At 48.5% G+C, this 144179-nt stretch overlaps 1 protein-coding gene across 4 annotated transcripts; it reads left to right on the top strand.

Moving 5' to 3' along the window:
• The first annotated feature begins 46916 nt into the window (after positions 1-46916).
• On the top strand, positions 46917-143882 carry Cldn14 (claudin 14). Of its 4 annotated transcripts, XM_047564874.1 has the most exons (4): positions 46917-47218; positions 76357-76438; positions 103963-104100; positions 142839-143882. In XM_047564874.1, the coding sequence occupies exon 4, from the start codon at positions 142920-142922 to the stop codon at positions 143622-143624; it is 705 nt and encodes a 234-aa protein (XP_047420830.1). In that variant the 5' UTR covers positions 46917-47218; positions 76357-76438; positions 103963-104100; positions 142839-142919; the 3' UTR covers positions 143625-143882. The 4 variants fall into 4 exon arrangements, with proteins under 4 accessions (XP_047420830.1, XP_047420829.1, XP_047420826.1 ...); XM_047564873.1 differs by lacking the exon at positions 76357-76438; XM_047564870.1 differs by lacking the exons at positions 46917-47218; positions 76357-76438; positions 103963-104100 and adding an exon at positions 126313-126513.
• The last annotated feature ends 297 nt before the right edge of the window (positions 143883-144179 follow it).

Below are 144179 nucleotides of genomic sequence, written 5' to 3'. Positions count from 1 at the left end.
CTGTCCCCTGCCCTGTGGAGCACAGGACTCAGCCCCCACAGCCTGCCCTACCGTCAGCACATGGTGTCGGTCTTAGAATCCACAACCAGAGCTGCTGACGGCCACCGTGACCCAGGAGTGTTCTCAGGATGAGCCACAAAGCCCACCCTTGCCTCAGTGGGTTAGAATTTCCCAGAAGGAGTCTCCTCGCTTCCTTTGAAGATCAACCTGAAACTAGAATATTTGTGTGGAACGCTATGAACCCAAGAAAAGCTGTGTTCTCCCAGGCAGCTGCTGCCCTCTTGCTCAATGACCACACAGACAGGAGGACACCATGTTGAGGTTCAGGAATTGTCCTCTCTCTTGTCATGCGTCTTTCCTCAACAGGGTGGAACAGCTGGGCCAACTGCCAGCACCACATCTGCATAAAAGGAGGTTGATTAAATGAAGCAATGCCAAAAGAAGGAAGAAGAAGGACACCCAGCCACGTGGAGCAGAGCAGTGAACACCCACTGGGGTAAGTAGCTGCTCCTTAGCAACTAAATGCCTCCCTCTCTAGTCCAAGGTGGTGGGGGGGAAGGCTCTTAGGGCATTTGGAAATGTTCAGGGCACGTGGTGGCTGTCCTCTTGGAAACTTGATTTCTCAACTTGATCTTCTTCCTCCCTTCCAGGGTCCTCTGTTCCTACCAAACCGTGCCTCCCCCCAGCTCCACCTTCCCACGTCCACCCTCCTTCCAGCCTGTCCTCTGCCTCCAAGGAAGAGGAGTTGGTAGGGAGAATGGATCCTTCCTACAGCAGCAGGTCACCCTGCTAGGACTGCCTCAGCAAGGTATCCAACTCTGCGGTTAGACAGCAGAGATTTATCATCTCACAGTTCTGGGGGCCAGAAGTCTGAGAGGGAGGTGCCAGCAAGGTTGGTTTCTCCTGAGACCTCTCTCCTTGGCCATCTTCTCTCTGTGTTCTCATCTGGTTGTCTCGGTGTGTGTGTCTGTGTCCAAATTTCCCCTTCTATAAAGACACTGTCACTTTGGATAAACGGTCACCCAACCCCAGTATGACTAATTGCATTTAATTAACTTAACTAATTATAGGTGCACAACCCTATTTTCAAAATAAGGTCACATTCTGAGGTCCTGGATCAGGACCTTGACATATGAGGAGGGACACGTGAACCCAGGCTTTGCTCCTTGAGAACCTGCCTGTACTCAGCAGTGGTCACTGGAGGGGAGACATTCCAGGACAGCCTCTCACACCCACTGAGTGTGTCGCCTTCTTTCCATCTATTTCTTTCTGTCTTTTTTTTGCGGGGGGGGGGGCGGGGATTGAGCCCACAGATGCTTTAACCTCTGAGCTACATTCCTAGTCCTTTTTATTTTTTATTTATTTTTGGTACTGGGGATCGAACCCAGGGGCACTTTACCACTGAGCTAAGTCCCCAGCCCTTTAGGGGCTGCCCTTGAACTTGTGATCCTCCTGCCTCAGCCTTCTCTGTTGCGGGATTACAGCATCTGCCACTAGCCTGGCTCTTATTTCCATCTACTTCTAGGGAGACTTATGTTTAACCTACAGGAGGTTAAAATCTGTCCCAATCGTTGCAATCTACTTGGCTTGGGGGACTGCCCCCTGAGGCCCAGCGTTGGGCCCCTTCCTGGAGTGTGGCTGGCGGGAGGACAGGGACCTTGTGGGCAGGGTGCACTGCCGGGCACTGGGTGGCCCCCACAGTCTGCAGGTGCAGGAACAGGGAGGTAGAGGCAGGTGCTGCCCAGATAACGGGTAGGAGCCTGCTCCAACTCTTAGGAACCCCAGACAAGGAACCAACGAGTTCCCCAGGGAAGCAGGATTCAAGCCCAGGGGTGGCAGGGGTTGGCGCCGGGAGCCGAGGACCCCTGGCTTCCAGGAGGCTGGAGACAGATGTGTCCAAGGACCAGTGCGATGCTTTGGCAGAAGCCAAGGGCTCTGGGCGAGAGCCCCGAGGAGGCCGCGCCTACCTGCTAAGGAGGCGGGTTTTCATCTGGAGGCCGCCTGGAGCCGGCGGAGTTTCCGTGCCAGGCGTGAGTGATGTGTTCAGACGGCTACTGCGTGTCGCAGCACAGGCCGGACAGGGTGATGAGAGACGGCCGGCAGCCAGGCGCCCCTCGGGGCCAGGCCTGGGCGTGGCCAAGTCAGGGGGTGCCGTCAAGGTGTCTGCGATGTGGGGGTGTCACCCAGGAGAATGGCGATTGCCCTGTCAGGAACAGAGAAGCCCGGAGGGAGGAGCCACTGAGGAGGCAGAGGACCCGGGAGGACCAGGAGCCGCTGAAGACCCAGGGCCGGGATGGACTGAGGTCTGCAGTTCTTCCCCTGACAGCCCAGGGCGGAGGGGGCATGACAGAGTGGCTGGGAGGAAGGAAGGAGAGAAGGAGTGGTGGGGAATTGCCAGCTCCCTGGGACAGGGGCCATTTCTGCCACTGTGGCCCTGGCCCTGGGCATAGTCTCCAGGGCAGGTCCCTTCCTCACCTCTTCCAGTTTTGGGTGGCCCCAGGTATTCCTTGGCTTGTGGCCACATCACTCCTGTCTTCACCTGGCTGCTTCGCTGTGTCTGTCCATATGTCTTCTCCCTTTCTGACTCACGCAAGGACACCAGCCATTAGGATTAGGGCCCACCCTAAACCTGGATGTTGTCACCTCAAGATCTGTACCTTAGTTTTATCTGCAAAGACCCTCTTCCAAAAAAGGTCGCATTCAGAGGGTCCAGGTGGACATATACTTTTTGAGGAGCCACCATTCAAGCCTCACAACCACGGATCGACTTTTTCTTTGTAATACTAGGGATGGAAGGAACGCCGGGCCTTGCACAAGCTAGGCAAGTGCCCTTCCACAGAGCTACACCCCAGCCCTAGGTCGACATTTTTGAGAGTGAAAGAAGAGAAAGAAATATAATGGCAGTTAGAACAAGTCACAGGGTCAAGAAAGAGGCTGCGATCTGCTTCAGTCTTTACAGGTGCAGGGGAAGGAGAAGGGAAAGAAAAATTGGAGGTGTTAGAAGTGGGAGGAATGAGAAACAAATGAACACAGAGAACAAGTTGGGGTTTTAGAAAGAGCAAAGTAATACTGACTGAGAAAGGAAAACAAAAATTCGATGTTTGTGTATATGTACATATTCATTTTGCAAAACTGTGACAGTGTCTCATGCTGAGTGCAGACACTGAGACCCCAAATTCACTTTCACAGCTGTGTTGGTTTTTGGGGGCTGCCCTTAACAGAACACCACAAACCAGGTGACTTGAAACAGGAATGAACCTTCCTGCAGCTCCGGATGCAGGACGTCCTGAATCAAGATGCCAGCCCCTGGGAACACGGGGAGAATCCCACCTGGCCTCTTGGCTTCCGTGGTCACCGGCACTCCTAGTTCTTTCCAGCTCGCAGCTGCCTTCCTCCAGTCCCTGCGGTCACCCAGCTTTCTCCCTCTGTGTCTGTCTCTTCTTTCCTTATAAGGATACCTGTCACATTCGACTAAAGGCACACCCTATCCCAGGATGACCTCATCTTAACTAATGACATCTGTATCAACCCTGTTTCCAAATAAGGCCACCTTCACAGGTCCTGGGGGTTAAAACTTCAGGGTACCAGTGCGAGGAACACAGTGTCCAATGCCAAGCTCAGGAAGGTCTTCTTCAAAAGCTCTAGACGCAGCACCTCAAAGAATCCAAGAAGTTTCACTGGTCCACAGACCGAGTCCCTGTCTGAGCGTGTCCCTGCTCAGCCTGAGCATAGTTACATCACACACCCCATGTTTGTTGTAAAAGGATTCAGGCAACAAATAACAGCAACCAAAAGAGCAACTTTATCCACGGCCGACCACAGCTCAGGGGAGAGGAGGATGGATTCGGGACATCCTGGGAGGACAGCCCTGGCACCCCGCCCCCCTTTCCCATGCTGAACAGTGGTCATGCTGGTCACAGTCCCAGTTCTCAGAGGCCAGGGATTGAGGGCAAGCGTCAAAGACTTCCCACTTCAACCAGCTCCCAGATTCCTGCCTTCAGCTGAAATCATAGATGAACATACAGTAGGGCTGGATGCCAGTTGGCCAGCTGGCCATGGGCCACCAAATACCGGGTTGTCCAGACCAGCTGCTCACAGGTGTGGGGAAGATCACAAAACAGGTTGGAAGAGGAAAAGGTAAGATGCCAGCCTCACCCCGGGAGGACCTCATGTCCTTGGACATCTGGAACACTTTCAGGACTGGATGGGAAAACCGGGGTCTCCTCGCCTGTCCCAGGGTCTGACCTGACTCATGGCCACCCTTGGAAGTGAATCACACGCCCCCTGGTGGATGCTTTCAAATACTCCTGGTAGGAAAGTCCATCTGGGGAGGGTGGGTTCCTCAGGATGCAGTAGGAGGAGAGGTCAGGATCATCCCAGAAAGCTAAGGGTTGGAGGTCAGGAGAGAAGCGAGATCCCCATGCGCCCAGAGCTACTGTGGGCACAGCAGGAACTAGTATCCTTGGAACAGGACACCAAGGGTAACTTCACCACGAGGCACTTTGTTCTTTCCACCTCCTCACATCTTTAATAGGAAAAAGCCTTAGAGTGAGGTGAACCTCGTGTGGGGTGCCGGGGATGGGACCCCAAGCCACATCCCCAAAAGTGACCATGGGGGTTTCTAACTAGGAATTTTTAAAGAATGAATATCCTGGGGGGAGGGGGGCCATGTGAGAATATACTCTTACAAAAACATCACACCTGTCCCAGCTTTTCAGAGGATGGGGGCGGGGGGGGGGTTGGCATTTTCACCACCCGTTGGTGCTTTTCTTATAGTCACAGAATCAGAGAGCCCAAACATGTTTAAGCTGACAAGGACTCTTCTTCCCCAAGTTTTCAGGATCTGAAAATGTGTTAGGGACTTTGTCCTTAGTGGGGACCAACCACTGCTGCTGTGGGGAATCTCCAGACCTGAATATACCGTGATTCATGCAGATGCACTGAACCAAACTCATTTATGGAGAGAGCAATGTTTAGCCTCCTTACATATGCACTATCCCTTTCTAGAAAGGATTGGAGCCTGCTACGAAGAAACCAAGTATATCCGACAATGCTAATGCAGGAACTGCAAACCGAGACCAGGCGGGGGAGGAGGAGGCTGGTATGGTGTGCAGAGGTCGCTGTCATTGAATTGGGCATAAATTTCCTAGCAGTCGCTGTGCAGCTAACACTCGTTACTAGAAAGATGGGGTTCAGAAATTTTTTAGAAGGCATTCCCCCCTCCTTGGCATTATATTCTAAAAACAAAAAACAACTTCTGTTGGTCCTACTTATTAGACTCCTTGAGTGACATAATGAGCCCTGCCCTTGACAATTTCAGCCCCAATGCAGAAGCAATTTTAATAATCTTTCTTTGGTTGCTTCTTGTAATAAACTCCCTCAGCTCCAGGGGCATATGCATAAACATACCAGAGCAACTCTTCTGTGCCCAAAGTAATAGGGTCCAGATAGGCCTCACAAGCGAGCATCATTCAGAGATGGCACGTAGATCCATTCAGGCTGCAGATCATCGTGGGCCGTGGTGGCAGATGGGGACAAGTCCTGGGCTGCACAGAGTGTTCTTGGGGGGTACAGCCTCAAAACCCCCACACACAGGGTGTCAATGCATTCCATTCCTGCATCCCAGCCTGGTCCGAGTGGATGCTCACAGGGTGACTGTCTCTGCCATTTTTAGGGACACAGCAACACAGCAGCAAGCCTGTTCCTAAGCACTTTATTACTTATGTGCACTAACTAGCAAAAGTTGCCATTTTTATGAAAGACTCCCTCCTGCAGATGCTCATTTAGTGTGTGTTGGAAAACCAGGCTCAACTCTGGGAATAATGCAACCCACATGTTGGACTCCTTGCTTCGCTGACTTACAGAAATAGCTCAGGTAGCAAGCATTTTCCTACCGCCCTGTTAGAGAAACACGCGCCGAGCACGCGCTGTTTGCTTTTTGCGCTCCTTGACATTATAAAAACATCAAGGACGTGCAGGGACGTGTAGATGACACGTGGGCATCATCTTGGGGAAGTCACTGTTTTCCTGACCAAGTAGATACTTCAGCGAGGACCACAGCACTCAATACATCTCAGGATGATGTGATACCCAGGAAGTCGGTGAGGTGACTGGTTGGCTCAGCGGCTGTCTTTCTCTCAATCAGCAAAGGCCTGTGGCCTGTGCTTGTTGCTTTCACACACCCTGAAGTGGCCCTGGAGTCCAGTGCAGGGCGGCAGCCACGGGGGAGAGCTGTGGCACTTGGTTGCCTGGAGTGTGTCCTCTGGGGTGGAACTCTGGGCGCAGGAGGAGGGAGAAGTGCGTGCACGTGCTCGTTAAAATGCTGTTTTCTCCTTCACAAAACAATGGCTCACTGTTCACCAAGGAGGCCGGGAGGCGGATGGACCCAAGCAATTAGCGGGGGCCCTGCCTCATTCAGGTGCAGCGTGGTGGGAACGCTTGGCCTCCCGGTTCTCAGAGCAGAAGGAAAACCCACCAGGTCCCCTGGGAGCCCAGACTCAGGGACAAGCACGAATGAACCCTCTTCTCCAACCCGTTTTCTCCCGTTCTCTTGACTTGCAGTAGAAGCAGGATTGGATTTCATGGGTTGGGACAGAATGGGACGGGATGGGAAGGAATGGGATGGGGAAGGGAACACTGGTGTGGACAAAAAGCCCCTGGCCTCTTTTCCTGCTGGAACCAGGGAAAGTGCCAACAAGAAGAAAAAGAAGGTCCCTACTGAGCCAGAAATTCCTTAAAAAGCCAAGGAATTTCTCAGAACTGAAGGTAAAGTGCTTGAGAAAGAAGGTTGCCCAAAAGATGCTTCGAAAGGCAAAGAGGAAGCTTACCGCTGAAGAAGCCATGGGCTGTCACAAAGAATATAGGCCGAGGTACAGAAACGGGATTCAAATGATTGGGATGGCAAGGAAAGCTGGCAACCTCTGTGTGCCTGCAGAACCCGCATGGGCGTTTGTCACGGTGACCAGCAGTGTCGATGGTGTGAGCCCAGAGGTTCATGAGGTGTTGCAACTTCTTCTCCTTCATCTTCAAAGTGCCCCTTGTTGAGCACAGCAGGCTCTAGTTAGCCTGTGAGGACTCTGGGCCCCGAGCCTGAAGTCAGTGAGCGAGCAGCCGTGGATGTGACGGAATTGGTAAGAAATGGATGGCCTTGGCAGGGGCACTGGTCGCTGGGTCTCTCAGTAAAGGCAGCACCATCCACGAGGGGGATCTGATTCACGGCATCTGCACTGCTGGAAAATGCTTTTCAGAAGCACGTACCATCCTGTGACCCTTCAGTGATCTTCTCCGCCAGGTGGAAGGAAGAAAAAGAGCACCCATTTTGTAGGGGGAGGAGATGTGACCCCAGAGAAGACCAGATCAACAGGCATATTAGGAAGATGACCCCAGGTAGTGTTTGTCATTAATAAACAGTGCCTGCTTTCAAAACAAACAAACAAATAAACAAAACACCAAAAAGAGGTCCCTGTAGTATTTGAAGATATTTGTGATCTGATAAAATAGGCATTTGGCTTGACTTTTCTTTGGACAAGTCTAAAAGATTTATAATATATAAGCATTAGATATTATATTATATATAATATATTAATTTATAATATGTAAATACATCAGATTCATTTAAATATATCTGATCCTGTCAGTTTGAGTTTAGTGTAGACTCCTAATAAAAATGATCAACAACTTAGAACAATAATAGAAATAGTCTACAAATCCATGCATGTTATCTAAATGATGAGAGTGTGTGTTTGCACATGTATTTTACACACACACACACACACACACACACACACATCTTTCTGGGAGAGATCTTAGCTAATATGTGAGTCAGTATTACTGCAGGAGCAGAGCCCCAAATTCTCGGTGGTTACAATGACAAGCACCTAGTCTCACTATATTAGGGTTAAATTCATGTACCTCTCAGGCTACGTCCAAGCGATGCTAACCACCCACATCCTGAAGCACATCAGTTTTTCCAGCTGGGTGTAAAGGTCCCACAGACGCAAGCCTGGTTCAGCGTCTTGCCTCCTGTCTGTGGCAGTGTGGGGGCGTGTCAAGGCAGAACAGGAAGGAGCAAGGCCCTTCAGCTCCACAGGGATCTGATGCCACTGTCCTCCACTTGTCCCCACTTCCTAGGTAGAAACAGCTTGTGGACATACCTGCTCAGGCCCAGCATCATGGACCCAGGGGTTCCTTGAGGCCAATGTCTGTCCGCAGTCGCTGAAGAACCTCAGGGACATTCACACCAAGGCCACCAGGATCCACAGAATGTTTGCAGGAGAGATGCCTTGACAAGAAGATGACAGTCCTAAAATATTTGAAGGATGGTCATGGCACAGAGGAATGAGACTCATTTCCTTCCTCCTCAGGAGGCGGGGGCTGGAGAAGTATGCTTTGTGCTTGCTTGTTTGCTATACTGGGGTTGAACCCAGAGCCAGGCTCGTCCTAGGCAAGCGGCCTACCACTGGTCTGCATCCCCAGCTGGAAGAAAGTTTGGCTTGTACCGAGGGACGACTTTGTACCACCCTGTCTGTCCCCAGGAGGAGTCTGCCATCGGGACCTGCAGTGTCCTGGAGGGACAAGAGTGGGAGGACTCAGGCCTGTGTGAGGGGCCAGTGGCCGTGGGCCTCTCTTAACCAGGAGCTTGGCTCTGTGGAGCTGGCCTCCTGAGAGGTGGGAAAGGGAACTGGTCCACTCAGCCCTGGCTTTTATGTTACTTCTAGCGTGTCAGAAAAATCTGTGGAAGGAGGAGCTGGGGTGTATTTCACAGTTTTATTTTTGAGCCATTTGAATGGGATTTTACTTTTTGAAAGGTTTGGGGAAATCCAAAACCATATAAAGTTTATTTTAATTTCACATATGTTACAGATCAAAAGAATCATTGTGGAAAAAAATAACCAATGATTTGAGATGATCTAATTCTTATAGCCTTTTCCAGAATAGATCCATGGCTCCAACCAGAGGCCACTTACAACCCTTCACGATACATTGAGAGTGACATGATGTGTGGCCATTATCACACCAAAGCACAGGGTTTTGTTTGGTTAAAACATTTTTATTGTTGAGCAGTGATCTGTAATATTGGTTGTTTTTATTAAAGAAAGGGAAAAAAAGACTTGTTTTAGCAAGGCAAAAACATTTTCCAGATACCCCATGATTCATCCACCAATGACTTTATGAATATCTGTTTCATGACATTTATTACATTTTTGGCTGAAATTGAAAAGAAATGAAAGTGGAAAAAATAATCAAAATTAATGATGGACTTACAAAGTCATGTGAACTTTCTAAAAGGGAAAACTGTCTATTTGTGAGCTGTGAAGAATTTATAGAAAGGTTATGTTTATTGTAAAACATTCCTTATAGCAACATTGAACTTAAGTTGCATGTTCCTAGGAGCAAATTAGAGTCTGTTCAATTAACTGGTGTCCTGCTGCTGTTTCCCAAAGTGTGTTCCCTACAGCCCTCAAGCCACTCTCCACCCAGTCACATGGGTCTGTGGTCAAAAAAACTGGGAAAAGGTTGAGCCCACTTCCCTGACTTGGAGAGTCATAAATTTTGGTGGCATATTTAAGCTCTGAAATGTCTCATGACAGAGACTCCTTGTCCATCCGTCCAGTAATGTCTCCTAGGAGGTTCTCAGTCTGACTTTGGGGGTAGCATGGAGAACCAGGATTGATGGTGTTGGTACTAGTTCTACTACTAGATGGTGTGTAACTCTCGGCAAGCACTTCCCTTCTCAGTTTCCCCAGGGGTATCACACAGTTTGGGATGTGCCACCTGTGTCAGTTAGGGTTGGTCTTTATTATTTTCATCCGTCTCTTCATCTTAAAGGATGCTGCATCCCTGCCCCATTGATGGTGGGCTTAACCATGGGGCACACTCCAGCCAGTAGAATGTGAGTGTGCACGGCTTAAACCACTGCTTACAAAATATCTACCCAAGAAGCATTGTGGGAGTTCCTGCCAGTTCCCCTGCTGGCAGAACATAACTACTTTGTGAGTCTGGGAAGACTCACAGAGTACAGCCACAGAGCAGACCCCATAACCCAGGGTTCTCGTAAGCACTGAAAATTCAGGGATGTTTGTGACTGCAGCACCACTGATTGATACACTACCTCAGGGTCCACCACTTCTGATACTTCAGTACTCTGAAATGCCTCTGGCCCATCCTTGAATTTTTCCTTCCAGTTTTTCCATCCACATCAGCCTCCTACTCATGAGGATACCTGTGACACCTTTCCCCTCAAAAATCTCCAGGGGTCCCTTTCACTGCCTAGCGATGGAGGTTCAACAACCGGCAGTGTGGACACAGCGAGAACCTAACCATGCTCACTCTGGGATTCTGATGGGTTTGAGCATTTCTGAGACCCATGGGTCCTTGAGCCTGGAGTCTAGCAGGATGGAGGCCTGAGGATCCCTAGGAAAGAACCCATCCAGAGGTAGGAGCCAGCGCATTTTCCAGTCCACTTTAGCTCAATAGCACTGTCCTGGGAAGGGCTCTGGAATATTCCAGGATGAGAACAGAAGGAGCCAGGACAGCACTGGGTGGGGATGGTGTATGGTAGGCCAGGGATAGCTCCAGTCTTCTGACATCTCAGAGGCCCCACCCAGAGGTGGGGTCAGGTCCTCTGTACGAATGTTGTCAGGGTCCTGGTCTCCTGGCACCAGCCTGGGCGCGCTGGATGTTGGTGAAGCTCATCATAGGTCTTGTAAAGCGGCTCAGGAAACATGGAAAGAAGGAGTGCAGGGTGCTGTAGGGTAGCCTAGTTTCTGCTTGGTACAGGGTTTGGGGGGACATTTCAAAGAGTCTTGGGGGTCCTGCAACAGCAGATGTAGGCAAAGCCAAGAACATGGGTGTTATTGTGACTGAGATGGACGTTTATCCTTGATAGGAGTGACCCAGAATAACATGCATGGAGACACCAGCCCTTTAAGCAGGTGCAGGGCTGTGCACCTGTACTCCAAGTTACTCATGAGGCTGAGGTGGAGATTGCTTGAGCCCAGTTCAAGACCGGCCTGAGTAACATAGCAAGACCCTATCTCTTAAATAAATAAATAAATAAATAAAACCAATGTAAAATCTGCCCTATAAATCTGTCCTAAGAAAATACTTTTAAGATGGGGGAAGACACATGAGCATTTGTGGTTGTTTATAACATAATGTCTTTGGAAACAACCTGTGTGCCCATCAAGGGGGGATCGTGGAAAGAGGATCCATCCATCAATGGGACTCTCCTAGCCTAGACAAGGGTGAGCTGCCTCAGAAGGTCCCTCTGTGGAAAGATGCCTCCAATGCCAGTGTTGCCTGCAGGGTAACATCTAAGATTAGAATTGTCCATACCAATTCTTGCAGAGCAGGGAGAGGGTGAGAGGAGGCTCTTCCTTTTATGCTTTTATACATCTATGCTTTGGGACATTTAATAATAAACAAGAATTTCTTTGTTAAAAAAAAAAAAACAAAAACAAAAAACCCAACCAATAAGGATGGTCACATTCTGCAAAAAAAGTCTCTGTGCCAAAGCAGTGACGTGCCGCTAGTGAGTGTCACCACAGCCTCTTGTTCCCACCAGGTTTGCTGCTTTATTTTCTCATCGATGTTGGGTGAAAACCTGGCAGAGCAAGTTCCTTTTGGATTGGTGGAAACTTACTCATAACTTTGCAGAAGAGAAATCTCCACTTGCTGCAAATGTAATCAACTCCTGTGGCACGATACTTAAACTTTGGGGAGGAAACAGAGTGCTGAGGACTCAGGCTGCATAGTCACACAAATCCAGAGTTCAAATCCTACCCTCACCGCTGCCGGCTGAGTGTCATACGGGTGCTCTGGGCTCAGTTTCCTCAGATGACACCGTACAAGCCCTCCACCATGGGGGTGAGGCACTCATGGGTGCTGTGAGAGGGGTCCTGGGCTTCCAGAAGACAAATGCGAGGAACGGAGCTCACGTCTTCTCTTTCTGTGCTTCTGCTTTCCTCCTGTTTAGTACATTTTGTTCTCCTGCCTCTTTGATCTAATGCTCAGCCCGATCTTCAGAGGTTCTATCCAGACAGACAGTCATTCTTCTCTTTTCTTCCCAGCAGAAACCCAGAGAATGAGTGGCCAAGCGTTCGCTTCTCTGTATCTGCATGGCCCAGTATGGCAGCCAGGTGTGATGGGGCGACGGGTCGGCTCTGGAGGGCAGGGCGGGTATGGCTTGGCAGCCCCTGTAGGTGGTGCCAGCTCCACTGGTCACAGGACATGTGAACTAGGAGGTGTTGCTGCCACACCTGGATTTCAAAGGCTGGAGCCACCTGGGGCCTAGGGCAGCCACCAGGCAGGGGCCACTGGAAAACAGAACGACCTGTAAAGCCCACTAGGGTTTTGCCCAGGGAAGCGTGGGGACGAGGTTTCCCTAGACTCCAGGTCAGTGGCGCCACTGCCACACGATTCAGTCCAGCAGAGCCATGGCATGAGGATCCAACCCATGATCATGGCAGCCTGGGCCTTCCAGCAAAGCTGAGGGGCGAGCACACTGAGCTTGGGGGAACTCGGCTCCGTGGATCCAGAAGCGGGCCCTGAGTCAAAGCCTTGAGATTGGATGTCATTCACCCTGTTGGGTTTTGGACTCACTGGGGACCCCTTCCCACTTCCCCCTTTGGAAAGGGAAGGCCTATCTAGGCCTCAACCACCACTGTATTTGGGGAGCACACAATTTATTTGATTTCGTAGGTACACAGTAGGAAAATAATTTGCCTCGGGATGAATTGTACCATGAGTTGTGCTGTGACATACCCTAACCCTTCCAAGACTTAGGTTGAGATTTATCTGCCATTGCAAAAGTAATAAGAGGCGGAGCCTTTAAGAAGAGACTGTGTCTTAAAGGGATCACTGCCCTTACTGCAGGAGTGTGTTGGCTATCAGGGGAATGGGTTTCTGATAAAAAGAATGAGTCCAGAGAGCAGCTATCTTGGATAATCCATAACTCCAATCTTTAGGTGGGGCAAATACCATTCTGAGACGCCTGCTGGAGGCTTGAAGCTCACTGTTAGGTACCTCTCATGCATCAGGCTGCTGAAGACTGGGAGGTTTCATTACTATATGACTGTTAACTGTAGATTTTCTTTTTTCTCCTTATTGAACAATTTTAAGTTTTTATTACTTTACTTTTCTTGTCTCTTTTCCTTTTGTTTACCTGTTCCCTCAGAGTCTCTTTCTCCTTTTTTTGCATGCTAACATCCAATTTCTTTTGATTACACTCTCACCCTTTCTATTATCTAGAACTTCTGTATATTCTTTTCTTATCCCATTAACAGCCACATTCTACATCCCTCTGCATCCTCTTTGTCCTCCATTTGAAACTGCAGACCTTATTGCAAATCTATTTGTTTTACTGAAGATAATATTTGAACTCATTTTGTTTATTATGACAATTTTCTTATTGTCCTCATAGAGGCTATTTGGTCTAGGATTGCATAGTGTCTGAATTGGGCACTGCTAATATTGATCTCCCCTTAAAGAAAGGGTTTTGGAAACCTATAGGGCCACCATAAACCTATAGGGGGAAATCTCCAATGACCCAGATCTGCACTGCTAGAGGGGAAGATACATGAACAACATGAAAAAACAAGGGAAGAAAATGATCCAAACAAATCTAGATTCTATATTAATAGAATCCAATGACAGTATGTTAGAATAAATGTCAGAAAAGGACTTCAGATTATACATGATTAAGATGATTCGTGAAGCAAAGGATGAGATAAGAGAGCAAATGCAGGCAATGAATGATAATACCAATAAGCTGAAAGAACAACTGCAGGAAGCAAAAGATCATTTCAACAAAGAGGTAGAGAGTCTCAAAAAAAAAAAAACAAACAAAAAAACAAACAAACAAAAAAACAAATGGAAATCCTTGAAATTAAGGAAACAATAAACCAAATAAAAAACTCAGTGGAAAGCATCACCAAAAGACAAGACCACTTGGAAGACAGAACCTCAGACAATGAAGACAAAATATTTAATCTTGAAAATAAAGTTGCCCAAACAGAGAAGATGGTAAGAAGTCATGAACAGAATCTCCAATAACTATGGGACATCATGAAAAGACCAAATTTAAGAATAATTGGAATTGAGGAAGGCACAGAGATACAAACCAAAGAAATGAACAACCTATTCAATGAAATAATATCAGAAAATTTCCCAAACCTGAAGAATGAAATGGAAAATCAAATACAAGAGGCTTATAGAAGACCAAATGCACAAAATCACAACAGGTCCACACCAAGGCACTTTATAATGAAAATGCCTAACATTCAAAATAAAGATAGAATTTTGAAGGCCGCGAGAGAAAAGCATCAGATTACATATAGGGGGAGACCAAAACGGATAGCAGCAGACTTCTCAACCCAGACTCTAAAAGCTAGAAGGGCCTGGAACAACATATTTCAAGCTCTGAAAGAACATGGTTGCCAACAAAGAATCCTATACCCAGCAAAACTAACCTTCAGATTTGAAGATGAAATAAAATCCTTCCATGATAAACAAAAGTTAAAAGAATTTACAAATAGAAAGCCTGCGCTACAGAATGTTCTCAACAAAATATTCCATGAGGAGGAAATAAAAAACAACAATGGAGGTCAGCAAAGGGAGAAACCAAGCCAACTTAAAAACCAAAAATAAGCCAAATGACTGGGAATACATATCATATCTCAATAATAACCCTGAACGTTAATGGTCTAAACTCATCAATCAAAAGACACAGACTGGCAGAATGGATTAAAAAGAAAGACCCAACAATATGCTGCCTGCAAGAGACTCATCTCATAGAAAAAGACATCCACAGACTAAAGGTGAAAGGATGGGGAAAAACCTACCATGCACATGGACTCAGTAAAAATCGGGGGTTTCCATCCTTATATCAGATAAAGCGGACTTCAAGCCAAAGTTAGTCAGAAGGGATAAAGAAGGACATTTCACACTGCTTAAGGGAAACATAAATCAGGAAGACATAACGATAGTAAATATTTATACCCCAAACAATGGTGCATCCCTGTACATCAAACAAATCCTTCTCAATTTCAGGAATCACATAGACCACAACACAATAATTCTGAGTGACTTTAATGCACTGCTGTCACCACTAGATAGATCTTCCAAACAAAAACCAAACAAAGAAACCATAGAACTCAATAACACAATCAATAACCTAGACTTAATAGACATATATAGAATACTCCATTCATCAATGAGTGGATTCACTTTCTTCTCAGCAGCACATGGAAACTTCTCGAAAATAGACCATATGTTATGCCACAAAGCAGCCCTTATAAAATGCACAAAAAAATAGAGACACTGCCTTGTGTTCTATCAGATCATAATGGACTGAGAATAGAAATCAATGACAAAAAAGAGAAATTACTCCAACACCTGGAGACTAAATAATATGCTATTGAATGAAACATGGATAACAGAAAACATCAGGGAGGAGATAAAAAAATTCTTAGAGGTCAATGAGAACAATGATACAACATATCAAAATCTCTGGGACACTATGAAAGTGGTATTAAGAGGAAAATTCAGTGCATGGAGCGCATTCAAGAAAAGAATGAAAAGTCAACAACTAAATGACCTAACATTATAGCTCAAAGCCCTAGAAAAAGAAGAACAGAATAACAGCAAAAGTAGTAGAAGACAGGAAATAATTAAAATCAGAACTGAAATCAATGAAATTGAAAGAAAAGAAACAATTCAAAAAATTGACAAAGCAAAAAGTTGGTTCTTTGAGAAAGTAAACAAAATAGACAAACCCTTAGCCACACTAACAAAGAGAAGGAGAGAGAACACTCAAATTACTAAAATTTGCGATGAAAAAGGAAATATCATGACAGACACCACTGAGATACATAACATAATGAGAAGCTACTTTGAAAATCTGTATTCCAACAAAATGGAAACTAACGAAGACATTGACAAATTTCTGGAGACATATGCTCCTCCCAAACTGAACCAGGAGGACATACACAATTAAACAGATCAATATCAAGCAATGAAATAGAAGAAGCCTTTAAAAACCTACCATCCAAGAAAAGCCCAGGACCAGATGAATTCTCAGCCGAGTTCTACAAGACCTTCAAAGAAGAACTCATTCCAATACTTCTCAAAATATTCCAGGAAATAGAAAAGGAGGGTACCCTACCAAACTCATTCTATGAAGCTAATATCACCTTCATACCCAAACCAGGCAAAGACACATCAAGCAAAGAAAATTTTAGACCAATATCCTTGATGAATATAGATGCAAAGATCCTTAACAAAATATTGGCAAACCGTATCCAAAAGCATATTAAGAAAATCGTGCACCACGATCAAGTGGGGTTCATCCGTGCAATGCAAGGATGGTTTAACATCCGTAAATCAATAAATGTAATCCATCATGTCAATAAACTTAAGGATAAGAATCATATGGTTATTTCAATTAGCGCAGAAAATGCATTCGACAAAATACAACACCCCTTCATGCTCAAAACACTAGAAAAAATAGGGATAGTAGGAACATACTTGAACATTGTAAAGGCTATTTATGCTAAGCCCATTGCCAACATCATTCTTAATGGAGAAAAACTGAAACCATTCCCTTTAAAAAAGGGAACAAGACAGGGATGTCCTCTTTCACCACTTCTATTCAACATTGTCCTCAAAACTCTAGCCAGAGCAATTAGGCAGACTAAAGAAATTAAAGGGATATGAATAGGAAAAAAGGAACTTAAGCTGTCACTATTTGCTGATGACACGATTCTATATTTAGAGGATCCAAAAGCCTCCTCCAGAAAACTTCTAGACCTCATCAATGAATTCAGCAAAATAGCAGGCTATAAAATCAACACACATAAACCTAAAACATTTTTATACACAAGCAATGAAACAGCTGAAAGGGAAATGAGGAAAACAACTCCATTTGCAAGAGCCTCAAAAAAAATAAAATACTTGGGCATCAATCTAACCAAAGAGGTAAAAGCTCTCTACAATGAAAACTTCAAAACATTGAAGAAAGAAATTGAGGAAGACCTTAGAAGATGGAAAGATCTCCAGTGTTCTTGGGTAGGCAGAATTAATATTGTCAAAATGGCCATACTACCAAAAGTGCTATACAGATTCAATGCAATTCCAATTAAAATCCCAAAGATGTACCTTACAGAAATAGAGCAAGCAATCATGAAATTCATCTGGAAGAATAAGAAACCCAGAATAGATAAAGCAATCCTTAGCAGGAAGAATGAAACAGGGGGTATCTCAATATCAGAACTTCAACTATACTACAAAGCAATAATAACAAAAATGGCATGGTATTGGCACCACAATAGACAGGAAGATCAATGGTACAGAATAGAGGACACGGACACAAACCCAAATAAATACAACTTTCTCATACTAGACAAAGGGGCCAAAAATATGCAATGGAGAAAAGATAGCCTCTTCAACAAATGGTGCTGGGAAAACTGGAAATCCATAGGCAACAGAATGAAACTAAACCCCTATCTCTCACCCTGCACAAAAATCAACTCACAATGGATCAAGGACCTTGAAATCAGACCAGAGACCCTGCATCTTATAGAAGAAAAAGTAGGTCCCAATCTTCAACTTGTTGGCTTAGGATCAGACTTCCTTAACAGGACTCCCATAGCACAAGAAATAAAAGCAAGAATCAATAACTGGGATAGATTCAAACTAAATAGCTTTCTCTCAGCAAAGGAAACTATCAGCAATGTGAAGAGAGAGCCTACAGAGTGGGAGAATATCTTTGCCACTCATAATTCAGATAGAGCACTAATTTCCAGAATATATAAAGAACTCAAAAAACTCTACACAAAGAATACAAATAACCCAATCAACAAATAGGCTAAGGATATGAACAGATGCTTCACAGAAGAAGATCTACAAGCAATCAACAAACATATGAAAAAATGTTCACCATCTTTAGTAATAAGAGAAATGCAAATCAAAACAACCCTAAGATTCCATCTCACCCCAATTAGAATGGTGATTATCAAGAATACAAGCAACAATAGGTGTTGGAGAGGATGTGGGGAAAAAGGTACACTCATACATTGCTGGTGGGGCTGCAAATTAGTGTAGCCACTCTGGAAAGCAGTGTGGAGACTCCTTAGAAAACTTGGAATGGAACCACCATTTGATCCAGCTATCCCACTCCTCGGCCTATACCCAAAGGACTTAAAATTAGCATACTACAGAGATATAGCCACATCAATGTTCATAGCTGCTCAATTCACAATAGCCAGACTGTGGAACCAACCTAGATGTCCTTTAATTGATGAATGGATAAAGAAATTGTGGCATATATATATATATATATATATATATATATATATATATACACACACAATGGAATATTACTCAGCTATAATTACTCAGAATAATAAAATTATGGCATTTGCAGGCAAATGCATGAAATTGGGGAATATCATGCTAAGTGAGATAAGCCAATCTCAAAAAACCAAAGGACAAATGATCTTGCTGATAAGCGGATGATGACACATAATGGGGGGTCCGAGGGGGGCAAGAATGGAGGAAGGAGGGACTGTATAGAGGGAAAAGAGGGGTTGGGGTGGGGGAAAGAATGAGTCCAGCCCTTTCACCCACCCTGTCCCCTTGAGCACACATTGGCCATGTGATACTCAGTCACACTGTGACACAGTGGGTCCCACTAGATGCTGGCACCTTGATCTTGGACTTCCCAGATTCCAGAACTGTGAGAAATACATTTGTTTTCTTTATAAATTTCCCTATCTGTGTTATTTTGTTATAGCAGAGAAAAAAGACTAAGATAAGTCTGATGAGATGCTAGTTAGACAGACTTTAGACTTTGGAGTTGATGCCACAGTGAGATAGACTTTTAGAGCTAATGGGATGGAATGAATGTGTTTTGCATGTGAGAAGGATGTAAGTTTTGGGGGACCAGGAATAGAATGCTTTTGTCTGAATGTCCCCCTGACTCCATCCACATGCTGAAACTTAATCCCGGAGGCAACAGTATTAGAGGCAGGGCCTTCTGGAGGTGAAGAGGTCATGATTGGGATCAGTGCTCTTAGGAAAAAGGCCCAAGGAAGTTGCTTGCCCTCCCAGCATGTGCGGACACAGGGAAGGTGCCATCTATGAGGAACAGACTCTCACCAGATACCAAATCTGCTGGCACCTTGATCTGAGACGTCTCAGACTGCAGAGCTGTGAGGAATACACGGAAGCTCTTTAAAATGATGTCACGTAGGCAATGTTGTTATAGCAGCAGGAGTGGACGAAGACGCCTCACAGGGAGACCCTGTGTGTTAATGCCCAGCACCGGGACCTTCTGCACCGAGCTCCAAACAGCGGGCACCATTTCTAGAAAGAAGGTGCTGCCTCTGATTTCAGTCTCTTCCTACCGTGTTTTATGATGTGTGTTATTTTACTGTATTTGGCTTTTATTAAACATACAACAACAAGAAGGTAAAAGTCCCTCCAGTGTGGGGGAGAGAGGGCCTCCTGGCTCCCACAGTCTCGGAGCAGCTGGAGTGATTGGGTGTGGTCACACCCTCCTCTCCCTCTGCCTCACCCCTCAAAGACAGGGAGCTGATTCCCCAGTCCCCCCACCCCGCCAGCCTGCAGCACCGAGCAGCCCTTTGACCTCCCAGGGAAGGCCTTTCTCCCCAAATCACACTGTTCCTCAAACTTGGATTGTTTAGCTTTGCCAGGACAGGAACTAAGTCAACAGGAGGCCTGGCGTGTGGCGTGGCAATGAAGGGAAGCCCGGAATCCCAACCCGCGTGATCCTCCAGCAGGTCTTTGTGAGCAGGGGCATCGAGCTGGAGGGCCTTCGTGGGAAGGAGGACCCGGGGCAGCACCAGGACCACTCACCTTTCCAGGAAAAGCCAAGGTCTGAAGTGCCCAGGGCAGAAATGACGGAGACTGACACCGGCTACTTCCCCCTGGAGGGAACTGCAGGCTGTGCAGAGGAAACGACTGGGCGGGGCCCCTGGAACACCTGGGACCAGAGCAGAAAGGCAGAGGAGGGCGAGGAGCCTCTCCTTTCTCTGTCGGTTGATTGACAGTTTGTGTAGGAGGGGATGCGGACTCATCAGGAAGCAGCAGGAGTGAGCTGGTCAGCAGGAGCGACCTCCTGGCCCCAGAGTCCAGTAAGTCCCACCAAAGCCTGACCTGGCTAGAGGACGCCAAATTCAGTTCTGTCCTACAGAGACAGCCCAAAGTGTATTTATAAAATCAAAATGAAGGATTGCTATTTGAATATTTTAAAAATCATGGTATTGAGATTTCAGATGACTTGTAGAAAGAGAAAAAAAATTGGAAAGCAATATTCCCTAATGTTGAGATAAAGGAGACAAAATCAAATAACAGAGGGGCATCCTAGGAGGAACCAGAGCAGAAGACCCTCGTGTCACAGGTGAGGACAATGATGTCAAAGTTTATTCATTTTGGGGACCATCCAGGTTTGCTGTGCAGACCATTTTTTTCCTGCATGATTTACACAATGATATCCGATTTCCCTGTGATTAGAAAGAAATGAAACCATTATATATAAGCTGAAATTTCAAGGTCAAAAGGAAAGTTTTGGACAGATATTTAACTGTACTCAATTATTAAAAGTGTCTGTTTATTGTAAAATAAGGTAATCATCTTGAACAAGTCACTTTATAATAAGGATTTGACATTTTTTTTTTTTTACCATTTATAGCAGAACATCTTTAACCAAATAAAAGTTGGACCAGCATTTCATGATCATATATTTAAGTTAGCTGCCTTGACTCTTCCTGAAACAAAGCAGGGCATAATAAATACTATGTATTTAAAAATTAAATCTGGAAAATATTGTGATAAGCGTGTGAGGTGAGGCTGGGTGGCCACGGGTGTTCCACAGAGAACCTCGGGTGCTACCTCAGCAAGGCACACTTTCTAGAAGAGTTTAGACACACTCACCCACTCTGCCATTTGCACTAGGTCTTTCAAGAGTGGGGTCCCACTGCTCTGGACTCCACTCAGATCGGTTGGCATCTAGAAAACCCCAAAGCCAGCCTGTTGATAAGACTGCACCTCAAGGGTGCCCCCATGGGATTAAACCCTTCCTCTTGCAAAGGAAGCTCCTCCTCTGCCGAACCAGAGCCTTACTATAATGTGGCCCCTCTGCGTGCAACATTCTCCCAGGGACAAACAAAAACAAACTACAAGAACTTTGCCAGTGCTCTGTGGGAGAAACTCCATTGGAAAGTAGTCAAGGCCAACCTAACTAATTTTGTGTCACTTGAATGACAGCATTAGAGTGTCACCAGGAGAAGCATCATGGCGAATGGGAGAGTCTGGGGACTGGATTAGGCACAAAGGAGAATGAAGAATGAAAAACTCGAGTGTTTTCCAGCCAAGATGTAAAGTTAAAAAGCCACCCATAAGTAAAATATTAGGAACAGTGATCAGCGGAGGAAAGGGGAGAGTTTGATTCTAATCAATCATGGCCCTTATAATAGGGAAAGTGAGTGCATGAAGTTTGCACAGATAAAATACAGTGAATTTTCATTTTCTTAACTCATGCACTCCTGTCAAAGAGCTACAACCTGTGCCAATCCAACAAAAATACACCTGGCTCCTTTTAAACTGAAAAGGGAGACAAGAAAGTTGGTACGTTAAGGCTTATAATAAATGCTGGGTCTTTGGAAACATTAATAAAAAACTGGTTGCCTTTGGTGTGGACTTGTTCCACTGTCTTATTTGGAGCTGAAAACACTAATAAAGAAAAATAATGTAGCCCTGAAAGTATAAACCATGTGACCCCAGTTCTAAAGGTTCCTGTCAGAAACCTTGGGGAGTTGTCAAAAAGAAATAAAATCTGGGGGAAAATGAAGCTAAAGAGAAAGTTATTGAGAAGGTGGGATACCGTAAGGACTTTCCATGTGGCAGTCAAGAATGCTGGGTTGACAGATGTAGCTGATTCTGAAAGAATAACTTCCTATTTGAATAACAAGTAAAAGGTGTTTTGAAGGGAGAACGGTTATATTTTACCTCGGCAAGTTACAGCTTTTGGGTTGTGTTACATAAATATTGATTAAAAGCACTGTGTTGCTTCTCTTCACTTTGACGGGTAGAAAGAATACAAGGCCATCAACTTTCCTCCTCGGCTAGAATATAACAGAGGTCAGATTCTCCAAGGCACCTCTGCTATATTTGGGGCAAACCAGAAATTTGGATTTTAGGTTACTTTCATTCAAAAAGGGGAAAGGGACATCCCTTATTTTGGCATTTGGTTTGGCTTTGAATTTTACAGAGGTTTTGAAGATGAATGAATTTTGGCTTGGTGGTGTTTATTGTATAGAGTCTAGTATATTCTTTGGAGCCAGATCACAAAAGATGAGCGATTTTCCTAGAGAAACAGTTCACAGGAAGATTTCTGTGGTTTCTTGAAGGGAAATTAATCAAAATGATTAGTGTAAGACTGAGACAGAGAGGTCTTTGAATACTGATAAGAATAATAATAGTAATAACAAATAATGACAGTGGCAAGTTTCCAGTTATGTATTGCTGTGTTCAAACTGTCCCCAAACATCATAGCTTAAAGCAACCATCATTTTGTTATAGCGTTTGATTTGGGGTCAGGAATTTGGGTAGAGTTTGTGTAGTAGTCCTTGTACTATAACAAAACACCTGAGACTTGATAACTTTTAAAGTAGTTTATTTAACTTAGTTTTGGAGGCTGAGAGTGCAAAATAGGGTGATCCCATCAATTCGTTCTCTGGTCAGGGTCCCCTGGCTACCTCACATCATGGCAGACGGCATCAATATATGAGAGGGAAAGATCATACAGGGAGACAGGGACTCAGAGAGGCTGGGGAGGGGCCAGTCTTGCTCTTTTATAACAACCTTCTCATAAGAAGTGACCAGGGTTCAAAGAGAACCACTTTCATCCCTTCCAAGGGCAGGTTTATCAGGGTGGCTTTAGACCCAGCATCAAGTGGTGCATAACAATGTACCATTGTGTCCCCACTAAGGCCAAGATGACTTTAAAAACAAATACCTGCTTCCCTCACTCCTCTGCTTAAAGCCCCTCCTTCTCATTACCTTAATAAAGTCACGACCCTCTGCAACACAATGAAGGCAGTGTCCTCCCCAGAGTTCAGCAAGACTGGCCTGACAGTCTGCACAGACCTGCCCACAGAGCCCCTGCACCACAGTGCTGGAACTGGCCCTCCCCTTGAAGAGGGTACTCACCTTCCTCCCTCCTGAATCACCCTAGAGGTCTGTGCTCCATGGGCTTCTCCAGGAAGACACCCAGTCCCCCTGACATTAGCTCCCCCCTCTTGCAGGGGCCCTAGAATCCTGACTTCTTGAAACTGCTGGTCACACTGAAATCATGTGTTCAGTGTAGTGACTTCCTTACTACCTTAGAAGCTTTGAGAGAGCAAGACTATATTCCCAGAATTCAGACTACAGTTTGTACACATACTGGGTCAACAGAGAGAGAAGATGGAATAACGCATCCAACGCATAATGGGGACAACTCTGCTGGGCTGGGAAACTAACTACTTCATGGACACCCTGGCGGAGGTCTTGGCTCCTCACCTTCTTCCTGGCAGAGATCTACTTCTGTTCAAGCATTGACCGAGTCCAGGGAACGGTCTGCCCAGGGGATCCCTGGCCTCTTTGCCTGCCACTGGTCTGGAGGTGCCACCTAGTTTTGGTCCAAAAGACAGAGGGGAATGTTCTGGAACCTCTAGGGAAGATGTCTTTCCCTACTAGAAGACAGTCATAGGATGACCAACTGATTCCTGTTGCCTGAGATGTTCTAGGAGCCCCTCATCATCTCCTGTCGAGGAGGTGATGAGTTAAAGGATGAACATCTAACTTACGAAGAATGCTGGGCAGAAAAGGAGCCCTGGATGACGTCACTGAACCACACGACAGCAGCCCTGAACTTTCTCCTTCCGACTTCTTGTTACGTGGCATAACTAAGGGATCGTCTATTGCTTTAGCTCAGTTGGGTTTGCCAATTCCTTGCGGCTGAAAGCAGTCCTGACTGATGTGATCAATAAACCGCAGGGGAAAGCAAGCAGTAGACCAGTCGGGAGCAAGTATGGCAGGAGCTGAGGTCTTGGCCCTGCATTGCGCATCCACACAGGCTAACGTGGGACCCCAGGACCCCGTCCCAGCCAGAGGCCGCGTGAGCATCTTGCTGTCGCAGGCGCCGCCCTACACGCCATCTGTGCAAACACTGTCAAACAGAGAAATCCTGTGTTGAAAAAGATCCCGCACAAGGAAGCTGCAGCTCCTACCTGCCGTAACAGGCAGGGCCATTGTTGGAGAATTTCCACTAAACAAATAAGCCTGCGCGTTCCGCTGGGCGGCTGTGCGCGCCGCGCCAGAGGAGCTCAGTCCCCAGCCCCGTCCTGTCTTGTTGATGTGCACATTTTTCATGCCCCAATAGAGGTGTGTGTGGTTTGGCTCTGCTAAGAAATTCTCCACCCTCCTCTGTAAGCTTAGCAACAAAAGTGCTCTCTTTACACGTCTCTCATCGGCCTTTCATCCGGAGCCTTCCTGTCCGTTGGATTGACTGCGTCCTGGAATTGTCAAAGGGAGGCCTCGCTTCGCACTGGCTCCCAGAAATGCACTGGACCTCCTGGCTTCCCCTGGCTTTCATTTGCACTGGGTGACATGTACCTCTTGGCTCCTTGCCAAGAGAAAACGCTCCTTCGGTTCTTCATTCCTCTTGGGTGGTGTTGGCGGCTACCTGGACAAGGAAGAACCAGAGGAGGTGTCAAATCACAATTCAAATCAAATGGAACGGTTGTCTAGAAGATGTACTTTGTACTACGTCGATGGGGGCAGGGTTCTCGATGTGGGTGCTGTTGACATTTTGGGATAGATAGTCTTTCCTCGTGGGGGCTGGTCTGTGTCTTATGGCATGTTCATTGGCAAACCTGACTTCTACCAGCCAAATGTCAGCAGCCTCCCCCTCCAGCTGAGTAGTTAAAAATGTTTCCCAACATTGACAGATGCTGCCTGGGGGTGGACTCTCCCCGGTCAAGAACCATAGGTTTAGGGGAACATAGAAGTCATGACATAGAAGCCACGAGGTCCGCCCAGGTTCCCTGGCTCCAAAAGGGTGCAGATACCCACATGGCAGGAGAGGCTGCCATTAGTGAGAGGTGGCCAGGAGTCCAGCTGGTTCAATTTTTGGTGACTGTGGGAAAAAGGCAGAGAAATGGAAAAGTGAGTTTGTAAGTCCTCCACAGTGGTCATCGAAATGTCCAGGTCACACATACTTAGTTTGCATTTGATTTTCCAAAAATCCTTCTGAACCAGTTGTCCATATTATTATTATTATTAATTTATTTCCAAGGAGTGAATTCAGGGCTACTTGGGCACTGAGCCACAACCCCAGTCCTATTTTGTATTTTATTTAGAGACAGAGTCTCACTGAGCTGCTTAGCGCCTCACTTTTGCTGAAGCTGGCTTTGAACTTGTGATCCTCCTGTCTCAACCTCCCGAGCCCTGGGATTATAGGCAGGCACCACTGCACCCCAGCCAGTAGTCCATATGATTATGGGGACAGAGGAATCAGACACCAGTAGTGTGAGGTCAAGTTTGCTGACCTTCTTGTCGAACTGACTTTGGGAGTCACATCTGCTCATGTCACAGTCTCAACAGCACTAGAGTCACTTGGGTGGGCTGGAAGGAGAATAGGAGGGCCTGGCCCTGCATTTAGAAGGGAACAAAGCCAGCAGGGTAAGCGCCATTGGAATGCATCGCTGCTGGTGAATGCAAGCACCTGTTGTATTCGAGGCTCTGCATGCGTGTGAGCTGGCTTCAGGTGCTGGGATCTGGGCCTAAACAGGACTCCCCCACCCTAGGGAGGTCACAGGCTGGCTGGGGAGCCAAGGTGCACACAAGGGGGACAGTGAATTGCAACCACAAATCAAGTGGTACAGACCTTGGGTGCCAGAGGAGTTGGAGGGGAGGAGTGGGGGAAGATCCCTGAGGAGCTGAAGGTGGAGCTGAGCCCTGGAGGCTCCAGGCAGCACAGTTAGCGGGAAGGCTGGGCAGGGTGGACGTCACCAGCCTAGGCCGAAGCTGGGCGCGGGGCTAAGGCTGATTCCCAAAGTCCTCTTTAGAAGTAGCGAATGAGCTGGCAGCGCCGATGGTCAGTTGTTGGGTCAGTGTGTTGGGAATGCGAGATAGAGCAAGGGCAGGGAAGGGGACCCTGGAGGGCCAGGCCCGGGAGGCCATGGCCCTGAGGCTGAGCTCAAGGAGGGTTTGCAAGTGCCAATGAGGAAGCAAGTGGAGTCTGAGCCCAGATGTGGAGGGTTCCCTGGGTGCAGGCTCAGCTTACGCCAGCCCCGCCCACCCTGCCCCCACGAGCTCCCCGGTTGTGCTCCCTGCTTTTTAATGGCAGTAAACAGAGCACTCGCCCACAAAGGCAGCAGTGTGCGGGCAGCCAAGGCCTGCACGCTTCCCAGCCTCACACCCCATTCATCCCACGCGCTCTGCGGCCTCTTGAGAACTGCACACTCGCCCAGAAGTGGGGAGCCGAGCAATTACCAAGAGAACATGATTGATGGAGACAACCAATTGGGAGTAATTAGGTCAAAAGCCCTGTTTCCTGGAGCCCCAGTTGGTAGGGGGTTGAGTTTCTGCCGGAATTATCTGGAGCTTTGTAGGCCTCTCAGCGTGGGGTGGTGGTGCAGTGGCTCTGGGGATGCAAAGGTGGGGCCTCACAGTGGGTCCGCAGGGTCGGGGCAGAGGGCCAGGAGGTGGCCTCGGAGGCAGGCTCAGCCGGGGCATCATCTTGGAGATATTTGGAAGGTGCCTCCCCCAGTTCCCAGGGACTGGCATGTGCTCGGTGGCAGTAACCAGGCTGGGCCCCTTCCCGGATCCTAGGGGTCCCTGGAGATCAGTGAGGCCAACACTGGAGGCTGACTCTTGCCCCTGCTTGCACAGGGCCTCAGGGAAGCTGCTGTTTGGTTTTCTAGGACTCAGCACGAGGGGCCAGTGGAAGGCACATCTGTGGATGGTCTCAGAATCCCTTCTTCCTCCAGGACCCGAGACCTCAGCAGGCAGCACCTCCATCCTCGGCAGGAAATCCTCCCTGTGCCGTTGTGAAGGAGTCGCCCAGTCCCGGGCGAGGAAAGAGTTGGCGTGAGGCCGTGGTTCCCACTGAGCACATGCTGTTGAGTTGCAGCCAGCGAGATGGTGGTGGTGAGCACTGGGGATCCAGCCCCCCACTGGAAGAAGGCGTCTCCTGAGGAGGGGTCAGGTGCCACACACTCCTGGCCTGATGCACAGAGCCGAGGATGTGGGAGTGGGGTGGGTGGGAAAGGGGAGAGAGGAGGGGAGCCCGGCCATTTGTCATCTTGGAGTCCCATCATTCAACATTCGGGAGACTCACGGATCACCTCGAGCCCATCCTGGTTCAGCCTGTGGCCTAGGGTGGTCCAAAGGCAGAGTCATGGCTACCCAGGAGAAACAGTCCGGTGCCATGGCAGAGGAAACAGGTGGCGCGCTGGCTGTTGGGCACAGTGGTTTTGTCCCCACAGGCTGGGATGTCCTGGGGAGGGAGGGGAGGTGAGAAGAGGCTGGTCAACCAGTGGGTGCCCTAGCAGGGGAGCCTGGAAGGATGAGGAGGCAGGTGACGTCGGATTGGGCGGTGAAGGCTGCCTGTCCCCTCCAGGGCTCCCTCCCAGGTGGCTACTGTCATTGCTGTTGTTGATGGCCGTCTTTTATTGAGAATGAGCCACTTTACCAAGGGGCTCTAACACATTAGGTTGTGACTCTTCACCACTCCAAGAGCTACGTGACCTCTCCCCATTTCACAAGTGAGCAACCCGAGGCCTGGAGACTCCAGGTTCCTTCTCTACCTCCCCAGAGTCAGGATGTGGTGGAGTCAGGACTCCAATCCAGCGATGCACTTGACCTTGACGCAGAGGAGTCGGTTCTCCACCCGGGCTCTGAGATCTCCTGGTCCCTCAGATGGCTCTGCTGACAACTCTGGCTGCTTCCTATCCTCTAGTTGTGCTATTTACATCATTAAAAAATAAATCAGTAAACACAAACACCCCTGCACATTTCACGATCCCCCTCAAGGTAACTGTGAACCAGACAGTGTGTCGACCAGCGCTGGGACCCACCTCCTGGGGGGCCACTGCTTTCCACCAGCCCAGAGAGGGCTGTGGGTGTATCAGGACTAGAGTCTCTAGGGCAGAGGAGCAAGGTCAAGTGCATGGCCAATAACCCAGGTGGACTGGAAATTCCGCCAGGTTCCAAGAGAAGCAATAAACCATATTATTATTATTAGTAGTAGTAGAATAAGTAGTGCTGGGGATTGAACCCAGGGCCCCTTACATGCTAAGCAGGGGTTCTACCACTGAGTTACACCCCAAGTCCAGTGACAGCAACTTTATTCTTTTTTTCCCCTTTGGTGCCAGGGCTCGAACCCAGGGCCTCGTGCGTGCCAGGCAAGCACTCTACCCCTGAGCCACGTCCCCTCAGCCACAGCACTCTCACTCCATTCTTAAATTAAATTTTAAAAATTTTACGTATGTACTATATTCACATGACTCAAGAATCAAATAAATATAGCGATTTGGGAGTAAAAACCCTTGTCTCCTCCAGCCCCATCCTCCTGTCCCCCTCCCCACTCTCTTCCTTCCTTTCCTATCTTTCCTGATTTCTTTTAGGAAGCGTCATTTACAGCCTCTTCCCACTCCCCTTCCTGAGACCACCAACCCAGGAACACCAGAGTGGTTAGGCCATGTCAAATACACGTTCTGCTCCAACGAAAGTCTCTCTCGAAGCCCCTTGAAGGAGTTTTAAATTCTGTTCTGAAAAATCCTCGTTCATTGAGAGAGAATGAAAATAGCTTTCTCTCTTTGTTCATTGGATACACTGAAGTGAGCCCTAAACTCACATTCTCAAAAATGCCGCCTATCATCTAGGAGGAGATCCAGGTTTCTCTGGCTTAGACACACTGCTATTTTGTCAAACAGCCAGAAAATGCATTAATCAATCCCAAGGTATCTTTTACTTCTAGAATGGCCTATGTCATAACAAGGTCCAAGATGCCCTATGTCCCTCTCATTGGAAAAGCAGTGAAGGGTCCTTTGCCAGAGGTGTTAGCCACTGAGATTTGTCCTATTTGGGCCCCTGGAGAATGAACCATAATGGAAAAGGGCACTAGGGTCATCAGGCAAGGGACTGTTCTTTTTTGTAAAGCAAAATGAACAATCTCCTCTCTTCTCCTTCAGAAGTTCAGCATTTGCCCAGCAAAATGTAGTACTAAGACATTCTAGAAACAGGCTATTCGCTGAGCGGCACTTCAGAGAGGAGCAAGTGCCCTCAGGGAGATTCTGGATTTTTAATGAGCAGCCAGGTGCTCTAGGGAGCTGGAAGGAAATGAAGGCCAGCAGCCTTGCCAGCATCTCAGGCCTGGAGGCCACGGGCCCAAAGCAACCTGAACCTCAGCTGCTGCCCTTGGAGTACAGAATCTGGAAATGCCTCGGAGTCTTGACCAGGAGCTTGGAGAGGGAGCCACGTTCTTCTCAGGTACCCTGGTGGTAAAACTTTGAGATTCTTTCACTTCATAGGACCAGGGTTGGCAAGCTAGGACACACTGGCCAAACCCAGCCCATCACTTGTTCATATAAATTAAGTTTGATTGAAACAGCTGCATTCATTCATTTATATATTATTTATGCCCCATTTTGCACCATAAGGGTAGGTTGAGCGGTTAAGTTAGAGAACTTATGGCTTGCAGAGCCAAAAATAATTACCATCTGATCCCTTACAGGAGAAGTCTGCCGACCCGTATTGAGGGGTGTCACCCGCAAAGGAAGGACGTCGGGCACTCTCGGGGCCTGAGGAGCACAGAGTGAGTGGAATAGGGCAAGTCATTTCCAGGGAAAAGGTGAGAAGAGAAGCCAAGAGCAACCCCACAGCCTCCTCAGTCGTATCCTTAGGAAGCAGCTGCAGCCCTGAGAGACCAGACCCTCACATGTGAGGGTGGAGTTGGAGATTATAGGAAGGGCGCGGGCTGCCCCAGGGACCCCCGACATCAGACAGCTCAGAGCACGTATGCTTCCAGGTGTGAAACTCTACAGGTGTGTGGCCTTTTAATCCGACCACCCGGGCTCCTCAGAAGGCGGAAGTCCTGGGTGCCAATGTCCCAGGCAAGATCAGCCATAACCGTCCCAAGGTGCTCCTCCTTGTCCTCCAGCAGGTTGAGTGTCTAAGGAGCCAGATCTGTCCCAGAGCCGACTGTGGGGTCTCTGTGTTTTTCATTTCACGTGGGTAAGGAAGGGACGATGCCCAGGGTAGAGATGGCTGTGGGGTATCCCAGCTCCCCGCGAGGAGGGAGAACTCATTGCTGAAAGGGGGACCCAAGGCCCAGTCCCTCAGCCTTGAAGAGCACCTTAAACTGGTCTTACACTCCAGGCTCAAGAAGCCTTCTTGGATAGCTAAAGACCCATTTCAATTTCTTTTTCTTTAAAAAAATTACCATATATTGTGGTTTATGGTGGCGCATACCTATAATCCCAGCAGCTTGGAGGCTGAGGCAGGAGATTGGTGAGTTCAAAGCCAGCCTCAGCAACTTAGGGAGGCCCTAAGTAACTTAGTGAGATCTTGTGTCAAAAAAAAAAAAAAAAGAGAGAGAGAACTGGAACACAGCTCAGTGGCTAAGAACCCTGGGGTCCAATCCCTGGAACCAAACCAAAACAAAACAAAAACAAACAAAAAACACCCATGTGTTTATTTAATTAACACTGGCATGTAGCAGTATGACTATCTGCCATGCACTGTTCTAAATGCTACAAGAAAACAACTTTAGTCTTACTAAGGATCCTAGGAGGTAGGTATTTTTATTACCCCTGTGCTTAGAGGAAACGGAAGCACAGGGGTGGAGCTACTTGCATGAAAGAACGGGTGAAAGACCGTTGGAGAGTTTGTGTGTGTTGGGGGCCAACTTTATTATTCTCCAATTAGACATCCACTGTAATTTTTAAAACGTGTCAAGTTTTTCCCTTCCATTTGGAATCTGGAAATGGAAAATAACTTTGAGGTCTAGTCTGGCTACCCAAGTCTAATTATTAGGAAATTTAATTCCAGTCATTCCAACAGCTAAATAAATTAATTCTTAATATGCCTGTCTAAACGAAGTAGGAGAACTCTGGATCATCTCTAACTCCCTGAGGCCAGCACATGAATAGAGTCACCCAGGTGACCAGGCTGTGAGAGTCCAAGACAGAGGAGCTAGAGGACACAGATGACAAGATCTCTGTCTGCCTGTCTGCCTGTCTGTCTGTCTGTCTTTAGGTCCTTCTGCCTTTGCTCTGCTTCTCTGCCCCTTCCTCTTTCCTGTAAATGAACCCTCTTAAGGTGAGGCTCTTGGCTACAAAGACACAGAACTAACAGGATGAAGATCATAGAGAAATGATGGACAGGTGGGAGATAGATGACAGACAGGTGGATGCATCTGTGCCTGTATCTGTGGCGGCTGGGGAACGCCATCTTCAGAACAGGAAACAGTGGAACAAGCATGGCATTTTCCCCACCAATGGAGAAGGGAAGAAACTTTCTAAGGAGAAAGAAAAAGACAGGAAGTAAAGAAGAGAAACGAGAGAGGGAAAAGTCAGAGAACAAAGAATAGCAGGGAAAGAAAAATTTATATTTCCCCACAAAGGGCAGTCTTCAGAACCCAAGTGTAAAAACTGTGGCCCTGTCTCCCTGCAGAAACCAGGGTTGGTAAGATGTCCAAAGTGCAGGCAGCGTGACATGGTGATCGGGTGAGGAGGAATGGAGAGAAGAGAGGCCAGAGAGGGAGAGAGGGGATGGAGGGGAAGGAGGGAGGGAGGGAGAGACAGAAAGAGGGAGAGGCAGGGGTGGGGAGAGAGCGGGAGCCCTCCCGAAGCATGAGTCCAAGCGCTGTCCAGGGGGAAATTGTCAGCCTCTAAAATCGCCCCTTTCCTCCTTCCTTTCTTCTTTCCCAAATGTTGGCTGTCTCCCAACTTCTGGCAGAACCCCAGCTCCCACCTCTGAGGAGATCCACTTTGCTCAGCAGCTGTATCTCCCTAAGGGCACCCAGAATTCTCCTGGCTCAGGTGCAAGGGGAGCAGCCCGGAGGGGAGTCCGTCTGCTGAGTCCTTGCAGTGGACTGCGCATGAGGAGGGATATCCTTCACCCGTTTGTTGCCTAACATGGAGCCAGAGATGGGGAAGGAGTTTCATGGATCCTGAAGGATGAGCCTGTGCCTTCTCCCCAACTTCCTTTTGATTCTAAAATAAAATTAGTTCACATCCAAGGCACGTTCTTGTTCTCTGGTTGATGTGACCCAAGTCTTCGTGGCATTGTCTGGTTAGTGACCAGCCACGCCCATGGCTGGCAAGACCTCCCACATGGAGGGCAGGGGTGTGGGCAGGAGCTGAGGGCGGATCTGGGGTGGGAGGTCCTGCAGGTTCTGGGAGCCGGAAGTGGGGGGAGGGGAGTGAGAGGATTTCAGCCACCTCAGAAAGAGGGTGACCTGCTGAGGTCACTCTGACTTACAGAGTGCACTTGCCAGTCCCCTAATTTAGGCTTGCTGAGGCCCGGCTTCCTGTCATGGGACCTGAGCTTTTAGGCTGCACCCAGCTAATCCATGGGACCACCAACCCGAGCCTGGACCAGGAAGTGAGTGTGGCAGCCCCCCACCGCCACCTTACACAGGCTGGGAAGCAATGGAGTTCAGGGCCTGACCCTCCCTCCGCGACCCTCCTCCTTCAGAAGGCTCGGTCTTCCCAAGGGGGTCTCTCATAAGCACCCCGAGTCAGATGTCAGGCCAGAAAGGACCCCACTCCACTCACCTGCCTGATGACCTCCTCCCAGAACCAGACTCAGTGACACACACCCTCCACCTTCAAGTCACTTTTTAAACATTTTTGAAATAATTATCAATGCTAAAGAAGTTGCAAATCAAGCAGAGGAGCCCCAGAATCTTCCCCTCAGTTTCCCCAGTGGTTGTGCCTTCTGTAACTAATTAGGGTAGGACAGCAAAAGCAGAAGCTGGGCATAGTGTGATGTGTGCACACCATCCTGTGGCCCTTGAAGAGGTACTACACGTCCAGATTCATGTAACCACCACCACGGTAGGACAAGGACCTGTCCCATGGTGACCCACTGTTCGAGTCAGCTATTCTGCTGCTGTGATATAGGACCTGACTAGAACAACTGTAGAGGAGGAAAAGTTTATTTGAGGGCTCACGGTTTCACAGGTCTTAGTCCATAGAAGGCCGGCTCCATTCCTTGGGACTCGAGGTGAGGCTGAACATCATGGTGGGAGAGGATAGTGAAGGGAAGCAGCTCACATCACAGTGATCAGGAAGCAGAGAGACTCCACTGGCCAGATACAAATACACACCCCAAAGCCACACCCCAATTCCCACCTCCTCCAGCCACACCCTACCCACCTCCAGTCACCACTCAGTTAATCCCATCAGGGATTAATTCACGGATTAGGTTAAGACTCTCAAAACCCAATCATTTCTCCTCTGAACCTCTTGTATTGTCTCACATGTAAGCTTTTGGGGGACACCTCATACCCAGGCCATAACACCCACTTGCCATAAACCTTTCATTAATGGTCTCTTTGCTATCCTGGAGTGTAAATCATAGATGATGAAGCAGCCTCGCATCATACATACAGTCTGTGTTTTGAAATTAAATAGGCATTTTAAGTGTATATAATATATGAAGCATGAAACAAGGAAGAAATAAAAAGAAAGTGGGTTTTTGGGTAATAAAATATAATATATTTAATACTTAATGTGATTGGGCACAGTACACTAGAGGACAAACTCAAATCAGAAAAAGGCATTGGGGTGAATCCGTAGCTACCCAGAAAGACAACTCAGGAGGTTAGGGCTGAGGCCTCAAAACAGGTGGGCTTCAGAGATGAACAAAACAACAGTCTCTCTGCGCTTCCTACAGTAGCTGTGCCCCTGGAAAGTACAGTACAAAGTTCACTTTATGTTCACACAGAGTTTGTTTCCAGACTGGGACACTCAAAGCAGAATTTCCACTTACAGGATCAGAGAAGACCCTCTGCAGAGAGCTACTGCTCTGGCACCTTGCACTGCAGCCTGGCTCCTGCCCACTAGATGCCAGTCAGCACCCCAACCCCTGGGCATCCTGCCAATGAAAAATGCCTCCTCCAGTTTCCAAAGCTGCCCCTAGGGGGTATTACCACTCCCTGTTGAGAACCACTGACCTACTGACACTAACCCTCTGTGGCTGGCACTGTGTCAGCCTGAGGAGCAGGGAGGGAGCAGCAAGGGACAAGAAGCACAAATAAGTCCTACTTGGAGTCCAACTCCATGAAACATATTCTCATTAAATTCTATGTGTCAGATTTAGCAAATAAAAATATTGTGTGAGACATGCTTCTACTAAACATTGTTTATCATTTATCTCAAGTTTAAATTTAACTGAATGTCCGTATTTTATCTGGTAACTCTATGATAATACAAAGACCAGGCGGACATGATGGATGGTGCTGACATTGAGAGGGAAATGTCTGAGGGTGTATTAGTCAGTTTCTTGTTACTACAACAAAATGCCTGAGGTAATTACCTTATAGAGAGAAAAGGTTTATTAAACTCAAGGTTCTGGAGATTCCAGTCCAAGATTGTGTAGCCCCGTGGCTTTGGACCTGTTCAGGGTCGCAGGTGGCACTGGCAGGAAGTGCATGTGGAAGCCAAGTGTGTGTATCATGAGCCAAGAAGCAGACAGGGGGGCCAGGGTCCCACATTTCCCTCCAGGGCATGCCCGCAATGACCTCAGGTCCTCCGCTAGGCCCCACCTCCCAAAGGGCCCACCCTGGGGACCAGACCTATAACACATGGAGCTGAAGAAGACACACTCACACAGAAACGCAGTGTGGCCTTCTCGCGGGTTCAGAGTTGGGGTCAGTGAGCACGGCCTGGTGGGGGTGTGGCCCTTCAGGGCCGTGGTGCCCTGGTTAGCAGTGGGCTCCTCCCCGGCGGGTGCGCCGCTGCCGTGGGGGGCGGAAGGCGGGACCGGTGCAGGGCGGGGAGGGCCGAGGAGCTGTGGGACCGCGGGCCTCCTCCCTGGCCTCGGCATGTCCTTATTTGTACAGGGCTTACCTGGACCGGCTTTCACTGAGACCTGGATTTAGTGTCTTTGGGGGATGAGTCCACAATTAGTCATGGAATGTTCCCTTAACTCACAGGAGGAGAGAAACTGGCCTGGCAGCTGCTACCAGGTCCCTGTCACCACACCCTGGGAGCTGGAAGCTGCAGTCGCCCACTGAGAGCCCCTGGGGTAGGATGCTAGAGAGACATCCCCCGCCCAGTGGGACTGCCAAGTCCCAGAGTGGGTGGAGAATTCAGGAGAAGGGTGTCCTCAGATCCCTGTGCAATAAACAGTCCTACCAGGAAAGCTGGACTCTCACCTTCCTACTGCTCTCTCTTCCAAAAAAAAAGTCCCTTAGCTGATGGTAGTACCTCTCTCGGGCTCCTGGTGATGTTCCAGGACACTTGCACGCTCGGCACTGAGCCACTCAGGATCCTTGGCTTATTCATTATAGTTTCTCCTGACGAGAGCATTCACTGTCCTGCCCCTGGCCAGTCCGGAGTCCAAGAGCAGTGCTGGTGACCACATGCCCCTGCAGTAGCACCCTTACCTGGTCCCTGAAGCAATCTCTCCTGGTCCCCCTCTTACCTCCCCAGCCTCTGCAAAGCACTATTCTGCTGACCAGTTCTATGAATTCAGATATTTTAGCTGTTTTCTTAAGAATATTTAGGAGGGAAGCCAAACTGGTTTTGCAGAAAGTCGGCACAGAAAGGAATGCAATTATTAAAAAAAAGTAATGCCAACTTCTTCCCAATTATAAGGCCATTTAAAAATAGATATGATAATACTAGCGTATGGTACTTGTTGAAGATTTTTTTTAATATAAAAGAGTAAATCAAAGTAAATTAACATCACCCACAATGTTGCTGCTCAGAGTAACTATTTTTAAGTAAAAGGAAAGACTGACTAGAACTACTAACCAAATGTTACCAACTGAGTCAGAACTTTCAGTCCACAGATAAGAATCATCTGTTATTAATATGCACATGGCTTGTACAAAAACAGATACAGATCGGGTGTAAAAGCTTCTCAAGACTTTCCTTGTTAAATTCCTTTTAAAAAGAGATGACATAAAGATAAACTTTAGTTTAGCTCTAGTTCAAATGGTTTAAGCACGGACTGAGGATGCAGCTTGGCGCTAGAGCGCTCGCCTAGCATGCGTGAGGCCCTGGGTTTGATCCCTAGCGCCACACAGACACACGAACCTAAGAGGCCTTGCTACGCGGATCCTAACCCAAGCCAGGACGTTCCACAGTAGAGCTGAAGCTGCATCTGATTGGGGTGGGAAGGGCTGAGGGAGGGAAAGGAACTGCATGTTCCCAGCGGGCCACCTGCTGACCATGTACAGTTATCAATCTGTGAAGTGGAACGGGTGAGACCCATCCGTAGATCCCCTCGGGGCGTCCCTTGGAATCTTCCCGATAGGCCTTTTAACTCTGCACGTGTTGAACCTGCATTTTCTTCTAGTTGCAGAGTTCCTGATCTTAATTCCTAGGTCTTTGATTCTCTTGGAGTTGACTTCGTGCAGGGTGAGAGATAAGAGTCTAGTTTTATTCTACATACGGATTCCCAGGTTCCCTAGCGCTGTTTGTGTAAAAGGCTATCTTTTATCCGATGTACGCGGGTGGCACCCATGTTACCTGAGATGCTATCTGTGTGGGCCTGTCTCTGTGTCTTCCGTTCTGCCCCGCTGGTCTTCATGCCTGTTTTGGTGCCAACCCATGCTGGTTTGCACTACAGCTCTGCAGTGTCATCCGTCGCCCAGTCTTGCGATGCCTCCAGCATTGCTCTTCGTACTCAGGATTTACTATTCTGAGCATCGTCCTCTTCCAAATGAATTTTAGAACTGTTTTTTCTAGATCTCTGAACTTAACACCAAAAAATTCAAATAACGCAGTTAAGAAATGGGTAAAAGAACTAAACAGACACTTCTCAAAAGAAGAAATACAAATGGCCAATAAATACACGAAAAAATGTTCAACATCTCTAGAAAGGTAAATCACAACTACACTGAGATTTCATCTCACTCCACTCAGAATGCCAATTATCAAGATACAAATCATAATTATAAATGCTGGTGAGGATGTGGAGGAAAAGGTACACTCATATCTTGGTGGGACTGTAAATTATTATAACCACTCTGGAAACAGTATGGAGATTCCTCAAAAAACAAGAAATGGTACCACCATATGACCCAGCTGTCCCACTTCTCGGTATCTATCCAGAAGATCTAAAATCTGTATACCCCACATCAACATTTATAGCAGCATAATTCATGATAACAAAGTTATGGAACCAGCCTAGGTGCCTGTCAACAGAAGACTAGATAAAGAAAATGTGTTTTTATATACACAATGGAATATTACTCAGTCATAAAGAAGGATGAAATTATTGTATTCGATGGTAAATGGATGGAACTGGAGAACATCACACTAAGTGGCATAGCCAGACTCAAAATCAAGGGTTGAATGTTTTCTTGCCAAAATAAGGAAAAAAGAAAATGGCAGGGGACAGGGGAGACTCCATGAAAATAGAAGAGAAATTAGAATAGAGGAAGGGGATTGAGTGGGGGAGGGATGGGAAAAGGGAGGGATGAATCTGACCCAACTTTCCTATGTACATATATGACTATATCACAGTGAATCTCACACACACATACACACACACACACACACATATATACACATATATACATATGCACTAATTTAAAAAAAAAAACTATAAATAGATCAATACAGTAGAGAAAGAGGGAATGGGGTCAGGGGACAGAGGAGGAAAAGAGAAGTACTGGGGACTGAATTGGAGCAAATGTTATTCCATGCTTGTATAATTATGGCAAAACAAACTCCAATGTTATGTGCAACTAAAATGAACTAATAAAAGTATTTTAAAAATAAAGAAACTGCATGTGTGGCCCTCTCTGGGGAGAATCTGCTTCCTTAGGCCACAGGCGATTGTGGGGTGGGGGAAGGAGGGTATTTCATAAAGCCCTGGGCATTGGAATGCTCTTCTCCTACCGAGAGGAGGCAATGTAAAAAATCTGTGACTTTCGAAAACTGGCTGGTGATGAGTCATTTTTAAACGTTAAAATATATAAACTTCCAATTAAATAAATTATATTATAAAATAGTAATAAAGACTAAAAACTCCTCGCTGCCTAAGTGTTCCAGTGCGTCTTACTTCCTCATTGTTCTCTGACCTGTCTCGAGAGGGGCCACATCTCTGCCCAGCTGCCCATTCAGAGACACACTGGGGCTTGGAATCAGCTGCCACGGGAGGTCTACACCACAGAAATTGGCAGATGCTACTGCTAAGGCTTCCCAGCTCTGGTAAACATTCCCTAGCACCCCCGACCCCCAGTGTGTGATGTAGGGTTAGCTCAGTTCTCTTTTCAGAATTTTGGTCTGAAGTTTAGGCTTCTGTGCTTCCCCTGCCGAGATGCCCAGGAGCCGAGACGCCAGCGCCTCCTGGAGAAACTGACTTTGGGGCCACAGTCTGACCCACACTTTGCCTCTGAAGGGGACACATGTTTGCTCTGTCCTCTGGCTCTGAAGAAGCAGGTGTGTTTGCGCAGGTCTCGGAGGTATCTTTAAAGTAAATAGGCGCCAGAAGATCTTTTCTTCGCTCTTTTCTTCCTTCTCCGTTGCTGGTATTGATCCAGTCCTTTCCTCCGGCCCCACAGGCCGCCAGTGTTTGTACATTTCTGCAAACAGACGACGAGGAAGCCTGCGCGGTCACCGGCTCTGTTCCCATGAATGAACCGTAGCCGGGACTGGCCTGTGACTTCCTCTCCTTTGACGCTGGTGTATAGAAGGTTTTCACTTTAACTCCTTTCCACACCGGGCCTGCTGGAATGCACGCCAGCCGGCCATCACGGGGCAGCAGTTCCGAGGAATCCATTCCCTCCTCGGCCTTCTGTGCAAAGTTCAGGCTCACCTGGGGCGGGTCGCCCCTTCTCAGCCTCAGGTGCATTTCCTGGCACACTAAGGGAAAGAGACGCACAGGAAAGGATTGCGTGCGACGTGCTGCGAGGTGATTGGTGCTAACAGTGAGCCCTGCGCATCGCCGAGGTCTTTGGTGTGTCCACAGCGCGCTTCTCCCCGCACAGGTCCTGAACCCGGAGAGAAGTCAAATAGAGGAAGGAAACCGGTGGAGTCCCAGGGTCACCTTTCCCCGGGAAGTCTAGGTTGGGGGCGTGGTTTAGCTCTTGGAGCAAACACTCCCCCTCACGGTGACCTGCAAATGCTGGCAGGCTGGGTGGAGCTGGGTGTCCTGCCCCTGCGCACGGGAGAGCCCAGCCCTGCGGGTGCAGCTCACTCCCAAGAGGGAATCCGCAGGCCTCGGCCCGTCCCCTTTTAGACTTTCCAGTCAGGACAGAGGATGATGAGGGAGAGACAGGTGTGACGCTAGTGAGCTCCCTCACCTGGAAGGGGCCCTTCGGGACTTCCTCGTTCCCCATGGCAGTCACCACCGCCATGGCCCACCCGCCAGATACCGCTAAGGCGTGCTTACTTGTCGCAGCCCTGGAGACTGAGCTCTGCTTTTTGAGACCACATTTACAGAATGGAAAGGGGACTCACGGTCATTTCGGAGTGCTTCCTGGAGGAAGACGGGCTATTGGAATTACAGTTGGTCGTGTCAACCAGGTCAAAATTCCCAATTCCTAATCCTGAAGTGGCCGTACTTGGTTGAATAGTGTTTCCACAACATTAATGTCTGTCCAGAGCCTCAGAATGTGACTTGACTTGGAAGTAAAGTCTTTATGTATGTCACCAAGTGAAGATGGGGTCATAGAGGAGTAGGGCAGGCCCTGATCCAATGTGACTGGTGTCCTAATGAGAAGAGGGACATCTGAACTCAGAGGCCAGGAAGAGAGTGCCGGTCAAGGACCCCAAGGATAGCCGCACACACCAGGAGCAAGGAAAGGTCTGGCCTCACATCTTTGGATGGCCCAGCAGGTGGTCCCTGTGGGGCCCTTGAGGCGGGAGGGGGCAGTTTTCTTTGGTGGAGAGAGATGAATGGCAAGCCTCGGGCACCTTCATGCTGTCCTTGGATCAGGGCAGGGTGACGGGGGCAGGTCCTGCGCTTGGCCACCACTGAAGCCTGCAGCTCTTCCCAGGGTGATTTGCTGGCAGAAGTCCAAGAACACACTGGCTGCTGTGCAGTCACCACACAGGATCCCCAAGGCTGCCACGGACCTGGGGGTTCTCTCTGCATTTGGGGTTTGCCCCGCACCCCTTAGTCTCCTCCCAGGCTTAGCATTTGGCAGGAAGGAAACTCCAGCCAGGATGGTTGGCTCAACCACTGATTACCCGAGGGCTGGGGTGGGTCACTCAGCAGGGGTTGTGATCATTGCCGGGTTGTTGTGGGTGCCCGGGTGTCCTTCCAGATGCTGCTGCGGAGCTGGCAGCTCACTCGAAGACTGGGACAGGTGCTCTGCCATTGCCCTTAGGGCTGTGGAGGGCTGAGGACAGGAGACCTGAGCTGTGGCTCCCACACCACTGCCAGCTTTGATTGCCAAGAAATGGAGTGTCCTGTCAAGGAAGCTTCTGCTCCTGGGAACCTAAGACCCTTTCCCGACAGCTGGTTTGTCATAGGCAGTACTTGTGTCTGAGCAAGGGGTGTGTGTGTTGGGTGGACAGGCGAGAACTCGGCCAGGTGCTGGGGTGCAGATGGATTGTCCAGCGAAGGCAAGAGAAAGTGGGGTCTGAATCTGACCTTGGGCCTCTGCCATCTCTGCCCCAGGCCTGCTGGGTTCGCATCTCCCGTTCCCCAGCTCCCCTGGGGAGCCAGTGTCGGCTTTGGGCATCTGTTCCCCATCCTGCTTCCTGACCAGAGATAGATAGAGGCTGTTTATTAGGTTTCCCCAAAATGTCTGGTTCTACTCCTGAAAAATCCCCATGGCCGCGCTCACGCACGATGCATTTCCTCTGTGAGTTCTTGCCTCTTTTGGTTAAAAGGGAAGAGTTGCATTTTTCTGTCTGATCCTGCTGCGGGATTGTTTCCCTCCTCCAGTGCAACCCTTCAGATGACACCTCCAGCCGTCCCGTTTCTCACTCCCGATCTTATCCTCCTTCCTGAGATTTATAACTTACACATGTGCCCAGCCTCCCCCACCCCGACCGCACGCTCGTCCTGCCTCCTGACAATCTCTTCGGCCTCCCTCCTGGTGTGGAGTCCTGGGGAGGCCAAGGGCACCCGCGTGCACCCCCCTTCCTTTGCGTAATAGAATCCATTTTTCTTATCAAAATAAGTCATCTTCAAAAATTCAAAAACACCTTCTCTCTGCTCAAAGGTGATGCTCACTTTTCTATCTCAACTCGGAACCGCGCCTGGAAACGAAGCATATCCTCACTTCCGCGAGATAAAACCACTGGCTTTTCCTTTCACTCTAATCAAGGGTACAAAGCAATGAACACCCTACATCAGGATGATCTCTTTTCCAAAATATTAGCAAATATTTTTTTTCCAAAATATTAGCAAATATTTGATAATTTTTTCCAAAATATTTTTTCCAAAATATTAGCAAATATTCCAAATACAGCAAATATTCCAAAATATCAGCAAATATGGTTAATACTTTGGAAAAGTATTAGCATTTTCGCCACCAGGTCTCTGGCTGAACCTGCAATAGGTCTCTGCTGTCTTCCATGAAACCGTTCAATTCTGCGGCAGGAAATAGGAGTGAGTGAGGATAAAAGCAGCAATTAGCAGGGGAGGCCCGTCAGCCATGGGTGAGGTAGGCAGAGCGCGTGGGCTTCAGACAGTCGGGAAGGCCGGAAGGACCAACCTGGAGAACTCAACGTTCATGAAGTCCCAGCTCAGCCACCGGCTGGTGCCACCCATGGGCCCCGCCCCGGTTGGGCAGATGGAAGCTCAGCCCCTCGGCAGGTGCACAGTGAGCACAACTGTCACGGGGCACTCGCCCTGGATCTCCTCAGTGTGACACGGGTGTGGGGACTCAGGCGCCTTCCATCAGTAGAGCCTCCTTGTCGGACTGTTGAGCCGGCCCTGGGAACCACACCGCCAGGGACAAGGGACAGTTGGAGGTGACGTGCGTGTGTCAGCCGCCTCTCTCTCCCTCCCCTCGTTTCCTCTGGATTGATTTCACAAGCCGCGTGACTGCAGCATCCTCACCTGGTCCGTGAGTCCTTCTGTTCTGTGTGAACCTCCGGGAGTACTTAGAGCTAGCACCGCATCACTCGGGTCTTCATCCGGGTGGACCACGGCACAGCCTGAGGGCCCCACAGTGTTCTGTGATGCCGGCAGGGAAAATGAGGGTTCTCGAGAGAAACAGGACAGTGTGGCGTCTGGGGAGAGAGGGACCTGTGTTCGGGAATTGGCTTCTTTGATGATGGTGTTGGTGAGCCTTCCTACAGGCCGGGACTCAGGGAGAGCAACGTCACAGTTCCAGGCTGACGGCCACCTGCTCAGAATTCCTTCATCCCAGGGAAACTTGTTTCTTTTTCTTTTCTGTGCAGGTGGGATGAGGCCTACCAATGTCAGAGTCCACCAATTTCAGAGTCCACCAATTTCAGAGTCCACCAGTTTCAGAGTCCACCAATTTCAGAGTCCACCAATTTCAGAGTCCACCAGTTTCAGAGTCCACCAATGTCAGAGTCCACCAATGTCAGAGTCCACCAATGTCAGAGTCCACCAATTTCAGAGTCCACCAATTTAAACTTAAATTTTACTCCGAAACACCCGGCTGGAAACACCAGAATAATGTTTGAGCTCCTGTCTGGGCCTCTGGCACAGCCACATCGACACCTAGAATCAGCTGTCACAGGAGGGGTCTTGCAAATAAGCCGTGCCCCCGAGAGAGAGGGTTCTGTGCTGGACTGTGCTGGGCAGGGTGGGCTAAGTACTCACGGGGAGGCGTTTCCTGAAGGCTCCTCAGGGCCTCCGTGGGCCGCAGGGCGTGGGTGGCTTCACACACTGTCCACAGAACGCCTGCCACAGGACTAGCGCTGGAGTAGCGCTCCTCGGAACACCCCGGGAAGTGGAGGTCTGAGGCTGCCCACAGGACACCAGGTGAGACAGGAAGGAGGCCCAAACGAGGGGGCAGGTGGGTCCCAGTCCCTGCTGTCCCAGCCACTGTTCCTGGGGATAGAAGGGCAGGGTACAGCAGGGCCCTGTCACTCCAGACTGCTGGATGATCTCAATGTGAGTCACATCCAGAAACAGTTAGGTCTGTCCCTGAGTTCTCTCCCGGAGGCAACGAAGACGCTCTCAGCCCCCAGTACTTGGTGCACACGTGAGCTAAAGGCTCGCTTGCCCCACCTGAACCCAGCACCCAGGACCGTCTGGCAGCCCCACTCCTTGCCGACCCCGCAGCTCCAGGCAGACTCACGGCGGGCTGTGCACACGCTGTCCCGCTCCCCAGGCGTCTCTTGGCCTCTCTTTAAGGCGTGGCAGCCTGGCCTCCCTGGCCTCCTTTTCTCCTTAGCTCTTGGTTGGCTCTGCTCCCCAGTTTACTGTCGGTCTCTCCCACTGGGAGACAAGCTCCGAGAGGGCGGGGATTCTTCTTCTCTGGTTCCCCGCTCTGTCCCCTGGGCCTAGGACAGTGCCTGGCACAGGCGGGTGCTCAGGACGTGTTGCTGAACGAGGGACCAAGCAGCCCACGCCAGAGAGCAGGGAGGGCGACGGGGGCCGTTTACACTCATGCTTTAGTCTTTCCTCAGCGCCACGCTTCCAAACTTCTCCTCACGTACCTCCTTCTTCTCCCTTTACCTGAGGCTCTCAGGGCTTCGTGGTCTGCACGTTCCTTTGCCCCCTGCACCCTGTGGCTCCCCTTTGTAAGGCCCACTGCACCACACCCAGGCCTCGGCCTTGTGCCGTCTTGGGCAGACTGTGCAGTTAGGAGATGAGCCGCCTCCGGGCTATGTACTGTGACACGCGACCGACGCACTGTCACCTGAGCGTGCCCTGGGTTGGGTGTCCTGCCAACAGACCCTCCTGGGGCTTGTTGCTCATGGCACCCCACAGCCCCAGATTCCTCTAGAATCTCTTGCACGTCTACTTCTTTGGGATTATTTCATTCACTTACATCAGAGTTCACCCTAAACCCAGACCCCAAAACAGTCTGCCATTTATCAGCAGTGTGACTGTGGGACTATGACTTCTCTCAACTTCACACCAGTGGGCACTGTGATTGTCCTCTTGCAATGGCGGGAATCATCACCAGGTAGAGTGGGGACAGGACCCCCTCGTCTGTGGTCATGAGGCTCATGTGGAGCCTGAGTCTCAGGTTCAGTTCTTTGGGGTATACACCTAGAAGCACAATGGCTGCATCATAGGGTGATTCCATGTCTGATATTTTTTAGGAACACCCTCCATTTCCATGGTAGTGGCACTATTTTACATTCCACCAGCAAAGTGCAAGGCTGCTAGCTTCCCCACAGCCTCGCCAACACTCGTTATTGTCCGCTCTGTTGATGTGACCACTCCAGTGGTGTGGTTTCTCCTTCCGGCTTCCTGCTTCCCCGTCATTTCAGTCTTGTCGGACTCAGGTCCAACTCCCACCAGTGGCTGCCACCACTAGCCCATTTCTGTACTTCCTCTGTGCGAGAGAGGAAATTCCATCCACTGAGGTCACCTTACTGTGCCACACCACAGGCCACAGGTTGCTGCGCAGTCTGTGGGTTGATCGTCCCTGTGTCCAACAACTATCAAGTAAAGCCAGGATCCGGCGAGTCACATGTTGAAAACATGACCCAGCTATCTACAGATGACCTCCACAAGGTCATTGCCCCAGGAGGATCCATGGCCGCAGATCACTCTAGGAATGTCCTCTGTACCAGGGGAAAGATGCTAAGGAGTTAAGCTGCATCTTGCCTGAAGTGACTGGCCCTTGGCACATGTCACCTCTTACCCAGAAGCTTCTCTTTCCCCTTTGTGTCTGGGCCATGCCAAGGCCCCTTTCACCTTTAGTGGCCCTCACTCCAGCACTGCGTTTTAATGGAACACTCTTGGTGATAAAAGCCCCTCCAGTGTCCAAAGAAATGGGACCATTCTCTTGGGAAGACAAGGGAAGGGGTTGATAGCCACACTGCATGAGGGTCACCTCGTCATTTAAAAAGACTGGGGAGGAACGGAATCAAACCCCCATTCTCTCAGTCTTGTACCACCAGCCAACGCTGAGAACGGATGTTGGAGCACCTTTCGAATCTGACTGTTGTTTCTGCAACAAGAGAAGTATCGAGGACATTGCTGCATCACCGAGGTCCTTCATCTGAGGACCTTCATCTGGAAACCTGGCTGGTTGAGCTCTGGCTATTGGGAAGTTCTATTTTTCCTGAATTTTGGAGATGAATTTGTATAACCATCTAGGCTTGTCTTGGGTGTTGGTTATGGAAAACTTAGAGAAAATGGTTTTCTACTGCCGTGGACTAAATGATGTCCCCTCCCCCCAAAAATTCATGTTGAAATCCTACCCTGCAGTCCCTGAGAATGTGACCTTGCCTGAGGATAGAGTCATTAATGAGGTAAGTAAATTAAAATGAGGTCATATGGCAGGACCAACCCAGCATGACTGGAGTCCTTACGGAATGAGGAGTTCAGGACACAGGTACACACTGAAGGACGGACACGAGAAGACCACCTACGAGCCAAGGAGAGGCCTCAGAGGTACCAGCCCTGTTGATGCCTTGGTCTTGGACTTTCAGCCTCCAGAACATGAGAAAATAAATTCTGCTGTGTCTGCCACCCAGTGTGTGGTACTTTGTAAGGACGGCCCTAGCAAACTCAAAGGCCTCTCACAGCCGTCGTGGAGATATTTATGTTCGTTTTAGCTTTGGTATTCTGCATAGTTTCATATTATGTCTCCCACACTTGCATTTTATTCCTGCACACCTAATTTCTTCTGCTACCTGATTGTGTTTTAAGATCCTTTAAGCATTCCGAATTCAAATGCAAAAAATATATAATTTTTAAAAATTCTTAAAATGATTCCCACTTATCCAAGACCATGCAGGTAATGAGGAGCGAAGTTGACGCCCAACCTGGGTCTGCCTGACTCAATGACTGGTTTGCTTCCCAGTCCACCATGCTGGACTGCCCTGCGGCCCAGGACTGAGTCTCACATAACAAAGGGTCTAGGGTATATTATATTGTTGATTAAACTTGAATGGAGGATAGAACAGACTACAAACAAGAGAAGCATGAGCAAGGATGAGTTTGCTGAGCTTTCGAGCATGATCTAGACTAATGTGGGAGTTCCCAATAAGCAAGACATATAATTTTTCTTGACCCCAGGCTTCAGCTGTACAACAGAGATGATAATACCTTCATGGTTTGGGTCATTAGCCTGATGGGAAAATAGAAGCTTTCTTTAATAGTCTTCTTGTTTTTCCAGGCCTTTCTGTGTACCCAAGGAGGTACTTCCTGTGTGTATTTCTCCATGCCCTTGGCCACCTCTTCCCTCTTCTTTTCTCTCCAATCTGATCCTCAGTGTTGGCCTTCCGCCATATGCATTTCTGCCCTGGACTCCCTTCAGATTTCTGTTTTTCCTCTGGATACTTCGAGGTTTCCTAATGCCATTCTCAATCGGTACTTTCTTCTGAATTTGAACACCAAGAGGTACCCATGGTGACTAGCAACAATGGGGCCTAAGAAAACAGGTCATTTGAGCCAGAGAGACGTCAGCAAAAGCCTCTTAGTCTTTGATTGGCCTTTTGTTGAGAGAATAGTGACTCTGTGAGCTGGGCCTGAGACAGACACTGGCCCCTTTTTAGAGTGGACAGAGTTGGAATGGCATGTACTGAAAGGGCAGTGTTGATAGCTGAAACTAGGTGTGCCACAAACCTGAGATTGTGGGGGAAGCTTTGAGAAACTTCTGTGCAGGAGCAGGCTGGACACCAGCAGAAAATCCAAGAGCCCAGAAAGGACAAGTATCGTGAGGCCCAGTGGAAAGAAAGGGATCCCACTGGTGGTGAGGGCAAGTCACCGAGAGAGCCACCCATCCAGGCAAAAGTCAGGAGCCGGTGGCACCTGGGCAAGAGGTCGAGTAAGATGTTCAAGAGGATCCCCCAATGGGCATTCAGATGTAGTACTGGACTGGACTGGGGACACATCAACAAGGGTGAGTGTCACTTCCAGTTTGGAAATTACCTCTCTGCTTCATTTTTATTTTGAAGTTTGAGGATCTGTCATCTGTGGAAGATCAAGGTAATTAGAGCAATCGGGTGAGTTGGGAATCGGGTGAGCAAAGAGGTCAGAGAAGGAAAGAAAGATGGAAGGAAAGGAAAAGAAACTTCTTTGTGTCGTAACGAGTAGATTGGGTCAATGATTAAGTAAGCAGCTTGTTTTATTAAGTGACTGACTGCTGAGGATCTAGACCAATGTGTATTCTGGGCTTGAGAGGATGTCAGAAAAACATACTTTTTTTCTTACTTCACTTTAGTAATAAGGAATGATTGGTTGGTTTTCTAATCATGGAGTATGTGGAGATGGGGTAATAATTTTGGATTGCCCTTTGCTTTCATATAGATTAATGGCAGTCGGATTCCAAAGGAAAGATAAAGTCCAGTGGGCTTCTGAACTGTGCTAGGGCCTCAGGGATCACTGGAGAAATGTGGTTATATCTGGAGACGCTCGTTCCAAGCTAAATGAGCCCAGCTCCCTGGAAAGGAGGCTGATGTTCTTATTTATGTTCCAAAACAAGGTAGCTGCTTCCTCTAGGCAGTAAATGAGAACAGGTATAAATCCAGAGGCACTTCCTCAACAGTTGCAGTGTTATAAAAACCAATTCCATAAACATCTGTGAAACCACAAAAGGGTACCAGAGGGTGTCTGCGCTGACAAATGTCGCTTGCTGTGTGCAAGGGCCATTCCCAGGACAGTCTCCCTCGCCACGCCCTGCACACGGCAGCTCACCTGCTCCTGGTTTTCCCTTTTGATAAAGCATTAGTGAGATCATAAGAAAGCATGGCCAAGGACAAGGTTTCTGGGGACAAACCCCAGTCCTGCTAGGTGGAAGTCATTTAACCTTTATTTGCCTGCATTTCCTCATTTGTAAAATGGATAAGGATTGTCCTAACCTCACAGGGTAAATGTGGAGATAATACTCATTTGTATAAGAAAATTGCATAAAATGGTACCTGGCATATGGTAAGGACTTGGTTCATGTTGTCATCAGCTAATTATCACAGTGGGGCATCACCAAGCATCGGGCTATGCGGAGCCCAGAGACCCAAAGACAGAGGGCCTGTGCCCTGTGATGTCAGATGACTCAGTGAACAGCAGGACTGGATTCACTGCAAAAGTAGAAACTTAAATCCTATCAAAATAAAATACAGTAAAGAGAATTCTGTTAAAAGATAGCACCATGATGTGGCTCTGTCCATTTTTATTCTTAGGAAAATGTGGGAAAGTCCATTTCAGCTTTTTTTTCCCCCACTAAATGTGACTGTATTTCTCAAAACCATCTCAAAACCATCTTTATCAGTCACTAAAGGTCAGGGGGCTGTTCAGGATAGAGGAGAGGGAGCAGGGCATAAAACTGGGCCCACAGCGCTAACCTCTGTATCCTTGGGAGATTTAACAGGAAAGTAAAATAATTCAATCAAAGCCTGGTCACTTAGAGTAAGTGGAAAAGATGGTTTCTTTGCATGAGGAAATTATTCCACCAGACAGCATAAAGGATTCTATTGTGTTTTCGTTACTCCAAACAGTTTCACATGAAACTGTGGATTCTTAGGGCTGTGATCTAAGAATCCTGCCGCTGGTACTTTGCAAGGACATGATAGAGAAAGGTAAAGCAGCTATGACTTGGGAGCAGTTTGCTAATTCGACGTTTCCTCCCTTAATCTTTTTCACTTTTTTAACATTTTTGTTTCAGTACAATTAACAAAATGCACAGCTAGTAAGTTTGCAGTCCAACAAGCTTTGAAAATCATGTGTACTTTGATGACCACCACTCTAAACAAGATACAGAATATTTCTGATTGCACCAGAAAGTTCTCTCGAGCCCCCTCCCAAATCAGGCTCCTCTCTCATCATCACTTTTTGATTTACATATAAAAATTACTTTTGCCTTTCTTTGGACTTCCTATGAATGGAATCAAACTATATGCATTCTTTTGGGTTTGACTTCTATTGCTCAGCATGTTGTATTTGAGATTCTTCTATATTATTGGATGTCTCACTAGGTGGTTATTTTATTAGAGTAATAGCCCATCATATGAATATGGTGTGTCCAGTTCTAGTAACATTTATAACAAACCTTTTCCTTTCTCCATTGAACTACTTTGGCATTTTTGTGGAAAATCAGTTGAGTACTTGTATGTGTCTATTGTTCAGCTTTATTTTATCCAAGTGATTTACATGTCCATCTTTATGCCATCTTAACTACTGAAGTATTACAGTATAAGTTCTTTGAATTTGCATTTCTTTTTCAGAATCATTTTGGATATTTGGATTCCTTGTGTTTCCATATGAATTTTAGAATCAGCTCATTTATTTCTTCAAATGACACCTGTGGGAATTTTTTAATAGTTTGTATAGAACCAATACAACAGTTGAGGGGAAACAGATACCTTAACGATATCTTCCAATTGATGAACATGGTCTATCCTTTGGTTTATTTAAGCTGCTTCCATTTTCCTCAGAAGTGCTTTGTAGTTTTTATGTTGAGGTCCTATGCATCTTTCATTAAATTTATTCCTGGGCACTTAAAGTTTTTGATGCCATTGTAAATGGTACTGATTTTTAAACTTTCATTTTCAAGTGTTTGTTACAGGCATGTAGAAATTCAACTGATTCTTGCATTTTGACTTTGCATGTTATGACCTTGTTAATGCTGTAATTCTAGTGACATTACTGTAGATCCATAGGGTTTTCTTGATATAATAGGGATAATTTAAGAGTGGATAGTAAGTAAATTAAGAAACTGAAATGTTCTAGTTTTAGGCACGTGTTAATACACCTGTGCTTCCGAAGGTTTTATTGCTGTGGTGGCGGTGGTGGCGGTGGTGGTGATAGTTTTGATGGGGATGATTTATAGAGAGGAAAGTTCATGAAATGAATCTTTCATATCAGTTGCAAAATCTCAAAACCATGTGGTTCAATTTCTACATGACACCCAGGCTTGAATAGTCCCCAGGACTTTGTGACTTTTTATAAGTCACAGCCTTGGCTATACACCGTTCAAACTGCAGAAACTGTGGCCTCAATAACTAATTCTGTAATTTTTTTTCCAATTCTTACAGTGCATGCCTCATAGTTGTGTAGTAGACACTGTTTTGAAACAGTATGTCATTTGGTAAATGGCATCCCAGTTTTTGCCATGGAACAAGAAGGGGCAAGATTGGAACTAATAATAGCTATCATTTAGGGAGCATCTATAACCAAAAGCTGAACTTAGCAACATAAACGCATTACTTCATTCATTCCACGCAAAGGAATGAATTGTGAACTTAAAATCATCCTTGGACGTATTTCACAGATGAGGAAACTGAGGCTTAGATGAAGTCATTCGCCAGGTCATGAAGTTCATTAGTAGCAGAACTGAATCAAAGTTCTGGACTCTAGAACCCACAGTTTTGATCAGAATTCCCACAGCATCTGTTTAAGAAGCAAACCTAATTTCCTATACACTCTGACCATAAAAAAAGGAATGTAGCCAGGCTTGAGAATCCTTAGGCTGATAAGAAATGATAGCAACATTCATTTATTATCATGTAATACATTGAGGGCTGGTGATAAATCTCTTGGCTTTGGTGGCTAAGTATGAATGCTTAGAAGGTCAAGTCCTCTTGAACCTGTGGTCACCAAGAGACCCAGTGAGGGCTCTCCTCATTGGCTGGAGAACCAGACCCATAGCCAGACTCCACTGATGGCAGATCACCCATGGCACCTTGTGCAATAGACCTCATTTCCCTGGAGTCAGAAGACTGCATGGTGCACCCTTGGGCTGCTTCCTGCTGTTAGGAGTTTACACACCCACAACCCATGCAAGCCCCCCGCACAGACTCAGGTTATGCCAGGGCTAGAATTACATGGCGACCCCCAAACCAAACCAAACAAACTACAGGCAATAACAGCCTGGGATAACAAGCCCAGAGAGCATCGGCACCAGAATTGCTAAAAGGGTCCCTGTACACCACAGATTACAGAATCGTAAAGAGCTTGCTTGTAAAACAGAGCCTGTGGAGTTTCTGTACAGGCTGCAGTTGGCCACTGCACACCGGATCTTATTTCACCAAGCGAGGGGGGAGTGCTAAGGAACCAGCTTGGGATGATTTGGTTGGAATCCATCCTTTGCAGATTCTTCCCAGTTAAATCCACTGCCATGTGTTTCATTATTTAAATTTTCTGTGATGACCTTTACCCTTCATACCTTAGAAACGTAGGGGTGAGGAGAGTTCTTTATAATCCCTGGTGACATTCCAAGAAAATGTCACTCAACAGTACCAGCACTCTCCTGGAATCTTCAGTCTGGAGAACAGAATTTGGCAGCGTCTGTCTCCATCAATCAGGGCACCTGAGGTAATGGTATGCTCCTCAGTTCCAAAGGGCATCGCTTTCCAAGAATCTCCATCTTCTCCCTTTGTGGGTGGGTCTGAGGCCCACTCCTTCATGGATCTCTCCCTCTTCAGTCGGCTGGAAACCTTCCAGCTCCAAGACCTGCCCTGAATCCGGGGTCCAGCTTGGGTGAGGGGATGAGAAGGAATGAGGCTGTGGCTAGACTTCGTAGGACACGTTCTAGGGGTTTGTTTCTCAAGCCCCCCTGACCACCATCGGCCACGTTGTGAACAGGAGGAAACAGCATAAGAACCCTAGTGAGCAGCCTCCCCTCCACACAGCACTCTGACGCACCCGGGGCAGGGTTACAGGGACGCAGCTGGGGCACCTTCCATACTTCTTAGGCACCCTGACATAACTGCATTCATTTGTGCACTTTGGGAGGGCGTGGGGGAAGCACTGTGCAGTTCTGCTCTGAATGGCTTTTGTCCAACTTGAACTGTTTCTGAACCTTGTCAGTCATGTTGTTTTCACAGACCCTCAAGAGAGGGAGCGTTCTACACAGACCCATTGGAACATTTGGTTTAAAACTGGATGTATTCTCTTGAAGCTTCTGCTTGAAATTTTTTTGTCCTCTATCATCCCTTTCTTTTTCACTTTATATTGTGAAAATTTTCAAACATGCAGAAGAGAATGAGGTCTAATGAACATCCATGAACTTACCACCCAAATTTAACAACCGTTAATATTTAACCACCTTTGTGCCAATCTGCCTTTGTTGCAACTTAAAGTAAGTCTCAGTCACTGCTGCAGGAACGTAATGCCAGCCCTGTCTTATCACACACCTTAGGGCACATCGCTAAAAAGTGGGAATGCATGCTCTGTCTCAGCCACACACTGCATTGCTGTCTGCACTGGAAATTCACAGTCCCGATACCTTCAAACACCAGAAGTTAGATCTTCAGTACCGATTAAGCTCAGGTTGAGATTTTTGCCAAGAAACCCTCGCTGCTGATATACATTCATTCTGAACCACTCTGGTGCCAGGCCACACCAGGTTTAGTGATGCAAAGATTCATCCCTGCCCCAGGAGGACAGCGATAAATCTCTCTCCATTCTGAAGTTATCTTTCCACCCTGGTGAACAGCAAGTCATTTATGGGACAAGACCTTAGCCCTGTAGGTTACCAGATTCCCCACTGACTCTTCCCTGAATATTTCCCTGATGATCCTTAACCAAATCAATTATTTCATACAAGGTTACAAAATTTTGGCATTTAAAACTGATTATTTATTTGACATTTGTTAGCTAACTATGGCATTCCTTCATCACAAATTATTTTCCCTCAAAGTCAGTTTTTTGGTTTTGTTTTGTTTTTGTAACCATGATAGACAGCTCAACACTCTACATGCCAAATTTGAGTGCTAGACACTGACTTAATATCAGGAAGGTTTATCATTTAAAATACGTCGCTGTCCTTATATTGTAAAAACCACACAATTTATAATTTACTGGTGAAAAGGCTTTATCACATCAGGCTCAAAGAAAGAAAAAAAGAAAGAAAGGATTTTTCTTGTTAAGTAAGAATTGTCAATAAGGATATTTGTGGGGACAGAGGAGGGAGACAGATGGGACTGACCGGTTGCTGTAACTGCAGGTCTGTGAGACCCCAGAGGGCTGGTCAGCTCGGTGGAACCACTCAATTAAATGACAAGCAAGAAAAAGTCATGGCGGTGAATTGAGTGAGTCCCTGGCTCGTGGGTTGAAAGACAGTTAATGCCATAAAACCGGCTTTTCCAGCAGCAGCATCGGCCACCACCCTGGTTGGCTTTGTGGAGGAATGATGGGTAGGGCGGATCCCTGAGGAGAGGAGGGCGGGGGAGGAGGGTGGACGCCCCCTCCTGTTTCCTGCATCTGGAGTTTCAAGTTTTACAGTGTCATCAGCCACAAGCACCTGAGTGGCCTCGGGATTCAAACTCCCCCCCATTGCCCTTCCTGCACCAGAGCTCCAGGGAAGCCCCAGGGGAGCCCAAGAGCAAGGCCTGCCCATCAAGGGGGCCACGCTGGACACGGGGGTGGGCTCAGGGCAACCTGAACGCTGTGGCCTTGGTTGAGGCGGCCCCTCGAGTGAGTCGGGCAGCAAGGCCGCTGCTGAGGGAGGTTCTGAGCAGCAGGCCCCATGTGGACCACACAGGGCACAAAGACCCTTTGTCTCCCCACCAGGACCTTCCCACTGTCCCAGGCTCCTTCCCGCTCCTGCGACTTGCACTTCCTGGGGTGACCTGAGTTCCTCATGAAGCTGACTGCTCTCCGCTCCCAGTAGCCTGCCATTTGCCTTCCGTCTCCAGCTCCAGGCCCTCTTGCCTGGCAGCATTTCCTCCTCCGGGCTTTCCCCTCTACCATGGAGGATTTCCTGTCCTTCTGCTATCACACCATGAGCCACGAGAAAAGGGGGAAACGGTTCTTTCCAAATCTCTCTTGCCCAGCACTGTTGGCACTGAGTAAACAGATTCTAAGTGAAACAAATGAAAAACAATGAAGAGCTACGGCTTATCCTGGAGAATGATTTCCCACCTTCCCTCTTCCGTAAAGTACAGAGCCAAGTGATTTTGTTCAAATCGCCCTGAGTAAGATACTCCTGGGATCTGAGGTGAACGGAGCCTGGACAGTTTCAGACTCAAAGGAAGAAAACGTTCTGTGTATTCAGAATAACCGGGGAGGGTGTTTGTGGGACCAGAGAAGGGGAACAGAGGGCACCAATGCAAACGTCTCAGTTTACAAAAATGCTTTAGCCAAGACCATTGTAATAAAGAGCTGAGCTAGTAAAGCTGAACCAAATCAACAGACCCCTTTTGCCTCATCCCCCTAATGAAAGTGGTCATGTAACTGTGCTACGATTAAGGAAGGCCCGTGAGTTAAATGCTTCGGAATATGTGAACAGACATAAATCAGCCAATTCCCAGCTTCGAAGGCAGCATTCTTGAACATCCATTAATCTGTGGTGGGCTCCTCTTGAAGTTCTCGGGCCCTCTGGGCTTCCCTATCTCTTAATTGAAGCAGTGTGCCTGGGAGAATTATTGCTTTCTTACATCAACGTTCCTTTCCAAAAGCGGATTGCAAAACAAATACAGGAGAAAGACGCTGGATTCAGTTTCCTGGCGGCAGCTTCCCTGAGTGCGTCTGAGGGATGCGCACGCCCGCGCGCTCAGTGCGAGGCAGGGCCGCCTCCGCTCATTGGGCCTCCTGGTTGTCGGTAAGCATAGATGTCGGGCTGTGTTTCCCCTTGACCTTGAGGTATGATGTAGTTGATGAAACCCAGGGCTGCAGATCAAGGCACGCTGGGATGAAGATATGCTCTGGGAAATGCAGCTCCGGCATCTTTAATGCTCCTCCTTTACTTTTATCCCAAGCTTCGCACTCCCAGGAGCTTAGGAGTTTGAAATCAGCCCAGTGGCTACAAGCACCTCCTTCTTCCTGATGTCAGATGGATGTCTTCCGGCCCATCAGCAGGAGGCTCTGATTTATGCTCCTGAACACATCCAGCAGAGGCTGCTGAGGCTGGAGCCTCGCCTGGCCTTTAGAATTAACTTGGAGGGAACGTGGGGTCTGGGGTGACGGCCCCCTCGTTTGGGTTCTGGAGTCCGGGGTGTGTGAGTGTCTGAGTAAGAAAACGGTTTTGCATATGGCAGCCTGCTAGTGCGCACATTTGGAAGGGATCAAGCCAAGGCTGTCTAAATCATTCAGGGGAGCAGCTGCATGAAGCATCTCATAAATCATAAGGCGAGAGCTTATGCAGAGGCTGCAGTGACTGTGTGGCCCCAGAAACCCACCTTGCAGAACAGAGTCACTCCAAGTGTCCAATTTCACCGAAAAATCACACGAAAGCTTTTGTAAAAACCAGGAGGGAGAAACGATTTAGTTATGCTGTGATTTACATTTATAGCGTTGGATGATATTTGACCAAGTCTTGCACATCAAAGATCAAAGTTCTCAATTTTTTAAAGTCATAATTCTTTGTTTCTCTCTGTTTCATTAACTCTTACAAAGCACGGTGTGACTGAATGCTTTACAAATATTAATCTTTCTAGCAAGCCTATGCTGCTTCCCAATATCTGTCATCTCCTGATCACAAATCAATGCTTATATTATTAAGAACATACAATATCTCCTATACACGTCAGCATTTCATATCGAATTGCTCAGTGATAGGTCCGGGTAGTCAGTGATAGAAATGAGATCTAACTAATGCCCTTCAGAATAATGGCTGTAAAATGAGACATGCTATATGATAAAAATTCTCAGTAATTTCCATAAGTCTAACAACTTCAGGTTTCAATGTTTTCTCAAATAACTTTATGGAATCGAACCAGATCCCCCCAAAAATTGTAAAATAGAAAAAAAGAGTCTTAGAAAGTACCATCCAGAGTTCACGCTGGCCTTCAGCACTAGGGGACAATGTCTTTAATCAACTCCTAGCTGCTTGTGACTGCTCCTTGGCTCTTCTGATTTCCCATTGGTCTCGAGCAGCTGCAGTGTGTGTGTTGGGGGTCGGGGGATTTAGTTACAGGCCAGCTGTGAAGTGGGGCACAACTGCTTTGAGAGACCCCACAGCACTGTGGATGGTGAGGGCCCATCTGCTCCACGTGAGCGGTGCTTTCTGGAGGCCCAGGGGCCTCACACTCAAGCCTCCTGCTTTTAGAATTCTTCAGGGTGAGCTGCTCAGTTGTGACCGTGGACATTCTTCCCAACTCTGTTCAGTGACGTGAAGCTGGTAGCTGATGTCTACCGTGGCGGGAGTATTTATACCATGGACACTGGTAGGTGCTACAGGAGAGGCCCAGGCTGCCACTCCCAGCACCCCACCAGGAAAGGGAGTCTTGAGCTCGAAGGATCTTTCCAACAACCAGGGGAACACAGTTGTTTAAAACAGAGCAAGACCATTGACACAAAAGGAAGTCATAGCACCCTAGTAAGATTGCAGGGTGGTTCCGAAACCCAGGGACTCTGGTGCCAAGATGGGATTTCAACAGATGCAGAGAGAGAGGATGGTCACCTCGTGCCTGGGAGAACAGCAGCAGGAAGAGGCAGGCTGGCAGACAGAACTGCTCACCTACCTGGACCGTACCCCAAAAGTTCATGGGTGGGAAACTTAACCCCTAAATTCATAGGTTAATGGCATTTGGAAGTGGGGCCTTTGGGAGGTCACTGGAATGAGATGAAGTCCAGAGGCCAAAGTCCCCTGATGGCATTAGAGGCTTTATAAGAAGAGGAAGAGAGCCCCAAGCTGGCACACCTGCCCCGTCTCGCCACATGCTGCCCTCCCCGCCGGGGCTCACCAGATGCCAGGCCAATGCCAGCCCTATGCTCTTGGCCTTCCTGGCCTCCAGAACCATCAGCCAAAAATTTTATATTCTTTTTTTAACCCCTTCATTTTTCCCCCACATTTCTTATTGGTGCGTTATAGTTGTATGCGTTGATGGAATCTGTTGTCGCATATTTGTACACGCACACGATGTAACAAGATAATTTGGCCAATACCACTCCCCAGTCCTCCCGCTCCCTCCCACCCCCACCTCTACTGATCTCCCTTTGATTTTTAGGAGATCCACCCCCACCTTGAAAACCTCTATTCTTTACAAATTACCCAGTCGGTGGTATTCAGTTTTACTCACAGAAAATGGACGAAGGCACATGCTCTCTTGTAACTCATGCCAAACAGAGGAAAGCATGGAAGGAACTGTGTAGCTTCCTGCGGCCGCAGAAAACATTACAATTGAGTGGCTCACAGCAACACAGACTTGCTCTAACTGAAACTAAGAGCTCTAATTCATTATCTCATAGTTCTGGAGGTCAGAAAGGGGCCTCGCTGGGCTACAGTCAAGGTGTTGGCAGGGCCGATTCCTTTCTGGAGGTTCTGGGGGACAATGTGTTTTCTTGTCTTTTCGGGCTTCTAGAGCTGCCTGCATTCTGTGGCTTGTGGCCCCTCCTCCATCTCCAGAGCCCTCCGTGGGCCATCGAGTCTCTGTCACCTTGCATCGCTTGGACTCCGCCTTGCTCTTCCACAGTTCCAGGGGCCTGTGACTCCCCTGGGCCCACCCTGCTGATCCTATCATACGATCAGCGGTTGGCACCTTCAGTCCATCGGCAACCCTTCACTGACTCTTGCCACCACACATTCCCACGGGTTCTGGGGATGAGGACGTGGATATCTTTGGTGGGAAATCATTTTGCTACTACAGCAACATGTGTCACCTGAGAAACAGCCTGGAAGTGACTCTAGGATGGCACCCATCCTTCCTGGACAGACCCAGTCAAAGCCACAACCCCAGCCTCTCCTCAGTGTCAGTCACAGCTATCCCCCAGGGACTGGGACCCCTTCTGTTCTGAATCCTGGAAACAGATTTTGCACGGTTCTGTCAACATAAGGACCTGATCAGGTGCTCCTTCTCCAAATGATACTCCGTCCAAACATCTTTAACTTAGGTCCTGAATTTTTGGCTTTTCTGTGACTTGTGCAGGGTACTCAGGTTCAAGTACAGCGTGCGGTGATCACACCTAACTTACATCACACAGAGCAGCTCTCTGGAATAGAAATTTATCCAGCTGGCCCTCCGTGGCAGGGGTTCTAAAGTCATAGATTCGACAAACTTCAGAAAAATAGTATTTGCAAACTCTCCGCCTCTGTATTCAACAAGAACAGACTTTCCCCCTTGTCTATCCCTGAAGCCACACAGCGTAACAACCATTTACATGGCATGTATATCATGTTAAGTATTCGAGTAACTTAGAAATGGTTTAAACTGCTCAGGCCGATGTGCTCGGGTTATATGCGAATACTGGCACCCCATGAAGGAACTTGAATACAGAGGGTTATGGTTTCCCAGGGGCCTCCTGGAACCAATCCCCCATGCCTAGGGACAACAGGGTCTGACTGTCAATGTTGCTGACCTGGGGAGACTGGAACACCAGCCTGTGTCCCCCTAGGCATCCTGCTTACCCTCAAGGAGAGGAGGTTCCCAGCCCGCCCCATCTTGAGCATCTCCACTAACTCCTCGGGCCTGGACTGTAACCAGCCTGGGGCAGGAAGGCCAGACTCAAGGAGCATGAGCTGTTAGGTCGTCAGACGCTTTCCCCTTCGGTAAGGACATTTCTTTAGAGTTTGGGGGATCAGAACTGAATCAATGTCTGTCTCTGGATAACATCATTCAAATGCGGGGCAATGGTGTCGGGGGAGAGCACGTGGACTTGAGGATCATCAGTTTCGCTGCTCTGGAATAGGTCCCGGAGGAGCCCACGTGGAGGCCTAGCCCAACGAACTCTCCAACCTCTTTTTGCCGAGCCCTGTCTGTCAAAGGGCTCCCCGCGGCATGTCTCCGCCATCCCCAATCTGAGGCCTCCCTGCCCTGCCTCTCAGCCTCCACGCAAGCCAGCATTTTCTAATAATCATTTCCTACATGAAATCAGCAAGGGGGAAAATTCCTCCTGAAGCACATGTCTGGATGATTACATTTCTCCCTGACAGGGAATTATCAGTGACGGCCCCGTGGCTCATAAGACCGTAGAGATTGTAACCCTCTGATTAATGGGGTAAGACAGATTGTTGATATTCGTGGAATTCAATATTCTAACCTCAGACCCATGTTTACAGCACATTGACTTACAACTTTGAAAAAAGGCCTGCTTTTCATGTTTGCTTATTAGGAGACAGCTCTAGAGCAAGCAAAGCAGGCCAACGTGCCCAGCCGGGTAGCCTGAACCAGAGCATGCATTTTACATAGTGATTTAGGATTTAAAACTCCAATAGGCTGCGATAGTTTTCCTGGGGTACCTGCAACCAGCCGAGATGAAACCCTTCAAAGTCCACGGTGATCAGCTTTCAAAACAACATACTGAAAAGTAGTTCTCATCCTAACAAGCCACAGAGAATGGAACCTGCACACCCCTGGCCACCATAGTTTGGCTCTGGTTTGACTTCTTTTTTGTTTGTTTGTTTTCAATGAGTGATTAAAACACAGAGCTCTTCATGACACCTGACTCCCCTGAAGAACGGTGACATTTCCCTCGGCCTTTTCTGCGGCACACAAGTTGACGGTCAGGCGGAAGTGACCACCTCCACTTCCGTCATCTTGTCATGGCTTTGAAACCATGCAGTGTTATTATTTGCCCGGTCTTGCAGAGGAGCTAGATGGAGAACAGAATGAATAACTTAGCCCAATTTACTCACAAAGCCGGGTTATTAGAATTCCCGGGCCAGTGGGCTCACCACAAAAGTACACTTCTTGACAGTGCCAGGAACGGGCCAAGTCTCCATCGCGTGATCTCTGTCTGCCCCGAGGTGGGAAAGAGGCCAGATGCAGTTTGTTTATGCCGAAGAGCGCAGAATGGAGGGGGGTCCTTGGAATATTTTAAGATAAGGGGGAAAGCATTCCTTTAGAGGTTATTGAACATTTCTTGTTAAAGCAAAACCAATGAAGAAATCATAAATCCAGAGTGACGCATGGGTTGGACGCTGTCCACCCTGGAGAACTGGTGGGACTTTACGCCAGGGAGGAGAGTGGACCCTTCTCCTCAGGAATTCTTTGGAAGTGATCTCAGTACATGTTTAGCACCAGGAAGTGGGAATAGCTTGGACTCCACCTGAAGGATGCCCCGGAAGCAGAATGGTTTGGTCTGTTTTCCTATTTCCCCTGGGGCTGCCTCTTTGCTGCAGCCAACTCCCTGCCTTAGGGTCCCTCCTGGTGACGCAGGTCTGCTTAAGAGGGCTTTCCATGCAGGCTCACCACCCCATGCAGAGCTCTAGTCCCGCAGACCTTCCTCTCCTCCAGCGCTACCCACCTTAGTCCTGTTCACAGGCTTTGTTTCCCCACAGGAAATGGACATGGAGGACTCATCAGAGTGTGAATCCACCAGTTCAATGTCATCCCTCAGAGATGAGGATAAAAATAACGGTATCTTCACTGCACTGTCATGAACCAAGGAACTTAAAGCACAGTAGTCCCTCAGGATTCACAGAGGATGGGCTCCAAGATCTCCTGAAGATACCAAAACCCACAGGTGCTGAAGGCCCTTGAATCAGTGGTGTAGGATTTGCAGAGCAATTATGTACATTCTCTTGTGTACTTTAAATCATCTCCTCTTTACCCGTAATGCCTAACATGACGTCAGCCGTGTGGACAGTTGCTATACTGTATTGTTTAGGGAACGATGACAAGAAAAAATGTCCATGTTCAGCAGAGACACAACTGTTCTCTGCAAACACTTTCAATCTGTGGTTGGTTGAATTCATGGATGCTGAGCCTCCATTATAGAGGGCCAACTGTACTGTGGAAGGAAGGCAAAGAACATGAAAAAACCATATCTCATTTCCCATATGCTGAATAGAATTTTGCAACAAAACAATAAGCTTGAAAATCAGTCCTTGTCAAGAGAAAGGCTGTCCTCAGGCCTTCTCTGTCTCCGTGGTATGCTAAGAGCCAGACTTGGAGGACTAAACCAAAGTGTTTTGTCCTCAGAAGGAAGGACAGCGCAGCATGGGCTCCTTCCAGCCCTGGAGGATTGTGGGACAAAGGCAGTCAAGGCAGGGGTAGCAGTGAGGGTGTGTCCTCATGCCCCGCTGCCTGAGGTCACGGGAGGGAAGTGCATCGCTAAGTTGAAGGGACGGCAGAAGACAGCGGGGCTGCTAGGTGGCTTCTCACCAGTGCATCGGTCCCCGAGAAATCCACATTTCTTTCATTCTCTTCTACCTTGCAGATAGGAACTCGTAAAGGAAAATCAGATAAGTTTTGGAAAAAATAAAGAAGTAATGTTTCCTGTACGTCTTAATTATAGTGAGAACGAATATTTTAATATTTTCAGCCCCACTACATCTCTCAGGCCTTTCTTGGGCCTCAGGACACAGCATAGTACCTTCAGATTGCATCTGCAGCGTAGCTTAGAGGAAGGGTCTGGCATCTCTGTCCCTCTGGGACTTACCCTTTCCCTGTGCTAACCACCAAGGGCCTTGCCATTCCAAAGGTAACTAGTATGAGCTTAGTGACCGATGGCTGCAAGTGTGATTCTGAAGATAGGAGAGGTGGCCCGGTGGACAAGAATGTTCTGTAACAGAACACAACCTGGTGTCCCAGTCAACTGGTGATTGTACAAAACAGAGAGGTCAATGTCTGGTGTAGGAAGTATGCATTCTAGGGTAGGAGTGGGGCGTGACCGAGGTCTCTGCCTTGCCAATGGTAATCATTTTAAAGACAAATATCTGTATGCAAACCCCACATAGAAATATGCACATTTACCAGAGAAGTCTGTAACAGAGCCATGTCCTTGAATTTTGAGGATTCTTCAATCACAGACAGATCTGCCTCAGGCTTTTTGTAAATAGTAATCTATCCAAACATCCAAGTCAAGTCGAGTTATTTATCCAAAATAAATAACTTAGTTACCAATGAAGGAGGATATCAGAGGTAAACATAGAGAAACTTTTAACTGAAGAAATCAATCAGAAACAAAGAAGAATTGAAAGAATCATGCACCATGACCAGGTAAGATTCACCTGAGATACAAGAATGGCTCAACATACAAAAACCAATGTATTAATGTCACGAGCACATCAACAGGATGAAGACTAAATACAACACAATAGTTTCAATTGATGCAGAAAAATGACAATTTCAATAGCCTTTCATGATGAATATTCTCAAGAAATTTAGAAGGAAATTATCTCAATATAATAAAGTCCATATACAAAAGCCTACAGTTAATAAAAATCCAACAGTGAAACGCTGAACACTTTTCCTCCAAGAGTGGGAATAAGACAAGGATGTCTACCCCCGCCACTCCTATTTAACATAACACCAGAAGTCCTGGCGAGATCAATTAGGAAAAGCAAAGCAGGCACTTTAATTTTCATATATTTGGCATGATTTTAAAAGTAGATAAGCATTAAGTATAAATAAAGTGTCTTCATGAAAACAAAATGTAGCTGTAGATGAGAACAAACATCCAAATTATGAAGAAGTAAAATGACCTGTTTTTACATGAAATTATATTATTGAATGTTTCAAAAAAAAAAAAAAACTTGAAGTCTCCACACACACACAAAAATTGTTAGACCTAATAAACTAATTCAGTAATGTTTCAGGATATAAAATCAATATACAAAAATCAGTTGTATTTCTAATCACCACCAAAAAAACAATCCCAAAAGAAATTAAGAAAATAACTCATTTACAATAACATCAAAAGGAATAAAATACTTGGGAATATACTTAACAAAGAGGTGAAAGATGTATACTCAGAACTACAAAACATTGATGAAATAAAGAAAACAAATGGAAAGACACCCAATGTTCATGGACTAGAAGATTTAATGTTGCTAAAATGTCTTTATTTTCCAAAGGAATTTACACATTCAATGTAATCCCTATCAAAATCCCAAAAGATTTTTCACCAAAATGTTGAAAACATCCTAAAATGTATATGAAAGGACCATGGATAGTCAAAACAATCTTAAGAAGAATACGGTTGGAGGCATCACAGTTCTTGATTTCAAAATATATTACAAAGCTTCAATAGTTAAAACAGTATGGTACTGGAATAAATACAGCCATAAAGACCAAAAGAACTGAATAGAAGCCTAGAAATAAACTCACAGATGTGCCATCAACTGCTCTTTAATAAGGATGTGAAGAATGAACCCTGGGGACAGTCTCTTCAACAAGGGCTCAAGGAAGACTGGAATTCACATTCAAAAGAATGAAAATGGACTCTCATATCACACACAAAAATCAAGTCAAAATGAGTAAAGACTTAAACCTAAAACCTGAAACTCCTAGAAAAAAGCACTAGATAAGAACTTCATAATATTAGTCTCAGTGATGATTTCTTGAATATAAGACCAAAAGCATAAGAAACAAAAGAAAGATTGACAAAAGATATTATACCAAACTACAAAGCTCCTGCACAGACAAAGAGTAACCTACGGAGTGAAGAGCCAACCATGGAAGGGGAGAAAATTTGCAAGTCACATCTGATACGGGTTAATATTCAAAATATATGAGGAACTCCTTCAACCCAATAGCAAAAAACCAAGAAACAAACAAATGAAAATAAAACAAAACACACACACACACACACACACACACACACACACATGCAAATAACCTGATTTTGAAAAAGGAAAAAAAGACTTGAATAGACATTTCTCCAAAAAAGACACACAAGTGGTATAGAAAAATGAGCAGCATCACTAACAATCAGGAAATTGCAAGTCAAAACCGCAATGAGCTCTCATCTCAAACCTACTAATATGACTTTGTCAAAAAAGAGAGTATTGGCAAGGATATGGAGAAATGCAGTCCTTGCTCACCATTGGTGGGAGGTTAAATGGTGCCACAGCTATGGGAAATAGTGTGACGTCTCCTCAGAAACGACAAGTTGAAATACTGTATAATCCAACAACCCCACTTCCAGGTATTTACCCTGAAGAACCGACTCAGAATCTGGATGTTACCACTGCCCTGTTCAATACAGTGTTATTCACAAGAGTCAAGGTGTGGAAATAACCTGGATGTGCGCTGACAGATGCATGGAAAAAGAAAATGTGGTCCACACATATGACAGAATAGTATACAGCCTGGAAAAGGCACCCTGTGACATGGAACAACAGGGATGAATCTGCAGTATGTCACACTAAGTGAATAAGCCATCACAGAAAGACAAATGTGTCAAGCTTCCACCTGCACGAGGATTTAAAACAAATTTGCTTTCCGTCAAATTGACGGAAGCAGAGAGTAGAAGGCTGGTTTCCAGAGCTGGGGGAGGGAGCTACAGAGTGGCTGCACGTGAAGTCCCAGCTGGGCAAGATGACTGTCCAGAGACCTGCGGAACAGCATGGTGCCCATGGTGAAGGCACCGCTTTGTTTATAACAGACTGATACCTACCTATCGTAAGAGGCCCCACAAAAAGAAAGCAAAGGCGCGACAGGGAAGGGAAAGAACACCCCCAAATCAGTGGTCGGCAGGGCGGGAGCTTCACGGCCTGAGACGGTCTAGGAGACCTGCTGAACCGGGGAGCTCGGTCACCAGCTCCTCTCACTCACCAGAGGCTGTGCTGAGCTCTTCCGCGCTGGTACCCCAGGCGTCACCACCAGCCACCTGAGGCTTTCACCGAGGGATGAGGCCCGTGCACGGAAGGGAGGCAGCCCGTCCCCCAACTCAAGTCCGTTGGATCCGAAGGCTGCAGCTCTCACGACACCCACAGCCAGGGGGCCACGGGACCCCAAGAAGAGGACCTCGAGCCGGTGGAACCAGACCCGGGAGAGACTGCGGCCTCTGCAGGCAAGTCTCCTGCCTGCTTCTGTCGCCGAGTCGACTTCTGACCCAGGTCACCTCGACTCCGCGTGAACCTGGGACGTTTGGAAGATTCCCGCAACTCTGACCTAGGTCAGTTTAGCCAGAGAGTAGGAAGGACGCGTTTCCTAGTCGAGGACCCCAGAGGAGCAAACAGGTCCCTCTGCTCGGAGCACCGCACTCGGCAGGACAGAAAGTCCCCTGAGCCTGCTGTAGTGAAGCCACCACCTGCCAGTGCACCAGGGCCACACGCGGCCTCGGGAAGTGAAATCATGAGGCTGGTCACCAGAGAGCGCAGCCCCTGTCCAGTGCCCTTGGAGGGTCAGGGTGATTTGGAGCTGATATCCACAGGTGACTGTCTGGGGGTTAGACTGGATACGCAGGGTGGGAAAGGATCCAAGGGAAACTTCCTGGAGTCCATTACCCTAGAGAAGTACAGCCAAAACCACATCCGCTGGGCAAGGAGTGTCCCTGAGGAGGGGTGCACTCACACACTCACACACACACTCACACACACATTCACACACACACTCACTCACACTCACACTCACACACACTCTCACACACTCACACACTCACACACTCACACACTCTCACACACACTCTCACACACTCACACACTCACACTCACACACACTCACTCACACTCACACTCACACACACTCACACTCACTCACACACACTCACTCTCACTCACACTCACACTCACACACACACTCTCACACTCACACTCACACTCACACACACTCACACTCACTCACACACACACTCACACTCACTCTCACTCACACTCACACTCACACACACTCTCACTCTCACACACACTCTCACACTCACACTTACACACTCACACACACACTCACACACTCACACACTCTCACGCACTCACACACACTCACACACTCAACACAAACTCACACACTCACACACTCACACTCACACATTCACACACACACTCACACACACACTCACTCATACACTCACACACTCACACACACTCACACACACACTCACACACACTCACTTTCACACACACACACTCACACATACACACACACTTACACACCAGCCCACAGAATACCCAGGGACCACTGGCTGTGTGTCCACGTTCGCAGTCTCAGAAGCTTCCAGCGAAGCTAAAAACGATAGGGGTGCAGACATCTTTGGCGATGGCCCCACACCCACGCGGACCAGACTTCCCTCAGGAAAGAGCAAGTGCCGGCAGCCGGTGAGCCGGCTTTCCAGATGGCCTGGGAAAGTTCCCCACAGCCAGCCCCAGAGGCTCCGCACTGTGGTTTTGTGGAGCATCGGAATCGCAGGAACGCTGGGAAAACGGCCGGCCCTGGTGCGCGCTGCCTGTTTGCTTACAGCTTGATGAGACTACATCGCTGATACGTTCTGTTTAGAAGTGTAACAGTGCAGCCCCCCGGGGGAGGCGGGAGTCCAACTCTGTCCTCCATGGGACAGATTCTGGCCCAGACCGTGGGCCCCTCAGCCCTGGCCTCCTCTGGTGGCCTCCTCTCCGCCTGCGTTTTCCAGTGATCTCTGGCAAAGCCTTGGTGGTGATAGACTGGTATCTTGGAGATTCCAAATACTAGAAAGCAACACTCCCAGAGGCAGGCAGAGTGCAGTGTATTCTAGAAGAGCGATCCTCCTAGGGTCCCCGAGGGGATGGGTGGCAGGTATTCACCTCTTGTTCATTTCACAAACAGCTGTGGGGGCTCCAAGGATGGACAGGGTGACTTGCTGGCGGGGGTCTGCAGTGTTGGAATGCCCAATGACGAAGGAACAATTCTCAAATCTCGAGTTTGGCAAATTACCTTGGTGGCTGTGGTTTGGGGCATCTCTAGAATTGGAGGGGATGACGGCGAAAGGCGTTGGTTTAGCAGACACCCTGCAGGCCTCTCAGTGCTGTGCAGGTAAGGGCAGAGGAGATCAGCGGTCACTGAGTGCCTCCTTGATGAAGAAATACATAACTCTGCCCTCCAGGCACTTAAAAATATAGCTGGGGGGTGAGACAGGTGCAGGTCTGTACTGCCGGCTTCATTGTTATGCTGTGGTTCAAAACAGAACATCAGCTCTGATTTCAGAATCTCAGCTGTGTGACTTTGGGCAAGTTTCTTAACCCCTCTGTGCCTCACTTTCCCATGGTGTGAATGTTGTGAGGAATGAGTGGGTGAAACACTCAGAACGCAGAAGGACTAATTCCACGAGGGACTTTCTGCATGTGGCATTTATACAGCGCCGGGCCCCTCCTCCACCTCCCAGAAATGCCCAAGCGAGAGGCATTCGGGCTCAGGGTGGGGAAGGTCCAGGAGAAGGCTTCCTTCCAGCGGACACCAGTTTCCAAGAGGAGGTATGCGGTTTAGAAAATACGGAGGTCCTTTCCAGTTCAGTAGGACTTTTTGTTTTGTTTTGTTTTGTGATAAGGCTTTAAGTTTAATTTACTTCTTAGGTCAGTAAAAACTAGTTCAGCCAAAACCAAGGTTGATTTTGGGGGGCTCGGGCATGAGTGTCGAGCCATCTCCAGGAGGTCCAAGTGAGAGCCCTCAGCAGAGCGTCCAGCCAACACCTTAGGACCCTCAGTCCTGGGCCAAGACAGATCCGCCTTGGCTGGGAATGCACCCCAGGTCCCCAGTGCCCCGCGTTGGCCCACTGGACGCAGCCCCAGCTCCATCTCACAAGGGACGCCTTACAGGGAGGTCAGGGATTCAGGAAGACCCCGAGTCCGTTAGGGCGGCCGCTGGAGCCGTTCCTCCTATTTTGCTTCATTTTATTTTTAAAGCGGCGCTGGGTGCTTTGCTGCTGAGAAAAGCAACTCCAGGTCTCCATATCTTTTTTATTACTTGGGGGAACTTTTCTCTGCAGCACGTGTGGGAGTGACCTTCTAGCCTGCCTGCCTTTGGCTCCTGCCAGCAGGCGGCTTACGGGACACCTCATGACTCAGTGCCAGCTCCAAAGAACGTAATCAGTTGCAACTGTTCCTGGGTGGGTGACGGATGGAGGCAGGAACTCTATCGCCGCTCCCATTTTTCACTGTTAGCAAACTGTGGAAATCTCACATGAGACAGCCTCTTTCTCTGCTTCCTCCCGCCCTCAACAGTCCTTTAAAAAAATGATTAAAATACCAACCCAGAAGGATGGCTTGTCTGCAGCCAGGAACAGGGGCTGGCAGGCAGGGCCGGACGCTCCTCTCGGGCGGGGGACGGACTTGCCTGGCCGGAGTTGCTCTGTCTCCGCGACCTCCAACAGCCACTGAGAACGTTGCTTCGTTTTTTTCCCCTTTGCATGCGAACCTCTGTGCCCCTGTTGTGGCCCTACAGTTGTGGGGTCGCGCCCGAGCACCTGAGGTCTTCCGAGGGACTCTTCAGACAGAGCACCCAGCCCCACACCAGGAACCAAAGATGCTCCAGGGCAGGCCCTGGCGGGCTGAGGAGGGAGGACAGAAACCAAACCAGCAGGTAGACAACCGTGCGGCCCGCAGAGATGGGCCAGGACCAAGTCCACGGGCCAGCGTGGGAGGCCAGGCACAGAGAACGGGGGCCTGCATGGGCTTCTCTCAGGGGTCCTCCTTGCTCCAGAGAGGCCCAGGCACAGCCGGCAAGGCCGTCAGCCCCGGGCGAGTTTCCTCAGGGCCGTCGGAACAAAGCATCCCAAACAGGGAGGCTTAAGCAAGGAACCCCGTTGCCTCGTGGCTATGGAGGTCAGACATGGGCACCATGGCAAGAGCAGGGCTGGGTCCTTCTGGAGGCTAGGAGAGTCCGTCTGCGCCTCTCTCCCACCTTCTGGAGGCTGCCCACGCCCTTGCCGATCCTTGGCCCTGGCTGGGGGCTACATCACTCCGCGCTCACACAGCCTTCGCCCAGGTTTCCAGAACCTCCTTCAAGGGACACCGCTCACAGAGCGGGGTGACCTCTACTACAGTGTGACCTGGCCTTAACCAATTACATCTCCAAAGACCCTCCTGGCCGCATTCCGAGCGGCAGGGTGGGCATGAATACTCAACTGACCGTACTCTGCAGGGACGCGGCTGTGGCGTGGCTGCCTCTGGAAATGGGCAGGAGGGTCTGGGGGAGGTGCCAGTCAAATGGAGTGGCGCAGGGACCTCTGGACAGGTCAGCAAGAGTTGGCAGGGACCAGGACCAAGACCTGCAGCACAGAGCCAAGAGGGAGGTGGGCGCAGGTGACCGCGTGCTGGAGAGCAGTGGGAACCGGGCCATCTGTGCCAGCAGGGCAGCACTGGGGCACGCCCTGGGCCACAGATGCCAAGAGCCCAGCTTCCCAGATGCCACTGAGAAGCCCCAGCAGTGCCCTGGGTCAGGCACCTACTGCCCTCCTGACCCACCGCAAACCCACAACCCCTATCCGTGCCTGCCCTCGGGTTTCTGAGGTGAAGCTGGAGAAGTTTCTCCCCAGTTCCATGCAGCGAAGACAAAGTGCTCCCACCCTGGGGGTCCAGGGAGAGGCTGAGCTGGTGTGTTGTCACGGCAGTGGCCAGCCTGGCGAGCGAAGGCAGCCTAGCGAGCCCCAGCTCTCTCAGGGTCCCTCGTGAGCACCTGGCACATGTTCAAAAGAAAACCCATTTTAATTCACTGACATTTAAATACAGCCTGGGACATGCGGGCGCTTTGGGGGCATTTAGGAAAGCGATTCCTTCAAATGAGCCAAACACAAGGCAGTCACTGTCCCCGAAGGCAGCTCTCCACGACCCCCACTCGGCCACTCTTTCCAGCATTTAATAAATGTCTATTTCACACCATGGAAGTGCCAGGCTGAGCGGCGGGTGCTGGGGGCAGAGGGTGAGCGCAGCAGCGGATGTCTTGGTGGCAGCTGGCCCTCTGGGGCCGGGAGGGCCACGCTAGCGGGTCTGCAGGTGCGCAGGGTCCAGAGCATCACCGCGCCCAAGAGGCAAACCCAGCCTCCAATCAAGCCTCGGCCCCCCGCCTCCCATGCACCTGGTCCCCGGATGGAGGCAGACAGCTCTCATGGTGCCGCGGGCGCCCACGCTCCCCAGGTTGGACGCAGGAAGGAGAGGCGGGGAGGGGTCTCCAAGGAGTGAAGACCTGTGGATGAGGACGTTCTCCAAAGTCCTCCAAGTCCCTCAGCTGGGCATGCCATGTGGCTCCTGGGCCCTGGAGAGGAGCAGGGCTGGTGACCGAGGCTTTCTGACTGCGGCTCCCGGAGGCTGCAGGCCTTGGGCTGCCTGAGCCCCAGCAGCATCTCCGCCCTGCCTCCTCTCTCTGGGAGGTGTTTGAGAGGAGCTCTGTTCTCTGGAGAAGGCAAGTGAAGGGACAATGACGCCCGGGCCTCTGGGGGTGTCCTGAGGCAGCCACACCTGCCAGGCTGGGGCTCCCTGGCCCGGAGGCCGCTCGCCTTACCTGGGAGCCACTGTTACTTCTCATCAATTTACTTTTCAACACCAAATCCGTCTTTCTCAATTTACAGCCTTGTCTTCCATGTCCAGCACTCTTGGCTTCCACGAGGATTCTCAGTAGCTGAGGGGGTGAGTGTAATTCATACCTGAAGGGCTATAAAATTCTGCTTGAAGCAAATAGCCCTCTCTTCCCGTCTCCATTTCTGTTCATGCTGACAGAAATTGGCAGATGAACACTTTAGAAAACAAAAACAGAAGTTAACCCTCTGGCTGCCATGACCCTCGTGACGAGAGCTCGTCCTGAGCCGCCCTGTCGGGTGGGATTCAGAGGAGGGGAAGAGAAGCACAGCCCAGGTTTGCTCGCAGTCCAGCTGGGCGCCAGACATACTGAAAAGCCATCATCTGAGCTGCCTATCAACGGGAACACGCCCAGGACATCGTGGAGCCCACTGGAGGGGTAGCTGGTGCAGTCTGGGGCCACCATAGTCAGGGAAGTCTGGTCTTTACAGAGAGGAGCAGTCTTTGCCCCTCCGATGAGTCAGCTTGGAAGGGGGTTCCTCATGGCCCCCAGATCATTCTGGAGAATCTCATAGCTCTTCCATGAATGGACTCCCAGCACCCACCGACCAATCCCACGTAGCCCGAGGCCTCCAGCGCCAATGAGGTGGGCCTACCTCCATCAGGTGGGCAGGGGTAAAGTGGGGGATACTGAGGTTTGGGCGAGGAAACCCTCCAGGGATGCCCTCTGGCAGAGACCAGACCTGGGCCCCAGCCCTGGAGAAGACACAGAAGATCCTGGCTCCCCAACCACAGCTGCTCTTGCAGGAGGGAACCAACAAGCCGCCGCTGCTGCTGCACTGTTCCAGAAGGTTCCTTTCCAGAGTCCACTGGGCCACTCCGCCAGCAGGAACTTGGTGGCTCTCCAATGCTGCTCCAGGGCTGGGTGGACAGCCTGGGCTCGGCCCCTGCTTCCCCGGAGCTGCTGTCTAGAGACTCATCACATCTATGCACAGGGAACACGAAGACACATCTCCCCAAGTGCCGAGTGCGAGGCCGAGGACGAGGCCCATGTGCCCAGGAGGGTGTGACCTGCTAGGGATGTGGGATGCTTGCTGGAGGGGATGAAGCAAGAGGAGACCCTCACCAGGTAAAGGGGAGGGGAGACCGTGCCCAGCAGAGGAAGCAGCATATGCAGAGAGCATGGGCGGGGGCGGGGGTGCCCTGACAGGGACTGCAGAAAGACCGGGGCACCAGAGCTCAGGGGGCAGGGGAGCCAGCTCGGCAGGCCTGCAAGCTCACCCAAGGCAGCTGCAGCCCTGCTGTTCCCAACAGTTTGGGGAAGCCACAGGGGGTTCAGAAACGGCAGTGCCTGGTCAGGTACCCTCCCCACTCTATCACCATTTATAACTCATGGAGGCCACAGTCTGTGGAAAAGAAGGCTGTGGCTGAGTGACCCCCAGGATGTGTGGCCACCAGCTGCAGAGACAGGGCTCCACCTGGGACCTTGCAGCCAGCCCCGCCCACTCCTCAATCTGCTGCAAGCCGCCATGTCACTGCCTTGCCTGGGAGACCTGCTCCCTGGAGTTGAGGGCTCATTAGCGTCAGAGGTTTGGCATGGGGACCCTCTCCTTTAACTCTGCTCTCCCACAGTCGATCATCACGCGGGGACCAGCCACGCCCCTCCACATGTTTCTGATTCTCTTAATGGGCTGAGCTCACCCAGTGACTGACAGGCTCAGGAAAGTGCCTTGGGAAAGTTCACTGGGCCTCCACACACCACCATTTTTAAATCTTTTCTTTTTTTTAATAAAATTCTTTTTCTAGTTCTTTGAAAACATTCACGTACTCTATATTATTCAAATGCACTTTCAGTAGGTAAGATCTATATACCTGATGAGATTTAAAAGACTTAAATGGGCATATAGTAAAAAATAACCCTCATCCCAGTGACCTAGTTCTCCTCCCTGAAGATGACCATTGCCAACCAGCTGCTTACTGACATTCTAGCATGGGTACCAAGAGCTCACCATAACCCACCAAATCTATGATGCTTCGAAACACAAGTTTTGCTTTAAAGTCAATGTCTGGAATATTCTAACTTGCAAACCACTCATTTGCATTTGGCACACCAACAGCACCATTGCCATTTGGGACAGGAGCCTTCTTTGTTGTGGGGACTGCTCTGGGTATTGCAGTATATTGACCAGCATCCCTGACCCTTCCCCTAGATGCCACGGCCAACACTGCCTTCACTCAGTTCTGACAATCAAAAATGTCTCCAGCTCTTGCTGAATGTCCTGGGGTGGGGGGTGAGGGAGAAGCAAAATCACCTCCAGATGAGAACCACTGATTTATTGTGGTTATTTATAATGCGGCCTTCATCTCATTAGTAAAAGGATTTGGCATACTTACAAAGATCCCAAACTCCAATAAAATGTAAAAGAAATGTCTGGCTATAAGTTGAAAATTATTGAAGGTTGGTGATGGATACATGGGTGTTCACTACCCTACATTTACTAGTCTCGCGAACATTTGAATATTTTTTTAAAAATCAAAGGCAAGTGTTTACATCATCTTTGAATTTTTTCATAATAAAAAACGGAAAGTGCTTGTGTTGAAAGTTGGACAGAGGGGAGGAAAGAAGGCAGGAACTGAGAGTGAACAGAAAGTTACCTCTCTGAAGACTGTGCACATTTTTGCTCAGATAGATTTGAATCTGAGATTCCTTCAGTTGACCCCAAGGCAGAACAGGATTGGTTAGACGCATCACAGGGTCTAGTTATAAAAAATAAGCCAACTGCTCAGAATGAGCCCAGCTCTTCCCAGCCACAACCCCTGGGGCAGATGTTATGAGGCAATTGCCCTGAAGAACAGAATCAGCAGAGGTGGTGGTGTTTTGTTGTTGATTTGTTACTAGGAATTGTACCCAGGAGCTCTTAATCACTGAGCCACACCTCCAGCTCTTTTTAATATTTTTTTTATTGTGATACAAGGGTCTTCCTGAGTTTCTTAAGGCCTCACTAAGTTGCTGAGGCTGGATTTGAACCTGAGATCCTCTTGCCTCAGCCCCCCGAGCCACAGGGATTGTATGTGTGCGCCTCCTCGACCTGGCTAGCATAGGTGTTTTGAGGCACTTGGCTTTCCAGCATGTTCCTGGAAATGCTGAATCCGATTCTGGGGTGGGACCTGAGGACTGACTGTCTTAACCAGTACTCTTTGGCAGTAGGTCAGTAAGATAAGACCAGCATGCAATTCCATAGAAGTAATTCTGCAAGGAGTGAGAATAATGCACCCTCACATGCAGGTCTCTGAGGAGTTGGTTTAATCCAAGAATAAACTTCAGAGGAGCTGGACTGGATGACCTCAGAAGTATCATTTCTCTCCACGCTTTTAACAAGTCCCAGGTTACAGCCTCTGTTTCCTGAAGGCAGCTGCTCAGGGAACTCCACCTCAGCCCAGCCCCGCTGGCTCTCGTTCTTGCAGCTGGAGGGAGGCCCAAAATCCTGTTGGAAAAGCTGACCATCCTCAGAAAGATCACATGTCCAAAACTAGGCCAAGGTGCCCCCTGGTCCCCTTTCTCCATCTACTCTCTCAACACAGCCTCTGGAATTTCCTATCAGAAGCACATGTGGCATTTAATTCAAGGCTATGATCATTTTAGTTGGAGGGAAAAAGCATTAAACTGCTCCCTGAAATTAAAAAATATAATGGTAAAGTACCAACAGGCCCCCAATGTTAATAAACAAAACTTCCTGTCGAGATATACATAGTCAAATACAGAGTGGCGGCAGATCAGAACATATTTCAAAAGACATCATTTGGCGTATATTTTCCAACTATTTCTAGGAGAAAGAAATGAGCCTCGAATGGTTCAAATGCTTGCAGACTTGGGCAACTTGAGAGAAATGTGGGCACGGAGAGCACCTCTACTCCAGGAAATGCAATCTCTGCATACCATGGGTGATGGACGGAGCATGTTTGAAGGTTCTTTGATCTTCTAGAGGGATCAGGGGCGCCCTTGGCTCCCAAAATATTGCAAGTTCTCTTGGTCCCTGGGTATGATACCTAATTTGCATCAGGGATGATCTGCAACCATCAGCTCCAGAGATCCTTGGGGACTAGACACTGAAGGCTCCTTACATAAACCAAGAACGGAGTCCCTGCATCCACACAGATCTTCGCCTCTGCAATTCAGCCTTCAAATCCAAGGCTCTTTAAATATATGGCATTTGGATCTCCATTTGTTAAAAATCAATTCTTAAGCCTCCAAAATCTGAGTAACTCCTGCCTCTCTGGTGTAAGGAGAGAAAGTGCAAAAGAGAGTGTAATGGAAAGGCAAGAGTCCCTGCCTCCCTCCTTCCTCTCTCTCCGTGGGTTTCAGAAATGCCTTGATCCCCCAGGGTCCCCTGCACTGCTTCAAGGCTGCAGAGTCATTTATTTTTCAATTACCAAGAGCGATGCAGTCTTTTGCTTAGTATCCACAAACACTGCAGCACAGCCTGATAGTTACAATCTCTCCAGCAAGCTCAAGGCAATTGACACCGGCTGCGGTAGCCAGGATTAATAGCAGAGCGCATTGTGGTTTTGTTATTAAGTTACTTTCGGCAATTAGTAAATTTATTGTCCTAATTGTTTTCACATGACTGCTCGGCGTACATGCTTTACTTGTTTTACTTCCCGATGTCCTTACAGTCTGGCTGCTGTCATCGTATTTCAGTGTGATTGCTGCCCATCTCTCCAAACTGTCCAACCCCATCAAAAGCTGATTTGCAGTCGGGTCAGAGGAAGGAGGAGTGAGAGTTCATTCCAAAGTCCGTGGCATGTTTGGTGAAAACACAGAGAAATTTCGGTTTTGGCCCAGTGGGCGCCTGAGAGTGCGCTTGGGGGAGGGGCTAGCTGCCTGTGGTTAGTGCCAGGAACTCCACATCCCCCCAACCTCAAATTTGCTGTTCCTTTCCAAATCCCAGCTCCAGCCCCTCCTCATCCTCCTGTGGAAGCAGCTGGGAGTGGGGTGGCCTCTGAGGCTGTGGAAATGAACAAGGGTTCTAGGGCACCCAAGTCCCGCAGCTCTCCTGCAGGGTGGATGGGCTCCAGGTGCCGAGTCTCGGCTACCCACCCCCACCCTGGTTCTGACCCAGCGGCCTGGATCCCTGGGACGCCCTCAGTCAGGGAAAGGCTGCTGTCTTAGACGCCTGCCTTGGAGAGAGGGGTGCATGGCCGCAGGGCGGAGACCTGACCGGGTGTGATGCGACCCTGCTATCTCCCCCTGGTTCCAGAACCTGCCAACACTCTGGTAACAGAAACCTGGGTCGAGGGAGCCAGGAGCCCGTGTGACTCCTGTGTTCTCAGGTGTCACCCACGGTCTCCCCAAATTGAAACCTAGCTGCTAGCATTCCAACCAGAGCAGGTGACACAGACCCCAGCTGCAGGTTGGGGGACCCCTGGGTGACTCAGTTTCCTCTCCTAGTAAACAGTCCCTACAATCATGCTGTCTCTCTCCCACTTTGGGAATCAACTAGAAATTCAGGTGAACTAGGAGAAAGGCCACAGAACGGGTGCCCCCTGCTTTTCACGGTGTACTTTCTGGAATACTAGCTTATTTTCAGCCTTACATTTGGAAGGGGGAGGAATAAATATCTATAAATTACAGAGCAGCATTTCACAGCGGGTCTCGAAGCTGGATGCTGGGTTCAGGTCCCAACACGACCATTCTTTGTTCAGTCGAGGGACCCACTGGTTCAGTGAACTCTCATAAAGCAGGCACAAGAAGATCCGTGTCATTGGTGGTCGTGACAATCATGTGAAGCGGAAGTGCTAAGGCGTTGATCACAGTCCCTGGAGCAATAAGCACCTGATCAGTGTTGCTGTCAAATAATGACATGAACGTTGGCTTACAGGAAGAATCTGAGACCCGCTGGGCAGAAAGTCCCTCCTGGGCATCTTGAACCCGGCTCCCACCCCCAGTACTCTCTTGCCCTTCCCTGGGCCCTACCCCATGGCCTTGCACACACCATATCATTTCTTTCTTTCTTTGTCTCCAGGGACTCAAATGGGGTTCCATGAGAACACGGACCTGTTCGCAGATGCATTCCTCGCTGTCCCCCTTACTAGTGCTGGCACATAGTAAGTGCTTAATAAATATCATTTGGAAAAAATGAAGGGGAAAAAAATCAGAGAACGGGGAAGTAGCAGCTGGTTGTTTTCTGATTGCTTAGGTTTGGAAATTGGGGCTCCCTCCGCTGCGCCCCGGGGGGCAGCCCCTACAGCAGCAGCTGGATCCTTGGCTCTCCCTGGGGCTGTGGGGAGGGAGGGAGGGCATTGGAATCTGCGGAGCCCTGCGGTCAGGCGACAGGAGCGCCCGCCCCTCCAGGTTGTGCTAATTAATCCTGGTTTATGCGCACGCATTGGAACCTGAAATTGACTATGCAAATGTGTACCCGGCAAGAAAGCAATGCGTTTCGCGCGTGCTGGCCCTGGTGTCCTTTCTGAAAAGAGCAGTATTCCCAGGGCAGGGGCGGGAGCAGGGGCAGGACAGGTGCAGACGCGGGAGGGACCGGAACCCACAGCGGTAATTCCACTCCGCGCGTCAATTATTCATCCCGCGCTGCGCACCTTCAGGTCGCTGGCTCTGCATGGCCACCTGCGCGCCACCGCGGCCCCCAGCAACCCGGGAACCTCCTGGGGGACTTGTCGGTCACGCTGGGGTCTAATCTAGGAGAGTCACGTGGCTGGCTCCCAGGAGGGGAAGGCGGCTGTGCCCTAACCACAGGCCCGGAGCAGCTATGAGGTGGTGCGAAGCCGCCCAGGAGGGGTGAGTGCCCAGCCGCGGGGCTTTTCCCCAGCCCTGGGGACATTGAGAACCAGTCTGGTTCAGCCCCAGGAGCCCGCAACTTGGACCCGAGGAGGGTCAGCTGATCTGGGGACAGAAACAACAGAGTCGGCCTGTCTGCCTTTATTTTAAATGTGGTCTGAGTAAGATCCGGGACCACTGCAAGGGAGGCGTGTTTCCCAAGGCCGGGGAAGTCAGACTGCAGGCAGCGGGAGGGAGTCTTGGGTTTATTCAAAGGTCTTGGTCTGCAGCTCACCCTCGATGACTGAGGCATTTGCAGGTACACTCTTCTGCAGAGAAGAGGTCTACATCCTATAACGACAAAAAGAAAGTTAAAATAAGTCAGTAGGTGGCAAGGTGACCAGCACCCAACCCATGAAAACAAAACCAAAGAAGGCAAGATACAGCCAAAGCACCCTCACCTGACCCAGAGCCTCATCCAGGGTCCCCATAGTTCATTCCTTCTGTTCTGTGAGGCATTGGGGCATCATTTTTTAAAAAAACTTTTATATAGAACTCCTTTGTTTTTGTGTAAAATTGTTGACAACAGTTCTGCCATATTGCTCACTGATCCTCAGAGAAGCTAATCAGTAATACAAATGCTTTCAAAATAGAGAATAAGGATGAAGTTTTATTGCTTCAGGAAAGCCAACATGCTGCCTTTTATTAAACAATGAGCACTGTAAACTCCACACTTCTCTATTTGCTTTGGCTGCTGGGAAGCTCAGTTATGTTTCTTTTAGAATTGGGACTTGGATATGACTTCAGCCATCTCTTTGCTTCTTGGTTCTTAGGTTCTTATAAACATGCCTTTTCAATAGTTTTCTTGGACCTGTGACTTTTTATTGCAAATCATTTCAAATCATCTTTTGAAAAATATATGATCAAGGTCAACTTATGAGAGCTTGATACATGATGAACCCTTAACAATCACCAGATTGATTGATTAGCCACCCAAAAGGGAGGAAGAACTCTGAATTCTTGACATCCACCTTGTGTGTGACAAACTAGTCACCCCTCTCTCCGGAGTCCATACCTCCACCGGCTCAAGCCAGACCTCTAGAGGTCAGCCTCCATTTCCCTCCTCTTCTCAGCCCTGACACCCAACCCATGAGCAAAGCCCGAGGGCTGTACCTGCAAACTGGACCTGGCCTCTGTCCACCACTCCCTCTCGTGGTTACTGTCCACCTCCCTTGACTACAGCAGTAGCTTCTGCTCAGGCCCTCAAGCCCCCGGCTGTAGTCACCAGGATGGTCACGTGTCCACTCACTGCTTGGAATGATTCTGCAGCCTCCATTCACTGAGAGTGAGCGTGCACCTCCCGTCTCCACCCACGAGGTTGGACGGACCTCGCCTCCCCACGCCCGTCTTGGGCCCTCTGACCAGCCGGCCCTCTCCCCTCTCCTCAGGCCCCAAGCTCACCAGGCTAACTCAACTCACGCGGGTTCTACCCTGCGCTCTCTTCCTCTGTCTCCTCCTTCCCTCCTTCCGGGCTCGACCCAGTCACTTCCTCAGAGATGCTGCTGCAGCCTGAGGCCCAACCTCTGCCACATCTGCTCCTGGCAGGGAGAGGGGATTTCAGAGTGGGATGCTGCCCAGTGTCCACCATCAGGACAGAGAAATGCATCCCACTTATTTCCTGTCAAGAACAAATTAGCTTGTAATTACATAAGGTGACTATGAACACACACACCCCACACTGCACACACACACACTACACAACCATGCCACACACACCGCATAATACCATACACACGTCACACACATACACCATGTGCGTACCACACCCACACGTCACATACGCCTGACACATAAATACACCACACACACACAACCCACATGTCCGCCCACATGTTTGTTTGCTTGTGTCATGATCTCCCATAGACCTTAGGCACCATGATTGCACGAGCCTTGTCTCATTTATTCACAAATGTGCATGGCACATAGTTGGAGCATGTCACAGTTAGGATCCTGAATGTCCCCTGAGGGCCAGGGGTTGAAGCCTTGTCACTACCGCTATCAGGCTGCAGTAGAACGTTTAGGCGGTGGGGCCTGGGGGAAGGCAGGCGGGTTATTGAGGAAGCAACTCAAGGGTCACCCTGGGTCCCAACCCCCGCTGCTTGGGTGGTTGCCTTGCCACCCAAGGTGAGTAGCCTCCTCCACCATGTGCTGCCATAGGCCTGAAGCCAAGGACCCAGGGACCATGAACTGAAGCCTCTGAAACCGAGGGCTAAAATGCACCTTTCCTCCTCTAAGTCGATTTCTCTCCAATATTTTGTCACAGTGATAGAAAGCTAACTCGGTGCTCAAAAAATGTTCGAAACCAATGAGGAAGGATTCCTTAAATCAATGTGGGTAGCAACTGGCTCTCCAGTCAACAGCCTGGAGTGGGTCAAGGTAAAGGGGACCAGATCCACATCCACCTCAGAGGAAGCTTCGTGGCTAGTGGGATTGCACAGCCAGTCCCTGTCACGGGAGCACAGGGAGGGACACAGGCGGGTCTGTCAGCCTTCACAGCGGTGCCAGGGCTCAGGTGACTGGGGACCAGGGGCTTCCTACCCGCCTTGGTCCTGCCTGATCCTGGGTTCGGTGTTCTCCATGGAGATGGAAGGTCCTCCTCCTGCACTGGCTGGATGGCCCACACAGGGCGTGGCCATGGCAACGTCATGGTGTGGGGCCACGCCCTCTTCCTCTTGCCTAGTTCTATGATTGTTTCTTGAAACCCAATATCCTCAACCCCAACCATTTACATCACGTGGGGACACCCAGGTTTCCAGAAAGTGACCCACCCTCAGATTTAACATGTGTTGAGTGGATCTAATCAGCGTTTGGCTCTTGGACACCTTTACCCTACCTGCTGTGACGAATTTCAAACATGCAACACATATCAAAAAATAGTGCAACGAATAACACTGGACTGTTCAGCTGGACCTCACAACTGTCTACATTTGCCATATCTCCCACTCCCACAAGTGTGAGCTCACACACACACACACACACACACACTCACACACAATGTTTTGTTTTTGTGTTTTCTTAACCTTGTAAAAATAAACTAGCTCATCATGATACTTCACAGTAAACATTTCATTAGGTGTCTCCCGAGGACATTCTCCTGTATACCTGCGACACCGTCATTCCACCTAACTAAATTAACCATCATCAGCTATTCGGTTTTTATTCACATTTTCCCGGTTGCATGAACAACCGGCTTGTTTTTGAACCAGCATCTAATCAAAGGCGAATGTGTTGGTTGTTATGTCTTTTTCATCTGTTTTAGTCTAGAATAGTCTCCTGGCCACTTTTGTTTTGACTCTGCCTTTTCGAAGTGCACAGTCCAGTTGTCTGATAGCAAGTCTCGCATCCTGGGTTTTTATGGCGGCAGATCTGGTTTTTGTTAAGCAGTGCTACGACCTTGCTTGAGGTAAGGAAGTGTACCTTGGCCAACGGTCACTGTCCTCAAGGACAGGGTCATGCAGGTTTGTTTGTATCTTGTCTGCTCCTAGAAAGAACTCAGGCAGTTGGTAGTAAGATACAAAGTCTGTTGAATGAAGCAGAGTGCTTTTTAACATGCAGATAGATCAGGTAGAAGGGAAGGGACAAAGTGCCATAAATACCTATTAGTGTGCTTGGTTATTAGTGTAACTGAACAGGAAATGGAACTGAGATTTCTGGCTGCCAAAGCAAAACCGAAAAGAAAAAAAGGTTAAAAGTTCCTTTTCAGGAAGCAAGAGCCTTGCTCACACTAGAATTAAAATGCATCATTTGTCCCACAAATCCTAGATAAATGATGTCAAACAAAAAAATGACAGCTTCCTTAACAGATTCATAGATGATTCCAGAACATTCTTCCCTGAGTCACTTCTTGCCTACCGAAGGTCAAAGCCAACAATGCAACACTAAAATGTGAGGCACTGACGTCATTTTGTAAATAAGCCTAGCCAGGTGAACTGATGTCTGCATTTAACCAGATTCAAGAAGAGAAGGCGAGGTGATGGACCACCCACCTGGCTCTTGTCCTCAACTCCCAGTTCCTCAGGTATAGCACCCCAGATGAGAACCTGGGCTGGAAATAGAGGAAGTACAAGGCTGGCCCTCAGGGATAAAGCCGAAGCTGGGGCAGGGGATTTGACGGAGGGGCTCCAGCTGAACTGGCAAGTCCAGAAGAGCTATTCTGAGGCTTTCCTGTGCCCTGGAGTGCGGAGCCCGGTCCTAGCAGAGAGCAGGTTGCTTTCCTCTCCCCGCCTCCCAAGAGACTTAAGACTGAGGATCCTGTTCCCCTGAGAATGCGGGACCTCAGTCCCGCTCCTTTCAGTCACCAGGCTGGGGTGGCTGCTGGGCGGCTCTTGCTCAGCCCATGGTTTAGCATGTCCACTCAAACTTTGGAACAGGCCTGCCCAAAAAGACAAAATTCCTGTCCTTTCAGATAATAATCTTTCAAATCCATATTATGTTTGATGTTATAGAAATATTTGGCAATAGAGATAAAAAGTCCTCATGATCCCATCTCTCTAGAAAATCCCAGGTCACCTGTTCAGAGACATTCTCTAAAGGACCCTTTATTCTCAGTGTGCCAATTTTTTTCCTTTCTAGAATAAAAATATAAATGTACCGCACATATATTCATATTCTTATGAACATGCACAAGTACACATACATGTTTGTATTCCTTTCAGTCTTTAAACATATTTTTTCATATTCATAACTCATGCCGTTTTGTACAGTACTTTTTCTCTTAATTTTGTGTCATTTGCGTTTTTCCAGGACCATGTGGTCTTTACGAAGTCGTTTTTTTAAAGATGAGTGCTTTTTCATTGAATCAGTGTACTGCGATTTAATTAAGTGTCGCCCCGTTTGTGGACAGAGTCTAGGGCGCCCTCCTGTTCTTTCATCCAACTTAAATGACATTTCTGAGGTCCTATTAGACAATGAGATCAATGGCTCCCTGCGGCCCTTCCTGGCTGTGATGATTACAGTACATCACGCACCGTTGGAGGAAGATTGCGTTTCATCGTGCTGTGGTTGGAAAAGCTGCAGCCAGCTCCTCTCAGAGTCCTACATGGTCAAGGGGCTGGCTCACGGTCCTCCACACCAGCACCTGCTGGGGCCGGTGAGCAAGGGCTGGAATGGACCCAGAGCAGGTGTGTCGTGAAAATGACCCGAGGCTGGGACGGCAGGTGGCTTGGAGGCTGCTGGCTGGTGTAGGATGTCGGAGGGATCAGGCCGGACCCCAGCCGGGTGGCAGAGTTTGTGCATCCTTCCGGGGGACAGTGATGCAACACGTCACCTGGCCTCTCTCCGATGCATTTCACCTGAGGCATGACGATGTGTGGACAGCAACTGGAAGGCTCTCTGGGTCTCAGCCACTCTGAAGCTGTGGTGCCGAGTGGTCAGGAGCTGGGTGTCTTTACCGCCTGGAACCTGGGGGGCTCTGAAGTCCCTGACCTTGCTGACCCCACGAGTGGCTTGCGCCCCCTCCTTTCTCAAGGACAACTTTGCATTTTATGTAGATGCCACCTCTGCCCCTCCCCAGCACCCGTAGAAAGCAAGGATGGTTTCTTTAAATGTCTTGATTGCCGGTCACCTACTGGAATTTTCTCATAACTCTTTCATTCCAGTGAACTGAAGTCTTGCTTTTTTTCTGTTTGGTTCTGGTCCTTGGCTTCCACGTAGATCTTCCCTGTTGATTGTTGTCCAAGCTCTGTTTGCTCATTTTTTCTCGCTTGTTCTCATCATCAGTACTTTCTCAGGTTGGCACAGAGCTATCATTTGTACTTTATTCATTTCGATCCTGGGGATGGAACCCAGGGCCTCACACGTGCTAAGCAAACCTCTGCCACTGAGCCACACCCCCAGTCCACTGTCATTTTCAGGGGCTCCAGGTCAGTCCTTACTTTAATTCTTGATGTGGAAGCTGAGATCACTATAAGCCAGGAGCCTCTTCAGGCAGGTGGGGTATTCAGCCGGGGGAGGGTCCAAGGGTGGGGGCGAGTGGGTTATCAGTGCCTCATGCCCAGCAAGTCTCTCCAGCCCAGTACCAAGGGATACACAGCTACAGCTCCCTCCCAACTGCAAGGGCATGGTTGCACCCAGCCCTGTTGCCTACCCTGCCGCTCTCTGTGCAGCTGGGCCCTGGCTTCCTAAGGTCCTCTTCCCACACTTGCCCAGGGAAGGGGCGTCCAGATGTGCCGTCCCGCCTGAGCTAAGCCCTGCGGCACTGCCGACCCTCTGAATGTGTTTTCTGTAGAATTGCTTGCTACGCTCTGGAATTTCAGATCACGCTGAATTTACTTGTTTTATGACTAGGAATTTCAGGAGCAGCGCTACAGATGTTAATCATGTGAGTCTCTTGGTGCTAGTAAAATAAACCTTGATCAAACAGGGGTGTCGTGACTCAGAGGCCAATAGCCCTTCATACATTATGGCAATCACTGATACAGATGTTGCAAGTTGAGTCATTTGGTAGCAGAGTAAGGTTATATGACCAGAGGGCCAGCTGTGAATATTTAAAGGGGGGAAAACCCTTTTTATCTCTAGACAAATATATTTCTGATCATAACTTAAATATTTTCATTAGTCAAAATATTGATTTTCCTTTCTCGTCATATTCTCCAAAGAAGCCTTTGCTGCTAGGTTCTTATTAGAGATCCTGCAGGACCTAAATGAGAATTTCACTTTTGAAATATGTTTGAAGCACAGTTCTTAGGGCTAGCATTCTGTCTGCGTGGATCAAAGTCGTCCCCTTGTAGTGAGCGATAGTATTCCCTGAGGGCCTAAGAAATCTCCAAGTCTGGAGATTGGCTTATGCCAAGGTCCTGGAGGGGGTCGGGGAGGAATAGAAATCTTTGGCACCCAACCCAGGGCCCTTTCGAGACACCAAACCCAGTGTTATTTAAAGGAGCAGACCCTCTTTAGAGAAGTCCTGTTTTGCAGTCCCTTGGTTTTTTGTGTCTTGCTTTGGTTTTCTTGAGGAGGAGTCTTGCCATGTCATAGTTGCTTGGAAAACTCAAGGTTTACAGTGACTTCCCATGGATGACTTTATGTAGTTCTTCCTGGATCTCTCAGCAAAAGGGCCATGAGAAACCCAAACTCCTCATTTGTAAAATATGGGAATTAGACTGAGTGAACTCTGGGTTTTATGGATCAGTAATTCTGTTTCTCCAGAATTTATTTAACTTGAAATACCAAACCCAGACACATATAGACATAACACAATATCCTTACGCCCCACATGTTATAATAAACTAGATTTTTAAATATATGTTTTAATCTTATAGGTAATACGGAGCATATGCATCTTAATTTAAGAAGAAATTACAGAGGCCAAGGCTGTAGTTTTGTAGTAGAGTGTATGCTTAGCCTGCAGGAAACCCTGGGTTTTATCCCCAGCACCAAAAAGCAAAATTGATTAAAAATAAATAAATAAACATTAAAATAAGCATTATAAAAGGACAAAAGTCCTTTTGGACCCGCAATCCTAATTCCCTCCTGTCCCACCCTAGAGACAAGGATTGGTGTGGGTAAACACATAGAAGCCTTTTAAAAATCCATTTACAAGACTGAGGGTGCAGCTCAGTGGTAGGGCGCAAGTCCCGCATACCTGAGGCCCTGGGTTCTACCTCCAGCACTGAAAAAAAATCAGAGACACATACCCATTTGTGTATATGTGCATGTATGTTTATTAAAATATATTTAGTTGGGGCTGGGGATATAGCTCAGTGGGTAGAGTGCTTGCCTTGCAAGCATAAGGCCCTGGGTTCAACCCCCAGCACTGCAAAAAAAGAAAAAAAAAAAATATATATATATATAATATATATAGTTTTAATATATATAGTTTTTCAGTGTTGTTTGTTGAACACAATTTGTTGCTCATTTCTCATACTTGCTTTCTAACACAAGCTGTTTTGTATGTAGTTTTCCCCTCAATCGTCTCTTTTAGAGGTCTTCCCATGTTGGTTTATGTAGAGGTAACCCCTTATTTCTTTTATTTGAGCTGTTTGGAAATTGCTCCTGGTCTCTGGTCTCCCCACCCCCGCCCCTCAATGCATCTGAAACATCAGCTCCTCCCTCTGCTTAGAACTTGCCCTGTCCACCTGTTCATGCCTTGAAGCCTCTGTGCCCCTTGATCTCCTGTCAGAATGGACCTTTCCGGTGACCTCGCAACCTACACTCCCACCTGCTGACGCCTGGATTTCCCTCATTCTGTTCTGGCTATCAGGTGGCCTTCCCTTGATTCTAAGTACCTCTCCACACCCTGCTTCTGCTACCAGATGACCCCTGTGCAGCCCCAACCTGGCTGATGTTTGCTACACAAAGATGCCGGCAGAGAGAAAGCTGGCTTGTGGTCGGCCAGCCAGACATTGGGCCCCCCAGGACCACCCCCCATTGTCCTTCTCCTAGGGAGGCTTGAGGCTGCTTCTTCATTTGCAGAGTACAGCCGAGGCTGCAATGGAATCATGAAACTAGTTTCCCACAGTGAGTCTGCCCCTGTTAAAAATAAACCAAACTCTATCTACGAGTGTTTGTTTTTTTTAAAATAAAGAAAATATTCCACACCCCTTCCAAACCTGCCTTTGAGCTAAAAATCTGATGCAAAGACTTAATCTTTAACTGAAATGCAGGGTGAAGCATAAACGAACCCTGGAAACACTAGCCTTTTTAATCATCCTATCAAAACCCACCACCCTGGAATTGCCTCTCAGGTATCTATTATTCTGGGTCCAGAAGATGGGAATGCTAATTCTGATATTAGCCTAATACAACTATAGAGCAGTACATTGTTCGGCATGAGACAGCGTCTTCTACATTTATTTCATATTAGGTGATGCTGATTTACCTTACTAACAAATGTAAACAAGGAATAAGGAAATGAGTGTGAGGACATGCCCAAGCCTCGTATTTCTGTGTCAGAGACCAGTTAATTTTTTTTTTTTAACAGATACAAATAAAGGATAAGGGGGACTGTTGCAGAAAGTTTTCTGTGGAGGTTCGCAAGCTACTGAGGAAGACAGTGTTTAGAGGACAATTGGGGACTAAGGATTTGGCGTTTTCACCTGTAAGGGAGGCAGGTAAGAGAGGAAGAGACACGGCAAGCTATGTGCTCTGTGCTAGCAGCCCCCGTCAGATAGGTGGGAAAAGTTTCTGTAGACTTAAGAAAACCCTTTGTCTGAGAAGATACATCCTTTCAAACTTGATTAAATGTCTTGCCTGTAGCTTTCTGCTCAAATTATTTGTAACTCTAGTGAGGAGGAAGCATTTCTTTCTAGCCAAAACAGCCGTCTGGGTGAATACAGATGAGTTTGTGAATGGCTTGAGTTACTACCTGCTGAACTCCCGGCTGGCCACCTTCATTTGTCTTCCATCACTGGACAGTGCCAGGCGCAGCCTAACTTGCGGTCCCTTCTCCTGGGCTTGGTGGATGTGGGGGCCACACAAAGTTGTGGGTCACGGTGCAGCAGACTCTGCCTGTGGTAGAGATGGGGGAGAAGAGGAAGGAGGAAGCCATTTCCAGAACCTTCTGCCGTTTCTAGAACTTTCCACTGTTTCTAGAATCTTCTGCTGCCTCTAACATGCAGATTCTTTTGCTGAGCAAAAGCAATTTGCCAGCAGTTAGTTTGGGGCCCAGGGTGAATCACCCACCTCCAAGACAGGGACAGATGCCCCCTGGGCAGGTGGAAGACTCAAGGGACCCACATTCCTCAAGGTCGACCGACTGGGGAGGAACCCAACTCGGCTCCTGAGGTCTAACCTCCTGTAAGAACAGGGTGCACAGAGACCTGCAACCCCACAGGAAGAATGGAAACTGGGAAGCAACTGGTTCCCTCCTTTCTGGAAGAGAAAGATTGAGACTCTCCAGAAAGAAGAGTTTCTTAGCCCGGGGATTCCCCATGCATGGAGATTAGAAGTTTGGGATCAGATTGGTGGGTTCAAATCCCTCTCAGGCTGTGGGACTTGGAAGTCCTGACTCTCCTCGCCTGGAGAAGGATAGCAACACCACTGGCCTGGAGCCTGGGGCTCAGGACACCCTGCCCGGAAGAACAGGGGCAGGATAGATGTTAGCTGTGAGTATTCATCCTCCACTGTTACTCCTGTGTCTGTAACACGATTAAAGAGAGGAATAGCTAAAAAAGCATTCACTACCAAGGTGCAGACCAGAGAAGCTGAAAAGGGAGGCTGATCTCGGAGTCCTGACCACCTGGTGTCAAACACTGAAGATCAAGGACTACTGTTTATAAAAGTAAAAATTCTAAAATGGCTTTGAGCAAAGAACTCTTTGAGTCCATTCAGAGATAAAACTGACTTTTTAAAATTAATGTTTGTCACTTCAGTACTGCATCGGAACTGGTGCTTTGACCCGGGACATCCAGGTGACATGACCCAAACTGGAGTGTCCAAGGAGACACTTCCAAAAACCAGGGCTCAAATGTTTTAATTAACCAAAGTAAGTTTTTTTCCCCCTCTGAACAACAACAACAACAAAAAACAGCAATGAAAAGAAAACAGAAATTAGGGAGTTAAATGTAAATGTCCTGGTAAACACCTAATGGTGACAATTCCCTTTTCCTGCCAAACACTGGTGACATGCTGTTTCTCCAGCTTGCTCCCTGGAGAGTTGGCAAATGATTGCTTGATAAGTCATTCATCTTTAGAGCAAGTATCACAAGGATACGACCACATATTACTCAAAATGGGGAATTCATGTCACATTATTTTCCATCGGTGAGTAATCGACAGGAAATGGGAAATGTCACTAGAAGGCAGGCTGGCCATCTGGTGGAACCTCTCTGCGAACACAGCAGCTGATCCACGTGGAAGTATTAAAGCAACAAACTCTGAAACTGTCTCACTTCTCCAGGGAACTTCGGTTCATGCATGGAAGAAAGGCAATAAAGTCCAATTATTCTGGATGCAGCTATACAAGGCATATGAAAATTATCTCACGTAGGGTAACTCTAAAGCTAAGTATTTTTTAAAATAGCCATCAGTCACTCCTGGAAACAAAATCAAACAAACCAATCCATCTCTAAGGAACTACCCATTAATCAAAAGACGGTGGTGAGATGTTGGCCATTTTTCATTATCCCGCATGTAGTATTTTAAATCTGACATGCTGACAGGGTGGTCAGAATATATGAAATTATCATGTCCAAGAAGAGAACCATCAAGTTTCCCAGTGTTGAATCACCGTGTTACCTGTTTATCATAGGTGCCCAAGTTTCCCTTTTGAGGTGTTTGTATTTTTCTTATTGGAACAGGCATGGTACCTGTAATTGAAAACAATTACTACTAACTACTACTCTAACTACTAAGCATGACCAAAACTGGGAAACCCAGTGTTTCTGTGGACCTCAGAGTTGACAGAGGCTTAGCCCATCAATGTCCCAGTCTCAGGAAGTTGGCACATTGGTTGAGCCATACATACAGACAAGTAGCAGGTCTGTTCTGATGAGCTTTGTCACAACCATGCTGAGTGGGTGACTTCAGTAGTGAGATGAATTCTGCTACTTAGCAGGTGATCGGAAGGCCTGGAGGGAAGATTCATTATAATTAAACAGGAATGAAATTTGTCTCAGGTATAGATGTCTGGACCAGCCCCACAACTGTGAGGTGCCAGTAGTTGCCTGGCAGGATTTGAAGTTTATTTAAATGAACATGCCTTTAAAAATGATAATAATACAATCCTCCATCTGTTTTTATTTTCTCCACCTCACTGAAAACACAAACATCTCTGTGGTCCTGCTGGACTTTCAGATCTCTTGAGTCAATAAGAGTCATAGTCTTTCCCTTGCCCCAGTTTTCCAGGAATAAGGAGCTGTGTGTGAAGTAGAAGAACTTGCAACTGAGGAACCAACCTCAGCTCTAGAAGCTGTGCAGTGTTGACTCAGCTTCATCATGTGTAAGATGGGAGTGTCCAATACTAGATCTGTGACCTGGCCCACTGTTTGTTTTGTAAATAAAGTTTTATTGGAACACAGCCATGTCCATTCAGTCATGTATTGCCTAAGGCTACTTTTGAACTACCACAGTGGAGTCAGTAGTTGCGACAGAGACCATGTGGCTGGCAGATGCTAAGATATTTACTGCCTGGCCCTTTATGGGAGGTTTGCCAACTCCTGGGCTAGATGATCCTCACCTAGAGTCCTTCCAACTCTGAAATTTGTGTTTCTGGGAAGGAGGAAAGAGTTTGAGGCTTTGGGACTTAGATGAAAGGACAGCATTAAGATGGGAAAGGACAAGAAAGAGGGAGCAGGACAAACCAAAATAGACCAAAAGCCCTTTATGCTGTTGCTTCCCTGTGGCTCAGGGACCCTGCGCTGAGGGCCCACCATGGAAGGCATGGCAGGCCAGGAGAGGGGCCTCGGCTCCTGCTTTAAAGGGACCACGCCCTTCAGCAGCAGACAGTTCTCAGTAGAAGTGGTTGGCACCAGCATCTCCTCTGGACCTTCCCCGAGCCGGCCTTTCTGCTCAGAGCTCGGCTGCGTCGCTGCCGACACCAGGCCGTTGGTGCTGCTTCACAGGCAGAACCCAACCACACTTCAGAGGGCATCCGCTTCGGGCAGCCCACATGTGCATCCCACATGAGGCTGCCAGACCCACTCCACCCTTTCCAGCCTGCTGTTCGCCAGTTCAGGAAGTCGCCATTCCAAGGTTCTGCCAAGTTTCCTAAAATCCCCCACCCGCCTGCCTTATCTCTCCAGCCTCAGGCCAGCTCCCGACATTGCTGGTCCCTCCCGTGGCTGGAGTGCTCCTCACCATCCTCTGACCCCCCCAGGCTCCCCCTTCCTCATCCCAGAACCTTCTTTCTCCCGCCACCAGCTTCTGTCTACCTGATCCTTCAAGACCTGGCTTGGTATTCACCTTCTTCTCCATGAAGCCCACTGGCCTCTCCTGCCCCACAGTCCCCTGCACGTGTCAGCAGCTGACATGGCTCATTCTGTGCACTTCCATTCTGGCTGCACGTGAGACCACACCTCCGTGACATCATGGCCTCTGACTTCTACTTCTCCTGTGGTCTCAGGATTGAACCCAAGTGACAAGCCAGTGTTCCCTGGTGATGGTTGGCCAGCCCACCAAGGTGGGCCCGGCGTTCACAGCCCCTGAGAGGTATCCCCTGGCACGTGTCCCAGAGCTCCTCCGAGGGGTGTCTAAGGCCCACAGAGCAGCTCCTGCGGGCAGTGGGAGTGGGGAAGCTGGGGTGGGTCACAGTGGAAGCACACACCAGAATGACCTGAGAAAAGATGGCCTCCTGCATGCTCCTGTCACCTCTGTCCATGTCCCTGTCCTTTTGGTTCTGTGACCTGGTGAGAGGACACTGCTTAGAAGCTCCCCAAACCAGTTCTTCTCCCTGTCTTCTGTAATGCTGACCGCCCTGATGGAAAGTGACTGGTGGCTGTCTCTGAATGTCGCATCTGATGTGACAGATGGCAGCATTTGCCCTCGGGGCCCAGGTCTGCAGGTTCTGGCTATGACCCTGCCTCCCGCGTGACGGCCACACTACCCACGCACGTCACCTGGGGGCTCACGGCAGGGCCTGTGGAGCAGAGGCTGTGCATCTGCCTCTTGAGGAGACCCTGGGTTTGCCCTAACTTTGCGCCTGCTTCTGCCACGTGGGTTTCAACCTGAAGCAGACTGCTGTCGCCTGCAGCGTGCACCACTGAGGAGGCCGGGCCTAACTCCTCGTGTTTGCAGAAGGCAGTCAGGTGCCCTACTGAGGTCACCTGTGTCCATACTGTGTGTGGAACTGGCACTCAAGGAGGGTGGCAGATGAGGAGGCCGAGCGATGAGGTCAATGCTCGCTGTTCTGGGGGTGGCGCTCCAGGGGTCAGGGGGCCAGGGCAGGCCGTTCAGGAAGGCGGATGTCCCTCAGCGTTTGCCATTTGGGATGGCGCACGATCCACTTTCCACCCAAACTAGGAAAGTTCCTAGACTGTTTTTCTAACAATAAATAATAATTAATATGGAGTTCAATCCCTTTGTGGGAAAATTTGGACCAACACAGATCACCTAAACAATTTATCTTAAGAATGTTCCATCTCTTTCCCGCGCGCACATACATACACACACCATTTGTGTTCAGATGAAAGTTTCAACAAGAGATGGATCAGTGCTTCCTAAACCTGAAAGAACCAGAGCAGGCGTGCAGGAAACCAACAGATTATCTGAGGCATCTGCCTGCTGTGCACAGGCAGTCAGGAGAAGATACACAGGAGGGCGAGCGCAGCGGCTGCTGTGGAATTCCTGGGTGCACCAGGCTTCTGCACCTGCTCCCTGGAACTGGAAGGGTCGGGGGCAGGGGCATCCAGGGCAGCAAGCAATGCTGCACAGAACTGGAGGAGGCGGAGGGGATGGACAACATCGATGTCTGGTGGGTCTGAGGTTTAGTCCCTGCAGTGACAGAAGTCTGCCTCTGTGTGTGCAGCTCCTCTTCTTCCCTTATCAAATTCCTCTGCTCCCAGGAAAGATCACTGCCACAGCGAACGCGTGGGTCTTGGCTGGCCCACCCCTGGGCACTGGAGACAAGAACTCTCGCTGCTCCTGGCTGCGTCTCCAGGACAGACACACTGACTCCTGGGTACCCAGTGGATGATTAAATGGAATGGGAGGAAATCATCTTTGGGAAAAACTTGCACTCCTCTCAAACTTACCTTGAGCACAAAAAGGCCTAAGTTTGGGGGGAAAAAAGAAATGTCAATATTTCCTTCAAATTTGAAATTGTGGTTTTTAATTTATGTCTTGACCTCCGGGGACAGACGGACGCGTCTTCTTGCACGGTTCTCAGGTTACCCTCCCCCGCGCATCTGCATCCTGTTCTCTGGAAGGCACCATATATCACGGGTCCTCCAACCTCGGCCGAGAGGGTGGAGGTGGAAGGAATGGAGGCCGCTCTGGTTCCTGGGGTTTTGCTGGGCTTCGAGCAGGAAGGTTTGCAAGCCCCCAGCCCATCCCAGGGAGCACTCGGTGTCTCCCAAAGTTAATAAATGAGGACACAAAAGAACATTTGCGCCAAGCCGAGATTCGCAGTTTGGGTTGCAGTCACTCCCCTGCAGTTGGTACTTATTTTATTTCAAGACAGGCTCTGAGCCCCCAGGAATAATAACATGCATTTCACATAGTGTGGGGTCTGGTCTTCGGGAAAGGCCTAACTGGCTGCATGTGGGGGTGTGGTTGCCTTGATGGTATTAGGCATGAAAAAGAGATGGATTTATAGCAAAAGAAGTGCCAGGGGACCCGCTATTATCTCAATTTGAGAATCAGTTTAATCCACAAGAGGAGTCTAGATATCTTTGTTTGAGAATGCAGACCTTTATTTTAAAAGTTAAGTATAAATAAACTTCATATAATAAGGGATATATGATATCCCTCATATATGATAGGGATTTCTTTTTTTGAATTTTTTGGTAGTTGTGGACGGACCTCATGCCTTTATTGTTTATTTTTTTATGTGATCAAACCCAGTGCCTTATACGTGCTGGACAAGTACTGCACCACTGAGGCACAGTCCATAACAGGGGTTTCTCAGCTGATGTGTTGGCACTGATAGAAAATCCTAAAGTCTGAGGGCATCCGAGTAACCTCGAGCCTAACGCTAAATATTCTCCCACATGATTTTTAGTTGGGACGTCACAACAATGCTACCCTTTCCCTGGAGAAGTCAGGATTAGAGAACTGAAATGGGATGCATTTCCAAGTCCTCTGCCTGCTGCCGCCCCACCCCCGCCAGCGACCACCAGCTTCAGGCCTCACTCTGTGGCTCCCAAGACATCTGCCCACACAGATGTACCTCTGATGCGTGGAATATTATTTCCTTAGCAAAAAAAAAAAAAAAAAAAAAAAAAAAAAATTCCAAGCCGTCTACAGGACTCAGTTTCAGAATTTTCTTGGAATGTTGTGAAAATCTGTGTTTTTGCCATGGGAACATTCGGAGGTAGAAGTCTGGGTGGCTCCAGTTACAAAATGGTATGTCTGAAGTCGTCTTTCTAAACCGGATATTCTCAGGCCTCTAGCTCTCCTCCCTGCGTAGCAGTAAGCCCAGGAGAGGAGGGAAACCACCTTTATAAAATCCCATTCATCCCCACCTTTCCTCTCTCTCCGTCCAGCCCTGTGCATACTAGAAAGTGCCATGTGGTTCCCTCCTGCTTCTCCCACAGTACCCTTCCAGTCACCCTCATGTGGTAGCCCAGACTCTGTCAGGAACCTTCACTTTCAGATATTTTCATTGTCATGGCCAAGCTTTGAAATCTTTGATACTTAACACCTATCCAAAAAAAAAAAAAAAGGTGGATTTTTTTTCATTCATTCTGAAATGACAGCTTTTGGAGAAAGTCTGGCTTCCCCCCAAGCCACTGCCATTTTGGGCTGTCTGCTCTGCTCAGCTTGCAAACTGAAGCCCGCAGCTGCTCAGACTCCAGTGTCTGACCTCGTGCAAGATCCCCTCGAGACTGCTCTGCAAAGCAATGAGCCTACTCAGTCGGGAGATCTGAGAAGAGGTAGTGTTTCCAGAGCGACACCAGCTTGTCCCCTCAAGCTTCTCAGGAGTGGTAAAAGTGGCCGACTTCTTCCATTCTCTGTCCAGGTGCCACGGAAGCAACTTCATGTGGACCTGTGTGCACATGAAGAGATGAGGGTGGAAAGGCACTGGCCAGGGAGAGAGATCACCTTGAACTTGAGGCCTTTTTGCCTTCTGGTGGATTGTTCAGAGGTACGGAGACACCACCCACCATGGGTTGAATCGTGTCCCCACAAAGGCAGATTCAAGTCTTAACTCCCACACGCATGGCCTTACCTTGGAAATACATTATTTGCAAATATAATCAAGTTAAGATGTGATCACGCTGGAGTAGGTAGACCCGAATCCACTGACCCGCCAGACTGAGCAATGCAGCTGCTAGCCAAAGAATGCCAAGGACTGCCAGCAGCCCCGGGAACCTAGGAAGAGGCCAAGAGGAGCACCCTCTTCAAGGCCTTCGGAAGAGTGTGGCCCTGCCAACATCTCAATTTTGGATTTCCAGCCTGCAGACCTGTGAGAGACTCTATTTCAGTTGGTTTAAGTCACCCAGTTTATTACAGCAGCCCCAGACGACTAAAACGCCATCTTTGGCGTCCAAGGCTCTTCCATTGGGATTAGGCATCCTTGAAGGTCTCTGCACACAATGAACAGTGAATTCTCATCCGAGCATCGTGTGGTCAGAAGTAACAGAGAAGCCGCTGCGAACAGGGGCAGCTTCCCTTTCCTGATGGCAAGAAAACAGACTCGAACGGACAAGTGGTTTTTATTGTAATAAGAAAAGGAAATGAGAATGAGGGAAACAGGACAATTCCACATTCTACTTCCTGTGCTACAGGATAAATTTACATCTTTTCAATGAGACTATAATGCAGTTACTTTGTGTAATTAAAAAGTAATACAGGGCTGGGGCGATAGCTCAGTTGGTAGAAGCACAGGCCCTGGGTTCGATCCCCAGCACCACAAAAAAAAAAAAAAAAAAAAAAATGTAATACAAGAGAAGGTCTTCAAAAGAAAAAATAGCTACATCCAGCTAAAGATAGAGTGTGTAGCCAATGTGGATACTATCTTTTTTTTTTATTACTTGTTTATTTTTTACAGACTGCATTTTGATTCATTGTATGCAAATGATTCCGTTTCTATGGTGGTGCACAATGTAGATTCATACCATTTGTGTAATCGTACATGTACATAGGGTAATGCCGTCTCTCTCAGTCCACCAGGGATACTATCTTCTCGTCCAGTGGCTGAACCCAGTGAGGTTCTCATGGTATAAGCATGGTGGATTTGAATGATCAGAATCTGGACCCAAGGTTGTCTCCTGCTAGTTGTGGGTGAGGACCCAGACCCAGAGATGCTTATGCTTACTGATGGGAAAAGGAAAAGTTAAAAAAAAAAAAAAGAAAGAAAAAAACCTTCTGCTGTATAAAGGCTGCATTGGTTTGGAAAGGACACCATAATAGAGCTTCACAGAAATGGATTGATGGTCACATTGTTTGTGTACCTGATAAGCCTCCTCATCTAAGTTTTGGGTAAATTGGGCAGAACCATATCTTACATTTGCATTACTCACTAATATGTCACTGAAGTTCAATATATATTTGTTTAAGTACACTCTAAATTTCTTGTTTAAAATCACAGATATAGGTGAGAAAGATTTTTTAATTGGTGAAATGAAATTGCAAATTTCTCCAGAGCAACAGGACCAACAGGATGTATGTACTGATAGAAAGACTTACATTAAGGAACTGGCTCATCCAACTGTGGAGGAGAGGTGAGCTCAAGATCTGAAGGAGAGAGCTGTAATGTGCGTCCAAAGGCAGCCTTCAGCTCACAGGAAGGTGTGGAGAGGTCAGATTTTTATTTTATTCAGACCTTTATCTGATTGGATGCAGCTGGCCCACATTAGAGAGTGTAATCTGCTTTATTCAAAGTCCACTGACCTAAATGTTCATCTCATCCCAAAAATACCCTCATGGAAATTTTCCAAAATAACATTAACCAAAGAGCTAGGTTCTGTGACTATCTTTGTCCATTTTGTGTTGCTGCACAGAATACCTGAGATTTGTAAAGAAAACAAATTCATTCTCACAGGAGGCCAGGAAGTCCAAGATCATGAACTGGCATCTGCTCAGCCACTGCTGAGGGTTGTAGTCCTATCATAACATGGTGGAGGGTGTTACTTGTCAGACAGAGCAAGCATGCTAGTTTGGGTCTGTCTTCCTCATCTTACAAAGCCATTAATGGTATCCTGGGGACTCCATCTTCATGACCTCATCTAATTCTAATTACCTTCCAAAGGTCCCACCTCCAAATATCATTAACATATAAATTTGGGAATCAAACTTCCAACACATGAACTTTAGGGGGACACGCTCAACCTTGGCAAGGGCCCAGTCAAGCCAGCACATAAAATCAATCACAGAACTTCTTTCAATCATTATTTTTCACTGACTGCGCCACTGTCATCTGGGGAAAAACAATACTTCTCTGTGCAAGGCTGTCCCCAGCCCTGTCCAGCATTTAACATCCTTACTCCCTTTCACTGAACAGCCACGGTGGTCCTTGTTATTGTCACAAAAAAAAAAAAAAAACTGAACTGTGCCCATGCCTTCTCCATCGCCCTCCAGGGCTGGCTCTGCCCGGCTGGAGGACCTCTGGTCCAGGCTGTCTCACTTTGCAGTAATGCTACCAAAACACAGGCAACATGGCAGTGAGCACGGGGCTTCTCTGGTCTAGATGAGCAGCCGTCACATGACTACAGCCATCACCTAATCCAGGGGTCCACATGTTTTCCTGTGAAGGGCCAGAGGGTCACTATTTTAAGCTTTGGAACCACGTGGTCTGTCAGAAGTGCTCAGCTGTGCAGCAGCGAGAGGAAGCCAGGACAGTACAGGAATGAACGAACGAGGGAGTGAGGGTGGCTGTACTCCAAAGACCTTTACGTATGGACACTAAAATTTGAATTTCATTTAATTTTACATGTCAGGAAATATTAATCTTCTTCTGTTTTTTTGTCTAACCACTTAAAATATAGCCAGGTATAATGATACATGCCTGTAATTACAGCAACTCAGGAGGCTGAGGCAGGAGGGTGGCCAGTTTCAGGCCAGTCTTATCAACTCAGAGAGACCCTGTCTCAAAATAAAATAAAAATGACTGGGGCTGGGGCTCAGTGGTGCAGGACCTGTGGGTTCAATTGCCAGTACTTAAAAAAGAGAGAGAGAGAGAGAGAGAGAGAGAGAGAATAAAAATTTTTTCAAGGTTTTTTTTATTCATTTTTATTGTAAACAAATGGGATACATCTTGTTTCTCTGTACATGAAGTAGAGGCATACCGTTTTTGTAATCAGACATTTACCTAAGATAATAGTTTTTGATTCATTCTGTTATTTTTTTCTCCCCCCCACCCCTCCCACCTCTCTTTTCCCTCTATACAGTCCCTCCTTCCTCCATTCTTGCCCCCTCCCACTCCCCTTATGTGTCATCATCCGCTTATCAGCGAGATCATTTGTCCTTTAGTTTTTTGAGATTGGCTTATCTCACTTAGGATGATATTCTCCAATTTCATCCATTTACCTGCAAATGCCGTAATTTTATTATTCTTTATAGCTGAGTAATATTCCATTGTGTATATATATACCACAGTTTCTTTATCCATTCATCAATCGAAGGGCATCTGGGTTGGTTCCAGTCTGGCTATTGTGAATTGAGCAGCTTTGAACATTGATGTGGCTGTATCTCTGTAGTATGCTGATCTTAAGTCCTTTGGGTATAGGCCAAGGAGTGGGATAGCTGGGTCAAATGGTGGGTCCTTCCAAGTTTTCTAAGGAATTTCTACTCTGCTTTCCAGAGCGGCTGCACTAATTTGCAGCCCCTTTTCCCCCACATCCTCTCCAACACCTATTGTTGCTTGTATTCTTGATAATCACCATTCTAATTGGGGTGAGATGGAATCTTAGGGTAGTTTTGATTTGCATTTCTCTTATTACTAAAGATGGTGAACATTTTTTCATGTCTGTTGATTGCTTGTAGATCTTCTGTGAAGAGTCTGTTTGTTTCCTTAGCCCATTTGTTGGTTGGGTTATTTGTATTCTTTGTGTAGGGTTTTTTGAGTTATATATTCTGGAAATTAGTGCTCTCTCTGAAATATGAGTGGCAAAGATATTCTCCCACTCTGTAGGTTCTCTCTTCACATTCCTGATAGTTTCCTTTGCTGAGAGAAAGCTATTTAGTTTGAATGCGAATAAAATTTTTAAAAATAAAATGTAAAAACTATTATCATGGTATAATCAGAATTTAACTCTCCTCTGATATGCCTCATCCCTCAAAAACTCACTGTGTCCAGCTGAGAATTGAACAAAGGTTTTACTGAAGTCTCATTGAATTGAACCAAATGAGAACTGAACAATTATAGAACTTTTCAAACTGTTTTTTATCAGCAGAAACATTTTGGAATTTGAATCCGACAGAATCCCTAGTGTTTGAAACAAATGTAGTGGGGTTTTTTGTTCGTCTGTTTACATATATACATTTTTAGTTGCAGGTGAACACAATACCTTTATTTTTATGTGGTGCTGAGGATCAAACTCAGTGCTTCATTTGTTCTAGGTGAGTGTTCTACCACTGAGCCACAACCCCAGTCCCAAATGTGGTGTTTTATTGGCAATTTTTTATTGTTGCTATTGGTACCAGGAATTGAATCCAGGGCACTTAACCACTGAACCACATACCTGACCCTTTTTAATTTTTATTTTGAGGCAGGGTCTTGCAGAATTGCTTAGGGCCTTGCTAAGTTGCCGAGGTTGGCTTTGAACTCATGATCCTCCTGCCTCAGCCTCCAGAGCCACTGGAATTTTAGATGTGTACCACCACATCTGCTTATTTTATTTTACAAGTTCAAATTTATAAATTTTGCATATTTTGATGAATATAACATTTAAAGGGAAGCTGCAGATGACCATGTTAAGTTACTCTGATTAAACTGATCCACGTGGTTCTGAAGCTGAACCACTGATCATATCTAACAGTAGTTTTCACTCTTATTCATAAATATCAGACAAAAAACACCAAAAACTCACAATAAGTGACAAAGATAAACTCATGGCTCAACATGTCAGAAACTGCTTCTGCACAGCTAGTTCCTCTGGCATGTTGAAACCATGCTCCACAATTTTATGTGAGTGGATAAAAGCAAGTCCAACTCTTTAAAGGATAGAGGCTGAGATACAAACTTCCTTACCACTGGCATATTTGCAATAAATGCAAACTTCCTGTCAGAAGGAAGCCAGAAGCCAGAAGAAGCTTGAGTCCTAGGTGAGCACAGAGGAAGCCCAGTTTAATCCTCAAGTTATCTCAGTGTCTGTGCCGCTCTTATGGTAGTTTTTTAATAGATGGAAAACATTTCACTTTTTAAGTTGTGGTAAAATACTTGTGGCATAAAATTTACCATTTTAATCATTTTTAAATGTAAAACTTGGTGGCATTAAGCATTCACATTGTTGTGCAACCACCACCTCTATCCACTGCCAAAACACTTTCATCATCCCAGACCAAAACCTGAACCCCCAAACACTGATCCCCACCCCTCCCCCGCCGTTACACACCAGTCGCCTTTCTGCCTCTGAGACTTGCCTGCTCTAGGTACCTCGTATTAGTGGCATCACACAACAGCTGTTCCTCTCTACCTTGCTTATGTCACTTGCTGTAATGTTGGGGTCGTCCCCATTGTATCATATGTCAGAACTTCATTACTTTGTAAGGTTGAATAACCCCGCTGCAAATATACATCACATTTTATCTACCCGTTCCTCCATCGAGAGACATTTTGATTATTTCCCCTTTTGGCTCTTCTAAATAATGCTGCTGTGAACACTGGGGTATAACTATTCGAGTGTTGCTGTGAGATTTTTGGAATAGATCTAGGAGGGGAACTGCTGCGTCCCACAGTAGTTCTATGGAATGTCCACACCGTTTTCCACAATGGCTACACCATTTCACCTTCCTACCAGTAATGCCAAATCCAGTCTCTCCAGATCCTCACCAACGCTCGTTTTCTGTAAGTTTGCTTTGCTTGTGATAATGCCGTCCTAAAGGCTGTGAGGTGGAGCATGTCTTAGCTGAGATTTCAGTGGACCACTTGCGGTCCCTGAAGCACTTTCACGTCACTCCAGGCCACTCTGGAGTTCCACAGATCACAGTCTGAAAGCCCAGGATTGGAGTCCTGACCTTTTCTTGCATCTGCATTGACTTCATTCCAAGAAGCAGGTGAGCAGCTGCCGTCAAGCTGGCAGCTAGACCAGTGAGGGAGAGAGATGCCTCGGGCAAGGGCTGAGTGCCGAGCCCTGGTGCAGACCAGCCAACCGCTCCTGAAGACCGTCACCCCTCCATTAGTATGTACAACTATAAGGAGCCAGTTAAAAATGTGGGAAAAGGGGCTGGGGTTTGGCTCAGTGGTAGAGAGCCTGCCTAGCATGTGTGAGGCCCAGGGTTCCATCTCCGCACCACATAAAAATAAAATAAAGGTATTGTCCATCTACAGCTAAAAATATGTATATATAAAAAGTGGGGGAAAAACATATAAATAAAAGAGCAGTCATCCCTCTCTCCCTCCCCGCTCCTCCCCTGTTCTCTTCCCTCTCCTTTCTCCTCCTTCTTTAGCCCATATCCATCTCTCTCCCCACCACACACACACTCCAAGCAACCATTATGCTCCACTCAGGGTTTCAGCTCCAACATGCGAGAGGTGATCCTGGATTGAAATGTTTTAAATCAAGAGCAGTTTGGGATCAGCGAGGTTTAATTCAGGTAGACACACTGACAAACCAGTGGAAAACATCATAGCTCCTGGTGGGTCCCAGGCATTCCTGCAGGGGCTTCCCAGCTCCGCTCTGCCCGGGTCCTGCAGCCCACCAGGCTCTGCAAGGCCATGGCTCTGCTCAGAGCAGCAGCTGCCAAAACCTCAAGCTCACTCCAGCTCCAGGCTGCTCATGTTCTCCCTCCCCACTCCCCCTTTGAGAGCTGAGGTACTTTTTGCTCCAAGAGGAAGAAACTTCCCCTCCAGTAGCCCTGAACTGAGATGGCCCCTTTGCCTCCTGAGTGCAGCTCTGCCTCTCAGAACTCATATCAGATGCCCCCGAGGTCAGCCCGAGGGGTCACTTTTATCTCTCTTCCTACCTCACCTCACCTCATAGTCCCTCTTGCCTGCGGAGCTGCCAGGGCAGTTAGTGCCCCTGTCTCTGGATAAAGCTCCCTCTCTCCTGCCAACCACAAAAGGTTCATGACCCCTTCATCATTCTGTAGTGTGTCCTAGTTCCCAGAGGGCACCAAGGACACAAATATCCCCTCAGACACCCAAAGGGTCTTGAAGCCTCACAACCAAACGAGGCTCCCAATAACTAGTTTATGAATCAGGCTGCAAATAACAGATGATCCCTCCTCAACTGGCCTAAGCGAAAACAAATATCTGTTATCTTGCAGAAATCCTGAGGTAGAGCAACTCCAGGGTGGGCTGATTCAGAGGCTTACTAACTCTCTTCAAGGTCAGAAGTTTCTTCATTTTCCTACCAACATCTTCATGGTAGTTCCCAAAAGCACAAGAAGGTTGCCACCTTGCCAGTCATCTCATGCAGAAACTGCACCACCCAGAAGAAGGAAATGCTTCATCATCTCCATTACTCTCTTTAGGAACAAAGAGCTTTACCCAGCAGCCCCCTGGACATCTCCTCAAATCCCATTGTCCCTGACTGCATCACATGACCTAACTCAGCAAATCATTGCAGAGAGATGAGGCCACCATGATTTTATGTTTTTCCAGGTATCTCCTAGGACACATACACCCATTTCAATCTTCAGGGAAATGGGTAGTTTTCTGAGAAAAAATGGGATTCTATGAAGAAGAGGGAAGGAGAGAAGTTGCAGAGTCTGTGAGGTGGTGGGCAGATGGGGCCACTACACGTAGCTTTAGGATCACTCCTGGAATCTATCACATACTGGCTTTGCTGTTATATTTTTCACTCTTTTCCTTTTTTACATAAAAAATGTATAAATACATTCTTGTTTAAATAATATATTCAATGCAGATATGCAGGATTCCCTTCAACACACTCCCCAATCTCGCTTCCCTCCCAGAAAGCAGCTCTGCCTCCTTTTTGATGAGGCCTCTTTCAGTCTCCTTCGTACATCTGCATACAGACACACACACGCAGGGGCTTGGCTTTGCTTTATACATACATGGTGCCTTGTCCTGCTGCTGGCCTTTCCCACTTAACACTCAGTACCTGTTAATCCACTCCACTAACTGGAAAGGCTATCATTTCGCAGTGTGGATATTCCTCTTTCTTGCATTTTAACTAGTTTCCAGTCATGAGCTTTAACTAGATTGTAACCATCCTGAGGCCATATTTTTCTTCTATTGCTCTGCACTTTCATACAATATCTTCCTAGAAAGTGGAAGTCAATTCAGAGTAACTGGTGGAAAGATTCCCTCCTCCTCGCCAGGTAAAAGTTGTTCTAACATTTCTGACTGCCTCGGGTGGAGCCCTTCTCCCAGTCGCAGAAAGGGACACAGCATCATCAGCTTACCGGTTTTTCACTCCTCTGCCTCTCAACAGAAGAACAAGTCAATCGCTTTGCACAGAAAAGTTATCAATTCTGCACTGTTTCTTTGGCAATGTTTTCTGGGTTCAAATGGCACACCATCCCTGAGCAAACCATCGACTGGAGCACCTGGCTACTGGCAAAGTTACACATTATCTCCTTATTCAGTTCACACAGGAGCATCGGGGCAGAGTCATTAACAGCTGGCACTTCCTGCAGAACCATTTCAAGGGTTACTAATGGTGTTCACAGACCACTGAGTTGGAACAGTTATCCATATGCCTAGACACACACTCCTAATAACCTTTTCCAGGTTTCTTGAGGCAGTCAACTACATAAAATAGATTACAACTGAACCTATTCTAGACCCTTTGGAGGGTTGAAATTACTTCAATATGAGGCTATCACCTCAAAACAGACCAACCAGATTTAGGACTGGGATGAGCTTCTCAGGGCAACCATTCTCTAGGCAGATGTTGGTATCCAGACTTGCTGATAGCGTCAGTGATTATGATCTCAGGTCTCAGTGTGGCTCCTTGTACTTCTGAATCTGCCAAACTTCCTGTAGTAGCAAAAAAAATTACCATTGTGCAGAAGCAAAGAAAATAAACACATGGCTCACAGATGTGCCCCCCAAATCAAGGAGGACTCTGGAATACTAGGCCATAAAAGGAAACCTGGAACAATGAAAGAAAATCAAGTAATAGGAATGAGACTGAAATTGGCCTGTGTCTCTCAGCTGATGATACACAAGGGGAAGTTTTTTGATCAATCATTTTAATTAACATTTATCATGAAAACTCTGCTCCCTACTACTAAGAAGTCTACAACTGAATTTGGGAACAACAGTACTCACATATGAAAAGTTGCACAAAGACACAAATCAGGATGGGATCAAGACTGAATAAATGCCCATTGTGGGGGTTCAGAGGGACAAACCACTAAGATGGCAACACCCCGCTTCCAAACAGTGCTGATAATCTGCTGGAAACACCCTAAAAAGATTATGACCATGCCTGCTCACTTATACAACCATATGCAACTTTCTCTGGGAGTCCAGCCTGGATCTCTTTGCTAACATTCAAGCCTTTATTTGTATCTACTGGGGCCAGAGGCTACTTCCCCCTGTGTTTCTACCATTTTCCTTACCTCAAAATAGCCACAACCACTGAAAAGCTTCCTTTTCCTTCTCCCCTCATCTATACCCCTACTACCTCACTCCAATTTGTTGCTTTCAAAGGAGAACAAAGAATCAGGAGACAATCTCTTGTTAGAAAGGGGTAAGAAGGTTCTTTAGTAGGTCAGGGCCTTACTTCAAGGATTTGGTTCAGGGTGACTGTACAGGCTCCAGCACTCCCTGCCCTGTTACTGGTGTCCCCAACACCCCAGTGGGTGTTTCTGCAAATAAATATTGTCCCAACATTGAATTACATAGCTGCAGACCTTGAGATTCAAAAGGGAAAGATGAAACCTTCACAGCAACTTGGAGTTTTCTTTCAGGGGGAATGTTCTTTATGAAATGTTTTAACTGGTAATTAAAGGTGGGCAAAACCTTTCTGGTATAATGGATTTTCCTCCTCCCCAAGGCTGTCCCTCAAAAAGAAACAGGCACAGGCAGGGCCACAGGGCTGCAGGGCCTGTCCTCCTGACTAGAGGCAACTGGTCCTGCTAGTTTATGGTTTGGTTCACTTTAATTTCTCATGTATCACCTTTCTAGGAGCTACAAGGCCCAACGATCTGGATACAGGCCAAGAAGTCAAGGACTGTTGAAGCCACAGTCTCCACTCTTCTACTGACACCACCGACCACCCAGCCCAGTCAAACCATATGGCCTCTTGTTTTCCTGATGTATGAGGTGGGTAGAATGCTTTTCCCCCAAAAGAGGACTCCAAGGGATTAATTAGTTAAAATCTGTAAACATGTATCATTATAATTATTATTCCAGTTTCTATTCAAAACTGACCTGGCCAGAAGGAAAGAAAATACTGACAAGGCCACTAAGGATAGCTGCCTCTGCTTTTTCAGTATTTCCAGTCTGGTTGGTGGGTGAATGCACCCAGAAACTTGCAGCTTCTCTGGCTCACAGCCGTTTCTGCCAATTTGAAAATGAGGCAGCTGAGAATCCTTTTGAAACCTGGACATAACTGGATTCTCGGTGTTTGCAGCTTTTGCTCTACTAAAGCCTGGACACCCCCCTTCCCCCCACACACACACCCCAAGTCTGCAGGGGATAACAGCATGTATACAGTACGGCCTTAAACCTTTACATTCTTGGGTTGCATAGATGGCCAGTAAACAGAATTTTGGTTTCTAAGGTGTCAATCCAAAAACAATGTCCCTCAGATGTGAGGGAGAGAATTCTGAATGTTCAGGCCAGCACTCCTCGATAGTAACTCTCCCTCCACCACATTTATCTTCATGGGAGTCTGTGGGCGGGTGCTCACCAAAGCTCCCCTTCTCTGCTGCTGAAACCATTGTCCCACCTCCATTCCTGCTTCCCTGCAGCCAGCACCACTTCCAAACATCAACCCCTCTCCTAACTCAGTCCAGAGTAAGAGTAGACGCTGATGTCGCTCTTCAACCCCAAGGCGCCTTCAGGCTTGCCCGCTACTTCCGGTCTGAGCTCCTCCAAAGATGGCTGACACCGGAAGTTCCGCGCTCAGTGAGGCGGAAGTACCGCACACAGGCGGAAGTTCCACACACAGTGAGGCAGAAGTTCCACACACAGGTGGACGTTCCGCCATACAGATGGAAGTTTCCGCACAGACGCAGAAGTCCTACTGCACCTGTGAGGCTGGGGCCTCCTCCAGGAAAATCAGGTCATAACCAGTGAGCACTACAGCCATGCCTAGGGCCAGGTGGAGGCAGCCTAATAATTTGACACTGTTTAAAAGGGTGGTTTTAAAATATTTGTTCCGTATTTACTTAGAGGAAAGGCTCAGTGCTCTAAATAAATAAAGGAGGGGCCCACCAGGAGGAAAGGCCCCAGGGAAGGAACTTCAGCCACTCCCTTACTTCCAACGAATTCATTTCTGGGCCTAAATTTGCAGCCTTCTCTCAGTAAAATGAAAGTCCCACGATGAATGGCCCCTGCCTGCTCCACAAGGCAGTGTCCTGGAGCAAGTCCCCACTCTAGATTTCACTGGCAGAGAGTACAGAGTGTGATGTGTGTGTATACATACTTACGTGTGTGTGGTAATTATATACAACTTTTAAGAAAAAAATATTTTTTATTTTTGTTGTTTGTCATTTTTAGATATACATGACAGTAGGGTGTAGTTTGACATATTATACATACATGGGGTGCAACCCATTACAGTTTTGATCCCATTCTTGTGGGTATACATGATGCGAAGTTACACTAGTCATGTATTCATATATGAGCTTAGGAAAGTGATGTCCCATTCATTCTACTATCTTTCCTATTCCATTCCTCCTCCCTTCCCTTCCCTTCAGTCCTCTTTGTCTAATCCACTGAACTTCCATACTTCCCCTCCCTACCCTCCCTTATTATGAATTAGCATCCACATATCAAAGAGAACATTCAGCCTTTGGTTTTGGGGGATTGGCTTATTTCACTTAGCATGACCTTCTCCAGTTCCATCCATTTACTGGCAAATGCCATAATTTCATTCTTCGATATAGCTGAGTAATATTCCTGTAATATTGTGCATCTACCATTCATCTGTTGAAGAGTGCCTAACTTGGTTCCAAAGCCTGGCAATTGTGAATTGAGCTGCTATAAACATTGATGTGGTTATGTCACTGTGGTATGCTGATTTTAAGTCTTTTCAGAATATAAACCAAGGAGTGGGATAACTGGGTCAAATGGTGGTTCCATTCCAGGTTTTCTGAGGAATTTCCATACCACTTTCCAGAGTGGTTGCACCAGTTTGCAGTCCCACCAGCAGTGTATGAGTGAACCTTTTCACCACATCTTCACCAACATTTATTGTTACTTGTATTCTTGATAATTTGCCATTCTGACTGGAGTGAGATGGAAACCCAGTGTAGTTTTAATTTACAGTTCTCTAATTGCTAGAGATGTTGAACTTTTTTTTTCATATATTCTGAGCATTCGTGTTTCTTCTTCTGTAAGAACAGTGGTATCATAATGAATCAGCACTGTGTAGGGTAGAATTAGAGAGAAAAGGAAAGGTGTGTGTCTCTCTTGTGAAAGTTCACAGTGCCACTGCTAGCCAGCACGCTGTGTTTATGAAGCAGGGCCAGACAACCATTTTCTATTTACATAACCAACCCCAAGCGCCTTTCCTTTGGTTCCTTTTCCATACCGTAATTAAACACTTGGGTAGTTGTCTCTGCGTTTTTTCACATGGTGATGGCCACAATCCCTGGTCGCCGTGGGTCCCTGCTACACATTGTACTGGGTTTTATGGGGGTCCCCTGAGGCTGCTATTGCTTGTTTCTAAAAAAATATTCACTGGCGTAGGTGAACTGTTGATATTGCCCATGTCTCTTGAGCTTTAGGGCACTACTCCTTTGTGAAATCCCTTGTTTCCGGGTATGTCTGACTGATATTTGTTACCATTTCTTCTTGCTCTTGATGCTCACAGAGGGCACCTTGTTCCATATGAAATGATTGCATATTTTACTTTAAAAAAAAAATGAAACCACATCAAAGGGCATGAGGATATAAGTGAAAGTCCTTCTCTCCAGCTTTGACACTTGACTCCCCTTCCCAGAGGTGACTGTTGTGAACAACTTTTTACACACTTTTCAGGATTCTCTCAGCACCATGAAAATGCATGTGCTGCTTTTTTCACACAAATAAGATCGGGCTGCAGCTATTGTACCTCAGCTTTCTTCCTTTACTTCATATTGTGTCTCAGAACTCCTTCCACGTTAGCAGCTAAAGTATCTGATTTTTAAAAAAAAATTTTGAGACAGGGTCTTGCTAAGTTGCTCAGGTTAACCTTGAACTCTTTATCTCCCTGCCTCTGCCTCCCAAGTTGCTGGGAAACAGGCATGTGCCACCATTCATGGCAGCATCTAATCTTTAATGTACATTCAAAGTTGCTGAGTTAAAGAATATTCACAGTTTACATCTTGATAGAGATCACCAGATGGCTTTCCCAAAAAAAAGCATCGATGGTATGATAGCACACCCATGGCCATTCTTAAAGAGCAGCAAAGTGGCCAGCTCACATTTACTTGTAAATGGAAACCTGTGGCACCTTAGACTTCCCTTCCATCAAAGCCAGCTGATTTGGCTGGATCAAACCAGAAACAAGTTAATTATGGAATGCTTGCTGTGCCTTGTTTCTGAAGCTACATATACAAGACTTGGCAATTCAGAGTGGTTTTGCATTTTCTTTTCACTTTGCTTATCCAGGTTCCTCTTGTCCCAGGGCCATTTTGGCTTGCTCTTTTGTGTGTGCACTGAGCAGGGGGAGCCACTGTGAGGGGTGATGGTGCAGAGTCCCTGAAGAGCCCCTGAGACTTGGCAGGGCTGGTGGACTCTGGGCAAGCTGCTGACTGCAGGCTCAGAGGCTGGGGCTCCCAGAAGTTTGCTGTTCTTAGGATTTCTTTTGACCTTGATTCTGAGGTTCCCTCCCCCAGCAGCTCAGGTGGGCTCTCAGCTGTGCTTTGAAAGCTATCTGGGATAAAGAGCCACTAAAAACAACACCACCAACAAAAAAAAACCCTAATCTCTTATGGGTTGATATTTTTTTAAAATACCGGAACTTTTGAATTACTTTTTTAAAAAGAACTATAAAGACATTAAAAATATGCTTTTTTTTTTCCCCATGGTAGAGATTGAATTTAGTGCCTTGCCCATGCTAAGCAGGTGCTCTACCACTGAACTACATTCCCAGCCTCCCAATTTCTTTTTATTAGACTTAACAGACATAACATTACTTTTTTCTCATTACTATAAAAGCCTTGAAATGCTTACTGTCAGTGCCTGTCCTCCTTGGAGATCGATAGAGTTGGGATGCTCTGCTCTGAGCACATTCTGAAAGCTTCATGGGCTTCCACTTGGCCCTGTAGCTTGTATCACTTTTCTGGGAGAGTGATTCTCACCCAACAGGGAAAATTTAGGTTTTTAGCTATGGAAGTCCTGGGTCAATATCCAGCATCAACATTGAACTGGGGTTTAAGCATAATTGGGGTTATGCTTTTCCACCCAACTTGTCCTGTCTAGACAAACAACGGATCTGCTATCTTCAGATTAGAAGACATCATATTCTTCCCTTTAAGTAAGACTTTTTATTGTATTTAGATCCAACACTAGCCCTCCTATCAGTGCTGCTGTCGTTTCTCTAAAACCCACTGCAGACTAGTCATGGAGATTGACATGAGTGAAATGTGACATCTGGGTATGTGGATAGAAGGGAAGCAACAGTTTTCTCTCAACAGTCGACATTTCAATTTACTTTTCAAATAATTTTACACTTTGCAAAATATATCAGATAAATATTAATAAAGAGAAACAATGGACTTCAGCTCCTCAAATTATGACATTGTTAAGTCTTTTGTTTTTAAAAGAGGTAGACTATTTCAATTTTAAATACTTGTAGAAAATTGGTTTTCAGACTGCCTTTCAGAGCCTGAAGAAGCAGATCACAGCGGCATCTAGTGGAAGTTAGTGGTATCACAGTCGGAGTCAAGTAGCAAAAGAACGGGATTAAGGCTCGAGTTTTCCTGGTTTTAGCATTTTTAAAATTGGGATGTGGCTCATAATAGATTTTGTACTATGATTAATTAAAACTTCTTTATCAGTGATCTTTCACCTAACGATGACATCGTAGTTCCATCAAAATATAATTTTTCATACAATCTTTTATAAGATATCATTCATTCCTCCACTCTTCCAGTAATATTTATTGAACTTCTACTTCGTTTCTGGAACTTACTGATTTCTTGTATGTATGATATTAACTGCGAGTGTTTTAGTTGCAAGAGTTCAAAACTCTTGATTGTAGTGCATAACATAGGCCTTTCTCCTGTCTGAAACATTGAGGTACTGATATTAATAAGACACTACTCCATTATTTTAAAAATCCATTATTGCCTAAACCTAGTAGTTCTGAACAATGACTACATGTTAAAATCACCTGTAAAGTTTTCTAAATTATCACTTCCCAGAACACATTCTCAGAGATCTGAATTTTTGGTCTAGGAGTGGGGCCCATGCATTAGGAATTGTTAGAAGCTTTCCAAGGAATCTAATATGAGCCTGGATTGAAAACTTTTCCTTCCTTCAGGTCAGATGCATTCAAGATTACATACATGTTTTAATATAAATAGTTTCTATTAAATATTCAGTGGGAAATATTCAGTGCTTTGTTCCATAGATAGTAAGTAGTCTTATCACCATCATATTTGTGAATGCAAATAAAGTACCTATGAAAGCAGCAGTGGAGAAATGAAGCCATGCTATTTAAGGGGAAATGAGTCCCTAAATACATTCATGTCAAATAACACATGACTTGTGTCTGCTTCTTACACATTCACTCACACAATATCATTTGAAGTGAACACCACGACAAGATCAGGAATGCTGGCGAAGTGTAAGACAGTAGCTATAAAATTTACAAGATGTCACAGTAATATATCTCTAACATACCATAACCCTCTCCAGTAATGCCTATTCACAAGCGGGGGAAATCTCAGATATCATTTCCTTGCAATGCTCTTTTCTTGGCCGAGGGTGAACTCTCCTAATTCCAGGACTGACCCCTGAGCATGCTGCAGGGATGGCATAATTGTTCCCGACCTCTAGCTAGTGCAGAAGTAAAATGTGACACCACCTCAGACCACAATGGGGGTAAGAATAGTATTTCATGAGAGCCAGCTTGGAGAAGAAAGGATCTCATTCATTTCTGGGCCCTTTTTCTTGCTAATATTGTAATCTTGGACAAGTTACTGGGCTCATTGAATCTCTTATTCCCCAATATGCAAAACTGGGATAATAACACCAGAGTCGAGGGTGTTAGAGTTAACACAGTAAACACGAAGCACATAATGAGCAGCCAATGTGGTGGTGTTACTTTTACTCATGGTGATTTCTTCTCACTGTTCTTAGTTTATTGTGTTGTTTTTCAGGATATGGAAAGCAGAAAATTAGTATTAACCCCCTCCAGCCTGCCTCACCCAGCATTTATAAACTGGCAAGCAGGGTCCAGGCCTGGGATCCAAGTTTAAACCCTAGTTTAGCCCCTTTTAAGTTCCTTGGATTAGGCCAGTAAATAACCTTTTAAATTTCTAGGACTTTGTATATATTCAGTGCTCTCTCATGGCCACATAACAAAGTCCAAATGTACACTCACCTCCATGACCTCCTTCCATCAGAACAGCCTCTATCCAGGGCCAGAGCCTGCAGTTTCCCTTCAGATAGAGAAAACTGTGGATTCTTTCATTTAGGCCCAGGCTGCTGAAAAGAGAAATGAATGGGGCCCCTGAAGTCACCACCAAGCCAAATAGTGACCCTGTGAGAGTGGACTGGGGCTGCGTCCATGTCAATGCAGCAGATGGGGAGGGGACAGGAAGAAGGGGCCTTCACGTAGGAAATTGTGATTTTCTTGGGCTCCTTCCCTAAAGCCCACATTTCCAGTTCAGTTTCACAGTCCCAGTCCCAAATGTCCCACTGACTTCCCAAGGGACTTCTTCTCACTCTCAGAATCCACCCAATATCCCCAGGTCCTTGAATGTGACCCTCCCTGGGTCAGATGACCGGGGCCATCTTGGTGTCTCTTGGATTTTAACCTGTTTCTACACCCCACACTAGGGTATCCCAATCATTCCAAGAGATGTGCCATTAGCAGAGATCCCCATGATAACATATTCTGACCCTGCAGATGTGTCGCTGTAAACACGTAATTTTCTTCACATTTCATTTTGCTGCTATGAGCTAGGAAGATACAACTAAAGTAAATATGGGCTTAGATGAAATCATTCGACCCTCAGATAAGTTCAGCCCTTCTTCAAAGCAAAGAAGATCGCTGGAAAGTTCAAAGAAGATCGTTGAAAGTTCAGGATGTGGCAGGTAACCAGCCAAATGGAGAGAGATCACTCACTGAGAGGATGTGCTATGGACTTGCCGCCTATTTGAGAGCTGGGTCATCTTGGGTCACCCAGACTCCATGAGTTTGTTTCTCATCATGAATTGGGATCTAATAATACCCTCTGCATAGAGTTCTGTGCGGATTAAATGAAACGATGTAAATGGAATCGCTGGCACAGATGGCGATTATTATTAACACGTAATGAGGCATCTGTTTGAAACTTGAGAGTAAACATCAAGAAGGATCCACAATTTACTATGGAAAGTTAGTTGACTTTTTAAAAAGAAAAGAAAATATGAACACAGAGTAGGTGCTAAAAGAACGGAATGTCTTTCCCTGCTGATTGTTGGTCAGGCCATGGCGGCATGTGTCTGCAGGCATCTCCGAGGCTGCAAAGTCCAAAGCAGTCTGGTGCCCAGCCTGACCTCGGACTAGCTCCAGGATGAGGTGGGTCTGGGAAAACCTGATCCTGCCCTTCATGCATCCCCTGATTTCTGCTAGATCTGGTGTGGGGCTCCTGGATATGGGGCTGTGTTAACTCGCCTTATTTACAGGCTAAAAAGGGGGAACTTTGCAGCTAAGCCAAGGCAAACACCACTGTGAAAACCTATCCTAAGTTGCCCGGAGGTGCTTCCAAAAGCAAAGCAAACATTATAAATGAACAACATGCTCTAATTCCCCTCTTCAGGGAACCAGAATGGGAAGACAAGTCAACTCTCTTTTTGCGGCTGGGGCAGCCTGCTGGCTTAGCACTGCCAGCAGTGGAGACCCTCAGATTCTCCCTGACAGCCCCTGATTGTGTGCGAACATCCCTCCACATCCAGAGACAAGGAACAGTTGCTGGAAACAACTGATCACCTGGGAAGCACTCAGTCACTGTTGGCTTTGCCTGTTGGACTCTGTGAGCTGTGTGGCTAGTATTGTCTTCTGCTCCACTAGCAAGCCTAGAATGAACACCATAGTCTGTGTCCAGATCGCCCTTACCATGCATCCGAATCACCCGTCGGGCTAGCCCGACATCAGAGCAGATTGCCAGCTCTACCTCCTGAAATTCTGATTCAGCAGGTCAAGTCAGAATACAGGTGTCCACAAGTGCCCCTGCAGACTCTGGGGCAGGTGGGCCTCAGGCACACCCTCAACTCTGAACTCTACCCAATGACTCTGCCCTAATCCTGCTCATTTGTTATTAATATCCTAAACTGACTCAGTTCCTCCTGGCAATTCTCTGTAGGAACCCAACCCATAGAGCAAAGAGGCTACATTACATTTGTGCAGATTTAAGTGAACACTTATTGACTGGTCTCAGTTTCTGGAATGTGCACAGGGTAGAAATATGGAAATATCATGGTCTTGGCCTTCAAAAAGCCCAATGTAGTTGGGGAGATGGTTTTTTGGTGAAATACCACAAACCAGAGAGGCAAGGCGGGGATTCACAGTCCTACAAAGGACCTCAGAGCAGCCTGGCTGGGAGAAGAACCCACCTGTGTGGAGATGTGCTGGGTCCAGTGCCCAGAGAGGGAGGAAGACAGCATCAGAGGGCACAGTGGCCAGAAGGGCAGGGGATGGAGAACCATGGATGGGAACCCGTTGGCGGTAGGAAGATGTTTGTCAGGGAGGGTGCTGAAAAGTCAAGTGCAGTCATTTGAACTTGAACTTGGACCTGGCTAATGGACTTCTTAGTATGATGGTAAGAGAAGGGTGTCACCTGTCTCCAGGGACAGAAAGGATTCTGCTGGGAAGGGTGTGGTCCTAGGTATGCAAGCTGTGAGGCTGGAGCTTCCCCGAGGATTTCCATGTCAGTGAGAGGGGGTCACTGGGCAAATGATGCTCCCCCGATTTCATGTCTTTCCCAAAACCTCAGGATGTGACCTCTTTAGGAAATAGTGTTGTAGATCTGGTAGTAAAGTTAAAATGAGGTCACCCCGGAGTACAGCAGGCACTAATCCCACTGGGACTGTTCAGGCAGCCCCGGGAAAGTAGCACAGGGGGCTCAAGGGAGAAAAGAGGGCTCAGGGCAGGTTTCAGGGTGGCTGGGCTGTGGCGAGCAGTCCTAGGGCTGGGGTGGAGACCCAGGGACCCTGGTAGTTGTCCATATCTGCTTCTGAGAGCATCTACTGAGCCACAGGGAGCCACGTCCGGGAGGAGGAAGCCAGTCTACACAGTGGCCTTACCCCATGCTGCGTTCCTGTGCCTCTCCTTTCCTTCTCCATGAATTTCCTAAACAGACATCATGGGAGACACATGATTAGCGGAGGTCTCCAAGCCTCTTTGGGAAATGAAAGAATTTCTCTGGTGATTGAGTGTGTGCCAGGTGACTGTTAGGAGTGGGCGTTGCGCCCAGCATGGTGGCACATGCCTGTAATCCCAGCGGCTCTGGAGGCTGAGGCAGGAGGACCAAGAGTTCAAAGTCAGCCTCAGCAACAGCAAGGTGCTAAGCAACTCAGTGAGAGCCTGTCTCTAAATAAAATACAAAGTAGGACTGGGGATGTGGCTCAGTGATCAAGTGCCCCTGAGTTCAATCCCTGGTACCCACAGGGAAAAAAAAAAAAAAAAAAGAGTAGGCCTTATTTTCCCACTCTGGTGTTGGGTTGTTTCAAAGGGAAAATAAAATGCCCATTTTCTTCACTAGGTGATAGCCCTCGACTTTCTCAGTAAGTTCAAAACTGGAGAAAGCTAAAGACGGACCCGGGCTGCCTTCGCATCAGGTGGTAAAGGCTGTTTCCTGGGAGCCGTGAGGGTCACTGGCTCCCAAGCCCATGGGTGCTGTCTGCCCGCTCCTCGAGGCTCTCTGCCGCCCTCGGGGACGCTTCCTAAGACAACAGCACAAAGCCTGAGACTGGACAAGTTAAGGGGGGTAAGGTGCTCCCACCAAGCGGGTAGATGACCAAAGGTCTAGGGTGAGCCGCCGAGAAGAACAGGGCAGGACTGCCGGCCCCTTGGGCAGGGACCGAGTTCTGGCCAGCAGGGAGCCCAGGAGGGCCTCACAGCGGCCACCTTGGCACAGGCCAATGTTGCAGAAGCAAACACAGCAGCGACCCCAATCCAGAACCGAGACTCGCTCGATGGTGTCTTTGTGTAGCTGAGGGAACGGCCGACAGCCAGCGCTGGGTCCTGCCTGGGTGGAGGCACAAAAGCCTGGCCATCCGTCTCAGCCGTTTTCACGTCCCATCACCTCCAATGGCGCTCAGCTTAGGAGGCAAATACTCAGCACAGGCCTGCCGAATTCGAGGGCCCACCTTGCCCCTGAGACGGGTCACCTCTTGTCTTACCCTGTCACTTTGCTGCTGCGCCAGCCCTTGGTCCGTTAACCGTTGTTTAGTGGGTGCCTCCAGATAGGAAAGGTACAACAGAAGCCAGCTGGCTTCTCCAAGGCCAGGAAGAGGCTTCCTGTCCTTATCTAGCTTCCTTCTCTCTGCACTCGCGGTTCTCATGGCGTCCCTGTCCATGTCACTCTGCACAGTCCCCACCAGCCTCCAGGCCACCACTGAGACCCAGCGGTCCCATCGGTTTCCCTCCAACTACCCTGGAAGCTACAAAGGGGAGGGAACCTCGCTGGCCGCGAGGCCCCCCCAGTGCTGCCGGGCACCTGGGAGGGGGAGCCTCAGGCATCTCCAGGACCCCGAGGGGCGTGACCTGCACAGGGGAACAATGACCTAAACTGCGATGAGGTAAGGGGTGCCTTCTGGCCTCCTTCCAGCTTTCCTGGGCCTGGGTCTGTCCTTCAGGGTGATTTGTGTGACACCTTTGAAGTTGGGTATTTCCACACTCGCACAGGGCCCACTTGAGTTTGCTGAAAGATAAGAGTTAGGGGAGATACGAAAGATCGATTTGAAAGGGAGGGAGAGAAAGGAAAACAGACTCCAAGCTACTTCCTGTTAGAAAGCAAAGAAAATCTGGGCTCACTGCTGACTCTTTCCTTCCCCCCTGGGCTTTCCCCTTGCTGGCCGGATGGAGTCCAGAATGATCCGCGAGCACTTTCTGGCAGGGACCCATGTTGGGTGCTCTAAGCTGGGGAGGGGAGGAAGGGGCACTCCATGCAGAAGCGTGTGACCCTCTCGTGCCCTCAGCCCCCTCCTGGTCCCCACTGGAGGCCTTTGCCTGTGGGGCAGGGCTGCTGAGCCATCTTGGATGGAGTCCACTCCTTCAGAACCTGAGTCTGCAACACGTGTGTTCATTTCCAGGGCAGCCGTCACAAAGGGTCCCAATCAGGTGACTTATAACAACTGAACTTTACTCTTGAAGTTCTGGAGTCTGGAAGCCCCTGAGCAAGGAATCAGCAGGGCCATGGTCTCTCTGAGGGCCCTCGGGGAGAATCCTTCCCTGCCTCCAGCTCCAGGTGGTCAGCCCACTCCTCGATGTCCCTTGGCTCATGGCAGGATAACTGCCACCTCTGTGTCAACCATCTCATGTCTTTTGCCCTGTCTCTTCTCTTCTTCTAAGGTCACCAGTCAGATTGCATTAAGGCCCACCCTAATCCAACTAATCCTAATCTCACCCTAATCCTAATCTCAACTAATGACATCTGCAACAACCCTACAAAGCTACATTCCTTATTTAATATTTTTTAGTTGTAGATGATCTTTATTTATTTTTATGTGGTGCTAAGGATCGAACCCAGTGCCTCACACATGCTAGGCAAGCTCTCTACCACTGAGCCACAGCACCAGCCCCTACAAAGCTACATTCTGAGACTCTGGGTAGACAAGAACTTTGCTGAGGGTGCTATTCAACCCAGAGCACATGGTGATAAAACACGTTGCTCCTCGATCCATGGGCTGAGGGGAGCTCCCCTGAACACCGAGTTGTCGAGACTGAAGCCACTTCTTCAAGTCTTCATCACAAACATCAGCGTCGGCTTCCATTAAATGTGCAGAGTGGCACCTGCTTCTAAGATTAGGTTAATGCTTGCATTTTTGGTATGACTTCCTTAGGCTATGAAATTTAAGTAGCAAAAAATTTTAAGCTTACTTTTCCATGACTAGATGTGGCTTGTCTTGAACCTTCATTCTGCTCCTTAGTGGAGTTATTAGACCTGGTGATTTGGACGGGGGGCGTAGCTGAGTTGTGGGGAGCTTGCCCAGCAGGCACAAGGTCCTCACAATTGAACAACACCCAGTCAATGCAGGGTAAAATTGATGCAGTCAGAAGTTCCAGTGCCCCTTCTGTATGTGGCATTTGATTCTCAGCCCTGGAATCTCATGTAACAGCTGGCATCCAAGGGGAGTGGAGGCAGCTCCAGGGTCCTTTGTGGTCCTCGGTCAGACAGCTAGTCTGCAGGGAGGCTCTGTCCCCTGGAGCCTCAAGCATAGCCATCGTATTAGTCTGTGAAGGCTGCTGTAACAAAGCACACTACACACTTGGTGATTTTAACAATAGCAATTTGTTTCCTTGCAGTTCTGGAGGCTGGAAGTCTAAGATGGAGGGATCAATCCTGAGGCCACTCTCCTTGGCATCTTCTCCCTGTCCTCACATGGTTGCCCTCTGTGTGTATCTACATTTTAATTCCTCTTCTCATAAGGACACCAGTCATATTGAATTAGGACCCACCCATGTGATCTCATTGTACCTTATTACCCCATAAAGGCTGTATCTCCAAATCCATCAGATGTGACTGTATTTGGAGATAGGGCCTTTATAGGGACAATTAAGATAAGGACTGGGGATCAGGACTTTGATATGGGAATTTGGAGGAACACGATTCAGTCTGTAACAATCGTCTTTCCATGCCTGGGTAGCGAGGTCTCAGATTGACCCAGACCATTCATCTGTTCAGGGATCATACATCTTCTACAGTCCTCTTCCTTGTGAGACCCTCTTCCACAGGTAGCAGAAGGAACTTCAATTTGTCATTAATTTTCTCTCCATACCCTCTTGTTGAAAAACAAAACCTTTGAAATGGGTTCCAGTAGGTGGATGCTGAGTCAGCTCTCACCAATGCCGTTCCCTCCTCCCCACCGCTCAAAATGGCAGCAGGTATACAGGCAAGTTTGTGGTCTCCATGGGGAAGGGACAGTCCTCCTCTCTGTGCACTCTTTTTCAGGCCACTGTGCTGGTGCTCCTGAGTGTCCTGACAGGCGTCCACCCAGGACCTGTAGTCTGGGTCTACCTTCATCCACTCGGTGTCCCAACTGAAGACTCTGGACTGAGGGACTAAGAGCTTGAGTTTGGAGGATCTCATACGCAATCCCCCGAGATCTGATGGGATCCCCACCCCATTCCTGGTCAAGGTGGGCCACTGGTTTCCAGCCGACTCAGGCACATGCTGTACCTACTTTGGGTACATATGAGAACCCTTTTTCTCCTCCATACCACAGCAGGGATGAAGGCGGTCAGAATCCTAACTTATTCATTCCACCTTCCTCCAGTCATGTTGTACTTACCCGACCCCCATATTGAGATGGGTCTGTCTCCTAACCGAATCCCTAACAGGGAACCGAAGCAAAGCTCCCCCTCCAAGGTGTTAGATTTGGGAAAGATCAAAGCAAACATATGGCCCCTGGATTCCCCTTCTTGGCCCCCTTCTCAAGCACCAGGATTGGGGAATTGAGCTTCCCTGTTAGCAAGAGCTTACATACAATGTCCTGAAATTTCTAGACGATGAGAACCTCACAGATCCAATCCCTAGTCCTGAATCTTTACATGGTCGTAGGAACTAAAGGAACTCTGAAAATTCTCTCTTGCCCATGCCTGGCCTACGAGAGCACTGCCCTGCTGAGGGCATGAGAACCCACCAGAAGCCAAAACCCAGGCACTCTCGCCATTTCTCCTCCACGCCCTGCCTCCCAGGGCAGCCAGAAGAGCGGCCCTCTCTGCTCACAGACTCCCACTCAACTGGGACCTCTGCAGTGCACCCCGCACCCCAATCTGTGGAGCTGATCCTGAGACCAGGAGGACAGGCGGCTTCTCAGAGCCCCCTCTCCTCAGTGGCTCACTAGGAGGCTGCCCTGTTTCTTCCTTGAGCTCCAGAGAGCCTCCGTCACCCTTCCTGTGGCAGGAAACAGCCAGCAAACAAGTGTCCTGGGAACATTCTGTCCTGCTCCTGGTCCTCAATTCCTAACCTAAAGGAATCTGACGGGGTCCTCGAATCTGTGTCCCTTCTCTCCGCATGAAGCCCTGGGGCCTCGGTGCTCCCAGTCAGAAAGGGGACCATCTGATTTCCTCATACAGAGAACTTTATTCTCCCTCAGTGCAGGTGGCCATTAGTCCAAACCCAAGTGTCCCCAGGGCCAACTTCACTCTGAAGACCCTCTGCCTCTTCCAGCCTCCAGGGGCTCCACTGCTCCTTGGTGCTCCCTGGCGTAAGCTGCATTGTCCACTCTTGGCCTCCGTCTTCATTTGACTGACTCCCCCTGTGTCCCCTCTTTCTTTAAGGATGGCAGCCCATCTAGCACAATCTCAATGTATTTTAATCACATCTACAAAGACTCCATTTCCAAAAAGTTCTGAGTGGATGTGAGTTTGGAGGGCACAAGATTCAACCACCGCAGGGACTGTGGCTTCATGCTGCAGTTCTTCCTCCCATGGTGAAGCCCAAGCCCAGAGCGGGGTCTCAGGAAGCGAGCAGGGTCCATTCACCCCCGCCCAGCCTCCCGACAGGAGGCTTGTTCCAAACCTGTCCGTGTTTCACAATGGCCTTACACATGACCCGCAGGAGTCTCCAGCCTCCTGCAAACACTGGCCTGCTGAAACAAACCTGTCCCTTCTCCTGATCTTTTATGACCATTTGCTTATTTGTTTATACCCCTTTTTGTTCCAAAAAGGCTTCAGGCAGATGGTTTTTATTACCGGGCGACATGAACACAGCAAGATCCTGCAGCAAATAGTCTTCCCAGCGAACATAAATTTCCACGAAGCCAACATGAAAAGGCCCAAAGGAACTTGGCAATTAAAATGATGGCGTTGACTTTGACATTGGGCTCCTGGCTCGCTGAACTGCGTTTCAGCACCTGCTCTGCTGTTTTCCCAAGCTTTGTGTGTCGTTGCTTCTTCATGGAGGCGGTCACCAGCTGAGGCGGGAGTCCTGATTATCACGAGCTGAGCCAGTGACTCCGTGCCTATTTTTAGGGCACAAACCTCAGCAAGGAGCCTCCCTGATCAGGGTTCACTGGGGTATCTAGGGATCTTTGTTCATGGGCCAGATCGTGGCCTGAAGTCATTGTGACCCTAGGTAGTTTGCTGGACGCAGGATTAGGGTGGCGACTGACCAAAGTTTCCTACTGAAAAAGGTGAAGGATGAGCAGCCTCCGAGTTTAACCTGAGGCCTTTCTCAGGCTCAACCTTATTCTCCTTTCTACCTGAATTGCTGAGAACTCAGAGATTTGGCTTTGCTGCTGCCAAACGTCCTTTCAGGAGAAGACGTGTGAATGTACGGGTGTGCATCTGTGTGTAGCCGTGTGTGTCTGTGCCCACGGCCACATGCGGGCTCGGGTTCAGGAGGGGGGCGGGCACAGGCTCGGCTCCATGTGCGCCACACTGAACATTCAGCGCGCCCTCCGTCAGCCACCCAGTGGCTCCGAGCCTCTGACTCCCTCATCCCGCAGTGCCCGATGTGGCGACTGTCGGATTCTTAAGGCGTTTGGGGCCCCTTCGAAGTCATCCTGGCCCCACAGCGGGGAGTGGGGGTGGAGAACAAGACCACCCAGAACGCCACGCGCGGGACAGTTCCTGCAACGACTCCCCATCCTGCTCGGTGCCTGGACCCGGCCCTGCCTCACAGCCCTTTGCTCGGGACTCCTGCCTCTTCTGACAGCTCCTGGGAGGGTCGCGACTCCGAGCCGAACAGGCAGCGGGAGGAACTCAGATCCTTGAGATCAGCTGCGAGTGCCGGACAGATGTCTGGCGGGACAGCAGCCACTGCCGCCCAGAGCTGCGAGGACACAGGAGGTTACAAGGTGTGACCCTTGGCGCCAGCAGACCTGTGCGTCCAGGAGGCAGCGTCAGGCGGCGTCCAGGACACGTCTGACCTTCGTCCAGAGCGCTGGTCAGTCTTCCAGCCCGCAGGACTCCAGTCTGCTCACCAGGTCCCACCCCGGGCCACACGGCCAGCTCTTCCTGTGAGGGCCCCCAGCCAGGGGAGCCTCGCGCAGCTCGGCCCCGAGGACGGAGGGCCCACTGCCCGGGGTCGGTGCTCCACCGCCCGGACCCTGCCAGGCGCCCTTTCCTGGGCTGCGCTGGGGCCTGGATTTGCTCCCCGGCTCAGAATCAGGTAGAATAGAGGGGAGTGTTGTTTCAACTAGTATCCGCGCACATTCATTCCCGTGAAACTCGCGACCTCAGGAACTAACAGCCGGCCGCCAGCCCACCTTCCATAGGGCGGTCGCTCAGATCGGCTCCTGCCCACCCAGGGCCTTCTAGGATTTCAGCAAGATACTGCTCTGGTGGGGATCTGGAACGGCCCCCAGGGCCCCGGGGTTAACGGCTCAGTCCCCAGCTTGGAACTATTGGGAGGTGGGGAAACAGCAAGAGGTGAGGCTGGGGGTCTGCAGGTCACAGATGTGCCCTCCAAGGCAACTCAGGACCCTGCTTCTTCACTTCCCCTCTCCCGTCCCAGCCAGGAGAGGAAGCTTTGCTCCACCACATACTTCCCTCCATGAAGTGCTGCCTCACCACAGGCCCCAGGGCAGCAGGGCCAACTGACTGTAGACTGAAACCTCTAAAGCTGTGAGTGAAGGTAAACCTTCCTTCTTTTTATTAAGTTGATTCTCAGACATTTTGTTGTAGTACTGGAAAGCTACTAATGAAAATACACATAACGTAAATTACCATTTTAACCATTTGAGGGGGACAGTTCTGTGGCATTACGTACATTCACATTGTTGTGCCACTATCGCCACCATCTGTCTCCAGAACATTTCATCTTCCCACATCATAACTCTGTACCCATGAAGCAGCAGCTTCCCATTTCTGTACTCCTCCAGCCTCTGCTAACTCACCATTCTACTTTCTACTTGAATTCAACTATTCTTCTAAGTACTTCAGCTAAGTGGAAGAATACAATATTTGTCCTTCAGGGACCGGCCCATTTCACCTAGCACAATGTTATCAAGGTTTATCCATGTTGTAACAAGGGTCAGAATTTCCTTCCTCTTCAGGGTTCAACAATATTCCACCACCGTTTGTTGGTCCATTCTCCCTCAGCGGACACTTGGGATGACTCCACCTCCTATCTATTGTGAATGGTGCTTCTGTGCACACGAGTGTGCAAAGACCTGTCTGAGTTCCCATTTGTAATTCTTTTGATCTCTTTATATCTTAAGACATGATTTTTTGGATGTCACTATCCGTCAGATGGTCCCTGGACACCTTAACTGGGAAGTTATTGGCATCTATCTCTTCAAAAAGTCAAATCTTCCAAATAGACAAACCAGAACACGGAAGAGCGATGAGCCAACCCAGGACGGTGTCGAAATGCCTGTTGCTGAGACGGTTGTCGGCTACATCACGGGCAGCAGGGACATGAAAGCGAGTCCTCGTCCTGGCCCTTCCTGTTCTGTGCACCTGCCAGCATCAGCCAGTGCGTCTCTGCAGCCAGAGCCTGAGCAGGCGCAGCCTGAGTTCAGTCACACCTCGCTTGCCAAGAGGAAAGCGTGAGCAGGAGCTGACTGAATTCATTTTCCTCTCTTCTTCTAACGATATTTGCCACCAATTAGCTTCCTAGCCTCTATTTGTAATTTTCCTAAGTAAAATTCTCTCCAACTCTAAGTAGACTATGAAGCCCTGTTAATAATGCTGGTTATTTATAAAGGATGACTTTGAGAAATAGAAAAATGTCATAGTTCGTAATGGACGGGAAGGAGGGCTCCCCACAGCGGGCTGTGTGGTCTCTGGACAGTGACGTGTTTTGTCTTTATTGTCACTCTGGGCACTAATGTCCGGGTGGGACGGTTCATGAGGCACAGGGGCAGCTTCAGAACAGGGTGTGGGGTCGGGAGGTGCCTTGCCTTTGCCTCATGTTTGGAAGTGAACTTGACCATAGCAGCATTGACCCTCTTCTTCACTGACCCACCTGGATTTGGGCAGCACTGGCAACAGATGAGCTCTAGGGGAAATAGTCTCACTCCATGTCTTAGAGCTAGTGATAAGTAACTGGTGGGACACAGGACTAGCTGTTATGGGTTGAATTCTGCCCCTCCCAAAATCTGTGCCAAAGCCCTAACCCCTGGTACCTGTGAATGTGACCTTATTTGGAAATGGGGGGGTTAACTTTTATTCTTTGTACACAAATGGAGTATAACTATGATTTCTCTGGTTGTACACAAAGTAGAGTCATACCATTTGCGTCTTCATACATGTACACAGGGTAATGATGTTTGTCTCATTCTATTATCTTTTCTTTCCCCATCTCCTCCCCACCCCTCATTTCCGTCTACACAACATCCTTCTTCCACTCTTCCCTTATCTCCCCCTCCCCTGTTTTGTATTATCAACCACTTATTAGAGTAATCATTTGGCCTTTGGTTTTTTGGGATTGGCTTATTTCACTTAGCATGATATTCTCCAACTCCATCCATTTACCTGCAAATGTCATAATTTTATTCTTCTTTATGACTGAATAATATTCCATTGTGTATGTATACCACAGTTTCTTTATCCATTCATCTATTGAAGGGCATCTAGGTTGGTTCCACAATCTAGCTATTGTGAATTGAGCCGCTATAAATATTGATGTGGCTGTGTCACTGTCGTATATGCTGATCTTTTGGGTATAGGCCAAGGAGTGGGATAGCTGGGTCAAATGGTGGTTCCATTCTAAGCTTTCTGAGGAATATCCACACTGCTTTCCAGAGTGGCTGCACTAATTTGCAGCCCCACCAGCAATGTATGAGTGTACCTTTTTCCCCACATCCTCACCAACACCTGTTGTTGCTTGTATTCTTGATAATTGCCATTCTAATTGGGGTGAGATGGAATCTTAGTGTAGTTTTGATTTGCATTTCTCTCATTACTTAGAAATGTTGAACACTTTTTCATATATCTGTTGATTGCTTGTAGATCTTCTGTGAAGTGTCTGCTCATTTCCTTAGCCCATTTATTGACTGGGTTATTGGTATTCTTGGTGTAAAGTTGAGTTCTTTATAGATTCTGGAGGTTAGTGTTCTATCTGAAGCGTGTGTGGTAAAGATTTCCTCCCACTCTGTAGGCTCTCTCTGCACAGTGTTGATAGTTTCCTTTGCTGAGAGAAAGCTTTTTCGTTTGAATCTATCCAAATTATTGATTCCTGCTTTTATTCCTTGTGCTTTGGGAGTCCTGTTAAGGAAGCCTGGTCCTAAGACGACATGATGAAGATCTGGACCTACTTTTTCTTCTATTAGGTGCAGGGTCTCTGGTCTGATTCCGAGGTCCTTGACCCACTTTGAGTTGCCTTTTGTGTGGAGACAGGGTCTTTGTGGGTGTCATAAGTTAGGGTGCGGTTGGTAACGTGGGCCCTGTTCCAGCGTCTCAGGGGCAGCCCCATCCACACCGTGGCTGTCAGCTTCCAGCCTCCAGAACTGCGAGAGGAAACGTTCCGGGGTCTTTAGCTCCCAGTTTGTGGAGCCTTGTTATGGGAGCCCCAGGAAACTGCTGGCCAAGGTTCAGGGCTGTTCACTTGGTGAAAAGTCATGATCTCTGAATTTGCAGTTTGTTCTTTTTGTCAGAAAGGATCTTAACCCAGAATCTGGGGCTTTCTGGTGGGGACTCTGAGGGACATTCCTACACATACAGAACCCGACTCTGGCCCTCTTCCTCTTCACTTGTCTTTGGAGTAATTGTGTGGGATTTTCCTTTCATTCAAATGACTTTCAATCCAGACGTCTGGGCGGGATGGTCTGGATGCCCTCACACTCCTCCACTCTGGTGAGTCAGCAAATCCTGTGTCCTGGTCAGTGTCCTGCCATGGATGTAACCCTGCTCCTGTCCCGGGGCCCTTCACGTGGTGAGGAGGCGCTCTCCGAGACGGGTCGTCTCTTCGTCTTGCACTCGGTGGGTCTGAGCCTGGCTTCTTGCTCTGCTTCCCTAGATGAAGGCCCCACGTCCACACCAGCACCTTAGCAGCCAGGTCCCCACACCCACCAGGGGGCAAAGCCTGGGAGGGACCAGGTCCTGAGCTGCCTCCCTGACCCAGAGACTCATCCTTCCAATTCCTGAACCAAAGACACAGGAGCCCTTTGCCAGGCTGACAACACCCTTTGCCAGTTGTATACAGAGAAGAATCTCGTGTCCCTCACACTGCGGCTCCAGTGACGCGGCGGTCTGGGAGAGAGGGCAGGAGACTCCGAGGCAAACCTTCCTGCCCCCGACTCCCCGGGCACTGGCCAGCTGATCCCATGCCCGGAGAGGGCGGGGGAGGATCTGCCCTTCTCACCAAGCACCCTGGTGCTCACACGGGCTGGAATTCAATACCTTTTGGATGAATGAAAAACAAATCAATCAATGCCCTTATATTTAGGCCAAGTCATGTGATGTCCCTGTAACTTTGCCCCGGGCGCCCGGGAGAAGCTGTTTTATCCATCAGGAGCCTCTGAGCTGGGTCCTTACATACTTCAGGCCAGAATAGGAATGATTGTTCCAAAGAAAATCAAGACTAATCAAGGTTTAATGAAATGTCTACAAAACATTGCAATAGGTCCACCTCACTCATTGTTAAATGAAATACTTCAAAACATGTCATAAATAATAAAATAATTTAGAGTTTACATTTCTCTCTCGGCAGGATTTCCCAAGAATACACAATCAGTGCCAGGAAACCAAAGGCAGTTTTAAATTAAATGCATTACCTGTAGCCAAATCATCCCAAGTGCAAAATTACAAAAAGTCATCTCCAGAAACTTGTAGCATAAAAGTGAAGATAATATGGGTGCATTTTACAACATATGCTAGGGCCCCTGGCAGGAGCCAATGTTCTGAAAACTTCGTTGTTTAACAGAAGCACGTGTTCTACCTCCAGCTCAGCTCCTTCCCGTGCCCGCTTCAGCTCCACTGTGATTCTTCAGGGGTGGAGGGCGTTGCCCAGCGAGCTGGGTGGCCTATGTAAGTGTCCTGGCTCGGACGGTGAGACAGTATATGTGGAAGGCTCTCTGAGCCCACGAGGGCTGGCCCCAGGAGCAGTCCTGAACCAAAGGTTTTTCATTTATGATTATTGCTTCCAAAGAAGTGGGGAGGACTGCGGACTGGGACCTGTTCTCCATAAATAGCGCTTAGCAGACACTTGGGAGCTGCTCCAAGGTCCTGGTGCTTCCCCTTCCTGTCCATCCCCATCCCCCTGCCGGGACACAGGGAGAGGCCGCTGGCCCACCCCAGGGCCGTTCCCCCAGCCGGAGTTCCCTCCTGCATTCTTTTTGAAACTCCAAGCAAAACTGGAAGACTTAGGAGTGCTGAGGGAGGCTCCAGGTCGCCCCCATACCTGACCACGGAGAATCAATGAGGAAGGGACAAAAATGCATGTCAAGTTAAAGCAGAGACTTCCAATACACGTTTTTTTTTTTTTAATTGTAAACAAATGGGATACATGTTGTTTCTCTGTCTGTACATGGCGTATAGGCATACCATTTGTGTAATTATAAATTTACATAGGGTAATGTTGTTTGATTCATTCTGCCATTTTTTTCCCTTCCCCCCCACCCCTCCCACCCCTCCCCTCCCTCTATACAGTCCTTCCTTCCTTCAATACACTTTTGAATCCCAGAATCACCAGCAGCACCCGGGAAGGGGCTGGAGTGTTCTCACGTGGCCTGTTCCCTGGCCACGCTCAGGGGCTGTCCTAACTTCAGCAGAGCCTGTCCAGCCCTCCTGGGCCCTCAAGGCCAAAGTCTCACTTTCTTCCTTGGGCACTAGCTCCCCATCTCCCTGCGTTGCTTATCTTCAACTCAGGGCACGTCGTCCATGTTCTGCACTGTCCCCTCGACCCACCCAGCTCCTCCCTCCACCCGAGGACATCGCCTAAGCCATTATGGCTACAGTTGGAGCCAAAAAATAAAAGTCACGCCTTGTTCAGAATAGGACCCGCAGAGCCGGCAGGTTGAGTTGCTCAAGAGGAGAAAAGTCCAGAACAGAGTGGGGTCAACAGCTAGGTGAGCAGCTCAGAGGTCACTGTGGCCAGACGATCGGGATCAGGAGGGGATTTGCTGAGGGCTTTTAGTCACTGACAGGACTAGGGTGGCTCTTCGGGGAAGCCCTCAGCAAGGATGCAGAGAAACCAGTGAACAACCAATGGCCCCGGAGCAAGGAGCTCGGGCAGGGGCGAGGCTGGACCACCTGGGGAGGTAAGGATTTACCTGCCAGCCGCCGGGAACCGGTGGAGCATATTTTAGGAAGGAGATGACCGTGTAGCTGTCTCGGGCATTCTTGTTCTAAAACGCGGAAAGGCCACTTCTGGTTGGTCTTGAATGACCGCCTCCACCAAGCCACCTCACACGGTGCGCACGGGATAGTTAACCTTCTAACCCGAGGGCACGTGTGAGCTCCCTCCTAACCCGGCTCGGAGAGCTCCGTCACTGTCCAGGCCTTGAAACTTCCCAGCAGTGAGAGAAGGGAGACAGGAGCGCAGCAGGGTCCCAGCGGGGTCCCCAGCAGCCAGACGAATGGGACTCAAGTGTTCTGCATGTGAGTTTGGGGTGAAGCTTTGAATGGGGGGTGCCGGGTGTTGGAAGTCATTTGTGTCAGAAGCTCTGAGGCCCCCACCAATCAGGAGTGCGGGTGGGTGAGGTTGGAAGCCAGCCTGGTGGCCTGGTACTCTCCGGGTGACGCTACGGCTACAGCTAGAAAAACAGCTTCAGGCTGGGCCTGGAGCCCCGGGCATCCTAAGCAGCTGGGAGTGAGGGCAGCCGGGCTTCTGACGAGGCCGGTGGGACAAGAGTGCAGTTCCTGAGCGTCTGGGCAGAACTCTTGTTGCTTGCAGGGCCTGTTGGGGAGCCGGGACTGAATCCGTGGGTGTTTTGAGACCCTCCCAAGTCAGCTTGGTGACTTGTCGGCGCTGCCTGCTTCTGTTGGTTCTTATTCCTTTGTTTGTCCAGCAAAGAGGGCCGTGCAAAGTACTCGGAGTTTCTAGACTTAGGAGCCATGTCCTCCTCGCCCCTGTGACCCCTCCCCTGCTCCTCTGCATACACATATTGGCACTGGAGAAGAGGCAGGAAACTTGTAGATTTTTTGTGTTTTTTTGTTTTGGGTACTGAACCACTGAGCCACACCCCCAGCCCTTTTTTGTATTTTACTTAGAGACAGGGTCTCACTGAGTTGCTTAAGGCCTTACTAAGTTGCTGAGGCTGGTTTTGAACTCACCGTCTTCCTGCCTCAGCCTCCTGAGCCACTGGGACTACAGGCATGTGCCACGCGCCCGGCTAGATGTCTCTTAATAATGGTAAAACCTGGTACCGAAGGGGGGAAATTGCCTGTGATCTGATCCATGAGCTAATCCTTCCACTGCCTCCAGACCACATTCCAAGAGCTGCCACAGTCTGCCCAGGATGGGCGGGAGGACCCCAGACAAACAGAAAGGGAACCAGGATCAGTGCCTGAAAATGTCCCCAAACCTTGCAGCCCCGGGGTGCTGGCTTCTGGCTGTGAGTTGCTACCCAAAGGTCTAATTCCTCCAGTTTTCAAGGCCAAATATCTCTTAAGCCCTGGGTTCAGTTTCGAAGTCAGGAATCTGGGGGATTGCCCAATCCCCCAGCCTCCAGCACCCCGCCTGGGTCTGGGGCGCATCTCGCTCGTGCCTGTCTCTGCTTGGTTCCTGCTTGGGGCACAGTTTCTGCTGTGAGGATGCTACAACCTCAGTAGAGCAGCCTTGTGTTTGTTGATGCCCTCCCCGCCTGGGCTTCCAGAGTTTTTTTTTGTTTTGTTTTGTTTTCTTTTGCTTTGTTTTATTTTTGTGATATGAGGGATCCAACCTGGCTCTTAGGTTGTCACACATATTATCTTGGCATCTTCTAGAAAAGCTTTGGAAAGTCACTGCTCCAAGGGAGACAGCCAGGAGTCACACGAGACAGTCAGTGAGTCACACGAGGCTGAGCAGCCTCCCTGTTATCTGGCTCCGTCTGATCCGCCCACCTCCTCGGTTTACTGCGCTGTACTCGCCCATCGGTTCAAGGGAGCCAGGGCACCTGAGGGCATCTACAGAGAAAAACACAGGCTCTACCTGTGGTGCTGCAAAGATATTACTAATAAGCTGTTCGCCATGGTGCAGGCTTGTAATCCCAGCAAGTCAGGAGGCTGAGGTAGAAGGCTCACAAGTCCAAGGCCAGCCTCCGCAACTTAGCAAGACCCTGTCTCAAAGTAAAAACAACTAAAAAGGGCTGAGGACATAGCTGAGTGTTAGACTGTCCCTGGGTTCAAATCCAAGTACCAAAATACACATACACACACACACGTACACACATATATGATTAATAAATATTTCCTCCAGTTCATTTTTTTAAGATGAAGATCAATAAAATTGAATACGTTCATGTTGAAAACTCATTTTCTCGCTTATCTCAGAAAAGATCTTGCCCTACACAGAAGCCGAGTGGAAGTCTGTTTTCCAGGCTCATGCAGGTGGTCAGCCTTGCCGGCTCGGGAGTGACTCTTGGCACTTCTAAGCTCGAAACGTTCCTCCTTCCAGCTGATCTGTGTCTTCCTCCCGTGGGCAGTGCCAGGCCTTTCCATGGGGCCCCCGGGCAACATCGCCCAGGGAATTTTCCACTGTCTCTGGCCTGCTGTCTACTTTCCACCTCCACTGTCCTCCCTACTGGGCGACTCTGTAAAGGAAAGCAGGGAGAGAGTGTGCTTGCCTCCCGCGCTCCACTCCTGCCAGGGTGGGAGACCTGGAGCAGAGGAGTCCGGGAGCAAGAAGCAGGCCAGGGGCCCCACAGCTCCCATGGACAACGGAGATGAAAACCGAGGCGGGCAGCCCCCCGTCCGTTTCAGCTGGAAGCCACGCTCCGGCACGGGAGACCGGCAAGGCTCCTCCTTGGCAGATATTCACAAAGGCATCGGGGCTGCACTTTAAGTGAAGAAAAAGTAAACACACAAAGCCTTATTTTGTATTCTACAGGACGCTGCAGGAGTGTCTGTCTCCTGTTTCTTTCAACATTCTCACTGGATGCCCGCCTCCCTTTAAGAGAAGAAAAATCCCTAGGTCCAGTTTTGGGCACGTCCACCACAGGCCAGGCTGGGGGCCAGGCTTGCGGCAGCGTCACAGGGAAGCCCACGCTGTCGGCTGCCGCCACCTTGAATTTCTTGATTCACAAACAAGGGCCCTACGTTTTCATTCATGTTGAGTTCTGCAAATTCTGCAGCTGGTTCTGAGAGCAGGTAAAGTGACTGGTGGCACCCGGAAGCTTCGGAGGCACAGCTGGGTCACCTCCCTGAAGACCAAGCTGCAAGGCCACGTGCCCTGTGTCAGCAGGGTCTTCCTTTTACCAGGACTTCCTGACCTGAACCTCACACCTGGCTCGACTAAGTCTGAACTTCTCAAATGTTTTAAGAAACACAGACTAGCCTCCCCCAGGAGGGACCCCACCATATTTTTATGTCGATGTCATTCTTTGGGACCAGAGCCAGGAGGAGGGTCATCCATGAAAATACAAATGTGCGTAGGTAACTTCTGGGCCAAGAGCAGCATTCCAGGGACTGGGGAGGGAGCTCGGGGTACGGCGTGAGCAAGGCCCTGGGCAGGGGGTTAACGTACGGGATCCAGAAAGAGGGCCCTCGTGGCTCAAGCAGGTTTCTGTGGGGTGCTGGGAAGGTGGGTGCCAAAGGGTGAATAGGAACCCCTTCTTTCCAGATGCTCCGCTGTCAAAAGAATTATAGAGGCAGGTGGAAGTTCAGGGTGAAGGATTGGGGAAGAACACAGGTTAGATGAAGAAGAGGATTTGAGAAGAGGGAGTAAGAGAGCCAAAGGCTTGTAGTGGATCAGACACTATTCAGGGAACAGGGAAAAGGTCCGGCCAGGCAAGACAGTCTCCACCTCAGAGGAGGCCACAGCGGGCAGGCCCAGCAGAGCAGACACTGGGACATGACTTGGTTCAACATTTCAGACTCTTCCCCGCCCCCACCCCCTACTGGAAACTAAACCCAGCTCAACCACTGAACTACGTCCCCGGATCTTTTTGTTTTTTTACTTTGAGACAGGGTCTTGCTAAGTCGCCAAGGCTGGTCTTCACTTGGGATCCTCCCGCCTCAGCCTCCCCAGTCACTGGGGTCATAGGTGTGCACATGGGTTTCTTTCAGACTCTTTTTTTAAATTTTGGTTGTAGGTGGACATAATACCTTTATTTTTATGTGATGCTGGGATCAAACCCAGGGCCTCGAGCATGCTAGGCGAGCAAGATACCACTAAGCCACAACCCCAGCCCGTTTCAGACTCTTCAAGTCACTTCAGTCACTTCAGTTTAATCTGGTTCTCAACCGTGGCTGCATGTCCAGCCACCTGGCTGGGGAGGGGAGCTCAAAAATTCCCAGGTGCAGACCCCCCAGTCCAGGCACCAGACTCTGGGGGGCCTGGGCCTCAGGGTCTTTTTATGGCTCTCCAAGAGGCAGCTCCATCCCGGGCCGGAGAGCCACTGAATTCTAGCCAGTTGACTGGAACAGCTAGATCTGAGCCGGGGAGTGGAGCCAGCCACCGTGGTGGGCGGGCAGCTGCCTGTCCCACACGCCTGGGGCACACCCGCCGCCAAAGCTGCCCTGCAGAGGCAAGGGGAAGGGGAGAAGGAGAAAAGCAGGAAAACCGGGTCTCACCGTCAGCTGGGCGGGTCACACGCACACGCCCTGCAACACCTTCCCTGCCCAGACGAGAGGTCATCATCTCCCAGCCCCCGTGTCTCCACCCCGTCCCCAGGTGTCAGAGGAGGAGGAACCGCTGTGAGGACGCAGGTGCTTTTCACACAGACGCGAGGGCGGGTCAGAGGCCTGGGCCACGGGTCAGCTCACTGCGGCGTCATGAGCGAGGACTGTCCTTAAAAGGCGTGTGTGCCTCAGTGCCCTCCCTCTGGTCCCGTTCTCCTCCCCTCGTTCACAGGCGGAAGCTAAGTGAACCACTGGGGACATGTCACCCCTGGAACAGAGGGTGAGACAACGGGGTGACGAGTGGCTCAGAGAGATTCATGGTGGCTCCTTGCCCTGCGGGTGGTCCTTTCACCTCTTCCCTGGTCTCCTGCCTCTTGAGGGACCCTCATCCTGTGATCTCACCCTGCCTGCCGATGCCATCGCTTCCCAGTCACTGCAGCAAGCACGCCTGTCCTGTCCCCCTGCTCAGCCCCTGGCAGCTGGCAGGGTTCCCATGGCCTCCCTGCTGTGCCTCTCACTGTCCCCCCTGCTCCGCGCCTCCTCCCAGCTCTGCCTCCATGGCCCACCGTACACCCCCTCCTTGTGCACACGCTCGAACTCATTTCCCCTTAGAAAAGTCCCCGCCTGTGCTGGAGAAGGCTGTCCGGCAGCCAAGGGCCTCTGTGCAGCCTCACGGTCCCCACCTCACACAGGCCCGGGGCTGACTTGCACCTGACTTTCCTCTCCATGCAGTCACGCCGTCCCCCGGGCAGACACAGCACGCTCTCTCTCCATGCAAACCTGCTCCGCATCTTCCTTCCCAAGGCATCGCTTTGCTTCCTGTTTCCCGGGGAAAACTGAAGCAATCCAAGAACATCTATCAGTGCCCATGGCCACAGCTCCTGGCGCCCTGGACCAGCCTGCAGAGAGCTGTCTGCACGCCAGGCCCCGCTGTCCCCTACTCCAGGACATCTCCTGGACATCACGGTGTCTCCCCTCTCCCTGGGTCATTCCCAGGGGCATGCAAACGCCCTTCGGTTTCTCTCATCTTCCAAATGTCTATTCTTCCCCCTGCCCTTATTGTGTGTTAGCATCCACGCCTGCAGCTATCAGAGAGAACATTCGACCTTTGGGTTTTTAGGGATTGGCTTATTTCACTTGGCATGATAGTCTCCAAATCCATCTATTTACTGGCAAAAGTCATTCTTTTTTACAGCTAAATAATACTCCATTGGATATATATATACCACCTTTTCTTTATCCATTCATCTGTTGAAGGGCACCGAGTTTGGCTCCATAGCTTGGCTATTGTAAATTGAAGTGCTATAAACATTGATGTGACTGCGTCATCTATGTTGAGTTTAAGTTCTTTGGGTATAAATGGAGGAGTGGGATAGCTGGGTCAAATGGTGGTTCCATTCCAAGTTTTCTGAGGAATCTCTATACTCCTTTCCAGAGTGGTTGCACCAATTTGCAGTCCCACCAGCAATGTATCAGACTACCTTTTCCCCACATCCTGGCCAACATTTATGTTACTTGTACTCTTGATAACTGCCATTCTTACTGGACTGAGATGGAATCTCAGTGTAGTTTTAATTTGCATTTCTCCAATTGCTAGAGATGTTGAACATTTTTTCATATATTTTTTGACCATTTGTATTTCTTCTCCTGTGAAGTGCCTGTTTAGTTCCTTTGCCCATTTATTGATTGGGTTATTTGAGTTTGTTTGGTTACGTTTTTTGAGTTCTTTATATATCCTGGAGATTAATGCTCTATCTGAGATGTAGGTGGCATAGATTTTCTCCCACTCTGTAGGATTCTCTCTTCACATTCTTGATTTTCCTTTGCAGTGAAGAAGCTTTTTAGTTTGATATCATCTGACTTATTGATTCTTGATTTTACTTCTTACACTTTTGTAGTCTTATGGAGGAAGTCGGTTCTTAAACCAACATGATAGAAATTTTGTCCTACATCTTCTTCTAGTAGGTGCAAGGTCTCTGGTCTAAAGTCTAGGTCCTTGATCCACTTTGAGTTTTGTGCAGGGTGAGAGATGGGGGTTAAATTTCATTCTGCTACATATGAATTTCCAGTTTTCCCAGCAATATTTGTTGAAGAGGATATCTTTTCCTAATGTATGTTTATGGTAACTTTGTCTAGTATAAGATAACTGTATTTATGTGGGTTTGTCTCTGTGTCTTCTATTCTGTTCCATTGGTCTTCATGTCTGTTTTGGTGCCAATACCACGCTAGTTTTGCTAATATAGCTCGGTAGTATAATTTAATGTCTTGTATTATGATGCCTCCTGCTTCATTTTTCTCATTAAGGATTGCTTTGGCTATTCTAGGACTCATATTTTTGCAAATGAATTTCATGACTGCTTTTTCTATTTCTATGAAGAACATAGTTAGAATTTTAATAGGAATTCCATTAAATCTGCATAATGCTTTTGGTAGTATGGCCATTTTGACAATACTAATCCCGCCTATCCAAGAACATGGGAGATCTTTCCATTTTCTAAGGTCTTCAATTCCTTTATTTAGTGTTCTGTAGTCTTCATTGTAGAGGTCTTTCACCTTTTTTGTTAGATTGATTCCTAAGTATTTTGTTTTATTTTTTTGAGGTTTTTGTGAATGGGATAGTTTTCCTAATTTCTCTTTCAGCTGATTCATCGTTGGTATATAGGAATGTAATTGATTTATGGGCATTAATTTATATCCTGCTACTTTGCTGAATTTGTTTATGAGCTCTAGAAGTTTTCTGGTGGAGTTTTTTGCTCTCTAAATATAGAATCATGTTGTTGACAAATAGGGATAGTTCAAGCTCTTCTTTTTCTATTGTACACTTTTAATTTCTTTCTTTTGCCTAATTGCTCTGGCTAGAGTTTCAAGGACTATGTTAAATAGAAGTGGTGAAAGAGGGCATCCTTGTCTTGTTCCAGTTTTTAGACAGAATGCTTTCAATTTTTCTCCATTTAGAATGATGTTAGCCTTGGGTTTAATGTATATGGCTTTTACAATGTTTGAGGTATGTTCCTACTATCCCTAGTTTTTCTAGTCTTTTGGACATGAATGGATGTTGTATTTTGTCAAATGCTTTTTCTGCACCTGTTACCATGTGATCCTTGTCTTTAAGTCTATTGATGTGCTGAATTACGTTTATTGATTTCAGTATGTTGAACCAACAACCTTGCACCCCTGGGATGAAGCCCACCTGATCATGATGCACTATCTTTTTAATGTTTTTGTACAGAATGTCTCTTGACTTCCCTTTAGCCTCTGTATAAGTCAGGGCTCTCCCAGAGACAAAGAACTAATAAGATGTATGAGGAATTGGCTCATGTGATTATGGAGATTGGCAAGTCCAAAATCCACTGCATGGGCCAGGAGGCTGGAGGCCCAGAGGAGATGATACTGAGGCTCCAGTCAGAAGGCAGTCTGCTGTAGGACCAGGAAGAAGTGAGGTTGAAACTGGGTCTGAAGGCAATCTACTGGGGAACTGACTTTTCTCTTGATACATTTGAGAAATTTCAAGAACATTCGAGAAATGTTCTTAAATGTTTGTGTGTGCCCCACCCCCACCAAATTCATATGTGAGAGCTCTAACCCACCACATCACCGTGTTTGAAGATGGGGTCTTTGGGAGGCAATTAAGGTTGGATTAGGTCATGAAAGTGGGACCCCATGATGGGATTAGTGCCTTAGGAGAAGAGGAAAAGAGAAGGTCTCTTTCCACATGTACATAAATAAGAGCTAGTGAGCCCACAGTGAGAGCCCTTGCCAGGAAACGAATCAGCCAGAACCTTGGATCTTGTACTTCCCAGGCTCCAGAATTGTGAGAAAACATGTTTCCTTACCTTCAGCCACCACATGGGATATGAAGACAGTTTGTCATGGCAGCCTGAGGTGACCTAAGACACCAGTTTTTTGTTCTATTCAGGTCTTCAACTCATTGGATGAGATCCACATCAGGGAGGGCAATCTACTTAAATTCTACCGACTTAAGTGGTAATTTCATCTTGAACATTCTCACAGAAACAAAAAGAAGTAATGTATGACCAAATTCCTGGGCACCCTACAGTCATCTCAGTAAATCTCCATTCCTCCAGTGACCAGAGAGAAAAACCTTGACCACCTGTCTCTCGCCCCTCAGCTAAACCACTGGCAAATCCTGCCAGTCCCACCTTCCAAATGTAACCAGAAAGCAGCGTTTTCTCTGCTGTGCCTACCTCTATCACCTGACCAGCATCCCAGTGTCTCTCACCTGAACTATCACAATAGCCTTCTTTGGTTGAGTTACTTAACCTTTCTAAGCCTCAGTTTTCCCATCTGCAAATGAGAACAATAAACACATTACAGATTTAAGTACTAAATAAACACCAAAGGAAACACTTGGTCACAGGTTGGCATATCATAAATAGTCAGTAGATTTATCTGTGATTGGTTTTAGTCTTATCATTAATAACTAACAGCTTTTGAGCCACCTGGGCTAAAAGGAGCTTGCAGAGAGTGAGCTTTAACATCATTATTTTATTTAGCCTCAGTAAATCTTAGCCTTGTGTTTTCATTTGACACCACATTTGTAACCACAGAAATATATTCCTATTTCAATGCTCAAATAAATAATGTGCAGAGTCTTACCAAGTTCACAGAATAGTTGTCTTGTTCGTGGGGGCTTCCAGCCCAGCTGTGACAATGTCCTGTTGCTTGGGGTATTTTTTTAATTTTTTTTTCTGTTTTGATGTAAGTCCCAACTGAAGGGAGGCCTCGCTGAGCTCTGCTGCATTTCCAAGGTAAAGCCTGTGAGCCCTCTGAGTCACTTTATCCAAACCTGGCCTGCACCCCAGTTTTGGGTTTTTATGGCCTATGAAACCAACACATGGTGATTTAACAGAAGCAGACATCCATCCCAAAAAGAAAGGTCAGCCATCAGTCCGCGCGCGTGGCCCAGCCCCGCACACACCCTGCAGAGCTAAGGCCCCAAAGTCTTTGTGAGCTAAGCAAACCTGACATACCTTTTACACCCTGAGAAGCTGAATCGCTTTCACAAGTGTATGGGCTACTGTCTGCAGGCAAGGCTCACACGTGAACTTTGACATCTCTGAGGGCTTCCAGAATCTTCTCCTGAGATTCTGTCCCCCATACTTTGGGACATGAAGCTAACTGCTGTTTGGCTTTATTAAGTGACAAATGTGAACAGGCAGAGGGTGCTGGGCACCTGAGGGAAGGGCACTCATGGCCCACAGCCAGGTGTGAGCACTGTTTCTGTCACTTGGTGCTGCCAGGCAGCCAACCCTCTGCAGGACCAGCTGGGGCTTCCAGGACAGAGTCACAGCCTGGTTGTCTCATAGTTCTGGAACCCGGGAGTCTGAAATTGAGGCATCAGCAAGGCCGGTTCCTCCCGTGAGGGAAGGCCATTGCGAGCTTGGTGTGGTCAAGGGCGTCCCCCACCCTCCCCGGCTTACAGCTGCGTGCTCTGGCTTCTGCCTCCGCTCCATATGTCATCTTAGAAAGACGCCAGGTTAGGAGCCACCCTGTTCACATGACCTCATGCTGACCAATAGCACCTGCAAAGACCCTATTTCCACAACAGGTCACATTCTGCTATGTGGGGTTGGGACTTCCATGTATCTCTTTTGCGGGGTTGCAATTCAACACAAAGCATCCCACCAAACATTTCAACTACTAATTGTCTAATAATCATCTAACACTTCAGAAAATAGCCTATCTCCACCTATTTTTCTTTTTTAACTTTCCAAATTTATTTTCTCATACAGCAAGATTTTACCCACCCAAGCCTTAAAAAACAAACCACAACAACATAAAAGAGTCACACAACTCTCTCATGAGGCAAAACAGCTAAGAAAAGGTGCCCATGTGTTTTAGGAGATGAAATTCAATTGTTTCTTTTAAAAATGTTGATCTACTACATTTTTAAAGAATTGTAATGAAATCTGGTGAGCTGAAATTAGAGAGATAATGCCTCCCGGAAAGGGTTTAGAATTTTTGTGGTCACAGTGACTTAGGTTTATGGGTTTTGGTAAATCAGTAGACTTCCATCTTATTGAGTTGAAAACGGCCTCTGTGGCCTCTAACCACACACCATGACTTCCACTTGTGTCAACACAACCTGTTCCCCAAACCAGTTCTTGTTTTGAAAAAGAGGCCGTTGCTCACTCTGCAGAGGAGGGGAAGGGAGTCAGCCTATCCCTGGTCTTCTGCGTGACTTCAGGCCAGTATTTCACACTGGCTTTACCGCGGAACAAGAGCAAGCACCAACCACCGCGACATCCTAAGCTCTGGTGGTGTCATTACCCTATCTCTGCCTCTCGTGGAAAGACCGTGGACGGCACAGAGACTGCTCATAAATTTAAAACACAGATGCCTGCCAGTCTGAAAAATAACCAGGAAAGTTACAGAAAGCATGGAACAGCAGTCAAGGAAACTTTTTAGAGCCAAAACCCCCACACAGAGGTGCATCCTAAGAGAATATGAAATGGTTTTTCCAAGGTGGTAGTTGATGGCTTCATCATAATCCTTACACATCTGTATAAAATGGAATCTGTGAGGTTTCTAGGAAATGGAGCCACTTGCTTCATACGTGGTCAAGAAAGCCAGCGTCCAACACGGGCTTGGGTCATGCCAGCGGAAGCTCCTTCATTCTGGCGCAGAGTTCAAGTTCTTTGTCTTTTCCTGTTGGGTAGTTTGGCTATTATATCTTATGTAAGTGAATCCCAGTCTCCCTGGGGTTGATCTCAGTTCCCAGATCTGAGCACTTACGAAATATCTAAACAGCAGTAAGAGGCGGTGGGCTGGGGGACAGGACCACCCTTCCTTAAGTTGCTGAACACCAAAGTCAAGGCCGCTCCAGCCACCGCTCATTCAAGGTGGCTCTTCATTTTCTCTCTGATAAAGTTCTCAGGAGACACCCGGTTTGCTGGCTGCTCCATCACAGACCCAGCACCGAGTCCAGTGCATTTGGAGACAAGCTTGTGTGTGATGGCTTGTGACCAAGCAGCTCTAAAGGTGCTGCAGATACAAGGCAGCCCAAAGCTGAAATGACTGCAAATGGCAGATTGTCCATCTCTTCACCTGGACGGCAGTGCCCGGGTGGTTCTAGGTAGGAAACCTCTACCACGCCTGGTCCGTGCCCAGCCCCTCTGCATGGGACCTGTGCTGTTCCCATTCTGGGACTGACAGTTCCTTCACCAGTCTTGGAGGAAAGGCCTGGGAGCCTCCTGTCCACTAGAAAGATTTCACCATAGGGGCTGATTTTGCAAAGGATAAGGTGATAGCTGCAGGTAGCTAGGGGTGAGACTTGTGAGGACAGGGACACGTGGGGTTCAGACACCCTCCAAGACCCACACCCACAGTCCTCTGAGCATGGCTGGCCCAGGAGGCTGAGCAGGAGGAAGGCCTTCAGAAGACAGGACAGTGTGCCTGGGGACACTGGACAGACAAGAAGCAGAGCTGGCACATAGCACATCTGTCCTTTGTCCTGGCTGGCTGTCCCCGCTGGCCGCGGCTGTGGAAGTGTTGCTCACCTAGGAGATGAAGCTGCAGGGTTTGCCCAGCTGGGCTCCAGCCCCTGGCAGGTGAGCAGTGTGAGACCATGCTGTGCGCCAAGGGTGCCTTTTTTTCTTTTTTTTAATACTTTCCTGTAAAAATAAGTGAGGCTCACAGACTACAGAGGAAGGAGACAGCATAAAAATTTATGTGGAAAAAGACCTTCATCCCTCAGAGCTGGAGCTCATAACACCAGTCCAGTGCGAGGGGCCGCCGGTAGCGCCGGGGTTTCTCACAGCTGTTCTTCGCAGATTTTCACGTCACTTTACAGCCCCGGGTTTTCTGGGGGAGGACACATCAAGTCAGAGCATCCTTCTGGGCCTCCTGTGGCTGCTCACTCCACTTCTGGAAAATCAAACTCTTTTTTTTGCTTTTTTTGTCAGTCAATCCTGTCTCACCACTGCCTCCATGAAACGTGTTTTTTTGTTTGTTTTTGTTTTTTTTTTTAACCCAGAATTGAACCCAGGGGCTCTCAACCACTGAACTACATCCCCAGTCCTTTTTTATAACTTATTTAGAGAGAGAGTCTTGCTGAGTTGCCTGGAGCCTGGCTTTGAACCCGGGATCCTCCTGCCTCAGCCTCCTGAGTCACTGGGATTACGGGCATGTGCCACCCTGGATCTGTAAAACTTTTAAAGGATCTAAGTCAAGGGATTCTGTCGAAATGACTTTACTTCTAGTTGTTCTTTGGAAAAGGGTGTAGGGGGTGTCCTTAGTCAAATAAATTTAGAAAATGCTTCGTATGAGCACTCCCAGGAAAGTTGCCCTGCTTCTGCGTGTTATGAGCTACAAAGTCTTACAGCTTTCCTCAAAGGTAATTGACATTTATGTCCTTCACCTGCGACAACCTACAAATGCAGCGTTCCAAGAGGCACTGTTGGGAAACCCTGTCCCAACTCCTGCTCCCCATCAGCTGCACACCTGGGCTGGCACTTTTTGGGCTCCAGAACCCATAGGCAACTCGGGGCACTTATTCGTTCCTAGGACGCATGGTCTTGCGAGATTCAGCCCCACCCAGCCATGTCTTTTGGGAACTTGATCTTGGAACCCTTTTTGCTTGGGGACCTATTTCTCTCTAGTCACACACCAGGCAGGAAAGGGTAGTCCATAGGTGAAGTCAAATGTGACCCTGGACCTGCTGGTTCAGCCCTGGTGCAGCTGCCCCTGGGTGGCCAGAGGTGGGCAGGCTCCTCCCTGTACAAACAGCCCCGCAGGGTGGGGTCTTGGGTGCCAGGGAAGAGTCTTCTATGGTTTCCAGGGAGATGGGTTTGATTAAAGTTGTTTTTCATTGCATGACCCACAGTGAAAGGCAACTGCCGGGACGTTGAATGAGTGCCTGAAGCCAGCAAGCAGCTGCTGCTAATGGGGAGAAGGAGATGGGAGCTGGGGTTCCTTAACACGCAGTCTTAAATTAGCAGATCCTCATAGCACAAGTTTAAAAATAGCAACCTCATGGTTTCTAAAATTAGCCCTCACCTCTTTCCATAAATATTCAGACCTCCAGTGAACTCCGGCTCCACTTGCCCAGCCTAATGGGGTCAAATGGGCTTAGCTTTCATGCCACATTCTTGAGGATCAGTATACTTAGTAATTGACCTTGACAAGTAAGAGGCCACAGAATGTCCTGGACCCAGGACAGCCTGTGGAGCCATCCACCTGAAAGTGGCTCTAGGCAGGGCTGGAAGGGATCTCAGAGTCCTTTTGGGGCTGTCTGCAGCCCCTGGGCTACCTGGAGGAGCTTGCGACTGGCCTGGTTTGCTTAGGAAATCGCCCACCGGGGGCAACCTCTCCATCCCTGGCAAAAAAGGATGGTTGGTCACCCTGGTCACGTAAACCATGCAAAAGGACCAAGGTCACTCTGTGACAATTGGGGAGGAGACTCAGCACCCCAGAATCCACCCCTCACCTGGCACTCTAACTTGGATCCTACATAATTGAGGAAAGCAGCATTCCAAGGAGGAACGAAATCAAGGATAATACCAGCCAGGTCTGCCGGGGACCATTCCTCGCCTGCACATCTCCTCAGTGCAAGAGAGGTTGGCACCAGTCGCCGCCTCAGTAGATGGTGGGGATAAGCCAGGCGATCCGTGCCAGCCGTGTTCTGTCACCCACCAGGGTTCCTGCACCCTCCGTCAGAAGACAGGACAAAAGTACACTGGAACAGGAGCAGGACCTTGTTCTTATGCTGCAGCCCAAAGTGTAAGGAAGGAACCGGATGAAGGAAATGAGAGGAAGCTCGACACAACCCCGTTTACTCTGGACAAACCTGCAGAGGTTGGCGGGTGGGGACTGAGACCCGTCCTCCACCTGCAGCCTGGCGTCACTGTGGGGGCATGAGTGGCAGTTAGGCCATTGCTGGGGTCTGTCGGGTGTCAGGGAAGGGTCCTTACGGTCGTCACCTCCACTCTTGGAGGTGGTCACTGTCCGTGTTGAACCAGGTGTTTGCAGGATTCCAGTCCCAGATGGCAATTCCTTTCTTGGCCTGAAGATGTGGCACTGTCTGGGTGTAAGGCCAGGCTGAGTCAGCGTGACCTTGAGGTGACCCTTGTCCTAAGGTGGAGGATATGTCTCAAAATGGCATTGCCTGTGCCAAATTCCTCCTGTCACAAAGGAGGCAGCAAGCAGGGCACAGGAAAACCCCAGGCTGGCTCAGGGCACAGACGAAGGGTGCAGCTTTTACAGCATCTCCAGGGTGGGCAGGGACCGTCCTGTGTCATGGGGCTGGGGGCAGTTAGTCCTGCCTGTGTCTCTCTGTGACCCCTCTACCACCTACACCTCCACCTCTGGGCGTGATCTTACCACGCTGATAAGTAAAGGCAACCCGGTTACTTCAGAGATGGCTCTGCACCCGGGATCCGCTCCTCATCATCGGGACAGTCCCTAATACTACTTTCTGAACCAGGCAGATTCTTGTCCTGTCCCAGTGGGTTCGATCTCAGTGTCTGGCTCCATGTCTCACCACCTGCGCTGACCGGTCTCCAAAGGCTGTGCCGACTGCCCGGCCTCCCGTCTCCAGGGGCGTTTCCTCAGCTCCACAGCCTTGAAGACAGGTCTGCTTGGCAACTCTGGTTTTTCCAGCGTGTTTGCCTGAGGAAGGGCTTCGCTGTCTCACTCCCAGGGAACCCCGGCCCCATAGCTGCTGGTTGTTGGTGTAGCTGTGCCCAGGGTGTGGCGCAGACCCGCCACAGCTGCTCCGGCTGTGCCTGCAGGGTGGCCACTTTGGCATTGTTTGAGTCCTATCGTCTCCATGGCAGTGACCACAGGATGGCTGGCCCTGTCCCTCTCTGGGCAACAAGGACTGGAATGGTGTCCCAGCCTCTGGACAGGGTGTGTCCACTTGCTAAGTGGAGGGACGACAGAACTTCATGGAGGACCTCTCTCCTCTCCGCCTCTCTCCTTCCTTCCTCCGTCTTTCCTAGTGTCCCTGACGCTCCAGGCACTGCCCAGCTGCGAGGCTACTGCCCCACAGAGTGTTCTGGATCCTGCAAAGTTCAGGATTGTTTTTTAACTTCACCTCTGGCACGGTTCTACATTCTCTCTCCGAATGCCAGATAGCACCCTTGGTTTGGTGACAAAGCTGCCCCTCTGAAGGTCTTCGCTGGTGGCAGGCAGGGGTGAATGGGAGGCCTGTGCTGGAGGGGACACTGGCCTGTCCCTGGCCGTGGCACCTAAGGAGCTGGTGACCTGGTGGCCCAGCCCCTGGCATGAGTCCACCGTCCCCACATCGCGTCAGCCCTGGAACTCTGAAGGAAGCACCTGACCAGCCTGGAGGGCTAAGCCTGTCCCTGCCTGAGTGGACAAGAAAGTCGTCCCCTCAGAAAACCCTGCATCCTGGCGGGCAGCCCAAGGCTGATTTGTAATCAAAACCAGCACGCACGTCCAAGTCGGCATGACTAACATTCAAGATTTAACAGCCGTCACTACTGTCCACACAGAAGGAAGTGAGACTCAGGTGCAGCAAAACTGCTTGAGGGTAGACATAGGTAGAACTTCCCACACACAGGTGCTAAGAGAAATCAGAAAGGGGGACTCTGCTGTGCCCTTCCCTGAGGTCCCCTGCGGGGCTGCCCAGACCTGCTGTCATGGCTCCCAGCTCGGGCTTTCCAGGCAATGCAGCTTATTCTTCCACTCAGTGAATTCTCAAACTATTTTTCAGAATATGTTAATTGTCCTACCAACTGCCTATGGAAAACCCAGTCTCAGCGACAGAAATAAATGCATCGAGATAATATTTAACCTGTTTCCTTTCTCTCCCTCCTCCCACCTCCCTCGGCTTTATTAGGACTCCTGCAGGGGCCTGAGGCGCGGCGCGATCCCAGGGCACCAGGGCACTGCCTGGCAGGGCTAGGCGGGCACGGCGGACATGGCCAGCACCGCTGTGCAGCTCCTGGGCTTCCTGCTCAGCTTCCTGGGCATGGTGGGCACGCTCATCACCACCCTGCTGCCACACTGGCGGCGGACGGCACACGTGGGCACCAACATCCTGACGGCGGTGTCCTACCTGAAGGGGCTCTGGATGGAGTGCGTGTGGCACAGCACGGGCATCTACCAGTGCCAGCTCTACCGGTCGCTGCTGGCGCTGCCTCGGGACCTGCAGGCGGCCAGGGCCCTCATGGTCATCTCCTGCCTGCTGTCCGGCATGGCCTGCGCGTGTGCCGTGGTGGGCATGAAGTGCACCCGCTGTGCCAAGGGCACGCCCGCCAAGACCACCTTCGCGGTGCTGGGGGGCGTGCTCTTCCTGCTGGCTGGCCTCCTCTGCATGGTGGCCGTTGCCTGGACCACCAACGACGTGGTTCAGAACTTCTACAACCCGCTGCTGCCCAGCGGCATGAAGTTCGAGCTTGGGCAGGCCCTGTATCTGGGCTTCATCTCCTCGTCCCTGTCGCTCATTGGGGGCACCCTGCTCTGCCTGTCCTGCCAGGAGGAGGCCCCCTACAGGCCCTACCAGGGCCAGCCCCGGGCTGCCACCGCACCCGCCTACCGGCCACCAGATGCCTACAAAGACAACCGGGCCCCCTCGGTGACCTCGGCAACCCACAGCGGGTACAGGCTGAATGATTATGTGTGAGTCCCCCGGGGCCGTCCCTCCCCCGGCCACCGTCAGGGCTGCTGGCCCGAGTGACTGCTGATGGATGCAGGGGTCCAGCAGGGAGTCTATTTCCGGGTTATTTTGTATCTACAGGATGTGCCTAGGACACAGGGAAGGAGGGAGAAGAGGAGAAAGCCCCGTGTACCAAAGATGTTTTAAAAACCCTCGCTGTTTTTTCTATTTATTATATGTATTTATGTGGGTGATTTAATAAGAGCTAAATAAAAAGAGACCCGGGAGTTTGGTCAGTGGTGTTTACTTGGGACAAGGTCATTTATGAGATGGACAGCAGTAGTTTTTGTTTCCAGAATGTCATTCTGTGCACCAAAGTGCTGGGGATCGCAGTCGGAGCCCGTGGGGCACAGGGCTTCAAGGGCTGTTGGCCACACTGACCACAGGCCCTGCTAAGCCGGGCGCATGAGCCACCACCGTGCATGCTGGGAAAATCAGAGGGCAACGACTCACACTCAGCCACAGGATGCTTGAGCGACACCCACAAACCCAGTCACTGTGTCCCCACTTAAACTCCAAGGC

The sequence above is a fragment of the Sciurus carolinensis genome, chromosome 9 (assembly GCF_902686445.1).
Source record: "Sciurus carolinensis chromosome 9, mSciCar1.2, whole genome shotgun sequence".
NCBI classification, from domain to species: domain Eukaryota; kingdom Metazoa; phylum Chordata; class Mammalia; order Rodentia; family Sciuridae; genus Sciurus; species Sciurus carolinensis.
Note: the sequence above shows the minus strand (reverse complement) of the source record. Positions and strands in the feature narration are given on the sequence as shown.

Coding starts and splice junctions, on each gene's coding strand:
- Cldn14 (XM_047564873.1), top strand. CDS start 142,920: ATGGCCAGCACCGCTGTGCAGCTCCTGGGCTTCCTGCTCAGCTTCCTG.